The sequence below is a fragment of the Cottoperca gobio genome, chromosome 13 (assembly GCF_900634415.1).
Source record: "Cottoperca gobio chromosome 13, fCotGob3.1, whole genome shotgun sequence".
Lineage (NCBI taxonomy): Eukaryota > Metazoa > Chordata > Actinopteri > Perciformes > Bovichtidae > Cottoperca > Cottoperca gobio.
The window spans coordinates 25989630-26133808 of record NC_041367.1 but is presented as its reverse complement, the minus strand read 5'-3'; the positions used below and the strand labels follow the sequence as shown (position 1 = coordinate 26133808).

Sequence of the window (144179 nt, the reverse complement as noted above, 5' to 3'; positions counted from 1 at the left end):
CACCACTAGTGATTTATTCACACTTGCATTACACTCAGGAATGGTTCCAACTTGCACCTTTTCACACATGCCATGGCAATGCCGGAATATATGGGGCAAGGGACAGTCCAGCAGATGGCGGTAATGCAACACTTATGAATGCCAACCGCCATTTTAGTCAACAGAAGAAGAAGATTGGGCAAGGCTGAATGTACATGTAAACGGCTAAAAATGCCTCCTATTATATTCAGGAACATGGAGGGCAAGGGACTATTTTTGTCCGGTGCCAACGTTTGTGTAATTTCACTTATATTCAAGACATTTGAGAGACAAGTAATGTTTTTTGTGATCTGCTTGAATCCGAAACACACATTTGATAAATTAGAGAGCATTGGATGCTGAAAAAAGTAGAGACAAATTTGAAAAAGATAAGTGCATAAGACTGAGATGCTAAAGGAGGCGGAGAGCTGCAGCTTTGAGAAAGTTTGTTCAGGAACAGAGGAGCTTTAAAGAAGAATTTGGAAGCAAGAGAGGGCACACTTTAGGTCAAGTGGCTAACACAATCGAATACCGAACCACCAGCATGTCTCTTTGGTGTTGGAAACTCTACAGTGTGTATGCTAGTGCACCATGTGAAATCAGCATTGAAGAGCAGCCTTCCTTAAACGTTTTATCTGCCTGCCAAAAGGAGAGCATTTTCAATATACTCCACCAGACCGTAGTTATCCAATGTGCTGGTGCCATTCTGATAAGACATTATAAGATGAGTTGTAAATAATCACAAATGCACTTAATTTCAATGAAACGCAAAAAATTGCATTTAATTCACGCCGGTCCTTACCACCCGGGCTGTGTTTAGGTGGAAGGAATACTCTCTAACAGCTGAAGCAAATTTAAAAGTAGAACTAAGATGTTATTAGTTGGTGTATTACATGTACGCCGAATTGTAGACTGTGTTCAGGATTTGTTGCTTTTTAATATTCAATGTGGGGTCATGCATTTAATTTTTCTTAGCTAAGAAATATTCATGGGCTGGCTTACATGGGCTGGTTTACATGGGCTGGCGTGAGCAATTAGCTTAATTCCTTAATTATGTGATTGGATGAGAAATGACTATTGCTATTAGGCTTACCTTTAAAAAATACAACAAAGTCACCATGATTCCACAGAAATCTATGACTGTGAAAGGAAATTCCTGTTTGTCTCTAACGAAGTGGTTCAGCAATCATCACCGCAAGAACAGCGCAATAAGTGTTTGAGCTCAGCTTGTATCGTCGTGGAAAATCCTTTTGGTCATCTTAAGAGTTGTTACAGGTGCCTACTTAAGCGCAATGATGTTGATATTGCGCATGTGGCTGACATTGTCACTGCTTTTTGCAGCCTAAACAATGTGTGTGTACGTAAAAAGGAGAGCTTTTTTCCCGATTGTAACACTGGCCTTCTGCATATTGCAGGACCCAGGCAACTATGCTTACCAAGGGGAAGCAATGCATGACACACAAGCAATACATGTGGCAAGGTTGATCTATTATGTAATGGTGCCCCTAAAGTATGTGATTGCTATGACTTATAAATCCAACTTCGATTTATTGACATGTTTGTTTGTTAGACTGTCCAGTAACATTTTTCTACGAACATTTAATGTTCTAAATGGCTGCAAGGGTTTGGAATGATTCCTTAACCATTATGCTTGTATCAAATCATAGGTGATTATGGTGGTAAACGTTCCAGTGTTTCCCCTACCATTGTCTTGAGGGGGCGCTACTTTCGCACATTCACATTCTCTACTCCGCTCAGTTTCGCGAAGGGCGGTGCTTCGCTCCCGACACACATACACACACACACACACACACACACACACACACACACACACACACACACCAACACACACACACACACACACACACACACACTTGCACACACACCTGCAGTCAGAGACAGAGCGGAGGAAAGGAGAGGACAGAACTAAATCCTCGCCATTTTTTAAATTCCTAAAAAGAAATTGAAGAACTACTGCCACAGATTTGGTCAAGAATGTGTTCAACAAATTGTGCCAAAAAAAACTTAATAAGTATATAAAGAGAAAAGAATGTCCAACATCAACGTCTTGAATAGAACTGCAGTCCAAAGTCAGCACTGATAAAAGAGGATGAGGACTAAGTAAGGTTAGGGTCTCTGCTGGTGTGTGCTGCCTGAACTCTGTGAGCTCTGAAGTGAAGCTTGTGTTGTGATACGATGGAGATCCTTGTGCTGGTGAAGTAGTACACTGGTTATAGTGGTGTAGGCAGTGACATGCTGCTCGCACTAAATGAGTATCTGCACTACTACTACTACTACTGGATTTGCTTGTGTCCAAGACGGGCATCCCCTCCAGATAAGTGCCGCTCCGTGGCTAGAGTCTCTCTCATGTGGTAATTACTCTCACATAAAAATTAAGCACTCTAGCTTTAAGCTTCAGACAAACGGTGGTTGTAATGAACATTTATACAGAATGTAGACACACACATAGTATCTGCACCTCTCTGTCCAGCAACTTAAAGGAAGATATTTTATACTAAATAGGCTTGTATACTCACAGGGCCAAAAGGCAAATTGAATTCTGGGCTTTTCTGACAATTTACACTTCAATCTTGAGTCACATGATGACAAATGTAGGATAAGTTGTTGTTGTAATGAAGAATAGCAAAAGGAGGGGGCGGCTGAGAACAAATTGAGTTCCCATGTAAGTTAAGGTTTGACTCTCCACCAGGCTTTCACTAGACCAAGTTCTTTCTCATGGGTAGTTCAAAGGGTTTCACCCACAAGGGTCTATCATTGAAGTATAAATAAAATCAGAGCTATTTGTCAAGACATACATAAAGGCAGGCATTTCATCAAGGTACACATGAATCACCAATATCAGATATAATAATATCAGAGCCATAGAAGACATTATACAACAGACATGACCAGTAAACTGACCTTCATTTGTAAAATAAAAGGAGTTCCCATTCAATATTTACCTGAGATTTCTCTTTTTCAAGTTGGTAAATCATTTAAATCAGAGGACAGTTGATGCAATCTCTTTAATAAGATAAAGATACATCCTGTTACAACCTTCTTTATTTGGACTTACAGTGCAGTAGAGGTAACACATTGTTTAACTGTTATATATTGCAAATCTGAGAGATGTTTAGACTTGACCTGTACATACGACATCTATTGCACGTCTGTCCGTCCTGGGAGAGGGATCCCTCCTCAGTTGCTCTCCCTGAGGTTTCTTCCATTTTTCCCCCTTTAATTATGGGGTTTCTTTTAGGAAGTTTTTCCTTGTGCGATGCGAGGGTCTAAGGACAGAGGGTGTCGTAACCTGTACAGTCTGTAAAGCACACTGAGACAAATGTATAATTTGTGATATTGGGCTATACAAATAAATTTGATTTGATTTGATTTGATTTGATTTGAACTACTCCAGGAAAGTTGTCCACTGAGGGAAAAGGAGCAGGCTGTAGGATCGATCAACTGACACATTTAAACAATTTATTTACCTTTAAATGACACAGTGGCAAAGGTTAAAGAGACCAAATGTTTAACTTCTCACCTTGCTACAGGCATGTACAGGTGCACTCCAGTGTGTCAGGTCCCCGTGATGTCACTGTTGGTGGGTGTGGCTCTTAGTGTCCAACCTCACCACACCTATCAGCGATGCTTTAAACAAAAGTAGTAATATCACAGTACAAAAATATTACATTACAAGTTAATGTTCTGCATTTGAATTTCAGTGAAAGTACACCAATTGTTAGCAGCTAAATGTACTTAGAGTAAAATTAATCAGAATGTTGTGGCTACAGTGAGTGCTATACTAATATATTATTGGATCCTTATTATTGATGTATTAATATGTAAGCAGTACTTTAATGTTGTAGTTAGTCAAGGTGGAGCTAAATATAAATATAACCAGTCCATATACTTCTGGTAGTTTAAATGTATATCATCCAACATAGCTGATTTACGGGTTGGGACGTAAGCGTGACGTCACATGCACACGATCTATTTGTAAATCTGACTCTGAAAGTGTCCATGAACCTCACCGCACGTCACTGCATCAAGGGAGCAGCTTTCTTTCCATTTGCACTACACTGACAGAAATCTCGCCGAGAAGAGCCAATTTTGTTTTTTTTTCAAATGTTGTTTTCCTGCACAAAATATGTCTGTTAACATTTGAACCTAGCTTGAGAGAAGCTGCATAGTTGCTTTTTAGATGATGCAACTTGTCTTGGCACTATTCTGGGTTCAAGCAAGACTCAAATAAATTTGTCCTAGCTCATTGTTTGCTCTCATCCTCTCAACCTGGCGCTACAAGAGGTTACGATAGAAATACCGCTACAAGCAGACATCCACCAATTTGAATCTCATGAATGGATTTTTGGGGAAGATGACATCAAGTGCATAAACCTTGCAATTTGACCATTTCGGCAGACACTGAAAACCTGGTTGCACAACACTCATACCTGACTTGCTGCATAAGCATCAGGACCTTTTAGACACACTGGACATTCGTGTTCTCTGGAGTTTATTCGCACAACCCTTGAGTGCAAGACACGTTCAGTTTTCTATCTTCTGCTTAAGGTATAGGTGGTGGCTAGGTCCTTCTGATGATGATGCCTCCTGGGCGCCTTCTCTTGGAGGTCTCCCAGGCACTGGAAGGAGATCTTGGCGTAGACTGAGAATATGCTGGAGATATTATACATGTTATCTGACTTCGGAACTTCACAGGGTTTTCAAGGAGGAGCTGGAAGACGTTACTAGGGAGAGGGATGTCTGGACTACCTTGCTTAGCCTGATGCCACTACAATCCGGCCCCCAATAAGTGGCAGAAAATGGATGGATGGATAATTCCATCAACACAAGTCATTCCATACTCACCATGCTGCTGAAACACTTACTTTTTAACTGAAATGCTGTTGTCATTCACATATAAGTTCCGATGTGAAACTTTGACATAGGAAGTGTTGAGGTTTTTAGACGGTTGCTCAACAGCAAACAAAAGAACAGCAAACTAAAAAATGAGCAGTCCAAAAAACATTTCTTATTAAAACAAGATCAAATCTAGTTATAAAATAGGAAATCAGAGGCAAAAACCTTTCTCCAAAATAAGTCTATGACAAATAAAGAACTGACTCTTTCAGTAGTTGAGGTGAATAAAGGCCACTATTGACATTTTAAAGCAGAGGTCTTCAACAGGGGGTCCGCCAACATGATGAAAATTGTGTCAATGTCCAAATATTTATGGACCTAACTGTACATGGCACTAGGCCCAGTTTAATATAAAACACAATTTTATACAATATATATAGTAGGGGGTCCCTGCTCCATCTCTCCATCAGTTTGGGGGTCCTTGGCCTGAAAAATTACCCCTGCTTTAAAGTATATAAACTGGGTTTTGTTAGATTTACCCTCCACTTCCATGGTAATGTGTACTACGATGTCATAATGATTTCTTAGAATGAAGCCCTCATAAGTAATACAGTCATCTGCAATCTTTCTCTAGTGTGTTTTGTAATGGTGCTGCAGTGCACTCCATATGTTTGTCTCCAGCAGTGGAAACAGCTCAGGGGGCCGAAAGGAATGTGAAAGTGAGAGCTCAAATTAAAGCTGGCTTCTACTCTGCTTCACGTCATGCTACAGTGATTGCTGTTTATTTTCTCCCTGAGCCCTTTCAGAGAGAGAGAGAGAGAGAGAGAGAGAGAGAGACCTTTACCCACCCTATACATGCCTCATCACTCTCTCCTCATGCTCTCTCTCTGCCTTAAATGAACAATTCATCCCGTCATATATCACCAATCGGTGTCGGTTTGTGTTTGTAGGTCACCATCCCCAGTGCATTGTATCACTACAACAGAATCATATAACACACACATCCTAGAAATTGTAGGGTGCCTGACTCCCAAGTCGGGTCCAGATTTACTTGTCATAAGAATCACACTGATAAACACAAATGTAGCTTATGATATGACATAACAGGAAAACAACGCATGTTGTATTTTGAACCATATAGCAGCCATAACTTTTTTGACAGAGACTGTCCTTGCCAGAAAATTATAGCATCACTTGATTATGCGAATGGTTAAAATAACCTTTGTTTACCCTTTCCTAGTGACTCGTGACCAGTAGCCGTTGTGCAAATAACAACTGGCATCTCTCGAAAGGAAAGGCTGAACTAGTGTTGTGTTGTTGTAGCACTGCAGAACGTTTGAGAAAAGAAGTCAGGGAAGAGGGTTGGGTATACAAAGTTGATACTTTTTTTATTGCATATATTTTCTTCCACTTTTTTCTTTACTTTAGTTTATTGTTTCCTTTTCTAAATGCTCTCACTTGGCTCAAATCAGCCAACAACACAACTTTCTTTTCATGGTTTCGCAGATGACACACATATGACACATATAACTTCCCCTGGGACCTGATCACCCAAGAAACCTAGCTGCTGAATTAGAATGACTCAACTGTTGGATGGCAAAACGTTTTCTCCAACTCATAACATATTGAGTTAGCAGCTACTCTTTTAACAGACAACATCACATTACCTCAATCCTGGCTTCTATCCAATGGCTCCCTTTTCGTTTTGGAATTGATTGACGGCTTGGTAACTGTGGCAACACTCAACCTCCTCTCTCTCTCTGCCTCTCTCTCTCTGCCTCTCTCTCTCTGCCTCTCTCTCTCTCTCTCCCCCCCCCCACAATATATCTCTCTTATGTATAAGTGTGAATGCATGAATGTGTGTATGGATATATATGTATGTGTATATGGTGGTGTTTGTATATGTATATGTATAGATGTAAACAACTAACATAACTCACAGAACTACAAACTACAAACTACAATATAAGTATACAAAAATATCCCCTACGTCAGAGTTATTCCACCTTAACTTCACCCCACTACTAAAAAAAATGCAAGACGACTTAAATGGATGAATGAAATAAAGATGATGATATTACCCAGAATCAATTACACTTGACAAAACATAAACAATCAAATCAAAAAATCAAGGAGGCCTAGAAACACCGAATGTCCACCACCCATAGCTTGATATAGAAGAAACCAAACGGCAAGACATAGCAATTACCTGCACATCTACCATACTATAGTGCAATCCAGACTGCACTACAAATAAATAACCTCTAACAGGCAACAAATGGAAACAAATAGGGATTACATACCTCCACCCAGATTTTTGACCATAACACTACTGATGATTTATTGACATATATGGCATAAATAAATCAAACAAACCACTATATATTCCAATAGACACATGGTCTCTCCACTAATACATTTCTGGAAATAAGTAACCACAACAATATCTCTATTCCTTGGATGTAGCATTCCATTATCCCCTTCCATAAGCATGATCTTGGTGATCTGGATACACTCAACACATGTTCAACACAATAGCTAACTATCGCCAAGATAACAATACTATTGAAATGGAAAAGAAGGGGGAAAAATCAATATTGAACAGATAAATAAAATATATTCAACAATTCACAGATCTATGCTGCTGCCAGAAAGCTAATGCCAAATGTAAGAGAAAACAGAAAACTGACTGCAAGTTTATGTGAGCACATTTCAACAACAAGGCAATTCAAAGTGCTTAAAAGCATTAAGACATAGTCATTAAATATCCCAAAAAAATAGAAATAAAAACAAGGTTAAATAGAATAAGACTAGTCAAAAACACATGAATAAAAGTTATAGTGCTCTGCAAGATATGTCTAATTATATGATTTAATAAAAGGCAGAAACAGAAAAATCTTCAGCCTTGATTTTAAAGAAGTGAGAGTTGCAGTGGACATGCAGTTTTCTGGGAGTTTGTTCCAGATACAGTATATGGAGCATACAAACTAAATGCTGCTTCTCCATATTTAGTTTTGACTTAGGGGACAGAAAGCAGACCCGTCCCTGACGACCTGAGAGTTTTGGATGGTTTGCAATAAAGCAGAAGATCAGAAATGTGTTTTGGCCCGAAACCATTAAGTGTTTTATAAACCAGCAGTAATATTTTGAAGATAATTCTTTGACAGTGTAAAGACCTCAAAACTGAAGTGATGTGATCCACTTCCTTAGTCTTAGTGAGGACTCGAGCAGCAGCGTTCTAAATCAGCTGCAGCTGTCGAATCGATTGCAAAGGCCCTGCCACACATATCCGTATGACAGAAACGTATGCCAGCGCATACGAAATATCGGCAATAAATTAAGGGTAAATTGTGATCGTTTGAAGGACGCAGACGTTACACCGAACATGCCGGACATACACATTTCCGTATGGCAGAAACATATAGCGGCGTATATGAAAGTCCAAATACGTCCAACTTTTCCACAGCGGGGTTGTAGCTGACGCATACATAACGAATACATAACAAATTATTGTACGTATGTCAAACACTGATAGCTTATCACTTACGTCTGGCCAACGGAGCTGGAAAAGTACCATTTGGTTCACGTCATGCTGATGCTGGAGAACAGCTAAAATGCTGAACGCTAGCTGTACTGTAGAAACACGTTTAATAAGTTACTCCGTCGTCAGGCATAATGTTAACATAGGGTAAGAATAGGTTATCCACTCGTTATCAATAAATTGGCTGTAGGATTCACCGTCAGCCGACGTAGCCTATATCTAACGTACCTCTAATGTAGTCATGTAGGTATTCACGTAGGTATTTACGTACTATATTTACGTAGGTAAGTATTCACGTACCGTTTTTACGTAGGTAAATATTCAACTGCGTATTCCGTATTCACGTATGTCTAACGTAACGTAACGTCTGCATATCTTATGAAGCACACGTCGGGTACGTCCGGTAATTTTGAACATGCACAAAACATCAGCGTTCAACAACGCACCCCAGCGTAACACCGCGTGCTCTTAACGAATACTACTTATACCCTACCTTATATCTACGTACACCAGCGTGTTGCCGATATTTTGTATACGCCATATTTTTGTATATCTTATGCATTCGTTGGGCATTCGTCTGATACATTTTGTATTAGTAAGTGATGCGCTATCAATAGGTTAGACATGCGTATCTGTATATGTTCACTTTTCCGATCCGATCCGATGAAAAGTTGGACGTATTTGGACTCTGACAAATATTCGTATGCGCCGGCATACGTTTCTGTCATACGGATAAGTGTAACAGGGCCTTTACAGTAATCGAGAACTAAAGACAAGTTTTTCCAAATCCGACTGAGACATAAGTCCTTGAATCCTTGATATATTCTTAAGGAGATAGTAGGCTGACTTTGTAATTGTCTTAATGTGACAAGTTCAGGTGTGAGTCCATGACTATAATTAGATTTCTGACCTTGTCAGTGGTTTTTAACATTGCCGATTGAAGCTGAGAGCTGACTTTTAATCACTCCTCCTTGGCTACAAAAACAATTACCTCTTACCTTTGTTTAATAGAACACAATCCTGACACATCCAAATCATTGATTTATTCAATGCACTTACTCAGTGCCTGTATTGGGCCATAATTCTCTGGTGAAATGTACAATTTTGTGTCGTCTGCATAGTTAAGGTAACTTATTTTGTTGTTTACCTTTGTCTCCGCCAGCGGAAGCATGTAGATGTAAAAGAGAAGAGGCCTCAGAATGGAGCCTTGAGTCATATTTGTCCACTCACATGTGTAATGCGTTAATTTTGATTAATTAATCACAGAAAAAATAACGCGACAAAAGAATTAACGCAGATTAATCGCGCTCTTAAATGCCCCTTGACTCTTTACGTCACCAACGCGGCGCCCGGATGGAACTGTTGCTAGGAGCACCGTTCTGTGCAATTCCTGCAGAAAATAATTTTCGTATCATCGCAGTACTTCTAGCCTGACATATCATCTCAGAGCAAAGCACTTAGCAGCTAGCTCGGAGCTAGCTAGTACCAAGGTGAGCGACCAGCCTCATCAAAGCACTCTTGTTCAGGCATTCAGAAGCAGAATTAGTAAATCTACCTCTGACAGATTAACCAACTCAATCGCGAGATGGATTGCAATGGACTGCAGGCCAATTTCGGTGGTAGAGGACAAGGGGTTAACGGAGGTTTTACGGATAGCGTAACAAAAAGCAAAAGAAGAGAATGTAAACAAGCTAGTTTGTCTCAGAGACTGGCTGAGGGAGAAGTGAGAGGTGTTATGAGGCCGATGGGTCCGTTAAGTTACACTACATGTTGATAAATTAAACTGTTATGTTGCCATAGGAGACTTTTGCTTGGTTTTGTTAATTTTGTTGTACAAGAGAGTTTATTGTACAATGAAAGATGTTAGGCTATCTTGTGGCAAACAAGATATTGGATATTGGTATTGAAATAAAAGACATGTTGACCAGTTTATATTGCCTACGCACGGAGCTCCGACAGCAAATATTGATATATGCGAATAATCGCGATGAATTAATCACAAAGCTTGTAATTAATTAGATTAATTTTTTTAATTGCTTGACAGCCCTAGTAATTACCTTTAGAAACAAGGTATTCCCTGTCCTTTAAGTATGATATGTTTAGTACTGTGCCAGAAAGTCCTGCCCAGTTTTCAAGTCGGTCTAGTGATAGGTTGTGGTCATTCACATTCACATTCAGAAGTTTGCTGGATTGATTTGAAAGGCAGTCATAGCGTCCTCAGAACTTCTAAACCCCACAGTTTCAGTAGATATTGTTGAAGACCTCAACTAGAGCAGTCTCAGTACTGTGGTGTAGTTGAAAGCCTGACTGGAAGACATCATATAGTTGTTTAGTGCCAAGAAGTTGTTCAGCTGTACAGCTTGATATGGTCCTATAATTGTTCATTTGTGACGTGTCTAGAGTGGCTTGATGACTGCAGTTTTCAGGGAGATGAGAGACAGGTTTACGATTTGTAGAAGATCTGAAGCCATGCCATTTGAATTTCTTTTGAAAAAGCCTGTTGGTAGAATATCAAGGCAGTAGGAGGAGGATTTCAAATGTTGTATAATGTTGTAAAAGTTTTTATAGTTGATTGGATACAATTGTGTCATGGTATTTGAATTTATTTAAAGTGGACACATAGACAACACATATCCTGAACCTGATATGGAGGCATTGACTGTTTGCAAATTCATCGCAAGCCTTGGTGGATAGTTCAGACGCTACTGACTTGCTTTCCGCCAGCTGCGTTTAGCCTATTGACACTCCTTTTTCTATTCTTACTGTCAGGGCATTTCTCCATGGAAATCTTATCTTACCAATGACAGCCTTCACCTTGGTGGGTGCAATGGAATCAATAACATTTCTAATTTTAGAATTTAAATTATTTACAAACTCATTGACTGAGAATCCAGAGAGGGCACGTGTGGAAGAGAAATTCAGAATAAATATTTCATTGGTGTTTTCAGTGATTTTGTGATTATCTCTGTTTGACCATTGTCGTGCACAGAGATAGAGCTCTCAAAGAAAACACAAGAATGATCAGATAGCTCAACATCGGTCACCACAACCTTGGAAATGTTCAGACCCTTGGAGATAATTAAGTCCAGAGAGGGCTCCTTATTGTGTTTGGGCTCTGTCACATGCTGAGTCAACACAGTTCTTTAGCTCCTCTGTCCTGGGGGTTGTCAACATGGACATTAAAATCACAGACAATAACTACACAGTCAATGTCAATACAGTCTATAGACAGCAGTTCAGAAAAGTCATCAAAAAAGGTTGCACAGTATTTACAGAATTATTGGCATGTCTTTTCCTCATTATATTTCATTCAAAATATTAACAAAAATCAAACCTTTAATTGAGACAACATTATTGAAAGAAACATTAAATTCTTGTCATGAATAAATTACAAAATGTGTGGGATTTAGGTGCGGGGACTGTGATGGCCATGGCAAAACCTTTGTTCTGTAGTCAGTAAACCATTGTTGTGTAGATTTTGAGGTGTGCTTTGGATCATTGTCCTGCTGGAAGGTCCAAACACGGCCCATTTTAAGCTTCCGGGCCAAGACTGTTAGGTTTTCATTTAATATCTGCTGGTATTTGATAGAGTCCATGATACCATGTACCCTAACAAGGTGTCAAGGGCCTTTGGAAGAAAAACAGCCCGACCACATCAAAGATCCACCACCATACTTCACAATGGGTATGAGGTGCTTTTCTGTATGGCTATCTTTCTGTCTTCACCAAACCCATCTTTGACGTTTGTTGCCAAAAAGCTTTATTTTGTTCTCATCTGACTATATAACCCTGTCCCATTCAAAGTCTCAGTAACGTTTGGCAAACTGTAGGTGCTTTAGTTTGTTGTTAATTGACAGCAATGTCTTTTTTCTGGCAACCCTCCAAACAACTTGTTGTGATGTCGGCGGCGTCTGATGATCGTTTTGGAGACTTTCTGACCCAAAGACTCAACTAACCTCTTCAATTCTCCAGCTGTGATCCGTAGAGATTATTTTGCCAGTCGAACCATCTTCCTCACGGTGTGTGGCGTCAATGTACACACACATGCTCTTCTAGTCAAAAAGTGTAAACAATCATCACTAACAAAGAGAGACACAAACTGAAACACTAAAGGATGCCGACCCATTGGCTTGTCATTGGTCCCTCCGTGAAACTCTTAAATGGCTGAGGTATAAACCCTAATTTTACAGGCTGCCTTGCCTTGATAAAACTGAGACTGTAGGAAGCACGGGACAAGCAGCACAGCACAGGCTACTGGGTCAACATTCATAACCAAACACCAGTCTGAAAAATTTTTTGTCGGGATGGCAGTTACCTTCCTGGCCAGCAAGTAAAGGACAGGTTGACTGGGGAAATTTAAATTAATTGAATCCAGCGGAATACATAATCAGCTGTTATTTGCGCCATCCTCCCTAAAAATGCATATGCAATTATGGGAGAGCTTTGCCCTGTGAACACTTGCACACTTAACTGTGATCCTAGTCTGCTGCGTCTGTTTGATAAATACAACCCCCAATTTATAGAATGCAGAATTCATCACATCTGCATCTGAAAAGAAGATGCAAAAGTCTTCATCCTATTAATCATTATCATCATCCGTATTAAGGACTTGAGCTCTGTCAGTCTTGACATGTTATTAATAAAAAGAACTATTGTTTTAGAAATGGAAGCATTTATGGCTATAAATAAAATATACATCATTGCATGTGTGTTAAACAGTGTTGTGGGCTGCCAGTTACTTAACTGCGATGACAGACAGACACAAGGACATTTAGTTCATTCCTTCTTGGAGCAGGCACATCAAGGAGCCCCCTAAACAAAAGCTGTTAGTTCTCATTGTAATGAACTTCCATCAAAGAGTTGTGGCTCTGCGCATCAAAGGAGAGCTTCATCTGGCAGAGACAGCCCTGCACATGGGCTCATCTGCTGGAGAACTTAAACAGTGAAGTAGCAGGGCTGGGAAACAGGCTCAGAGTGGAAGCTCTTGCTGAAACACAAAACAGTAACTGAAACACACTGTTTTACATATTAATGATAATTAATATGAATAAAACTATTTATATGAATAAAAACTAACTAAGGGGTTATAATAATGTGCCATTACAATGAAGTAATGAAGGTGTAGCTTCATAAGGAATTAGTAATTATTCAAAATAATGAATAATAAATAATAACATTATTATATTAAATATAATTAAAGACATCAAAGGACATGTATGAGGGCGGGAGCATGAAAGGCCAATTCATGATTGATGTGATATAGTAACTTGTACATGTTAATGACTTCGGGTTAAGAAGATGGTAACACATCAACTTCGTGATGTGGCAAAGCCACCTAATGTTATCCATTAGATCATACAGTACAGCTCAGTCAATGACAACCAATATGTATAAACATTTACAATTTACAGTATAGCAGTTCTATCTTATTTAGTCGTGTACACTTACTGTAGGCCAGGGGTGGCCAACCCGCGGCTCTCGAGCCGCATGCGGCTCTTTGCCAAGTTTCATGCGGCTCTTCAGTTCATATCGAATTTTATTTGTGGGTGTGTGTATGTGTGGTGTCAGTATGAGAGCATGACAGTGCGTCTAATTTTGATGTGGCCCAAGAGCCAATCACAAAAATGCCTGCAATGCAGTGAACCAATCACCTTCGAGGGGGGAAAAACCTATCGTAGAGTAAATACTATCTGACCATCTGAGTTCGATCCTAAAATGGCAGGGAAAAAATGCACAGCTAAGCGAAAATATGAAGACCAACATAGGACTTTTTATTAGAGTGGGAGAGTTCATATTCATATAAAAATGCTGCCTGACCTAGTGCAAAGTGTATTAGCGTTTGTTAACAAACTGAAACAGTTTAAGACACTTCTTCAAAAGGGAGAATTAGCGCATTTCCCCTCTGCTAAAAGCAAGCGGACAAGCCCAAATGCAACATTGGTTGAAACCCTGCACGAAAACTTTGCGACCCGGTTCCATGATCTACAGCTGAAAAGATCACAGATTACGTTCCCGTCCGGCTCTCAGCCACCAATGTAAACGTAAACATATAAGGGACGGGTATATACATTCAGGAAATACATGTTTATTTAAAGTATGTATTACTTGTACAGACATGTTTATAAGATTTATGTATTTTATTTATTTATTATCAATTTATTTGATGATTGATGAGTTGTGTGGCTTTTGCTTTCCCCGACGAGGACTTCCTTGCGATGGCAGAGTCGGGAAAAATCTCTGCTACACTGCGACTGAAATCATCGCAGAAGCTGAAGGCTACATTATTTTTAACGCAAAGCATCGACATCTTTCCCTCAGCTTTGGTCACTTGGTCTGCCTCCAACACAGTTCTTGTCACACATGAAGTCATTGACAGTGTATGTGTTTGTGCCTCTTGGCGTGCTTGTACGATTTTTCTTGCTGGCGAACATCGCTGCCGTGTGCGATGCTAACATCTGAATGCCACACTTTACAAAAAGCACGAGTTTGCCCGACTCTGCTTTTAACAAATAAGGGAAGGGCTCCTCCCATTTGTTAGGTACTTGCATAAAGTTTTAACTTGTTTGGCAGGTACAGCTGCTTCTCCATCTATCTCCCGTTCACTGTGACTCTCACTGCGACTGAAACCTGTTCTGAGGGAAGGGACCCTTGAGTTCTGGAAAACTGTGCCAATGGAAAAAATATCCCAATGTCAAACGGGCTGCGCTCAAGCTACTATCAATGTTTGGGTCAACATACGTCTGTGAGTCGGTGTTATCTACCCTGAAACACGTGCAATCAAAGTATCGATCTGTTCTGACTGACACACATGTGAAAGAATTGCTTCGAGTGACCACAACGGAATACAAGCCAGATTTGAGGAGGATTGTTCGAGGCAAGGAATGTCAGAAGTCCCACTAATTTAAAGAAGCAACATGCATAGGAAAATAAAACACTTTTTCACTTTTTTTTTACTGAGAGTTTGTGTGTGAGAGTGCACACAATGTTCATTGTTGATAATAATAATAACTGGCCTCTGAATACTGGTAGGAGAGGTTTAATTCAATTTATGTCAATATTATGGTGTGTGACATTTACAATAAATCTGTCTGAGCAGAGCTATCAGACTGTCTGTGTGAGGGTGTGTGTGTCTTTGGGAGGGAGGGTCTTTGTGTGTGTGTGTGTGTGTGTGTGTGTGTGTGTGTGTGTGTGTGTGTGTGTGTGTGTGTGTGTAAAGTTTTAGATTTAAATGTTGTCTATGTGAGAGAGAGAGGGGAGAAAGAGAGTGAGGGAGCACAGAGAAAGGCTGAGAACAAAAGAGAGAAGGGGGGGGTGCGCATCTGTGACTTTGTGTATGATGTGGCTCTTTGCAGTAACATAGTAACATTTTTGGCTCTTAACCTCTGACTGGTTGGCCACCCCTGCTGTAGGCTATGCTAAATGCTATGCCAAGTGAAAGTTCAGTCCATGAATGTAAAGAATTAACTTAGCTTGTTAGCTTAGCTTTCTTCCTAAAAGAAACCCCATAATTAAAGGGGGAAAAATTGAAGAAACCTCAGGGAGAGCAACTGAGGAGGGATCCCTCTCCCAGGACGGACAGACGTACAATAGATGTACAGGATAAACAACATAGTACAAATACAACATATGACAGAAATTATGTGTTGAAAAAAGAGAAAGTATGGATGAATTCAGGAAAATGTCAAAAAGGCTTCCCGATGTCCGGCAGGACCAGAGAGAAGAGAAGGAGAAGGAAGAGAGCAGGGAGGTGTCCCCCGGCAGTCTAAGCCTATAGCAGCATAATTAGGGGCTGATCCAAGGCAAACCTGAACCAGCCCTAACTATAAGCTTTATCAAAAAGGAAAGTCTTTAGCTTGCTCTTAAATGTGGAGAGGGTGTCTGCCTCCCGAACACAAACTGGAAGCTGGTTCCACTGGAGAGGAGCTTGATAGTGTGATATAATTAACTAATAAATGTATCCTCTTGTGTAATAACTGACAAAGCCACGTATTTACATAGATAATGTGAAGAAATGTTAGGTACTATATATATTAAATAAAGCTCAACTCACTCATAACTGTCTTATCATATCAGAGATAATTGGGATATTGTGAATGCATAATATGAGCGCGCCCCCCTGGCAGAGTCGTTCGAATACCCCGTATGATGTGACGTGATGACGTCAGACGTCAAAGACCGGAAATTATATAAAAACTGATGTAACCGAGAGGCGGGACATTTTTCTGGGGAGCAGGGGAGAGAGAGGCTGCAAAACAGGAACGTCTCTCAGCTGAGAATATGTTCCATGCTTGACTTATCATATTAATAAATATATCAATTTAACTACAAGTTTTTCCATTGTACTCTTAGAGACTCTAGGAACTACAAGTAACCCTGCAGTCTGGGAGCGCAGTGCTCTAGTTGGTTTATAAGGTACTATGAGATCTTTAAGATATGCTGGAGCCTGACCATTAATTGCTTTGTAAGTCAGGAGAAGGATTTTGAATTCTATTCTGTATTTTACCGGGAGCCAGTGCAGAGCAGCTAATACAGGAGTAATATGATCCCGTTTCCTAGTTCTTGTCAATACACGTGCCGCTGAATTTTGGAACAACTGAAGAATCTTAAGTGACTTTTTGGGACAACCTGATAACAATGAGTTGCAGTAATCCAGCCTTGAAGTAAAAAATGAATGGACTAGTTTTTCTGCATCATTTTGAGACAGGATGTGTCAGGATTTTTGAAATGTTACGTAGATGAAAGAACGCAGTCCTTGAGATTTGTTTTATGTGGGAGTTAAAAGACAGATGCTGATCAAAGATAACGCCAAGATTCCTTAGGGTGGTGCTGGAGGCCAAATTAATGCCATCCAGAGCTTCTATGTCATTAGAAAATGTGTTTCGGAGGAGTTTAGGGTCAAGTATAATAACTTCAGTTTTGTCTGTGTTTAACATCAAAAAGTTGCTAGACATCCAAGTTGTTATGTCCTTAAGGCATGCTTGAAGTTTAGCCAATTGAAAGTTTACAGAGTGGTTCCTTATAATATTGCGCAAAGGAAGCATATATAAGGTGAATAGAATAAGTCCAAGTACAGAACCCTGCGGAACTCCAAGACTAACTTTGGCTGTCATGGAGATTTTATCGTTAACACATACAAATTGAGATCAAATAAAGGGGTGATAGATATGACTATGCAGTCAATACAGATATTTCATAAAAACACTAAAACAAGCAGGGCTATTACATATAACCCATTAAAACAGTGTCTGCTCTATTAGCCTACAAATAATAATAAAATAATTGATAATAATAATTGATAAAAGATGCAAATATAGACCAGAAACAAGATATTTAAACTTGCTCAGCGGAACACTGACTGAGTTTTGGCGGTCTATCAGCACTACATTGGTGAATGTGCTCTTGGACGGGTAGATACGTGGTGGTCTAGTATATAAATAAATAAACTTAAGGTCATTAAAAATATGTTATCATATGCATGCTTACGAATATGGACATTTGCTAAAAAATAATTTATATCGCTAAATTGGAGCATTTAAATTGGAGGATACTACGACCAACCTGGCACTTCATACTTGCGATAGCTTGGCTCCGGCGGTCGACTCGTTTCACCATTTCATGCAAGTTAGCACGTTTTTCTACAGACCTAAAATTGATCGATTTCTTATAAAAAAAGTTGCACACCAGGTGGACAGAAACAAAGCGTGACAAACGAGGAAAATTATGATTTGGCTTTGGCGCATCAAACCACCGCAAATCGAGTGGAAGATGTTGCAGATGGGGTTTGTGGACAGACAACAGCTGCTCCCGTTAAAAAAGAAAAAGAAAGGCATGAGCCATACAAGACGAGCAAAGGAAATTTCAAGAAAAGTGGACAGGAATTTTTATTTGTCCTCCACGAGTCGAACCCTTTGTGCTTAATATACAAACAAATGGTTTCAAGCAAAGTCATTTGGAGCGGCATTTCTAAACGACGCATCCAAAATTCAACTAAACTTACGCACCTGGAAGTGAAATTAATAAATAAAATAGAGCACCTTTCTTCTTCTCTTTCTGGAAAACAAAGGCTCATACACAGGTCAACTAATACAGCTGAACGATTAACTGAAGCATCTTTTGAGATGGATTTTGGCTCAGGCAAAAAAAACCTTCTCAGTCTCAAAAGTTTTGAAAGACTGTTTTTTTGGCTTCAGCAGAAATATTGTTTGCAGAGATTGACAACATCATCCCAGTATTGAGCTAATCCTGTTTTTATTGAATGTATTGGTTGGCTGCATTGCATATTGTATGTTCTGGGTGGGATGATTAATAAGCAGACATGCTTTTTATGACTGGATGTTGCTTTTCATACTTTGCGGTAAAAGTGGCTCTCCTATTGACTTTGTCCTATCAATGCGACTCTCATGTAAAAAATAGTGAAGACCACTGGCTTAGACGATGAGATTGTTGAAGTTAGTTGGTTAAGGTTGTGTCAGGGTTTTTGGACTGCAGTTCCTCTTTGGACGATGTGGGGTCGCCACCATTCATTTCTGTGTGTCATGTGCTTGTCTTTATTGTTTCATTGGTTGCACCTGTTCCTTGTTTGCTAGCCTTTATAAGCTGCCTGTTTTCTTCTGTTCATTGCTAAGTCTTGAATTGTTGCCGGAGCCCAAGTTTGTGAGTTTTTGATCCGTCCCGTGAAGTGTCCATTTTTGTGCCCTTGTCTCGAGTTCCTAAGTTGACTGACTTTTTGCTCTTTAGCTTTTAAAATCCTTTTACTGCCTGCTTTTCGTATATCCTCTGTTGATCCTGTTTTTGCCCAGACTTTACCTGTTAGTTGTCTGGAGGTATTTTGCGTTTTGTCCTGCCACCTGTTTGCTCTAAAAGTAAAGACTCCTTTTCTAACCCACTCCGAGCCTGTGTCTGTCTCTGCATCTGAGCCTATCAGCAAGACTCAGCCATGGAACCTGGCTCAGCAGAGACAACTAACCCAGCAGAGACCAACCCCCAGTCTCCGCCGGCACCGACGTCGGAGGAGCAACTCTACTCTGCAGTTCTAAGCCATGATGCTACAGTGCTTCGTCACGAGGCTCTCTTGTCCCACCAGCAAGGGGTTCTGCAGAACCTCCAACAGTCCCTTGTGGATCTACTTGCTCGTCTACCATCACCTCCATCTGCTCCACTGACGCCAGCAGTTCAGCTGTCCAGCTCCACGGGTGCCCGCGGTCCGCTTCCGTCTGAACCACGGCTCCCTGCTCCCGAGAGGTATGAGGGTAACCACAAGGACTGCCGGGCTTTCCTAGCCCAATGCTCTCTCACCTTTGAGCTTCAACCTTCCTACTTCCCTTCAGAGCCTCTCGTATCGCCTACATCATCACTCTCCTGACTGGAAAGGCCCGGTCATGGGCTACAGCCGTCTGGGAACAGCAGGGCCCTTCCTGTAATGACTACAGGGCCTTTACCGATGAGATGCGCCAGGTTTTCGACCATCCAGTAGGAGGTAAAGACGCTGGTAACAGACTGTTCCAGCTGCGTCAAGGCGGCTCTAGTGTGGCAGAGTATGCTGTGCTCTTCCGAACCCTGGCTCCTGTCAGTGGGTGGAATGAGAGGGCCCTGATGACAGCGTTCCGGCATGGCCTCTGTGGCGGAATCAAGGATGAGCTGGCAGCTAAAGATCCAGTGTCAGACCTGGAGTCCCTAATTGACCAGACTATCCGTCTCGATAACCGTCTGTGGGAGAGGCGTCGTGAACGACAAATGGACAATCGCCCCGGTTCCGGAGTCACAGCTTCAACCTCCGTTCCGCTTCAGTGGCCTCGGGAACCTCAGAATAACCCACCTTGTCCTGAGGAGCCGATGCAGCTTGGCGGTACTCGCCTGTCCCAGGCAGAACGGAACCGGAGGATGAGGGAGAGACGCTGCCTTTATTGTGGAGGTCCTAACCACTTTCGTTCCTCATGTCCCGAGCTTGCGCGAAGCCCAGCCCCGTCCAGGAGAGGGAGAACTGACTGGTGCGACCCTTACTCCCTCAGCCTCGACTTCGTGCCTGCAGCTCCCGGTCACCATCTCCTGGGGGAACCAACATCATCCTCTTCGGGCCCTCATTGACTCTGGCGCTGCAGGGAATTTCTTGGATCTCACCCTTGCCAGGGCCCTTCATCTGCCCATCTCCAGGCTGGACCATCCACTCTCAGTGACCGCCTTGGATGGTAGGCCCTTGGGACAGGGTACTGTGACTCATATTTCCTCTCCTGTTGTCTTGTCTATGTTTGGCAATCACGAAAAGATTCAGTTTAATCTTATTCATTCTCCCGAGTTCCCTGTTGTGCTAGGGTTCCCCTGGTTATCTCACCACAGCCCTCACATCAATTGGTCTTCAAGAACTGTGGTTGAGTGGGGTCCCAATTGCAAGTCCTCCTGTCTCCTCACTAGGGCTGTGCCTCCAGCCCCTAAGCTTCCTAGCTCTCTCGAGTTGTCCCGAGTCCCCTCAGAGTACCACGACCTAGCTGAGGTATTTAGCAAGAGGAGGGCCACTTCCCTGCCCCCTCATAGGCCCTTTGACTGTGCCATTGATCTCCTTCCAGGCTCTTTCCCTACACGAGGTAGGATCTTCTCCCTGTCACCCGCCGAGACCCAAGCTATGGAGGATTATATCAAGGACTCCCTGACTGCTGGGATCATTCGCCCCTCGTCCTCCCCGGCTGGTGCCGGATTCTTTTTTGTTGGGAAGAAAGACGGCGGCCTCAGGCCATGCATAGATTACAGAGGGTTAAACAAGATCACGGTGAGGAACCGTTACCCCTTGCCTTTAATGACCACCGCTTTTGAACTCCTCCAAGGGGCAACCGTCTTCACCAAATTGGACCTCCGTAACGCCTACCACTTGGTCCGGGTCAGGGACGGTGACGAGTGGAAGACGGCGTTAAACACACCAATGGGCCACTACGAGTACTTAGTGATGCCGTTTGGCTTAACCAACGCCCCGGCAGTGTTCCAGGCACTCATCAACGAGGTATTGAGAGAGACGTTGAACCGTTTTGTCTTTGTTTATTTGGATGACATTTTGATTTTCTCCAAGTCCCTCCATGAACATGTCCATCATGTCAGAGTCGTCCTCCAGCGCCTGTTGGAAAGCCACCTCTTTGTCAAACCTGAGAAGTGTGAATTCCATGTCTCCGAGGTGTCCTTTTTGGGCTTCATCCTGTCCAAAGGGAGTCTCAGCACGGACCCCAAGAAGACTCAAGTTGTCCGGGATTGGCCCCAACCCTCTTCGGTCAAGGAGGTACAACGGTTCATTGGCTTTGCCAATTTTTATAGGAAGTTTATCAGGAACTTCAGTGCTGTTGCCGCCCCCATGATCGATCTCACCAAGAAGAAATCTGCCCCCTTTAAGTGCTCTCCCAGCGTCCGGCTGATGGCAAACTCTATCCCTGTGCCTTCTTCTCTGCTCGCCCTTCACCTGCTGAGAGGAACTATGATGTTGGAGATCGTGAGCTCCTGGCTATCAAGATGGCTTTGGAGGAGTGGCGCCACTGGCTGGAGGGTGCCCAACACCCTTTTGTTGTTTGGACCGACCACAAAAACCTCGAGTACATTCAGAGGGCCAAACGTCTCAACCCCAGGCAGGCAAGATGGGCTCTTTTTTTTAATAGATTTGATTTTGTTTTGTCCTTCCGCCCCGGTTCGAAGAACCAGAAGCCTGATGCACTCTCTAGACTGTTTCACAGGTCAGATGGTGAGAGTTCCAGTACCCATCCTCCCGAGCTCGAGGATTGTGGCTCCTGTCCGATGGGAGTCGAGTCACTGGTTCGCCAGGCCCAGAAGAGGGAGCCAGACCCCGGGAATGGACCCTCCAACCGGGTATTTGTCACAACTGTGGTGCGATCCCAAGTTCTGCAGTGGGGGCACTCTTCACGCCTTACCAGCCATCCGGGAGCACGCAGGACTCTGGAGTTTGTCAAGAGACGGTTCTGGTGGCCTGGCATGAATGCGGATGTGAGGTCCTTTGTTGCTGCTTGCTCTGTCTGTGCCCAGAGTAAGAGCGCCCGTACCCCACCTCATGGTTTCCTTCACCCTCTACCCATCCCCAAGCGGCCCTGGTCCCACATCTCCTTGGACTTGATTACAGGCCTTCCCCCCTCTCAGGGAAACACAGTCATGTTGGTTATTGTCGACCGCTTTTCCAAGGCGTGTCGGGTCGTTCCCCTGCCCAAACTCCCTTCGGCACTAGAGACCGCCGAGGCTGTGTGCCAGAATGTCTTCAGGTTCTTTGGTCTCCCCCTGGATGTGGTCTCGGATCGTGGGCCCCAGTTTACCGCGCAGTTTTGGAGGGCCTTCTGCAAGCTGATTGGGGCTACGGTCAGTCTCTCCTCAGGGTTCCATCCTGAGTCCAATGGTCAGACTGAGAGGCTAAATCAGGAACTGGAAACCACCCTCCGATGCCTGGCCTCCTCCAATCCATCATCATGGAGCAGGTTTGTGATCTGGGCTGAATATGCACATAATACCTTGTGTTCTTCTGCTACAGGTCTCAGTCCCTTCGAGTGCCAGTTTGGTTTTCAGCCTCCACTCTTCCCTGACCAAGAGACTGATGTGGGTGTTCCCTCGGCCCAGAGCTTTGTCCGACGGTGCAGGCGGGTCTGGCGCAAGGCCCGGTCTACCCTGCAGTGGTCCGTACGCCAGTACCAGCGCCATGCCAACCGCCGCCGCAGACCTACACCACCGCTACGTCCGGGAGGGTCTATATGTCGACACGAGATCTTCCTCTACGGGTGGAGTCCCGCAAGCTGGCGGCACGATTCGTGGGACCCTTCAAGATCTTGAGGAGGATCAACCCAGTGGCTTACCGTCCAACTTCCCCGGTCCATGCGGGTCAATCCCACCTTCCACGTCTCTCGCCTACGCCCTGTCGCCACAAGTCCTTTGGTTCCTCCAGCTAAACCCCCTCCGCCCCCCAGAATCATTGATGGTGGTCCTGCTTATTCAATCCACCGCCTAATGGATTCTCGCCGGGTGGGGAGGGGCCTTCAATACCTGGTGGACTGGGGGGGCTATGGTCCTGAGGAGCGGTCCTGGGTCCTGTCTCGGCATGTTCTCGATCCGGGCCTTCCACCAGAGCCACCCTGATAGCCCGTGTGGGAACGTCAAGAGACGTTCATAGGGAGGGGGGTCCTGTCAGGGTTTTTGGACTGCAGTTCCTCTTTGGACCATGTGGGGTCGCCACCATTCTTTTCTGTGTGTCATGTGCTTGTCTTTATTGTTTCATTGGTTGCACCTGTTCCTTGTTTGCTAGCCTTTATAAGCTGCCTGTTTTCTTCTGTTCATTGCTGAGTCTTGAATTGTTGCCGGAGCCCAAGTTTGTGAGTTTTTGATCCGTCCCTTGAAGTGTCCGTTTTTGTGCCCTTGTCTCGAGTTCCTAAGTTGACTGCCTTTTTGCTCTTTAGCTTTTAAGATCCTTTTACTGCCTGCTTTTCGTATATCCTCTGTTGATCCTGTTTTTGCCCAGACTTTACCTGTTAGTTGTCTGGAGGTATTTTGCGTTTTGTCCTGCCACCTGTTTGCTCTAAAAGTAAAGACTCCTTTTCTAACCCACTCCGAGCCTGTGTCTGTCTCTGCATCTGAGCCTATCAGCAAGACTCAGCCATGGAACCTGGCTCAGCAGAGACCAACCCCCAGTCTCCGCCGGCACCGACGTCGGAGGAGCAACTCTACTCTGCAGTTCTAAGCATCTGAACCTATCACCCCTGGGTAGCACAGTGGTCGAGAGTCTGCCTACCTCGCAGGAGACCTGAGTTCGATTCCCAACAGACCCTGTCAGGTTGATTGAAATAAAACAGTCTAGATATATTTCAGGAGTTACTAATGTTTTTGAAATTCCGGAGGTTGAAGTTAAGTTATTACCAATTGAGGTCAGGAGGAGATTAATTTGGTTTCTAATAATTATAATGTTATCGTTAAAAAGCTCATGAAGTCGTCACTACTGGGAGATATAGGAATAGAAGGCTCTATAGAGCTGTGGCTCTCTGTCAGCCTGGCTACAGTGCTGAAAAGAAACCTGGGGTTGTTCTTTTCTTCTAAGGAAGAGTGATAAGCTGCTCTGGCATTACGGAGAGCCTTCTTATACGTTTTAAGATGATCTAACCAGACTAAACGAGATTCTTCCAATTTAGTGGAACACCATTTACTTACAAGATTTCTCGACTTTTGTTTTAGTTTGCAGATTTTTAAATTAAGCCATGGAGCTTTCTTTTTCTGTTTTATGATCTTCTTTAGAGGAGTGACAGTCGAGTGTTATTCGCAGTGAGGCTACAGCGCTATCAACAAGTAATTAATTTGGGAGGGACTAAAGTTAGCATTGGAGTCCTCCATTATATTGATATTGAGCCCTGGTATTGAATTAAGTGCTGATGGAATCACTTCCATAAATTTAGTCACAGCACTTTCAGTAACAGAACTTCAAAAGTTATTAAATGGTCTGATAAAAGAGGATTATGTGGACACACTGATAAACTTTCAATTTCAACACCATATCCCAGAACAAGGTCCAGAGTGTGGTTTAAACAGTGAGTTGGTTCATGTACATTCTGACTGAACCCAATGGAATCTAATATTGAGATAAATGCATTTTTAAGGCTGTCACTATCAACATCCACATGAATATTAAAGTCACCTACAATAATTACTTTATCTGTTTTAAGGACTAAACTTGATAAAAGTTCTGAGAATTCAGATAGAAATTCAGAATACGGACCAGGAGGGCGGTACACAGTAACAAATAAAACTGGCTTTATTGTTTTCCATGTTGGGTTTGAGAGCGTAAGAACAAGGCTTTCAAAAGAGTTATAGTTTAGTTTAGGCTTAGGATTGATCAAGAGGTTTGAGTCAAATATGGCCGCAACTCCACCTCCTTGGCCAGTACCTCGAGGAATGTGAGTATTAATATGACCAGGTGGAGTGGATTCATTTAGACTGACATATTCTTCATGTCTCAGCCAGGTTTCAGTGAGACAAAATAAATACATCTTATTAGATATTAAATAATTTACCAATCCATCTTTAGTTGATAAAGATCTGATGTTTAAGAGCCCACATTACATTTTTTGGTTTAGTTGCACTTTTGCAGCGGTGGTGTTTATTCTTATTAGGTTTTCATGTATAACTCCTCTTCTGTTAACCATAGATTTGATGGCAGACACAGTCACTTTGGGGATGGCTGCCCGGAAAGAAGCACAGAGATGTGTGTAAGACTGCAACTCTGTCTCCTGGTCTCAACTCCGGGTTGTCATGGATTAGGTTCACTAATAAACTTTGTAATATTATTGGATATGAGATCTGCTCCAGCCAAAGTAGGATGGATGCTGTCACTCCTAATCAGACCAGGTCTTCCCCAGAAAGTCCGCCAATTGTCTACGAAGCCCACATCATTATCTGGACACCACCATGAGAGCCAGCGACGGAATGATGATATGCGGCTAAACATGTCATCATTCAAAAGATTTAGCAGAGGACCAGAGAAAACTACGGAGTCCGACATTGTTTTTGCAAATGTACACACCGGCTCAACAGTAACTTTAGTACACTCCGATTGATGCAAACGCGTGTCATTACCGCAATCGCGTGTCAAAAAACAAACACATAGTAACACTGTTATCACTCTGTGAACATTTATTTAGCCTGGTCCTTGTAAGAAGCTATTCTCCTTCACACAAGCAGAGAGCCTTTGATGTGTCACACTCTAATATTTCCCACCATGCGCAAATGGCTAAAATGGGTTCGCTTTGACAGATTTCCTTTTTTTATGATTGTTTTATTTATATTTAGGCCAAAGCATATAAGAACTATTGTTTCTATATTGTGAAAACATTTTTTATATATATATATATATTCACAACTCACTTTTCACATTGAACAGGTGCTCTTTTATTAAATAAACTAAACGCTTATGTTATTCATCTCATTTATGTGTACGTTTCAGTTGCTTTGCGTATTTACATTCTCTCCTCTGCTTCGCGAAGGGCGAAGCTCCGCTTCCGAACCCACACACACAGAGACAGAGTAAGGAGAGAACTTAAAAAATCTGCGCCACGCATGGACCTCATCCAGCACAGACAGCACCTCGCAGACCAGTAAACCTAGGGGAAACACTGAAGTAAATAAAAAATCATTCATAACCTTGTGTACAGTTAAATGCTGAGGCACACCATTTGGGAACCACTGGCATAGATACTCAACTAAACCAATCAAGAATGCTGATATTTGACTTGCTTAGGGCACATTTTCAAGCCCCTTCCTCATACTGTGGAGGGGAGCCGAGTGATCCTAGTGAAGGCTGCTCAATCATTGTCTAATTCTGACTAACAGCTAATAACTTAAAGATATCTGATCACTTTGCAGAAACACTGCAGTTTTTACTGACAACCTAACTAATGTTGATAACTGGTAGCTACAACCCCAGAATGACATGTGAAGCATAATTCATTGTATTTATCTGAGACATTCAATTAACAACTGCAGCCTACTGTACTTCACAAGCTTCTTACTTCAAATACTGGATGTCCTGATTCACAACTTTAAATTAATCAGATTAAAATGATGATATGATATGAATCAGTTCAACTGGACGATTCTTAAACTGACATCAGGTTGGTACCAATTGAATTACACCAACACACAGTTACAGAGTGTAGTGTCTTTGTTGGGATTTCAATTGTTTAGCTTCACTTGTTCGAATCCGGTGATGTCTGTCATTTTAAGAAGCGACAATAACAGTCAGATAAAAATTAAAAGCTGCTACCTATGTGTTTTCCACTGCTCTTTGCTATTAAATATATTAAAACCGTGAGTAGCGATAACATAGTTAAGGCAGTGGTTCCCAAAGTGGGGGCGCGCCCCCTAGGGGGGTGCAGAGCTGTTGCAAGGCTTGAGCCCTGCTAGCATAACATGGACAAGTTTGTGACAGGGCTCCTAGGGATCTCTCGAAAATATTCTGATCTACAAAAGGGGGGCCCTGCAGAAAAAGTTTGGGAACCACTGAGTTAAGGTATTGTCCCAACTGGGAATTGGGTCCAAAATCTCTGTGTTGAGTGCATTGGTGATGCTTTAATCTGCTGTAAATTCTATAAGAATTGTCAGGTTATTTAATTCATATAGTCTATCAAGGCTTGTTGCACCTGCTGTGGTGTCCATAACTTTTTATATATTTTGTCATTTTTGTTCAATTGTCTAAGTTTTCTCTCTATTCTGGTGTATTATAGTATGGCTACACCGAGGAGGGTGGTTGTATATTTATAACTGATGATCAGTTGTATGCAAAGGCGGCAAATATCAATGTAAAGAAAATGCATTTATTTTCGGTATGGGCATAAGAGTTTGGTGGTACGGTTCAAATGGAATAATGTTCCACTTAAATTGTGATGTCCCGCCCACTGTCTTGGAGGCTGTTCTGGCCAAACTCATAGGGGCGGTTTCACAGATAGAGCTTAGTTTAAGCCAGGAATAGGCCTTAATGTGGACTAGTTAATCTAAAACATTTAAGTCTCTAGCATAAAGGTGGCTTAAGTTTGGCTTAGTTAGTCGCAGTCTTGGAGTAAGGTAAGCAAGACTAAAGGAGAACACCTGCGTTAAGCCTCATTAGGTTAAGTATGAGCACATGCTGTTGGTGTAATGGTGCTCATGAAAACCTGGAATGGATTCAAAAACACCAATTCTGAAGTGGATCTAGAGATAGAAGTATGGCAGATGCAAAAAGAATACGTTCCAAAAAACGCTACTAAAGCAAATTGTGTCCAACCATCCAACTATAGAAAGTAAAAACCATACTACTGCTGCAGAGAAAAAGAAAAAGATTTTCCAAAATCACATGTAGAATTATATCTGCCTTTATAGACTCTGTGGAAGAACCTTAAACTGACTTTAGAAGAAGAGATTTAAGACTGGTGGAGGACCACCAAACACCGATGAATTCAATGACTTGCTGTCTGGAATTATAGAGCACCAGCGACCTCTGGGTGGTATACCAGACGATGACCATGTTGAAAGTTCAGATGAATCAAATCAAATCAAATCAAATCAAATTTATTTGTATAGCCCAATATCACAAATTATACATTTGTCTCAGTGTGCTTTACAGACTGTACAGGTTACGACACCCTCTGTCCTTAGACCCTCGCATCGCACAAGGAAAAACTTCCTAAAAGAAACCCCATAATTAAAGGGGGAAAAATGAAAGAAACCTCAGGGAGAGCAACTGAGGAGGGATCCCTCTCCCAGGACGGACAGACGTGCAATAGATGTCGTATGTACAGGATAAACAACATAGTACAAATACAACATTTGACAGAAATTATGTTGTGTTGAAAAAAAGAGAAAGTATGGATGAATCCAGGAAAATGTCAAAAAGGCTTCCCGGTATCCAGCAGGACCAGGGCAGCAGGCGCAGCCACGATTCCTGATCCTGACGTAAACTTTATCAGTGGCAACCTGCCACATGAGAGACAGACACTCCGGGGATGATGCCCCGGATGATGAGTTAGTAACATACATTTACATAAATGCATACAGATAGAGAGGGAGAAGAAGGGAGAGGGAGGGGAGGAGAGAGGAAGCGAAAGAAGAGAGCAGGGAGGTGTCCCCCGGCAGTCTAAGCCTATAGCAGCATAACTAGGGGCTGATCCAGGGCAAACCTGAGCCAGCCCTAACTATAAGCTTTATCAAAAATGAAAGTCTTTAGCCTACTCTTAAATGTGGAGAGTGTGTCTGCCTCCCGAACACAAAGATGAAGACCTGAGCACTAATGGTAAATACACCACAGAAAGTTAATTAGTTACGCTGTCAGGTAATTATAGTCCCCTATCTTTCTATCTTTTTCAAAAGCTTTCATGTTGCTGATCTGTGAAGCACAGTGGCACGCACACACACTGTACATTTACATAGGTATTTGGTATTATACGAGTATGACTGTGGATCAGATGGTTATATTTGTGTTTCTAATGGTGTTATTTTCCCAGAGGAAACAAATCTGAACAGGCTTGAAGAGCTAGGGTACAGTGAGTGTGAATGTGCAAAAAAATAAATGTTTTTTATAAAAGAATATTTGCTCTATCTACAAACAGTTTCGCGACCCCCCCTGCAGTACCCATAAATAAGTCTTCAACAGGGGATCGCGGACCTGCATTTTCTTTGTACATTCTAAAGCGGTCTCTAAAAGTTATTTCATCATAGTAATTTAATGGATTACTCCTATCAACAAGTATTCGTCCGGCTGGCCTCTGCTGTGCATGTTCATCTTCATTTAGGTAATCCAAGTATTCCATGCTGCCTCACAAACAAACAGTTGGACTTAAGCAGAGGTTAAACCTGCCTCCTTGAAGGATTAATTTAGGATTCAATTTAGTCCTAGAGTAGCTCTAATCCTCCCTCTTGCAACCAGTTTAGTTTAATCCAGAACAAGCTAAATCTAGGACTATTTTAAAATGAGTCTGTGCAGGTCGCTTAGAGTTAGAACAGCTTAAACAGGCATTTTAGTCTGGGACTAGGTTTAAGATCTGTCTGTGAAACCGCCCCAAAAAGATGTTGGCTGAAACGGGAGAATCAGCTGATCTAGTTCACCTGGGCCTTCAGAATTCAGAATTCAGAAATCACCTCCAAAACATTTGAATCCACACTTCGACCACAAATAGGAGCAAGGCCACAACAAATTTTGCCCCATCATTCACCTCAGCAGATGACCACCTGACTCAACCAATCACACCTCCAAAGAAATCAAAGCTCACCTGTAAAAGAAAAAGAAAGATAAAGGACCTAAAGAAGACAGGACTATTGTCCTGGAAAATAGCCATAGACACAAACAGGCAAAGATACAAAACATCCCACCAGTTACTAGGGGTTTCACAGAAAAGTCGACTACTGTACACTGTGCATCGTAATAAAGCAGTGTCAATGCCTCCCGCTATCTCTACAAGGAAAAAGTTGCATTGTTACTGTAGTCAAACAATATCTGCACCTCAGAATGCCTCTCAGAGCCTAGGTGGGCCACACACACAGTAGTTAACATTGCATTACAGGTAATTTAGCAGACATTTATCCAGAGAGACTTACATTGAACTAACTACAGGGACAGTCTCCCTGGAGCAGCTCAGGGTTAAGTACCTTGCTCAGGGGCACAATGGTGGCAGTCCTGGTATTGAACTCACAACCTGTGTTGTATTTGGAAACTCTACCACTAGACCACGAGACCATCACCACCCATGCATTTAGCAATTGTATCTGAGACCTTTTTTACGAGAATTTATCCTTATTATTGGGTGAACAAAATACGATATATCTCCTGTGATTAATCGACTAGTTCACTACTTTTTGAAGGTAGTCTATGACTACTTAAATGCAGCAGTCGTGAATGCCCTGCTACAGACACATCAGTCTTCTTAGACACATTGGTAAACTGTTTAAACTGAAGTGTCATCACTTCATGCCTCACACAACACAAAGAGAACATGAGACTACTGGGTATCAGCAAGCTGGCTACCGCAAGAACAGATTGCGATAACGACAACAATAACATCGTCAGAATCTATGACCCATAGTTTCACCAAAACATGATTCACCATGTGGCACAACAGATTATTTTAAAGACTACGAGAAAAACAGTCCAAATACCTCTTCCCATCTACATCTTAATTTCAAGCTTCCAGACCGCTCCATGGTGCACATATCTCGGCCTCATTGTCTCCTCCATTCCAGCAGCCCAAAATTAGATCTCTCCAACTGTGGATTGATCTCATGCTTCCTCTCCTCCATCCACAAGCGTCAAGAATGGTCATAGCTGCAGGAGTAAGGAGAGAACTTAAAAAATCTGCGCCACGCATGGACCTAGGCAGTAAACCTAGGGGAAACACTGAAGTAAATAAAAAATTATTCATAACCTTGTGTACAGTTAAATGCAATAGGCCTAATTGTTTCAAAATCCCTAGCAGACCATTCCCTGCAGTTCAGCACAGCAGATGCATTGTGCACCCTCCTCCTTGCATTGGCTGTCACCATATCCACAATCCAAACCGGACATCAGAGACATGCTTTTCAACGCGCTCTAAAAGGGAAAGGCATACCCTTTCACCGCAGCGACAATAAAGCCATGTTGTTCCAACTCTACTCAGCTTCCGTTCAACACTGCAGCCACAACAAGGGATCATCACACTGATGGTCGCACCTGACCTCACCGTGGCTCAACACCATCTAGTTCACCGGTATCATCAGCTCCCATTAGTGGGCAAAAGTCAAATTTCCACCTGTGCCTGCTCCTTATGTGTCCTTTTACAAGTCCGTTTGTCGTTTTTCATCCCTGTGTTTGTAGACTTCACAATATCCCCATGCATAAACATCCTTTCATCCCTCCGTCCCTTCCTCTACCCTTCCTTCAGCTGTACACAGCAATATGGCCTCTGCTGATCCAAACGCGTCTCTGACAGCCAACCAGCAATCCAAGGGCCCACCCAGGAACTCAAGGGGCCCCTCCACTGGCTAACCAAGTTATTCTCAGCATCTTTTCGCCCCTTATACATTTAATTTTATTCCAAAGAATCTGCTCCTCTTCCATCCATACTAACTTATAAGGAATCAGCTTTTTCAAAACTAGTTACAGTGTGTCCTGCTACCTCCTATTCCCATGTCTCCATGCTAATCAATGCTCTCGAAAACAGGTACCCGCTTTCACAGCAAAACGCTTGCCACGCACTTCCAACCTTTTCAGCCTTTGCATTCATGAATGCAACATCCTGTACTTAATCGTTTTATTAAACCTTTATAAAATTAAATGGATATTCAATATATATATATACATATATATACAGTATGTAACTGTAATTGTCCTTCTATTTTATTGTTTATATTCTATTCCAATTTAAATATTTTGAATATCTGTTCTATATTGTTCAATCCTGTAGACACTAATGAATGCTTGAATGTGCTGTGCAGCTGGTGAGAGTGCAAACAAAAAGAAGATTCTGCAGGGTAGATGTCAGCTGTTGGAAGGCAAAATCATTAATTAATTCATAAGCCTTGCATTCCATATTTTCAAGATTTTATTCAATATGAAATACATAACAAAACAAAGAAAAAAGCTGTGGAACCCACCTTATTCAACCATGTATTAACCCCATTTGACAGGAGATACTTAAACATTGTTTATACTTTTGTCTGCATTATAATTTAAAAACTACCAGCTGTGGTAGTAGTTGCAGACACTGTAGTGTTAGTGGTATTATTTTCATTTTCTTCACCAAAGATTTGAAAGAAAGGTTTTAGATCTGTAGGGAATCTACAATCAGATCATGTTCTTTCAAAGCTTTTGCTTAAGAAACAGTCAATAGAAAATCATCCAAAAACATCTGTTCCTTTCAGTCTGTATTGTATTTGTACAAGCTGCATGTTCATAAAAAAACAGATCATGTTGAAGCTGCAGCTTGTCTCCTGCTGACTTCTACTGCCATCTGCTGGACGTGTCCTCAGCACATAAGGATTCAATAACATACTTATCGATGCTTTTCACACAACAGACCCCCCAAAAGACCCTCAATAGCCCACACTCCATTGTTATCAGTAATATTTAGGAGTACACCCAGGGAAGAGAAGAGACTGGACACCACTGTGTCTTCATCAGAGTCACAGTGGACAGAGACAAAAGGCAAACACATACTGTACATACTACACCTAGAACAGCTGTGCAATTCTCATTGGATACTTGGTTGAACAGGATTTCAAAGTGTTTGTATAAATAATAATAAAACTAAATAATAATAATAATCCAAAGGGTGGAGTTATCATATTCAATGTCTAAGTACGTGTGTGTAAAGTACTTGGTGCACGATGATTTAGGACTGTGCAGTGGCCTCAGCCGGTAGGTTGATTTGACAGGAGAGGTTAGTTTTCTCCGAATGAACCAATATGTCTCTCAGATTGTAAGATTGTTTAAATGTAATGAAGGAAGGCACTGAGCTGATACCATTTAGAGATTAATTACTTTTGTTTTTGATCCTATTGGTCACAGAATAATGTTATTTTCCACCACCCACAATGTGTTCCTAAATGCCACTGTCAGAACAGAACACAGAGACTCTCTTAGTGCAAGAAATGTCAAAATGTTTTGTTCTGCCAGATAAATAAAACACTTTATGTAGAACATAAACATGCTATCAATATAATATAAAATAAGCAAGCTATTATTATCATATTAAATGCTCTATTTAATCTACACTTTAGGAGTGCCCTGTTAGCTCGGGTGAACCAAGTACAAGGGTGTCCTTACCGCAGAGGCCCGGGTTGGAATATAACCTTTGCTGCATGTCGTCCCCTCTCTCTCTCCTCCTTTCCTGTCTGTGTGCGGCCTCCTGCTATACTATTGATAACGTTAAAAATATACACTTTAATCTAGATAGATTTTTGGCAAAGGTAATATACTTGTTTGTTTGTTTCAACAGTAACTACCAACAGACTGTGTTGACGTTTACATCATTCTGCTCAGTCAACCCTGTGAAACGGAATTACAGCAACAACATATGTTAACCTTTGAAAACTCCTAATGAAAAACATCCAAATGAAGCTCTAGTTCTGAAAACCAGTGTCCTCCTTCTTCAGTCAGACATTTGGGGGAAGCAATCTGGGCGGAGGTAGGTGGGAACAGGAGTATATGTGGTGTCTTAACTAGTTTCAATAACTGGAAGTTGAGAAAGGTTAAGAGCAAACGTGCTGCTGCTCTCAAACCACAACTAAAACGGTTAAGTAACTGCAAGCTTAGAGCTCCACCCACAGGACTAGCTATGTCATACCATTGAAAATAAAATGTGAGGACAGGACTGTATGCCTCTCCTGAGACAAAGCTTGGAAAAGGTTTGACATAACTGCAGACTCCACTAAATAAAAATGTTTTTTAAAGGTCAGGCCTTAGGCATTTATTAGTTTATGAAAAGTTTATCTCTGAACTTTCCTTTTAACCAAATCCCACGCATGTATGCTAATCTATGTAATCTTCTTTTGATAACTAATGTAATAGCTAATGTCATATTTATACTTACATTCACTGAGTCTCCCCACTTTGAAAACCTCTGAATCAGAACACCAATTCAGTGTTAGAAGGGAAATACATTTTATTTTTCATTTTTTACCTTATATGTACTTAATGTATTTAATTTTGACAGAAATGACAATGATAACCTGCTCAGAGGGTGATTTAACATACAGTAAGTGGACATGTAAACATATGGCGTTCCGTTTGATCATCTTACTCTAATGACAAGGAAATAATTATTAGAATATTTTCAGTGTAGTTGACAGTACTGTATGAACTGTTGTAGTGGCTTTGTATCTGATTAAATCCTGACAATAATTTTAATTTTATTATTTATTTTAATTTATTTGTATGCACTCAATTTGTCGCTTTTTATATGGTCTAAAGGTTTGGTCACGTTCAGCCCATTGAAATTGTTCCATACTCAGCATGGAAGAGGATGTGATGCACGGGTCCGACGAGCAAATCAAAAATATTGAACATCGGAATCATACAAGGCTAGAATAATGCTTTGTTCTCGGGCTAAATGTCGCCCTCAATGTAACTCCGTCACACAACAGAATAAATGGCAGCTTTATTATTTGCTCAGACACTCTGTCTATAACCTGTTTTCTGTGTGTCAGTGATGAACTAAGATGTTAGGGTCCTAAAAGTAGGAAACAATGCGGGGCCAGCCTTAGCCGATTTGGTGCAAATTCGCAACAAATTTGGGTTGGGGGTGGACTTGAGATGAACATTCAAAAGAGCTTGTGTAACTAAACTTTGGCTGCAAGACACTTGGACTAGCGTTTTGATTTAGAATGACCTTATATCTTCCCAAAGCCCAAAAATTACGTTATTAAAAAATCAACTCTTTATTTTCCTGATAACAGAATCAAACCAGGATGTGCTGGATGGAAATGTGTAAAAAATAATGTCACAAAGATTAGTACTTGGAACTGGACCTCCATAAAACTGGGGGATTCACAAAAGTATTTTTAAAGAAGTCAATGCATCAGAGGCCTGGACAACACTGCATCCTCCAATTCCCATAATGCAACGTAATAGATTCATTGGTGAGACCCTTCCTGCCTTGTAATGCCTGCATCTGTCAAAACTCCTGGTTTGTAACACAAGTTTTCTGTTTCTGCAAGACTTTGTAGCCTCCAAGCCAAAGCTCATATAACCCTGATGACATCACTATAACATTATCATGTTTTTTGTTTTCAAATGTTCTTCTAGAACCACAGAACGTAGGATTGACCACTATGAGTCCACTGATCTGTCTGTATGATATGTATAAAAATGGCGAAGTGCCCCTTTAAGCCCTTCAATAAGCAGTCAGCTGCCAAAGCACAAGACTACAGTATATCTCTCTCAAGTTTCACATAATTACAAAAATACATTTATCTAAAAAACAAATGACAATTGCACATTTTATTGTGCTATTATGTTTGATAGCACAATCCAGCAGAAGCAGCAGAGACATCTGGCACATACAGTACAGTGTAAGGGTCCGGGTACAAAGTGATGTTTAGAGTTTTAGATGTGTACATACTTGCAGTTAATGAAATAACCAAATATCTCCGCAGGAAATGCTCTCAGGAAAGAACTGCAAAAAGTAAATCTTAGTATTTCTTTGTTCTAAGTGTTTAACTGAATTCAGCTTTTTCAAGTTTTTAGTTACTAGAAATATATAGAAGTCTTCTATGACAAAATTGCCGTATAACATATTGTGCCTAGAGGGGGCCAAGAAAATAATTTCAGTGTTTAAAAAAAATGTCACTGTAAAAATCATAATTTTTCTCACGCTAAAACCTTCTAAACAAAACAAATGAATTAGTTTAAAAGTCCAATACGCACCATCAATGGAATACCATAATATCTAGAAACATGTTTGTTAATAAAAGTGTATGTATCTTTCAACGCTTGTAAAGAAATTAGATTAAAAGTGAATACATGATTCAGGTGCCACATATGAGAAAATATGTCTATCTCGAAACACATCCTAAGTATGCAAAAAAAAACAATGCCTGGCACCACTGTACAAACTCAATATGCATTTTTACATTTCTGTGCATGGAAAATATCTGAATCCTCATACAGCAAAATATTGACTACAAGACTGCAAAAGCTGTGTCCCATTTCCATGCTTCATATTTTCTACACAGGGTTTGAGTGTTTAGTGTTGTTCCTCTGGAAAAGAGAAATATACTCCAAAAATGCTTGATTTTTGAGTTTACTGTTGCTGGACACTATTATCCTATAATGCAATGCATATACGAAATGCAGAAGCTGCTCACAAGTGCAAACCATTAAAACTGTTTAAACTGTTTCTTGTCAAACAAAACAATGATTTCCTTGTTTTAGGACAGAGGGGGTCGTTTGCTGTACGGTCTGTAAAGCCCCCTGAGACTAATTTGTGATTTGTGATATTGGGCTGAATAAATAGTTCTTAACTCAAAGTTCACTTACTTTCCCTTTTTCAGATCTCAATGAAAACATATAGTTTTCTACAATATCTGCCTATGGAAACTACAGTGTGTTTGAAGAGTGGGGGGTGGGTTATGCTTAAAATGAAACACATCGGAAGACAATAATGCTTAGAGCTGTTGATAATTTCCATATCACGGCACACATTTTCAGACACTCACAGCTGGAAGAACTTCATTGTGTTGCACTCGGTTGAACACATGAAAAGACAGAAATAGAAAAGCCAGCCAGCCTTCCTACCTGCGTGAAGTAGATATGAACATTGGATTGTAATTTTTTGGAAAGTAAATTTAATGACAATATGAAAATGAATAAATGTTTCATTACAACAGAGCAAACTCCATCCACTACTGAAGACCATGAGCTCTGGAGTTTCCTCTCCCTGAAGATCTTTTTTACTTTCTCTTGGTGAAGTTTAACTGGCATTACAAGCAGTTATTGCATTGTTTCCTGTTAGTACAAAACTAACTGTATATTATGAAAATAAGTATGTAGTACATAATAAATACTACTGTATGTATCATGGACCTGGGACACTAAGCTTAATTCTGTATCCTGCTACCCCTCACTGCCATGCTTCAAATGCTTGCATCGCATTAAGAATTTCAATCCACACATATTTTACCATAACAATGAATGTAATTGACTTTCTATAGCTCAAAGTGTCTAAATTAACATGTTGATGTAGGGTAGGTTTCAGGCCTTAGAGGTCCCTTTCTCAGCCTGTTTTCGCAATTTAATAGCACTACAGAAAAATATCACTCTTATAGCCAAGACTTCTTAGTCCGTCCCAGCCTGGCCATGTTGGATAGCTTGACCTTCACTTTGTCTCTGCTCTCTGGACTTCTCTTGGAGGTGCATTCCACAGTTGAGTCTGTCTCAAAGGAGATGGCCGGGGCATGTGTGAGCAGACCCCCAGTCTTCTCTGGGGCCATGGCTGCCGGGGTCTGCAGAACCAGCTGGCCTCTAAGAGAATGCCTGAGCTGCAGCAGGAGGGGGTTATGGTTTGAGTACAGTCTGACGGTGTCCCTCTCCTGACTGCAGCAGGTGGAGCAGGCTGAGCAGAGGATGCGGAAAATGTAGACCCAGCCCAGGTAGTGGAGCTCTGCGATGTTGAGCACAAAGCAGCCCAGGCTGATGCTGAACATGAAGTTCAAGAAGATAGTTTTCTCAGTGGCACGTGACACAAAGCAGTCTGTACGGGTAGGACAAGGGTAGGTCTCACAGCGGTACAGCTGAGGCACCTCGAATCCAAACAAGAAGTACTGGCCGACCAGGAAGGTGATCTCCATGACAGATCGTAGTAATACATGAAGAATGTAGATGAGCAGAACCTGGTTGGACTGCTGGGTGGGGTCCTCTCCTAACTCACCATAATGCTCCTGCAGAGAGCTTTGTTCTACACCTTCCTTGTCCCTAGCATCCCATTCCTCCCTGTAATGAGGACAGTAGGATGGCATGTCGGCCCTCAGGGCCTCCATTCCATCCTTTCCCATGTGTCCACATCTCTGTCGGGGAGGCCTCTGGGCGACCACCTGTGCCCTTTGGCCATCCAGCTTTTCATCCTTGGCAATCTTATGCAGAACAAAAACTATGTAGAAGATGGATGGGGTCGAGACCAGAACAATTTGGAAGACCCAGAACCGTAGATGCGAAACAGGAGCAAAGGTGTCGTAACAGACGTTGTTGCAGCCAGGCTGCTGTGTGTTACAAGTGAACTTGGACTGCTCGTCGCTGTAGACGGCGTCACCTACCAAGGCCACCAGCAGGATACGGAAAATGAGCAGCATGGTGAGCCAGATCTTGCCTATCACTGTAGAGTGGTTTTGGACCTCAGACAGGAAGCGGCCAAGTATGGACCAGTCACCCATGGCTTAACCTTTGAGAGAAAGTATAAGATCATGTCAAACATATTACTCATAATATGTCAGTATCATGTCACTGTACGTCAGAGGTTCTCAAACCTTTTCTGTCTTTCCCTTCTTTGGAACCAGTAAGAATGTCATTCCACCCATCCCACTGTAAACCACTTTAATTGCTGTCAACAATATTGGGGACATTTTTGCTTGTTTAAAGCAAAATAAGCTGAATGTGATTTTAAATAGCACTATCTGGAACATGAAGCTCATGTTTCCCTTCACCTTAATGCAGTTACAACTGTGCCTGCAACCCAGTGACATCATTCTAACAACCATCACCATTATGCTACCAATCACTTCTATCCTACTCTAATCTCATCACATAGCCAATCAGTGGGTTGAATTATTACCATTTGAACTTTAGGTAACTATTTACATTCATTACATGTTTATTTGCTCAGATATTGTTTTGGCACAATCGTACAAAATAAGTCGTGATTTTTCATCACATGGTGCAATTCTAAAATAGTTCATCTTCTCACGACATACAGTATATGGATCTCTTTTTGCTTGACTCAGTTATGCATTGATGCATTGGTGACTAAAATTGGATGACTCTGCTTTTTATTATTTGTATAATATCAAGCACGTTTATCAACATACCAACATACAAACAAACCATCACACCTTTCAAACATTAATGTTTGGTAATCTAGCATTGGCATAATATCACAACAACTGATAACAGGGGGATCTTCAGAATCACTTTGTAACATGTTCATACTTCATTTTTTGTGCAACTTTTCACCTCTTGTCAAAATGTAGTTTACAGTTTCTAAAGAATATTTTACACTACATAAGGTACAGCACCACAGTGACTGGATAGGTAGCATGCAGACATCAGAAAGGGACGATGTGTCAGTATGTGTTGGTTTGATCAGAAGGAGATTAAGAGAAAACACACTCACAGCAGAGACATGTAGGAGCAATTAAACAAAATGCTGTAACCAGATACACACCAGTATTTGTTTGACCTGTGGGCTGTTGATGAGGATTCTTTCTCAAAAAAAACATTATTTTTTATTCTCCACTAATGAAAACATAGTTATGAATATTATATTCCATTTCTGCAAAAAGCGATATAATAATAGCAGCAATAATTTAAAGGTCCATTGTGTAAACACTGGACCTTTAAATATTGTTGGGGAATTGGGTTCATTTATTTATGTACTTCTTTATTTTCCAAAACCTAAAAAGTTTTAAATTCAAAGGTTATTGATCTAAAATTAATTGGTATCTGCCTTTGAAAAACTTGTAAAACTTTAAGTCATAAAAACTCAACTTCCTTAAATCGCAGAAAGATACATACAAATGAAGGGTAACTGAATGCAATTTGAACTCACCTTGATGTAAACTTGAGCTTTCCAGAATAAATCCTTACAAAGTAGCCTTTGCCATGCAGTTTGCATGGCTATTTTTAATCTTAAAGCGTTGATGAAATGAATCCTGGTGAGCGTAGTAAGGGAGAATAGGCTGACAACACATATTGAGCCAGTCTATCTGAAACTGGCATTGTGCTATGTGGCTACAAAGGCTGGCAATGTACAGTGCAACAAAGATTTCAAAACAAAATGGGGGGGGGGCTCTTTCCTTTTCTGAACAGCCGGGAACAGTCAAACAAAAAGCGTATGGAACAAGCTAGAAAGGGGACTCAATGCAGGCTTACGCAAAGGTTCTGTATTTAGGCAGCTCGTAAAGTACAAGTTAAAGAGGAATTAATCATTCTACTTGTCCTTTGTTTCCAGATGATGCCTCAAACTTTTTCAAATCAGAGCACAGAGCAACACCATCAGGTTTCAGCGCCATCCAATCAACATACATTGACTCAGTTGACGAAAGAAGCTCTGAAGTCTTTAAGTACTGTAACATAACATAGTCAGACAAAATATATATAAAAGAATGTCCTCTGAACACATTCCTTGTTGGTTGTAAGTAGGTTAGTAAGTATGTTTTACTAAGGAATCCAATCCACTTTCAGAAACAATAATCACACTTAATATTCCACAGCCAGGACTTGGTCAGTGATTATTTTAATGAACTGGAAATGTTTAGGATCTTCACCAGCACCTGCTCCACTGAATCATCTGCAGCCCATAACTTCACAAACTAATGCAGAGGTCACAGGTCTAGAAGCAGTGCACCAGTGACAAATCGTGCTGTTTGCTCTGGGCTGGAATTCAACTGTCACTGTATGCAGATTTAGTGAAAGGATGGATTAGGTTCAGCAGCATGTTAGGACAAAACTAAACAACACAGGTCAGCCAGATGTGAACAACACCTGGATCATAGTCATACAGATCAGAACCAGACTTCTGAGTAGTCTAACACAACTGTAACTGTTGATTTACTATGTTCACCTTCTAACTCTAAGATTTATTTATGCTTACTGAAACTTAGTTAAGTCCAGCTGACTGCGTGACATTAAATGATTCATGCCCTCAAGGTTTTCATTATTTTCTCCAGCCTAGGCTTTCCGGTTGTGGAGGTGGACTGGCTGTGATTCACAGCGATCGCTTTTGGAAACTTTTCCTCACTTAAATCACTTGGTTTGATAAATGCCAAGTCCCCTTCACTTTGTGTTTAACTCTGATTTTTAGCTTTTATTACGCTTTGCACTCTTCTCTCAGGTGGTTTTAACATACATGATGTTGCCCCTCTGGTTCCTCTTTTACTATGGATTTACTATGAAATATTTTATTATTGCATATTATAGTCAGCTGAGTGCCGCACTTGAAGCGACATTGTTCTCTCCTCTGGTTTTTCTCTTGAAAGTGCTGATCTCTGTAAAGCTAGCTTGTGTTTCTGACCACAAAGGTAGTATTACAAGTCCTCTTTCCACCTCCTGCTCACACAGTGTCTGCTTATATTATGTATGGAGGGTTCATAATCTCTGAAAGAACTAATGTCCACTTATCAAAAAGCAGTTAAAGAAGGCAGGTCCTCCTATATCTTTGTTTTTAAATGTATATTCTGCTTCATCATTTTTACTCTGTAGCACTTTGAGTTTTGTTTATTCAAATAAAAAGTACGCCTATAAATGCAATTTATTATTATTATCATTCTCCAACCTCAAAAACCAAAGTAAAAAGCCTTTTTCATGTTCTTTAGATGTATGCTAACTTCTGAAGTGTTGGTCCTACAATTTTATCAATTGGAAATAGCTATCTGTCTGTGCAGTGGTGCACCAACTTCCATTGTTTTAAGTGCATCAGCATATTACCTAAAAGTTCGTTTTGAGATTGAAAATTGTAGAGCTAATTTTGCTAATCCATTAATTGTTTCATTCATTAATTAAGCAACAAATGCTTACCATTTCTGTTAAGAAATACTTTATTAATCTCCTCTGGGAAATTTATTTTCATTCTGTTGTTATTTTTTTCACTTTTTAAGCCCAAAATACACACAGGCACACAGAGGACCTATAGACATGCATTATTTGTTGTGGAGAAATAAATGATAAATGTGATGCTTTTCTTTGTCATGCATTATGGTTCAGATATCTTTGGGTTTTGGGCACTTGCTTGTTCAAACAAGACATTGTATCATTACATTACAGTTCATTTAGCTGACTCCGAACTCCGTATCCAGGCACTACTGGGAGAGACATGTTTTCTTCAGAAATATTTCAACTTAAATTCATATTTTTTCATAAACAGAAACTATATTTATACTTACAGTAGTGACTGCTGCTGATTTGCACCAAGATGAGCCCATATTTCTTGAGTTTTTACTCATTATCCACTAAATTGACAGTATGTAGTATCTATTTAAGTATTTTTAAAGATATAATTTAGTATATATACACTACTACTAAGTGCATAACAAGATTATTTTGAACTAGTATTTTCTGTTTATATAACAATTTTTTATATAGCCTATAATATAAAAACATGCATATGTCATTCTTTACATTTATATGTATCAAAAGGGCACTCCGTTTTTTATTGTGAAACCTATTTTTGTCTGACAGTAGTGCCTCTTCGAAAATGTTAGTAATGGAACTGGAAATATTTGAAATGAGAGTTTTTGTCAAATCCAGACGTCCTAAAAAAAAGTCCACTGGACTTGGTTCAGCCCTGGGGGTTACAGGAAGTTGTAGCTGCCATGTTTAGCTGCTTTGTTGTAGATTCCTTGTAGGTTTCCTGCAGATTTTAGCCTAAGTGTTGCAATGGAACCGAGCTGGAGTACGTTTTTATTCCAAGTAAGTAGCACAGTACAACTGTTGTCTGAGAAACTGCATACGCGTTTTTAAAATAGCGTAAATGCTGTTTGCCAAATATTTTACATCACTTTCTGAAATCAATTAGAGTTAGCCAAGCAAAACAAAGGTGCTAGCGTTAGCCTGCTAGCTAGCTTCGCTGTGTGGGTTACTGTAGCAAATGGCTAACCAAGCTTTATCGAACCCGAGACCTCCGGCTGTATGTGATCTACGGAGAGTCTCCAATGCCGCTTCTTTGGTGTTGGTTTATGGGTTATTATATCATAATGTGAACTTTGTCTCAATTCGTACAATATCAGCGTCAAGCTAATTTCTGATGCCATTGCTGTTGATGCGCGCGCGTTAGCGAATTAGCTAGTAGGTCAAGCTATTGCTATTGCACTTCATGTGCTAAGCTAATTGGCTAATGTGGTAGCTAACCCGGGTACTTTTCTCGTCTGCAGCACAGTAATCCTAGTCACAATACAGATACCGATAATTGGTAGGCAGTGATTTATTGAGAGTTCCAATCCTTAATGTTGTTGATAAAGGAAGGCAGCTGAAGGGTTTTAATAGCATTAACATTACACCAGACACCCGTCTGTTAACTAGAAGTTGGCTAACGCTAGCTCTGTAAATTGGAGGGTACTTAGCACGCGGACAGCGGCGACAAACCACTCTAAGGACTGCTAACTTTTTTCTATTATTACAAATCTGGAGCCACGGATACCAAACACAAATAATAATTACGTTAACCTCTAGTCACAATTGACCGATACTTCTTTACGCCAGCCGCTATGTAAACTTGAAAGTTATATGTGGCCTTTTTGTTTAAAAAACAAACTAACATATTATAACCTGTGCAACATCTTTTAATGTTTCTAAATCGTGGGAAGGCCCTCATTAGTTCGACAGTGACCTGCATCCTTTAACAGTTACACAAAGTAACGTTACGTTTAGTTAAATATTACATTTGTGGCCTTGCATCACGATGGGTGTGCAAGTAACGCTATGTAAAGTATTCCAGGTGCGGTGACTTTATGAACATATAGGGGTGCTAAGTAGTTAATCTAGTTTAGTTCTAATAATTCCTAATTTGGTCAGTGAATCGGTTTTAATTGTCATTTGGGTTGATGGAGTTTTGGTTGAAGTCCTGCTCCTGATGTACAGTAATCTGACTGCAGTCAGTATAAACGGTTCCTGCATATATACAATAGTGTATAACTATATCTATTGCACATCAGGGGCTTTTGGGCAATACAAGAGTATCTATCACTACCTGACATGGAAATAAATGTGAAGTTTAACATTTTTGGGCATGTCCTGTCAAATTTCAACACAATTTCACTACTATAGTATTGTGATTACATCATGTAGCAATTACGTTGTAAATCTCTGGAAGTCATAAACATCCTAATGGTAAGAATAGTTCCCCCCTGCTCCTTGAACGTTGTATTTGACCCACACAGAAAGATGAGGGCCCTCTTGGGTAAATACAACAGTCCACATGAGCCTCATCAACATTGGCTATAACGATGGTTGCTGCCAAATCTGTGAGATCAGAGTTTGCAATGTTTCATTCCTGCAGTGAGAAAGAAAACATAGCACCAGGTCACTTAACTGATCCTAAATTGTTACAGGATCCACTGTATTGTTCAAATGTTTTCAGTTAACTTTTTAAAACTTAGGCAGAACTATGTAAAGCTGTGAGATTGGATGATTCATACTGCAGTGCTCTCTGGAACTCGTCAGTTGCCTCTTTCCTAAAGTTGTTTTGTACACAGTCCTGCAGCTTTAACATTTTAACAGGACCTGACATATCTGGCTATTACTATTGACATAATTACTATTAACAGGCTGATATTTATAAAATACATTCACTCTCTTTTTGATGGTGATGTATTTAGTTGGGTAAATTACAATTGGTGAAATAACTAGGTTTTGTAAGCCTGATCACATCTGTAGTTTGTTAGAAATGTAGTAAGTAAGGTGAGGCCAAGATTTTGCCAAGTACAAATAACAACATTTGATGCCCTTTGTGCTGTGTCCCAATTTTAAGAAGGTATTTTTTCTTAATTTGTTAGGGTTTGGCTGTATCACTATTATTACAACTTTTTTGTTGGTTATTGTTAAATGCTGATGGTTTGTTTGACCTATTGTTTCCATGCATTAGGCCTATATCAATTGTGTTGCCATTTCTGACGTAATACACAGATGTGAAAGCAAGACTCAACTGGTAGTTTCTTGTCCTTCCTAGTGTTGAAATGCTAAACCAGTCTATCAAAAACATATATATTTTTCCTAATACTTGTTATTATGAACTATCTGAAATTGAAATGTTATGATGATTATAATTTCACACTTCAGACTGTTAATCTGACCGCAAGACACATGATTTCAGCCCATAGACACTCACAGTGGTTGATTTCATGAAGTTTCAGTTGCCATGGTATTTGTCATACTTGCATAGCAACACTCACCATGTGTAGGCTGCTACTTTGCTTCACTGCTAAAGAGGTGCAGCTATTAGTGGTTAGTATTTGTGACGGTTTGATTTAATGGCAGACATGGCCAGAATACCTGGAGTTGATGTGTAAGAGACAAGGAGACTATTAGGAGGCTTATTATTTAGGGTCTACTTGGTTCAGCTCATGTGATGATTAGCATCTAATGAGGCAGCATCGTAATGAACTTCACTTGTTGTTGTTCTCTCGACGTTGTTTTGATGGGGTTTGAACAGGTTGGCGTTGCTGTCAGGCTATGGTACTCTTGCCACTGCTCCACAAATTTTGCTGTTTATATCAAAAATATTTTTGAACTCTGCTATAATGTATCTTTACCGCTGCCATATTTTAAGATGTTTTTGTATAGTTGTTATTATTTCTTTTGTTATTGTCTTCCTAACAAACATCTTTGGCAGCACAATTAATAGCAAATTCCTCAAAACAAGACATCTTGAATTGAATATAGTTTCTCGTCTGTTATCTGAGGTTTGTAAAGAGACAGTTGAAAGGCAGTATAATACGGCATAACACAGACAGATTTGTAGACAGCATAGATAATAGCATTCTATCAAATTGGACTCTGTCATGGTGAATCCATACCCCGCCTTCCAGTGAAAAAAAAACAATGACTTTGTTAGTTTTATTTGTACTATTTCTTGTTAATTTCCATGCTCCTAACTCTTTTTCAGTAATATTTATCTGGGAAGGGACCTCACCCTTCACAACAGATTTGTATCAAAATCATCAGAGCAGCGTTATAGAACAGCAGGCTGCTCTCCCTGTTCTTGCTGAGAAAGAAAGAGAGAGAGCATTTGGCCGTCTTTGACTTGCATACACATGCTAGGAGAAATGCTAATTGCAGTAATGATTCTACTCTCAGTACAGCTACAGTGTGGCGGATATAAAAGAGAGTCGACAACCTGTGACGGCCCCCAGCTCTCTCCGCCACGCTAAAACACATAGCATGGCCGCCTGCACTAAGTAGGGACAAGGCCGGCAGCTGAAGGGAACCCCCACCCCCCGAGGGCCATAAGTGCATCAGTGCTTGAATTTGTGTCGTTCATAAAAGAACACAGTGGGAAAAAAGCAGCACTTGGGATCCTGGCCCCCTCAGACCACAACCCCCCTCCCGGCTGACCGGGTTGGGATGCTTGGCTGAACCTGAAAAGCCATGGGTCAGGTCTTTAACCCTGCCCAATGGTGATTACAGAACATAACAAGGCTGTCTCAATCGCCACATCTCTGGGTTGACCTGTTGTTAAATTGGTAGTTACAATGTGAATCTCTGCTTTCTCCCCTGCCAAAATATCCATACAAGCCCCCACCTTCTGTTCATCCTATCCCATTGGGGATCTGCCATGACCAATTGGACAATGCCTGCCAGCAGCTGCAGACTTAAGATGTCCTCCACATTTTGTTTTTGTTTTTACTGCTGTTGGGTTACATTTTCTGTGCGCTGCTCAATAAATAAAGCAATGACCGCTTTATTTTTTCAATTCTTTGTCTTTTTAATTTTTTAATTTCATTTGGGCTTTTCAAACTTTTACATTCACAGTTTTTCTAATTGTATGTATCCCTAAGCAGAACACTTGCTCCAAAATCCTTCCCCAAACCAATTTAGTTGTTTTGGAGTTAATGTAGAAGGGTGAACAAACGCTGAATCTGATGCTGAACTACCTCCTATGGGTTGAGACTTGTGTTACTGTTGCATAAAGATTAATTTCCTTTGTATTCAAATGATGAAGGGGACAGATGGTTTTTGTTGTGTTTAAAGTTTAGAAACTGCTAATATGTTTTAATAAATGTTAGTTGATTTACTGGCTTTCTCACACTATTGATCCTTTGCCTCATGTGGTTTAAGGATGTATAACATCATTTTACATTGCTCTGTCTTTATCATTACAGCAGGCTAATGAGGCTCTGCATCACCAGCACCAAGTAGCCGGGAACAGCCTCTTGCCCTTGCTTAGTTCTGGAACAGAGCCACCTGATCAGAAACCGGTGCTGCCCATTCCCTTGGACCAGAAACCCCCTGTCAGTGCTGCAGAACTTCTTAAAGACAATGTGGCTAGTGGGACTGGGGGAGGAGGGCCTCCACTTGCCGTGGTCAAAAAAGAGCCCAAATCAAAGACGCCCTTCATTTGTGGCTACTGCAACAAGGCTTTCCGGGACAGCTACCACCTTCGGCGGCACGAGTCTTGCCACACTGGCATTAAGATGGTTTCACGGCCTAAGAAGACTCAAACTGCCCCCACTATGGTGCCGCTTATATCCACTGTACCACGTGAGAATAGTGGGAACCCTTCATACATTACTACTGTAGCTGGTATCCTGACTACAGCCACTACGTCCACATCCACAGGCACCAGCATCATGACCCCAATGCAACACCAACACCAACACCAACAGCAGCAGAGCATCCCTAAGAAGCCCCCCAAACCAGTGAAAAAAAATCATGGTTGTGACATGTGTGGTAAGGCCTTCAGAGATGTGTACCACCTAAATCGCCACAAGCTGTCGCACTCTGATGAGAAGCCGTTTGAGTGTCCCATCTGCCAGCAGAGGTTCAAGAGGAAGGATCGCATGACATACCATGTCCGCTCCCATGATGGTGGAGTTCACAAGCCTTACATCTGCTCTGTCTGTGGGAAGGGCTTCTCAAGGTGTGCAGACATAATTTCTTTACTTTTTGAATGGTACATGGAAACACTACTTTACACAGGTGTATTTGTTGATTTTTAAAATGCCTACCACATCCAATGAAAGACCCAAAAAAGTAGTGGTTAGAAATGATCAGTTTTTATTTTAGCCAATACCCCGAAACTGATGTTTAGGATCGGCTCGCGACATCTCTAACAAAAATCTAGGCTATGTAAAGAGAGCAACAATTGCAAGCTCTGTTTGTATTGAGTGACAGAATATGTTCCTTTTAATTTTAAAGACTCTTATATGCTTTGTGAAGCATCTTGCTTGACTTAGTTGAGTTTTCATTGAGAAAACATAACTACAGGGAAAGTTAGGTTTAGGAGCTGCTGGAGCCTTAAGAGAAGTCCCTGTAAATGTTACAGGTATTTTTCTTAAGGTTTATAAAACTTATGGGGTTCATGGTGTGTATTCAGCATTTGGTTTACTGTAAAACGGTATCTTTTTTTATAATTACACAATTCATAAATTGTGTAAACAAACACACAAAAAAGCAGGGATTGTTGAAAGAAGTCTCTGATTGTTTGGGTAGAAATCAGGAGGCTTGTCAACAAGCATTGTTTTAAATAAAGGATTCAAGAATTTAGTCAATTAATTGATCTAATACACTGCTCCTACCATGTATGAATGGCATACTGCTTAATATGTCCACTAAATCTGATGTGGTCAACATCATGACTTAGATGTGTATCATGATGTGTTTTTCTGCCATATTACACAGCCCTAATCTGTTATGTCAATTCAATAATGCTACTAATAAAGCCAAAGCTGAAGGATTTTCTTGTCTTCATGTCACCCTGCAGACCGGATCACCTAAGCTGTCATGTCAAGCATGTCCATTCCTCAGAGAGGCCATTTAAGTGCCAAGTAACGGTAAGAGTTATGCTAGTTCTCCTGTGCAAATTGTTTTCATGTTCGCTTTGAGTTCAGGCTTGTGTCATTATTGTTGCATGATGATCAACACAATTGAGATCTCTAAAGGCCAGATCAGATAAGACAACATCAGCTGCCACTTAGAAGCTACTACTTGGTAGAGGTGTAATGATTTTGATTCAAAAGCAGGATCAGAAATTCCCTCCAGTATTTTTCTCCTCTTCTGAACTGCCGTTCAAAGACTTCAAACACAGTGTAGCTCAAATGTGTTGTTGACAGAAAAACTACAGTTTGTAGGCTATGCTATGTGTGGGTACTATTCTGCATCTTGGGCAACACAATAAATACGGCAGGACATATTTGCAGGCATCAAAAACTAATACATTTGACCAGGATCTAGTGGCTTTTTGTAGGTGAGGAAACCCTTCTTCTCCTTTTTGTTTTTGTGTTCAACAGTTTGTTCCCAATTGACTGGTGAAATAAGTTATTGTTATTACATTTTAAATATATTATTTTGATTTGACCATATTACCTGTGGTACATTCCCAAAAAATATATATCACAACATGCAGCTTCTTTTTTTAACCAGGGTTTTCATCCATTTTCAGAGAGGTTGTATCTTGCCCTGTGTTCCCTACAGTCCGCCATGATGGAGTTGTTACGCAACGCCACATGTCGTTCGAAAGCTTAGAGTCGCGTCTATAGGTAGTGTGCAAACACGTGACAAAACTGTGTGGCGTATGCGTGCAACGCCATGTTGGATGATATACAAATCAACAATGGCGTCTAAAGCGAACAACAACAGCAATACAACTCCGACTTCTTCAAAGTATTATAGTATAGTAAGAGGACTCCAGAGAGTCACCTGCAAAGGCAAGATTCAGAGGAAAAGTCCACATTTGCGGCCGTGACCCGTACACACTAAAGCCGTCTGATTATATTGAGGATTTAGATTCATTCCCGCGATTGAATATCCGGATATTGTGAACTACCTTGTGCTACAAACGTCGTGGGCAACCAACGCATGAAGGCATACAAGAGCTTAGATGCTTATAATTTCTTTGTTTCTGGCTGGGTTGGTAGTCTTCTTACCAAAGATTGAAAGATGACAGGGTGCTCGTCCATGCCCGTGTAAATCACTCTCAAAGAGCTCGAGATACACCGCTCAAGCCGTGGTTTGTGAGTGAGAAGAGCGGCGATGTTATCCTCGCACACTGTGATTGTATGGCTGGAGTAAGCGAAGCATGTTCTCACATTGGTGCTTTGCTTTTCGCAAGTGAAGTAGTCTCAAGAATAAGCCAAACAAAAACATGCACAGAAGAAAAGAGCAAATGGCATCACATGTAAGGACAGTGCCTTATTTACCAGTCAGCGATATGGAGAAGTAAGGTCTTACAGTGTTCGGGTATATCATTAGCACAAATGTTTAACGTAAACATTGAAAACATAGCTTTAGCATGAGCTCTTACCAGATATAAAGTGGACGCCACACACACGGGTGAATTGTGCTTTTTCTTCTGTTAAATCCTCACGAGTTAGGTTGCTAAACCACAGTTTGCGGCGTTCGGTAGACAGCAATTCATCCCTCTTTTGTGGATCGTTGTTTTTGATGATTGTAGGAAATCTAAAGAACCGTTTCTCTGGGTCACGAGTAGCGTTATTACCACAATTATAGGGTTACTAGGCGCACACGATTGGCATTTCTTTCAATCTTAGACGTTTAAATACAAAGAAAATTACGAAGCGTTGCAGCAACTCACACGTGAATGGCCGCAGTCTTGGTTGTGTATATCATCCAACATGGTTTTATTAATTACAAAATACAAAATAAATACTAAAATATAAAAAAACTAATTGTTTATACTTATAGATAATAGTTGGTTTGTTATTTATGGCCTTTTTATCATATTATCATATTATATCAATATCTCCAAATGCACAGCTTGTGAACGTCTAATAAGTTAAGTTTTTATCTGAAATTTGAAGCTGAACTTGGTAACACTTGGTGCTATGTTTATATTGTGTTTACTAGTTGATACCTACCAGCTATACCCGTCTTCAGGTATCTTTTACAACAACAAACTTCAGGCGGAGTTTACTTTCTTCAAATTCAGTATATTCAGACCACTATTACTCAGTGCCAAAAGCACTTGGAGTGATTATTCAAAATCATGCATCTGGTGCAAATGGTTGAAGAGCACCTTTCAATTTACTTTGAGTATGTCGTTTGTAGGTATTTTCGGGTAAATTCCCCCACGCTGTTAGAGGTTAAAGAAGAATTTGAAAATGTAATCTCTTGATCGTTACAAATCAAGACTCTATATTTTAACAATAGGATAGCCGTCACTGCTGGGAAGAAAATGCTTAAATTGTATTGTGACCTTTTTTTAATTGGAAAGTAAAGTCAAATCATGGATTTTGAATTGTCACACCCTGACTACTTGGACAGTCGAGTCACCATCAGTACAGGTCTTACAGTTGTAGTGTAGTTTACATTTAACTATTTACCAGTTTCACAGTACATATCTCTATGTTAATGTTAAAGTCTTGTGGGGGCCAAGTCAGTCCGGAATTTATTGCTGATTACTCATGATCCCAATGAACCTGTCAGCGTTTGACAGCACTGCAGCATGAGTTTCACAAGCATTGCCCACCTTTTTGCACATGTTAGTACAACCCATCTAGTCTTTTTCTGTCTGCACCAGAAAGCATCAATAAATATCTTTCCTCTTTTTGCTAACCAGGAGCTTTCATTTGTCTTTTTGTTGATGTAAGCATTCCAGTCACACGGTTAGGTTCCAACAAAATGGACTGTTTTTTTTGTTTTGTCCCAGGCCTGTACCTCCGCATTTGCTACCAAAGACCGTCTGCGCTCCCACATGATCAGGCATGAAGGCAAAGTGACCTGCAACATCTGTGGCAAAATGTTAAGTGCTGCCTACATCACAAGTCACCTCAAGACGCATGGCCAGGCCAGCTTCAGCAACCCGTGTAACAATAAAGGTAGGCAATAGTCTCCTTTTACACTTTTTTCAGTTCAAAACTGTGACAGACACTCCGGACACACATATGTAAGCTTCCCAAATTCCGTTGTCATATTGGAAACATTATTTGTCATGAAAAGGATGTGGGTTTTCATACAGCAGTGATTTGGCTGTGTCTCAATTCATGGGCTGCAGCCTGCGCAGGACGTAGCTTTCGCGGTCTTTGCAGGCCAGGACCTCCGTATACCGCAAAGGCTGAACCGAGCGGTCTATGAAATGAAACGGTCCGGTCTACGGGGGACTTCCTGGTACGTCACGCCCCTACATTGTGCCGCTCCCGTCGCCTAGCAACTCTCTGAAGTTATCAAGCGCAGTTGACCGCTTATTTTAACATTTTCCCAGAGATAACACTTTTATTTTTTTATTTTCAATCATTATTGAAGATGTGCTTTATCTCCGGCGATAATGTATTTTAGATGATGCATCAGGAGGCAGCAGGGGCTTTATTGTGGCAGCACATCCAAGTCCAGCAGCAAACTTTATCTGTATACTTAAATGTTATATTGTTTTATCATACTTTTGTTTATAATAATAATTTTCTTTGTTGGATCATTAATTTCCATTAGATAGGTAGTTTTCTAAATTAAATAATCCCTTTTCTAAATTAATAAATCATGTGTACAAAATAAATCCTTCTTGAACCTTGAAATCAATTAAGTTTTCATTACTTTTCATTTATAGTTCATGTAAATTAAATGCACAATATATTCATCATTATATATATTATTTATTTCAATTAATTTAAATGTCATTTGTCAACAAGTGTCTCCAGCAGAGAGAAGAGTCTGTCCATCCTCTCCCTGCTCTCCATCCTCTCCTCTCCTCTCCTCTGCCTCTGTCTCCTTCTCCCTAAAACAAAACAAAACGTTAGAGCAAGTTTAGCTATACACCACTAAACAAAAGCAGATTAAGTTGCAAAATAAGTACACATATTATAAATAATAAAATATGTATAATCAATCCGAACGATTGCATTGGATTTCTTAAGTGATATTCAACTGTCAGAAAACCAAGCAGGTAATATGTATAAATAAGTATAACTTATCTATACAATCGCCACAATCTATGTAAAATATAAATCAACATTTACAACTCTTAGGTTTGAAAGTTAAGGTCTTAAAAATGTTACTTTAAAAGGCTAATTTAGGCCGGATGTCGGCAGCCAAGCAGCCGCTCCTAACAGCTGCTGAGCAGCTAGCTTATCTCGCTATACCTGAGGCCGTGAAGGACACATCAGATGTATCCTGCAAATCTGGCAAAAGAAGACCGCATTTGTCGGCTGCATTTTAAAGAGTCGCCGAAATGGGACACCCCTGTCACGGCCACTGTGACGTAATCGGTCTACAAATACAGCCTGCGCAGGCTGCAGCCCATGAATTGAGACACAGCCTTAATGTACTGTGGAACTGAGCTACAGACTATCACTGCCTCAGTGGCTGCTCCAGAACGCAGTTGTTCTTCCAGTCATTGCCCGAACTGATCTTCCATCATCACATTTCAAATTGTAATGTGTTTTTTGCGCTGTGTGTTAGTTTGTAGAGTGGAACTGCCACCATTTTTTTCAAAGAGCAAAAGCTTAAGGGCATGTTCACCTTTACCATTACAAATTAGTTATGACTTTATAAGGTTTTTGAAGGTTTTCAATACAAAATGTTTTTTCTTTTGCATAATAACTCTAATTATTACTCTTTCACGCAGGGCTGAAGTCTGTCCGAATGCTGCCTTATTTAACTCTCAATTAACTGTTACACATGCTCCATGCTGCAAACTACAATCTAGTTAGCATTTTCTATTAAATTGTAATCCAATTATTGCTATCTTAACTCATGACGCACTTTCATTGTAGGATGTTGGTCATGTAAATGTGATGTGTTGTTTTGCTAAATATTTGAATTTCTACATTAGTTATTTGTTTAAATTCCTCCTGTGTTTGGTCCTCTGGTGGGATTGGCTGTCCATGATTGCTCTCGTCGAAAATAATGATCTTAAAGAAGCTGAAGCCTGTGTAGAACACTATGATAGAGTATTCATACTCTCAATGCTATTTGCAGCGTTGGAAACGCCGGAAATATTTCGAAGATATTGCTTAATGTGTCTTTAATCATCCACAACCGGGCTACCTAATATTTGCTAGACTTCTGATGCACAATCCTCTTCCCAGACCCCTCTATCGTAAAACTTAACAAAGCGGCCCCAATTTACAAAGAGGTCTAAGAGTAAAATCAAACATTTGTAAAACATAATTCTCTAATTGACTACCCTAATACACAAGGGCTTAGTTACTCAGGTGGAGTCTGTGAGAACAGTTGTATAATGTGTTCTGTGGCTCTGGAGGAGCTTTATCAAGCAACCATGGGCTCCGAGAGTACAAATTCATGACTTTAACCCAGCGTTACAAAGTGGGGGGATGGACTTTGAAAGATGTTAAGTTGCATTATAGGAATTGTATGATACTCACGACAACAAGTCAGGGTAACTCAGGCTCTGCTGCTTCAATTGTGACAATTTCTTTTTCGATCTGTCTCTATGCAAGTGCAATTCTAAATCACTGCCGTACCTTTTAAAAGGAGGAGTATTAGATGTCATGTATAACACTAAGGTAAACTAGTTATTATGGTGCCTGCATTCATGTTTTGTGTGTGGTGTAACATCCACTAGATGTGACTATAGATCCCTCTTCACTTGAAATGATGCACAGCTTCATACAGAAACAATGTCGGTTAGAATTTCGTCATGGCTGCGGTTGCATTATGAAGCTACGTAAGACATGATTTACTAAATTGAAACATTGTTTCAAATGCCTTTTTTGAAAGTGATTTCTTTTTTTTCAGTGATGGCTATCAAAAAAGAAACATAGTTTTGGTTTCCTGTCCCCACTAGAGACTGTGAAGCCTATGTGGGTGGGTGGGTGGGTGGGTGGATGGATGGATGGATGCTTTATTCATCCCGAGGGAAATGTAGGCATCCTGTAGCTTAAAAGACATCATACATTTTTTTAACATTACACACCCCTCCTCCCTCCATTAAAAAGTAAGTACAAATACAATTTAAAATAAGCCATAAAGGCTGTACATTATAAATTGTAAAAATACAGACTTATGAATAATTACAAAAGTTGGAATCCCCCGGCCATCACTGAGAGGAGTTGTATACCCAACACAACATACACCCAACTTAACCATGACAACTGTTGAAGCTGACTCCCAGATGATGGCACTGTTGCCCTGTACTCTTGTAACCCTCTGTAATATGTGTCTGTATTTCTGAATAGGAATAAGTGACTGGCAGTGGAACCACTCAGGGCCACGAAAAGGTAATCCAGTAGCTAGTAGCTAGTAGCAGAAACCCCTAAACACTGAACTATAACCTCTGCAAATCTGCAAAACATAAGTGGCCAGTTTTTCTTCACGTACCATGTCACTCATGTACAGAAGCATTTCTTTTCTCTGAGGACTGATGTAATTAAGGTTCTTCAGTTTTGAAGATCTAGTGTTTTGTTAATATAAGGTTAAATTTCATGAAGCAGGATCAGTAGATAATTTAAATGAACCACAAACTGGACCATAACACTTAAGCTAGATGCACACTACCTGACCTTTCTTTTGAGGTCCTCTTGCATTACCCAACTGACATTTTTTCCTGACTTTGACCAGATTGATAAATTGGCTTGTTCATCCACTTACTCTCAAAAATTGACCAATTATAATAACAAACATGTTAGACAAAAATTGGGACATTCCAGTTGAGATGGGGCCAGAAATGACCCAGCAGCGAGCCAGCCGCCTCCCAGCATGGGTGAGCACGTTAATAATGACCCTGTGATGTGTTGGCCCTGGACTCACCTGGAATGGTCAAATTGGTCTTGCAGTGTAGTGTGTCTCCAGCCTTAGGCAGACACAAAGCTTAAGATGTCCTTAATAATGTGTAACTGTTTAAAATGAAAAGTATTGAATTAAAACAAATGGACAGTTAGCTGGTTAGTTTATTGATCCTGCTTTTTGAATTTACCCCTCAGGTGAGTTGACGGTAGGAGAGATTTTAAATAACTCCTTCCAAGTCCTAATTGACAACTCTCACAAAGGTAGGTTTCTTCAACAATATTACCACAGTTGACATAATGTATTAATGATGTATTGGCATTTTCAGTGACCCAGCTAAACAGCCACGGAGCTGAGAGGGCTGTTGACTTTCCCTGTTTTGGAGGGGTAGTATATTTCTACCAGGTTGACCAGCTCTTAATTTACTCTTATCTGTCCTTTTTTATTTTTTAAACAGATGCCAACAATGTGCACAACAACTCGGCCAGTACAACGGCGGTCACCAACTCGGCAGCCATCACCTCGGTTTTGAACCGCGGAGGCATTTCCAGCAATCCCATCACCATCGCTGCTCAGATGAATATCGCCACCAGCACGGTCAACATCACATCCCCGCTCAACCTGCAGCACCCTGTCACCATCACTGGCCCTGTGAACCTGGCCTCCATCAACATCCCTACAACAGCACACATGAATATCGCCCACCCAGTGGCTATCACCACTCCCATGTCCATGAATATCACCGGGCCACTCAACATTGCCATGAGGCCCATGGAGAGCATGCCTTTTCTATCCCAAGTTCTGCCTTCCTCCCCTCCATGGTAGAGCTGTTTTTTACCCTTTGTAAGCGCCGATAATGTTTTAACTGCCTAATAATGGACGAACCTGTCAAATCTTAGTAAAATGGCCCTTTTGATGAGTTGACAGTGTGTCAAACTTGAAAAGTTGATAGCTTATGTAATTCAACCTCATAGGAACTAGTAGTAACTAATGATTGTTTCTTGCAGGGGTGATTATTATCGTATAATTTGTCATTCTGAATTTCATTTGTATAAATACAAGACAAAATATTTCTAATACCCTTAATCATCATAGAGTAATAACGGTTTTGCTTACAGTCACTCACTGCAGAGTATTAGCCTACATGTGAGATAAAGTTTGCTGCCCTCCACAGGAGAATGAATTCATCAGATAATATTAGGGATGGGCAAACTGGAACCAGTTGTTTTATCATAGTATGTTTTTTTAATTATTATTTTTTTAGATATTGTAATATAGGACAATTCTAGATATTTAATAGAGAACAGTTTTATTGATGCCAGTTGGGAGTTTATGTTTTTGGCTAACCCAGTGAATTAATTACCTGACATATCAAGGTACTTCATCACATTGATGCAAAAATTCTGTAAATCAGATAAACCATAAAGCAGTCCAGCTCATGGATTTGCAACATTGCCCTCACTGGCCTAATACACCAAAATGGAGAAATACCTCAGTTTAAACAGTAAAGCAATTCTGACAGATATCACGTTACCGTCTCAAAGTATACAACATTATATTACATACTGCTCAACCCTAATCTCTGGTGCTACTCACCGCGGTATAGTTAATCTGTTGTGTTGGGTTTCTGAGGGCCGTGTCAGATTTGAACAGATAAACTAGTTTGGCAAAAAGAAAACATAATTTATGTAATTTACTAATTTTTCTCATAGCTATCAACCTCATTTCACAGTCTTCATCAGGTGTTCTAGAGCTGTCATTGCATAATCCAAGTATGGAACTCCAGTAATATGATCACAGGTGATTTTATGGGAGGTTTGAGGATTATACCCGCTATCTGTTCAAAGATGTTCTTTAGGGCCACGTAGGATTGGCATCTCCATCTTCTGATCAAGACCATGATGTAAAGTTGAAAGCTCTGAAAAGGCTAGCAAATGATCCTGAGGTTCAGATTATTTGTCTAACTACTATTTCCAAGGTGAAGACGCTCAGATAATCGATACTTGTTACCTCTACTGCCCGAATGACCCAAATGATGTCACAGGCCACAGAACACTTCAGATAACTTCTTTCACATTCTATCGTAATGTGAGCCCGTGATGCGGGTGGATGTTTGAAGGATTACATTTTGTGTGGATATTCTGTGTAAATAATGACCATTTTATGCCAAAGATTTTCTAACTATAGTGTTTCCCCCCTAAATGCTATATTTTAAAAGATAAGGGGAACACCTTGAAACGGCATTTAAAGCATAAGACACTAAATTCTCCTTTTTGAAACCCAGAGATGAAATTGGCTCCTCAGGTGGGGCCTTCTGACCCCTGTCTGTCTGACAAATCTTTCATTAGAAGCCAACAATACCCATTATATTACTGCAATAATAATTCAGCTTTTTGACATCATTTTTGCACATTTTAATGTTAATTTGTTTGCATCACTGGTAGTTCATCACATGAACAGGTTTCATTACACTACTTTCACACCAAAAGATTTTCTTCCACTTTGGTTTAAAATTATTGGGCAGTTATTACAATATCAGCTGCTATGTTGTCAACCATATTTTGTTTTTATTTATCCCTTGCCTACCCCTTTTCAAACTTGGGTAGTATGTTTTACTATTCCCAGTAGTCGAGGGTGAGCCAGCTCATTGCAGCAGTGTTGGCATTAAACACATTATATGCTGGGGAGAGGCAAACCACCCTTTTAGAGCCCTTTTCCAGAGTTCTTTCATTTCTATTTGAAGGACGGTGTCGGTCTTGTAAAAGTGACCAATTAAACAATTAACTTCTTCAACTGGGCATCTGACTTCAAACATGGGTGATGCGTGATACCTGACTATACCTTAGACTTTGTTTTACAGCTTCTTAAATTGAAGTGTGTTGCCGGAGTTGTTCTTAAATGCTTCCACTTCAGGCAAATTTAGTTTCATGTTTTTTTCTGTTATTTTAGTGGACTTATCAGTATTGGATAGTTTATGTATGTTAATGTTTATTGACAAAAAACAAAGCTTCCATTTTGGGGGAGGGTGAGTGATGATGTGGATTTTCTGATGGTTCAGAGGCTGTTTAGATCCATCAACTCCCCCCCTCCCCTCCCCCATGTCTGTGTTTTAAAATGGCTGGAAACCAGTCAGTCGTCACTGCTGGATACTCTGTTTGGGAATTTTTGTATGTATTTATATCTACATGACAGTTGAAGGTACAGCAAAGAGGAAATGTCGTGTACTGAAAGCATGTCCCCTAGGATTTGCCCTTCAAATGGCAGTATTATCACAGGTCAAATAATTTAACATTTTGATTACTGAAGAATTTTTAACTGTAGAGGTCAAGAGAGCTACCCAGTGTACAACAGAAGTGGTCCCAAAGTTAACTTGTATGTTCAGTTAGATTGTTTACTTTAGCAGGTATAGGATCCCATCACTGTCAGTCAAACTCAGGAAGGTTTCTGAGAATAGTCTTTTAAAACCATGTTCAGCAATTTACACACTGGCCATTTCTTTGTAAATATGAAACACTATTTTATTGCCTTTTACCTGTGGGAGAGGGAACATCTCTACTTGCCATAGGCTAGCAATGGAAGAACTCATCACCACTGATGTGGCCGTCCATCTGAGGAGAGAAATGAGCAGAGACTAAAGAATAAGGCTGGTGTCGGTATCTTTTCATTATAGACAAATCCCATGAAAAGGCCAGAAACCAACAGTTTGTCCTAACAAGAATGATCGGTGCAGCTGTGGCTTGATATGCTTATCCCTCCAATACCATAGAACTCCATTGTTGTCAAAAAACTGTTGAAGACTCATTAAGCAGCCACACCAGTGAATTGGTTAGCATGCTTCTTCATTGACATGAACACTGAGCGTAGTTTATGGCCTTCAGATTGTCGAATTAGCTCCTTGCCGGTTCATGTCATATTTGGTGCGACTCTTCAGAGACTAAAACTGAAGTCACAGAAATATTTGAGACAAAACAAACACTTCATTATTATTCTCATTGAAGGAACACGTCACCCAGTGCAGCGGCATGGTTGGCGTTTAGTTTAGTTATTTTAACTGTATAGTTCTGTGGCACAGTGTTGGCAGTATGAGGCTGTAGCTACACAGATCAACCTGTCAGCTGGCTGAACTCAATTTTGGTTGTAGTTTCTTCAGGAACATGATCTGTTATAAAGAGACAACTCCAGCCATATCCTTTGAAGCTGAATTTTCTCTGTAGATCTCACTTGCATAGCTCAGAGTGTTATTTTATTGTTTGTTTCTGGGTTTCTTTTAATCCTGGCAGTTCATCTTCACTGGAGAATTGAGGCTGTGATCACAAAGGAGGCTTTATTTCCCAAACAAAGCTCAGGTGTACCTGGAAGTGTAAGATGTCAGAGAAGCAGAGTAGCATTAGATCATTTCAATTTCATACATGCTTTTCATAGGAAGTCATTACTGAGAATATGTGTTTATGGTTTAAGCATCAAGATTGAAACAACTTTTTGAAGTGGCAACCAACGACAACTGGGCCAGAACACAAGCCTCATTCAAACATGGGAGGGCAGCACTTGCTATATGAATTTGAGAGATATTGGACAGGTCAGTTCCAAAAATCACCAGTACTATCGTAGTATCACAGCAAATACCAAGATAGTTGTGGTGCATAAAGACGACCATCAGTACACTGTGTTGCATTCTTGCCAGTCCTGTTGACTAGAACACAGCCGTCTGGTCCAATGAATCCTGGCTCTGGATCAGGACCAAAAAGTAATGAATCCTGATTCCAGTTTTACCCCGCAATAGATAATACCATGATGTCAGAGCAGACTAACATTGTACCAGACGAAGGTCTTCCTTTCATGCCTGAACCCAGAGAGGGCAAGATACTTTGACCATTGCATTGTTTTATTGTTCAGAGTCGATGCTATCCAGCATTCTTAGATTGTCTTGAATGCAGTATTGGTGGAAAAGCACCATCTAACTTCAACCTTGGGTGTTGATGTTTGCATCGTCAGTTCATCATTAAAACACTAAAAGTCTGTCACAATGTTTGTGGCAGTTATCGGGCCTGAGCTGAACAGTTTTTTGTTATTTGCGTCACTGAGTCCGTTTACTTCGAACAAAGAAGGTTGTTCTATGTCATGTGACCATCGCTAAAGACGAGAACGTTTCTACCTGTTCTGGAAGCCACACTCGACTTCAACACAGTCTAATCCCAGAGAACTGTGGGGCGAAGGCATTAGCTCCAGAATTCCACCTGACTAGGTTGGAGATGTGCGCTTGTCACGACCACAGTGACTGAACCAAGGAGCCAACATGTTAAGTTATTTCTCTTTTGTGATCTCAGCCTCAACAGTTTCTGCACCAGGCACCTGTATGTCCCACTCTCCCCTGGTGGAGTGAAACTAGTTGTAGATGTGAAGCCTGTTTGTAGGTTAGGTCCTTTTTTCAGCACATGAACTCTGGAGCACTTGCAGCAGACTGTAGGATGTGCACACTACAGAAGAGTGGTACTAAGAGGGGCATTTCAATTTGGTGGAATGAGACAATGATTGGTGTTTGTTTTACAGCTCACCTGGCCACATCTGCATTTTGGCAGACCAGATGTTAGCCCCTTAATTTCATTGTATGCATGCCAACACTGTCCAAGGGAAACGCTCGAATGTGTACTGGCATTATGATCTTTGAAATTGATTAATTTCCCATCTTTATTTTTATTTTTTTTTCAATGTTGCATGTGGATGACTGAGCTTGTCCAGTGTAGGGTTGATTTCAAAAACCATAATTAGAAGGCTAGTGACTTTTTATGAAAACAAAACACTAAAAAAAATTAGGATGAAAGGAAGTGTGTGGTGTCATTTGTCCTTCTCCAGTGGCCGTAAACAAGTGTGCCTGAAATACTTTGCAAGACTTTTCCACACGTTGATGCTTCCTCCTCTAGATGTGCTGTGTGATGGAATAGTTTTGTGAGGGAAGCCTTCATCAGTTCAGACGGCCCAGCGCTCCACAGGTCTGGCAATCAAACTATGTTGTGATTTAGCTTTTTTATTTTTTCAACCTAATGATTGTGAAGTTCTTGAACTTCAGGAACAACCTTGCAACATGAATTGAGATCTTTATGTGGCTCAACGTCATGCAAATGTATCAATGACATTTAACCATGTGGTTTAATTTTTTAATTTGACTCCAACCTAATGTGAAAAACATTATTTGGCCAAATAATGTTTTGGAAGATTATTTTTATTTTCTGTGAAGTTTGTATGATGAATTTGGCAGATGTGAAGGCAGATGAATGTATATCTTTGTACAAACCATTTAGTTCAGAGGACATGTTAGTTATGACAGACACATGCAAGAAAAAAAATAACCTTTTATAAATCTTTTTGTATTAGAACATTAACAATGGTAATTTTTGTATATACGAAGGCTAGGCTTTCTGATTAGCAGAAAGGTAAAACATTCCTACATTTTTTTTTAAATGTATGTCCATTGAGAATAATTATGTTAACATATGAGCAATGTTTTATGTGCCTTTTATTTGGGTTTGTCTAAATAAAAGAAAACAATAAAACATGATTGTGGACTGTCCATGCTGAGTACCGCAGGAAAGTTAATACTGTTCATCTCAGCTGAATCTCCAGACTGACCCCCCTGCACTCGAGACGCTCCTCTAGATCAGGAGAGATGTACTCCTTTCTGGTTTTGGTTGCTTTTCCTAGCTTTAGTCGAGGTTTCTGGGAGGCTGAGATGTTTGCTGAAGTCCCCGGTCTGTATGGATGTTTCTGATCTCCAGACTACTCAGTGTCTTCACCGGCTCACAGGCTCAGTTGGCCTGCTCATGATGAAAGTGCCTCTGTGACTTTGCTTATTGGAGTGGATTGTGGGGGATTTTGTGCCAAACCATAGTCTGTATGTGACAACAAAAACATTTTGGTGTTTTTTCATTCTTTAACTATTAAACTTGCAAAATGTTAAGGGGCTGTGTGACGTGTGTCTTTGTTTGACATTCAGAGGTTAACTGACGTCTGAATGAGCAAAGATTAGCTGCTGAACAATGTTAAGGAGTCCTGTTTACTGACATACCACAAGTGTATTTTACACATCGTATGGCCAAAAGTATGTGGACCTCATTTTCCACATAGTCTGGTGTGTGGCTGTTTTTCCTGGTTTGGGTTAGGTCCCTTAGTTCCAGGCAAGAGAGATCGTAATGCTCCAGCATGAAACGATGTTAGACTCGCGTGAGTTTCCAACTTGGAGAAGAAATGTTCCTGTGTATACAACCAGGTCCATAAAGAAATGATTTTTCCTAGTTTGGTGTACGAAACCACGACTGTCCTGCACGGAGCCCAGACCTCAACTCTCGCTCACCTCCGGGATGAACTGGAGCCAGACCTGATCACCAGCATCGGAAGAGTGGAAGCTCTTGGAGCAGCACGTTAGTATGCATGGTGTCAGAATGCCGTGTTACACTATCACACATGGAGGGAATGTTCAGGTGTCCACATAATTATGGCCATGTAGTGTAACAAAATCCAAAGAATCAAGGCAAGCACAGTGTTGAGCAGTGTTATTATCTGCAGATAAGAGTTTGACACTTTGGAAACAGGTCAGTGTCTTTAGCGGATTGTTGCGTTCTCACAATGTGTGGCTTGATGCACAGCTGCCTTCTTGTCTTGGAGCCACTAGAGGTCCCTGTAGTCAAACGTCTGCTCTCGTGGTGTACATGAAATGTATCTGCTGCTCAGTCCTTATTAAGATGTTGCCATGTTCACTAATAAAGGTTACTCTAACTCAAGTGTTAACCAGATCAGAGACTCATTACATGTATTTAACAGTAGAGACTTCTGTCTTTTGCACTGAGGATGTTATGGATTATCAGAAAAACTCAATCAGGTTTGTGCACATTGCTTACCTATGCAGCTCGCACCAGCATGACACCATTTACTGCACATGTTTGTCAGTCAGCAAGGTGCAAATTCAGTTAATCACCTTCTCACATTAGAAATGTGAACAAATTAAAACATTACAGAAACCAATTCCCTATCATTCACCAGGCCACCTTGCCACCATCAGTGTCCGTGTGAGATGCCAGGAGCTCAGAGTAACAGTGCAGAGAACACATGTACAGTAAGTTACATATAGATGATGACAAGGGTTGTGGAGCCTGTAATTCCATGTGTGTCCAACCGGTGTCCTTAGAGCACTTTCCTCTAAATCTGTCTGGCTTTTTTAAGAATCTGGTAAAACAGCCACTGTACCGTTGTGGGTGAAATAGTCAGCTTCTGTTTTGAATATTTGCATAAGACTCTGACAATAAATGCATGTGTTCTCTGCTTCTGCCTGCTTCTGTTTTTTAAATCCTTTTTTGTGCAATATTATGGTGGTGCAATGCTAAAGCAGTGGAGCCTTTATTAAACAGCATAAACAGGTTTAGGAAAGTAGCAGTACAAAGCTCCCCCTTACATGTACACTGTATTTCTGATCTATATTCCATTCTTCTTGCAGGTGTACATTTGTATGTTTGTGAATCTGTTTTTCTGAAATCTTCACAAGCACTCCTCATGGCGCACTCCCAGCTGTAACAGTTTCCAGTGGCCTGAACTTTATACGTAATGTAATATCCAAGAAGGTAGAAACACTGAGGGAGGATAGCGAACATGACAATGAAGCACATCCATAAGGCACTGTTGTGTTTTTATCAGTGTGGCAAGTGCTTCTGTGGTTCTTTGAAATTGTGTTAAAAATATTTTATACACAAAACAAAATAGTTTGTGTATTGCCACTGTCTCTGCTGCTGTGAAGTCAGCAAACACAAACTGCCACAATACACAACTGACTGTATTGATTTGTTTTCATTGAGGGGGAAATGTTGACAGTGATTTGTTTCACTTTTTCATACAAGGTTGAACAAGGTCTGGTCATTTTATGGAGCTATGTCTGGACAGTTCACCTTCTCACTTCTTCTTTAAAGGTCATCTATGGAATGACAAATGAAAGAAGATTTTCACCTGCTGGAAAAACTTAACTGGTAACATTATGCTGCACAGATACAATTAATGATCTCTTCTAGTGTATGTGTGTCGGTTTCATTAGAGCGGGCAAAGCCAGCCCTGAGTTGTTGTGGCAGGATGGTTTAAGCCCCAGCAGCTCTGAAGGTGCAGGGTTGATTTACTGATGATGAGCTGGATGTATTAATGTATTGGGATTGTTCATACAGCTTGATGTATGATTGACTTGGGACTTTGAATCAAGTACATGTTCTGTGGTAATCTCAGGCTTGACATTGGAGGTGTGTACTATAGGAAGTACACTGTGAGGTGTGAGGTCAAGGTTGAAGTGCTGAGGCGCTGCTGTCATGGCAGGATGCACAGGTTTCAGGGGAAATCAGCATTCAGCCGTCTCTTCATGCTCCTGTGAGCAGTTATTTGACTCTCCATGTAATTTAAATAATGTCTGGGCCATAGAGGCTATTTGTATGCATTAATCTCCCATCATGCCTCAGGCAGTGCTCACAGAGGGAGACAGCTAGGTAGAGGAGCATTACATCCACATTTATAACATATGTCAAATCAATTTATTTATAGAGCACGTTTAGAAACACGTGTTGACCAAAGTGCTTTACAGAGAGATGAGAACTACAGTTAAAAAAAATACATAGAAATAATTCTAACATTATTATAACAAAAATGGGATACTATCATATATTATGCAAAGGTTTGCAATACGGACTTCAGAGATGATCCATGATTACGGCTCTCAACATGGTGCCGGCTGAGCTAACGGCAACAGGTCCTAACAGTGTTAACCGGAGGGGGAACCGGAGGGGGAACCGGAGGGTGGCCGTAACGTACGACAACGCCGTGGGTCGGGAGACTCGGGACGACGTTATTAGCGATAACTGCTGTATGTGTACCTCACGCGCAGCCGGCCCAGCTATCAGAATCAGAATCAGAAATCCTTTATTAGTCCCACAACGAGGACATTTACATTGTTACAGCATTGACAAGAGACGTAAACAATACGTAAAGTTAACTCACACAGACGGACAGAGACTTCATTCTCTGCTCAGGTCGACATTACTATTACTATATACTTTACATAGCAAATAGTTGTTACTGCTTAATTAATGATCTGAATGCCGTTTATATAACCTTTAATATATCTTTCGGCCCAGTTTTTAATTTGAATCTGAAGTGATAAATGAAATAGCAGAGGGGTAACTCAGTAGCTGTCTCATCTTAAGAAAGCTGCTCTGCTGACAGAAAGACTTCTTTGAGACTCACTCTGATGCTTTTCTTTTTAACAGGATATAACCTACAGTAGATATATGTTGGATGTTATATATTGTATATACTTTGGTCATAGTCTGTATTTGTCCTCTGCACCATGTCAAACGGTGCAGTGGAAACTATGTATGCAACTGCAGGCAATAAGGACCCATATATTACAATATGAATACAAATGTAGAACATAAAACACGTATGTGAAATGTATTGGGATATATTACAAAGTAATCACAGATGACATCAGTTGTCAGACAGTTGTTTTGACATTGATCACATGTGGACGTTAGCATTGTGCTACATGCTGAGTAGTTAGCATTATTCCTGAAGCACTTCTAAGTGTATTTAGTATTTGATGCCACAGCAATGAAAACGTTTTCAACATCAATCAATTAGCAGTAGGCTACTCACATTAACGTTCTGATTACATGAAGGGGTTTTAAGATGAACACATCATAGGTATAAGCATGCATAACACACGTGGTGAGGATATACCCAGCGTCTCGCTAAATATTACAGAAGAATCTCAAAAGCAGACAAACGTCACCTCCACCCTGAAATCTTTCAGCACATGTAATAATAATAATAACACATTTCCTTTATATAGCACTATTCTAAGTGCACAAAGACACTTATCAGTTGTATTCCGTATCATAGTGCTCAGCAGATCTGATTGGATGTGAATGTATCACCAGCCGCCTTTCTGCTGCCAACAGTAAGAATAACCCGTTATGAAAATGAAAAATATTTTTATTGATATTTTTAACTCATTACAGTGTCATTGGCAAACTTAAAAATCACTTTTCCATCATATACTCAAGTCACAATAGTAAATACAACATATCTTCTGTTTTCTTTTTCATACTCAAAGGACCACTAAGCGACTGGTAAGGCAAAAAGAAGAAGTGATTAATAATGTTTTCATATTGTACACTGACAGTAGATGAAGTGTTTTGCAGGTTGCTTGTTTTATTTAAGAGGTGGTAGAAGGTGCTTCATCTTATATCTGGCTGCTCCACTCTTACTGACTACGGTATCACCATCTCGTAAATTATCAAATAAAATCCGATTTTAAAATAATGTCTCAAGTAATTTAAACACAAACAAATATAAAATAGTTGCTAATAAAGGTCAAATGAAATGTAAAGAGACATTGAGGGGATTTCAATTGTTTGTCCTGTAACAGCTCAATTCAGCACAATGTAAGTTTCCATGGCAACCGGCAGTCATTTCATACTCACTACTCTGCGCTCACTTTCTCTTTATGACAGAAATACTGGCTCAGAATCATGGATAGAAGTCACTTATGAATTCCGATCGCTTCTATGTTCAGTTTCCATAAACTCAATCGAACACTTCCAGCAGATGTTTCCATAATATTTGCAGGAAGTACTGAGTTAGATTGAGTTTACAGTGAAACATGTTAAAATGGAAGAAACTACATTAACAGTATTTCTGTTCTCAGTACGACACACCTCTGTTCTTGTACCTGTAGACATGCACATTCTACTGAATTCATCAAGAGAACTGGGAAACATGGCTGAAGTGCTGAGTTTGCATCAGTAATAAGTTAAAACAGAGGAGATCAGAAAGAAGAGAGTCTTACTAAAATATCAAATATACTCATAAAACAATGGAAATGAAGAATAAAGGCTTGTCCCTAATATAAGCTTGTTTCTGCAGTGAGGTAAACTGCTCACATTACACTCTTCTCTTTGCAGCCTCGTGGGCTTATTGCTGAAATGTTTGAGATGAATCTGTTGGTTGAAGCCAGTAAAGCCAGCAGGTGAAGAAGAATCTTTGAAATCCATGACAAAGTTGCTTAGTGCTCCTTTAAAAACAACACAATATATTAGATGTTTCCCTTAATTATTGCATGTACAGCAGACATAGTATTTAGTAAGTCAGTTCCTACTCATTTTTCATCATCATCATCATCATCATCATCATCATCATCATCATCATATTTTCAGCAGCAATGTTTCACAGTTATCATAACACCCCAAGTCAGAATCGCCCAACCCAAAGCAAAAGCAGAAGTAAGAAAAGACAATTCAAACATGCACATTCTTTACCAACATGGGATAGAGCAGGACAGGCTGCACCACCCCTTTCCTCAGTTTACTAAGATACACTGGAGAAAACAGTAGTAGCATTATTATAGGTATTGAGTAAGCTTCTTTTGCTGTCATGTTCTCTGCTACACATATGAAGTATAAAAAGCATAGAGAAATTGGTGATTCTCATCATTACTAAGATTGAAACTTTACTAAGATTTAAACCTGTAAACTGTTTAAGTACACTGTCACCCGGGCTTCCTAGATAATTGTGCTTTTTATATACTTTCAGGGTTTTTGTTTTTATGACTTTTTTCTAGGCCTACATACATAAATGTTCTAACAATTTAACAGACAGATTCAGAATTGTATATAATAATAGTATGTAATAATGGTCTGATGACTAAAGGTGTGTTCACACCGATTTCAGAGGCTCATCTTTATCTTGCATTATCTACACAAATGTGAGAGCTGGAGAGGTTTTGCACTTTGTTTTTACCTCAACAGTGACTGTACTGACTGTCCAGATGCTAACTGTGGTCAGGTGGCCTTGTCCTTTCCTTTGCGTGCTGTATGTCTCTACGTGCAAAGTTATTGCTTCATAACATGTTTAAACTTGGCATACTTATACATTAAAAACATGTTTCTACTTTCTAATTTTCCCATTCCTTTGTCGGGCCCTGCTCTCCAACCTCTAAAATATAAAAAGTGAATTACTCACGTGTTATATCTGGTCATGTGACCTCTTGCAGGGCTCATGCACCTGGAGCCTGTCTGTCACATGACTACTGCTTAGCTGGGATGTTTTGTCATTTACAGGAGTTTAATATTATGGATAGATACATAAATTGTGTTTAATGTATGGATACTATAATTACCTACTCATTTACAAAACCATTTTGTAGAATCTATTCTGTCCCTGAATTTCATGGTTTTGCTTGTTCTTATACATTCTTTTGTCCAATTTGTGGTAGTCGGAATAGAGAAGAAATCACTACAGGGTGTGAATACAAGCGTGTGTGTGTGTGTGTGTGTGTGTGTGTGTGTGTGTGTGTGTGTGTGTGTGTGTGTGTGTGTGTGTGTGTGTGAGTGTGTGTGTGTGTGTGTGTCTTCATTACTTTACATGCACGCTGTTCTGTGTGAACACACCTTGACTCTACATCAGCTGATGAGGGACAAACAGCTCTTAATGATAGAACACCTGTAACCACCAGAGCCTTCTGTCAGCATGTTTTGCTTGTTTGTTTTTTGGTAAAATCTTCATTTTGATGAACAATAAATCAGGCACCTTTGACAAACCATAGTAATGCCCATCAGACATTTGAGGCATCCTCCAGTAACAAAGTGAAATACACCTGTCAGGGATTCATCATGCTGAGGTGCATTGTTATTTATCATTAAAAAACAGAGAGAGAAATTGAATAATTGTTTTGGTAGAAATGAAAGATACAATAATTTATGTTATACAATATACCCTTAAACACATTTGGTGCGCCAAAACACATAATTAGTACAATACGAATACAGTACAGAAATCCAGAAGGAAGAAGAAGCCGCTGTGTGGACTTTCAGACAACCATTGTGGACGTCATGATGCCAAACACCTAAATTACTAATCTCTTGGTGCCTCCACGTTCACATACATATTGCCCACACAGAAGAGGAGGCAGGCACCCTGAGGTGTACAAAAAAGATACATAAGAAGTTGCAATACATGTTTAGGGCTCATCAATTTTGGTTTTTCTTACTTTGAAAAAATATTGACATGTGAAACTCCGAAGACAAAAATCAACGATGCAGAAATCAGGATGAAAATCAAATTATAGCAGAAATAACAGAGAACCCTGAAGGCTGCAAGGTTCATTTCATCCCAATTTATAAAAGTTTCGGAGAAAAGAACATGTAGCCTATTTCCACTGCAGGAACTTTTCCAGGAACTCTTTATAGGAACACAGGAAGTGAAGAACGCCAGTAAGGCTGCTCTGGAAGAACTGTCAGGGCAGTTTGCAGCACTGAGCAACTTGTATACAGCATCAGCAAGTACTGAGGGCCTCTGGTATCATTATTAGGATGAGGATTCGATAATTATTGTACTTTGTTAACATAAAAGTTATTTGTAGTTCAGTAAGACTAAACACAACTTAATTTGTTATTTAATTAAATGTAGTTGTACTTTAAAATAATTAAATAACCACCAAGACACTCGGCAGATCGTTTGCATCCATTTGTTACTTGCAGTCATTCAGCAGTAAACTGTGTTTTGTCGTGTGGGAAAACAGTTTCAAACACCACTGTTGTTTCTTTTTTGTAATCAAATGATGTATTTGTAACAATACTGGCATTAAAGTCTGACCTGCAATCAGACATGCTCCATGCCTGTCCACCACCTCAACATTCACACCCTTAATCTTGCGAAACACTGTTCCTTGCATCAGTACTGCACTTTGGCATTGAATGTAAATGGTGTGCTGCAGAATCATAAGGACACTATGAATTCATTGAATTCATAGGGGGAATTCAGCTTGTGTCCTCTGGGTTACGTGAATGTGCTCGTTTAATTTTCACAGTTCTTGTGTAAGAGTGGATTTTAAAGCAGTAGTGGTACTAAAGGACAACTGTAACCTGTACAGTCTGTAAAGCACACTGAGACAAATGTATAATTTGTGATATTGGGCTATATAAATAAATTTGATTTGATGATTTGATTTGTCAAGATTCATTAGGGTTCATCATTTGGGATCCATACAATCCACGTCAGACTTTACGTGCCTGTAATTGTCAAAATCTTATACTCTGAACTAAAATGTCAAACAATTGAAATGGCTTTTAGGCCTTGTGGAACAAAGCTTTGACAATTCAATGGTTTCATATTTATTGTTTTTTATTCTGCAGCATACTAAACTGTACTGTAGCATACGCTAATTATTTTTTGTCTCCATGTTTCTCTTCTCACAAATCTTATCCTGAGGTGTGTTTGCAATCATCTGTGGTGATTTACTGTAAACTAAAATGAGCGATGAGTTTTCAAAGGATTTTAAGCCCATCTACTATTTAAAAAAGAATCTGTGTCTTCTCAAGATACAATCAGTACCAACTGAAATTGATGAGCCTTGATTTTAGGAATGGCACTCTTAAAATAATAGATAACACAGCTATTGTAGTCAATAAACCTCTTTTTTGTCTCTTTTTTTCACTTTGATCTCAGTCACGCTGACTATTGGCCACTCTGTCTGCTTTTCCAGAGTTCATTGCTTTGGTACAAAAGAGATTAAAGTCTGACGAATGGCACTGCACAAGTAAACACAGAAAGGAGGGACGAGGACATGAAAGAGGAGGAAAACAATGTCACAGAGTTTCTCCTTTTACTTGCTCGTTGTTATTGAGTGCTGGCGAGGGTTTACTCTTCATGCCCTCAGTGCCCCCCCGGGACGTCTCCTGGAAGAAGAGGTGTGGCATCCACACAGACATGATGATCCGCTTGTACTCCCTGCGGAAGTTCTGGTTCAGCAGGCCATAGATGATGGCATTAAGGCAACTGTTGAAGTAAGCCATGAAGTAGCTGACCACAAAGAGCCACTCCGGGATGTAAGGCACCACTGTTTCAGGGTTGATAGCAACAGCAAGCCCAATGAAGTTGAGTGGTGCCCAACAAATAGCAAACAGCACGAACACCACAAACATTGTGATAAAGTTCCTGAGGTCACTGGGCTTCATGCGAGGGCGGACCTCTGACTTTACCTTCCGCCTCACCTGGATGACCAGGATCCAGATACGCAGGTAGCAGAAGGTGACCACAACAATGGGCACAAAGAAGTGGACCACCACCACTGTAATAGTGTAGGACGTGCTGACTGTCTGTGCAAATGTGCATGAGTAGATGCGGGGGTCGTACTGCAGCGAGCCAACAAAAAAGTTGGGCACGATGGCTATGATTGTCAGCAGCCAGATGAGTGCAACCAGCAGCAGCGTGTTGCGGTAGCTGTACAGCTTATCGTAGCTGAAGCTGTGGCAGATGTAACAGTAGCGGTTGATGGCGATGCCTGTTATGTTGAAGATGGAGCCAATGACGCTCAAGCCCATCAGGAAGCCACTCACCTGACAGAGAGGAAATGTCAATGTAGTTATAAAATCACCACAACATAAAGAGTGCATTTGTTTATTGTACTAAATTATATGAGATGTTCCTCCATGAGAATTAGCCTCAGAGTATGAAGCTACTTTTCAGAGTAGCTAGTAGTGTAGCTACAACTTATAGCAAAAGTCTAGTGTTGCCATATTAACTTCCAACAGAACACACTTCCAAAACTTAGTCAACATTAGACATAGAGTCAAGGCTCACCTTGCACTGGGTGTCACCCAGTGACCAGCCGTCATGGAAGATGGCGTACAACACCAGAGGGTAGGGGTAGAATGCAACCACCAAGTCTGCAAAGGCCAGGCTCACCACAAAGACATTTCCTGTAAAGGACAGAAGGAGAGGAAACAGAGAGTCATGTGAGAAATGGTTCCATAATGTCATAATTAAGCGACGTCAGTTACTGATGACATGCTGCACAGCTGTGTTTCACATGTGCATGTGTGGCATTTATACGTCACGCCACTTGATAAAAGACTTCCTTGGGATACTCCTTTGTTTCCTCCTTTGTTTCCACCGCAGCCTTGCACTTCGCCGGTTTTACATTTATTGTCCACTTGATGGCGCAGTAGAACAAATGAAGCACTATGAAGCTTCGGCCCATGAGTGAACCAATTGGATGGAAAGCTTCAATGCTTCATGATGCTTCCTATTACCTCGCTCCTCGAGCATCAAAGGGACTGGAAGATCCTCCATGATGGCGGAGGGTGAACAGTTACGACTTCCAAGGGAGGACAGAGCATGCAAGGAAGCCGAAATGTGCAAAATGAAAAGCCCCCCTTGAGTGTAGCAGCAGCAGCAACTTCATGTGTATGCATGGCCACACCTCACCCATGGAAGGCTTCCTAACAGTGTTAACCAATCAATCACACTAACACAGGCAGAGAGGAAACACTGAGCTCATGACTGTTGAGGAATCCTGGTTTCCTATTAGGCGAGACCTAAGGGGGGCCGCAGGGGGTCCCGCTGAGCGTCTATGACGTCACCAAGGATATAATAGTATAATAGCCCACCTTTCCCATCCATCTCTTTCCACTGCAATTCATTTTGCTCCAGGAGGATTAAACAACTTTAACTAGTTAGAAACATTCCCCAATCTCAGAGATACTCAGAATGTTCTTTTCTTTTCTTCTTTTCACTGAACCCTTTTTGTTTTTGGACCCTGAATAAGATTGCAAACAACGATCTTCATATTGCCTGCAGAAGGAAGACACTGATACGAGACAACAACCCCGTTATTGTCCGAGTGCAAAGAAACTCCGCTGGACACCTAAAACGGACTAAACCCAACTACTCACTACCGAGAGCGATCCCAGGGTAAGGGGCTTAGTGTCTGCGCAGAGACATTCACGTGCTCACACACACTCCTTAAAGACATAGATAGCGTGGCTGGGTAATGATGGAAGCGTAAACCACAAAAGGGAAAATGTTAGAAACCTCAGGGAGAGACTGAGGAGGGATCCCTCTCCCAGGACGGACAGACTGTAATAGATGACGTGTGTACAGGATAAACAACAAATTTAAATACAACATTTGACAGAAATGATGGTGTGATCGTACATGAACAAGATGGATTCAAGAGCATGTCAAAATAAGATTCTCAAATGTATGTTATTTTATCATTAGTTATGTAATATGAAAGAATCCATTCATAGATTATTTATTGTATCATAGTTGATAACAATTGCATTCTAATTACATTAGTAAACTATTTATTATCAGTATATTGTTGCTCACATTATAACATTTTATAAGCTGTATTTATTTGCCAATGATGGAGGGAGTTCAAAGAGAATCAGTTGAAGAATAGACATGTGTTGGGAGAGAAGTGACAGCAAAAGACACTGTTGGGACTTCCTACCATGTTGTCCTTTTTAAATTTGAAAGAATGCATGTCGTACTGCATGTTTATGCAGATTCAAAGTTTCAACAGTGATGCAGCTCCTTGTTCACAAACAGCATTCACTTATGACAATCTCAGTTGAAATTGGTTTTCATTGAAGTTCTTTGTTGATTTATTGTCATAATCATAGAAGCAGTCGTTGGCAAGGAAATTCTTTGTTAGGCTCCCTTTAACAATGCTCATACAAATATGCATAATAATAATAATAATAATAATAATAATCAGCTTTAATTGTATAGCACCTTTCATACAAGAATTGCAGCCCAAAGTGCTTCACAGCTAAAACATAACAATTAGTACAAGATTAGACTAAGAATAAGAGCATTTACAGTACAATAATCACAGTGTTGATGTAAATGAGTCTGAAGTACCATTATAAAAATAGCAGAATTAAAATAGTATAAATTAACATTGGAAATCATGCCTAATTTCCGTATCTGTGCCGTACTTAACGACCCTCCTGATGGAAAATCACATTCATCACACCATTCTTGTAAATGTTTTAAACTATCAGGGCCATATTTTGAAAGCATGAGATCAACAATGGGCCACTGTGGCCCTTCAACTGGTTTACTCCCTTTGCTACCCATTCCTGGTAGTCTTTGATTTACGTTTACAGCGTGGACCTCTTTATTTACCTTTTAACATATAAAACACAGACGTCTTCGTGGGTCCAGATTCTTTTGGCAAAATCTTGGTTAAAGCCCGCTTCATAAACAAACCCCTGTTTGTTAAGTTTTATGAAAGCCAGTTTTTCTCCAATATATTCTTTAATCTTTCACTTTTCCACTAACTGTGTAAACAGATTTATCAGAGAAACTTCCTCTTTATCCCGTGGTAAAACAGTCTATTTGATCTCAAGTTTTTCAAAAATACACACTCTGAAAATGTATCCTAGTTACCTTTACACTTTGAATGTTAAACCAGTAGTAATTCACCATTAAAAGGCTAAGATAAAAATATATAAAATATCACTATTAAAAGGCTAAAGTAAAAAGATATGTTTTTAGCTTACTTTTGAAGATATTGAGCGAGCTTGCCTCCCTAATTGCAGGTAAAGTGTTCCATAGCTTTGGTGCATAATTGCAAAAGGCTGCATCCCCGATTTTCTTTTGGATGTTTCTGGGAACATTTAATAAACCAGTAGTGGATGATCGTAATGTTCTTGGGGGCACATAGTTTATTAGAGGGTTGGCAGTGTAACTTGGTGCGGTTCCGTTTAGGGCTTTGTATACAAGAAGGAGGACCTTAAAGTAAATTCTAAAAGTTACTGAAAGCCAGTGTAGAGTGGCTAACACTGAACTGAAGTGGTCTCTCCTCTTGGTTCTAGTCAGCAGCCTTGCTGAAGCGCGTAATCGAAAAGCATGCAGTAGAACATCTAAATATCTAAATATATAAAATATAATATACATTGAGGGCATGAAATCCATCCATCTATTGTCTACCGCTTATCCGGGGTCGGGTCGTGGGGGCAACAGTTCCAATAAGGAACCCCAATCTTCACTTCTCCGGGCCACATCCTCCAGCTCCGACTGGGGGATCCTGAGGCATTCCCAGGCCAGTGAGGAGATATAATCTCACCACCAAGTCCTGGGTCTTCCCCGGGGTCTCCTCCCAGCTGGACGTGCCTGGAACACCTCCCTAGGGAGGCGCCCAGGTGGCATCCTTACTAGATGCCCGAACCACCTCAACTGGCTCCTTTCAACGTAAAGGAGCAGTGGCTCTACTCCGAGTCTCTCACGGATGGCTGAACTTCTCACCCTATCTCTAAGGGAGACGCCAGCCACCGATCTGAGAAAACCCATTTCGCCGCTTGTAGCCGTGATCTCGATCTTTTGGTCATGACCCAGCCTTCATGACCATAGGAGAGGGTAGGAACGAAGATCGACCGGTTGATTGAGAGCTTTGCCTTCTGGCTCAGCTCTCTTTTCGTCACAACGGTGCGGTAAAGCGACTGCAGTACGGTAAGGGCTCATTCCCTACCCGGAGTAGGCAATCCACTGGTTTCCTGCTGAGAACCATGGTCTCAGATTTTGAGGTGCTGATCCTCATCCCAACCACGTCACACTCGGCTGCGAACCGATCTAGTGACTGTTGAAGGTCACAGACCGATGATGCCATAAGGACCACATCATCTGCAAAGAGCAGCGATGAGATCCTCAGGCCACCGAACTGCAACCCCTCTCCTCCACGACTACGCGTCGATATCCTGTCCATGAATATCACAAACAGAATTGTGATAAAGTGCAGCCCTGGTGGAGGCCAACATTCACTGGGAACGAGTCCGACTTACTGTCGAGTATCCGGACACAACTCTCGCTTTGGGCGTACAGGGATTGGATGGCCCTCAGAAGTGACCCCCTCACCCCATATTCCCGCAGCACCTCCCACAGTATCACCCGGGGGACCCGGTCATACGCCTTCTCCAGATCCACAAAACACATGTAGACCGGATGGGTGTACTCCCAGGCCCCCTCCAGGATCCTTGCGAGAGTGAAGAGTTGGTCCGTTGTTCTACGACCAGGACGGAATCCGCATTGTTCCTCTTCAATCAGAGGTTCGACTACCGGCCAAACCCTCCTTTCCAGTACCTTGGAGTAGACTTTACCAGGGAGGCTGAGAAGTGTGATACCCCTGTAGTCACACACTCTCTGGTCCCCCTTTTTAAATAGGGGAACCACCACCCCGGTCTGCCACCCCCTAGGCACTGTCTCAGACTTCCACGCAATGTTGACGAGGCGTGTCAACCAAGACAGCCCCTCAACACCCAAAGCCTCCAGAATTTCTGGACGGATCTCATCAACCCCTGCGGCTTTGCCACTGTGGAGTTGTTTGACTACCTCAGTGACTTCCATCAGGGAAATTGACGATGATCCCCCATCAGCTTCCAGCTCTGCCTCTACCATAGAGGGCGTGTTATTCGGATTCAGGAGTTCCTTAAAGTGCTCCTTCCACCGCCCGATAACCTTCTCAGTCAAAGTCAGCAGGGTCCCACCCTTGCTATACACAGCTTGGATGGTTCCTCGCTTCCCCCTCCTGAGGTGCCGGATGGTTTTCCAGAAGCACCTTGCTGCCGACCAAAAGTCCTTCTCCATAGCTTCTCCGAACTTCTCCCACACCTGCTGCTTTGCCTCTGACACGGCAGAGGCTGCTGCCCTTCTAGTCCTTCGGTACCCTGCAACTGTTTCCGGAGTCCTCCCGGATAACATAACCTGGAAGGACTCCCTGGCTTCCCTGACCACCGGGGTCTAGGGTCTACGGTGTTGAGGGTTACCGCCCCTTGAGGCACCTAAGACCTTGAGACCACAGCTCATCACCGCAGCTTCAGCAATAGAGGTTTTTAACATTGCCCACTCAGGTTCAATGCCCCCAATCTCCACAGGGATGTCTGAAAAGCTCTGCCGGAGGTGTGAGTTGAAGATCCCCAGGACAGGGGCTTCCTCCAGACATTCCCAGTTCACCCGCACTACCCGTTTGGGTTTACCAGGTCTTTCCAGAGTCTTCCCCCACCCCTTGATCCAACTCACCACCAGATGGTGATCAGTTGACAGCTCCGCCCCTCTTTTCACCTGAGTGTCCAAAACATGCGGCCTCAGAACAGATGATACGATTACAAAATCGATCATTGACCTTTGGCCAAGGGTGCTCTGGTACCACGTACACTTATGAGCATCCTTATGTTCGAACATGGTGTTTGTTATGACCATTCCATGAGTAGCACAGAAGTCCAAAAACAAATGACCGTTCGGGTTTAGATCAGGGAGGCCGTTCCTCCCGATCACGCCTCTCCAGGTGTCTCCATCATTTCCCACTTGTGCGTTGAAGTCTCCCAGCAAGACTATGGAGTCCCCTACTGGAGCCCCCTGCAGGGCTCCATTCAGGGTCTCCAAGAAGGCCGAATACTCGGAACTGCGGTTTGGGGCATAGGCACAAACATCTGTCAGAGTTTTCCCCCCCATAACCCGAAGGCGTAGGGAGGCGACCCTCTCGTCCACCGGGGTAAACTCCAACGTAGCGGCGCTCATCCGGGGACTTGTGAGTATCCCCACACCCGCCCGACGCCTCATACCTTGGGCAACTCCAGAGTAGAATAGAGTCCAACCCCTATCCAGGAGTACAGTTCCAGAGCCAAGACTGTGCGTAGATGTAAGCCCCACCAGATCCAACTGGTAGCGCTCCACCTCCCGCACTAGTTCCGGCTCCTTCCCCCACAGAGAGGTGACGTTCCACGTCCCCAGAGCCAGCCTCTGCTGGTCCGTCGAGGTCCCTGACCATCACTGCCACCTGTGTGACAGCGCACCCGACCCAGCGGTTTTTCCCATGAGTGGTGGGCCCACAGGATGGATGGATGGATGGGAGGCACCTTGTAGCTTCTTCGGGCTGTGCCCGACCGGATTCCGTGAAAAACCCGGCCACCAGGCGCTTGCTGTCGGGCCCTCCCTCTGGGCCTGACTCCAGATGGGGTCCCCGGGCTTCCTCCGGGCAGGGTCTCTCCTTTCCTTTCCCTTTTTTTCATGAAGTCGTTTTGAACCATTCTTAGTCTGGCCCCTCGCCTGAGACCAATTTGCCTTGGGAGACCCTACCAGGAGCATTAGGCTTCAGACAACACAGCTCTCAGGTTCATAGGGACACACAAACCTCTCCACCAAGATAAGGTGATGGTTCCCAGAGAGGGAAGGCAATAAATGTAATATTTTTATTTTTATTAAAAGATAATTATAACAAGGCCAGTGTTTCCCACAGGACTAATTCTAACTATTTCCTTTCAGGGACAAAGGAGGAGTGTGCTGTTCTTATAGAGCCATAACAGCCAACAGTGAGGAGGTCAACAAATAAAAAATATGTTTTTATGAATATTTCTTGTGGTATTCAGTGTAAATCAGATATGGCATATGTTGGCATATTCATCTATGGCTGCAGCTTTTATCTAAGAGAAGCCGATCATTTGAGACATGTGCAATCAACTACTCTAACCAGCCAACCCTCCCAGGGCGTTCATTAATAATGCAGCAGTGATGATTCTCCCTCTCGACAATAACATTCCTCTTCATCAGCCTTCACTGTGTATCGGCCAACTATGTCTCCACAGCTGATTGAACACCAACATCATCAATGTGTGTGAATGGGAAACTGTTCAGGGGACTCATGGGACTGCCATTCCTACAATCACAGTAAAGGCTCATTCTTAAAAAACAATGCCTTTATGTTATATTGTGAAACATTTTATATAATAATCATGCATTGACATCAGCAGCGGCATCACTGGTGTTCATTGGACAGGGCTGTTGAGTTGAATGGGTTGATCTTTGCGAAAGCATTCACAAAAACTCTCCACAGCACAAGGAGGTCCTTCACAGTGTATCATCATCTGAAGGGCCATTCTCTAAAATGCCAGCAGTGTGAAGACCTGAGCACAACAGCCAGCAGTGTGAAGACCTGAACACAGCAGCCAGCAGTGTGAAAACAACAGTTTGGCTCAGTCACAGCATTGTGACATCTGCAGACAGTAGATGGAGACTCAAAGGCTTAACTTCAGAGACAAACAGATATATACTACACAGCCTCCCTCACCCCTGTCACAAACAGAGGACATCAGCACTTAATCTATGTGTAATATCAATGAAATAAATCAACTTTATAAAAGTCACAACTAAATAAAGCCCATTTTAAAGGTTTAGTTCACCACAATTACAAAAAACAACCTTTTTTGTTACTTTCCCCTAGCCACACCATGATTATTATGGATTTTTTTTTGGATTGTTCAGACTTCACTGTGCACAATTTGCAATCCAACTATAGAATCTACATAATACATATTTCAAATAAGAGCAAGCTGCAGCACCTCCAGGGACTTCAATCAGTCTTTATTTGTAATATGCCCGACAAAGGCAAAAGACCTGAACTCAGCAGAGTGTAGAACTGAGAAAAATGACTTTAAATGGGTTTAGGTGTCCAGCTAAATGAATTTTAGGCACAATATTGGAAATGTGGAAATTCTTGCAGTTATGTATCTACGTAACAATCTTGAGCTCAAACCTAAACCCGTATTCGGAAATAATAAGGGGCTATGCTAAGGCAAAAGGCATTAACTTCCATTTAATCTCTCACTTTGTTGTTGATTATAGTAAGCAATATAATGTATGATAATAACTAGTAATAATTAGACTGACATGCAAACATTTAGCCTATGTTGAGAAAAAGGCTTTCATTTTGTATGATTTATGATCAATGGACCTCATACAGCAACATTCTCTTGATTTTCTGTTGAGTGAAAAAGTAAGAGTCAACTCCAGATGCACCAAACATTCTTAACCATCCAACTCTGCTCCTCCCCAGATGTTCGGAATGAGGAATCGGAGGCGTGTGGCCGATTGTTCATCATTAGCATAGTTAGCACCTCCTAACACAGAAAGGTCATTTAGGGTCGTTTCACTTTGACGATACCCTGCAGTCTGTTTCTGTTTTTGAGGGTAAGCAACCCAGAGCATCTTACAAAGAAGAATATGAGGATGGATTTAATGAAACAGGAACAAAAAACCTTGAATCTTACGATAAAAAATACATGGCTTTTCTACACACATGATCCAGATGACATCAGTTACAGTGCCAATATATTTATACTACTGCACAAACTCAACACCCTGATAATTAATCACCACAGGAACAATAACAATCTCTTGTCATCTCTTTAATTTTGGACATATTAATATCCAAGATGGATGACTATGTGAGTGACTTTGGAGCTTTATTTTTTGTCACAGGTACAATTATGGAATTCTTCCAAAGACAAGGGACCCTATGGAATTGGAGTGACAATGTAAAAGTAAAACCTAATATATCTTGGCAGAATTCTTACGTAAACAACCTCGAATGCCATCAGGGCCAGGACTTTTTTCTTCCTTTACATCCTGGAAAAGTTTCAGGACATGGCCCCTATCAACAATTGGAGACATCTTGGACTGCATCCCAAACAGGGCGTAAATGATCAGTAGTGAGCATGTTCTCTACTTTATTCTTAAAGCTACACATAACAAGTTCCCTATTAACTCATTTCTGTAACTCCCTCTACAGAGTCACATCCCAATGGGCACCCATGTTTTTTATTTTTTATAAATGGAAATAGATTTTTGTCGGATGACCAAGTCCTTACAAAAGGTGATATACGCAGACAGTCGCTGTGAGTTCATCCAGATCATCACAGATATTTCCCAGTCTGTACAACTATAACAGTCCTGGAGGCATTGGGTCGACTCCACCGAACTAAACTTCATTCTAACTTGTGTCCATTTACAACCAGTTTGTAGGAGGGAACCAATTACACAACGTTGTGATCCAATATCCTGAGTGGAACTCTACGACATAACAAAGGTCCAGACATTTCGTAACTCACATACTGGTTAAAATGACACAAAACCTTCCCTGGTTTACAATGATTAAAAGCACGCATAGCAATATTCCAAAGGGAGTTTCATAGTTTGTTTTACCTTCTCCACTTAAATGGGCATCAGTGGTTGGCAGGTAGCACGGTCACAGCCCAGAACAGGCTACTTAATTTAAACAATTCATCAGTAAAGGTAGCAGAAGGGCCAGAGTCATTAAAAGTGAATTATGAATCACCGGAAGCAACATCATTTTAGCATGTTCTCGTATTCTCAGACGCAGCGAAGCTCTTTATTTAAAATAACGCACAGGAGAGATTGCACCCAAGGCATATAAGGGTCTAATGTTGACATTATGTCCTCTAAAGCCCATAAATGTCTGTGTGACCTACCATGTTCTTCTCCCACCCACACACACTGTTAGAAATCCCCCCCCCCCCCCCCCCCAAATTACCTGACATTCTATTTCCCCTTCTATCATCTCATCTGTTCGCTCCCATCCTTCATTCTTTATTAGAACTTTTCCCATCCATTTCTTCCATTTGGACCAGCTACCAAGGGACCAGTGGTGCTCTTTGGTTTATCTGATGTTTTCAATACATATGTATGGCCACATGGGTGGTCCGAGTCAGGACATGTTGAAAAGCTTGAAGAGAATTGTTTGTTGTGCATATTTCTTCAAGAAATATTTTTCTTTAAGTTGACGGCTCGAAGCATTCACTACCTTCAGATTCTCTGTGTGTTTCTATTCTGCTACTTATGTCTCCTTGTTCCTCTGTCCTCTGTCCTCCGGCCCATGACCCGGAAATGAATTAAGGTCTATGTTAGAAAAATATTCCTAATAACACCACGATGTCAGGATCCAAATCAAATAAAAGGGTTTAATCTATATTCTTGCAAGGAGCGAGTTTATACATACAAAGGATGATCAAATTCACACACATACAGGTTTGTAAGATCTGCTGTGTTGCTCAGAGAAGCAACTGTCCCAGCCCTAGTATTTATATGCATATATCAAAGGATCAGGTATCAGCCGCACTAATTCACTAGACTCCGCTATCAGACATGCTAATTCACTAGACTCCGCTATCAGACATGCTAATTCACTAGACTCCGCTATCAGATGTGCTAATTCACTAGACTGAGGACTGTTCTTAGAAAGAGCAGTTCACCTCCTGTCCCCTGCTGTGCTTCATAATTAGTATTTCCTATATTTTCCTATCAGTCTACCATCATGCAGGAGGTTCCAATCCTATACATGTGTGTCAGAGGAGCGAGGAGAGAGGAGACTCCTCGAAGTGCTTACTCTTAGAGTGAGGAACCACAGGTGTATAAATGAAAGAATAATAAAATAGCAGATTAAAATTAGTGTAAAATAGCAGAATTAAAATAGCAGATTAAAAATAGTGTAAAATAGCAGAATTAAAATAGTATAAAAATAGCAGAAAAATAAATAATAATAATAATAATAATAATAATAATAATTCACCATTAAAAGGCTAATATATAAAATATCCATTAAAAAGCTAAAGTAAAGAGATATAAAATATCACTATTAAAAGGCTAAAGTAAAGAGATATGTTTTTAGCTTACTTTTGAAGATATTGAGCGAGCTTGCCTCCCTAATTGCAGGTAAAGTGTTCCATAGCTTTGGTGCATAATTGCAAAAGGCTGCATCCCCGATTTTCTTTTGGATGTTTCTGGGAACATTTAATAAACCAGTAGTGGATGATCGTAATGTTCTTGGGGGCACATAGCTTATTAGAGAGTTGGCAGTGTAACTTGGTCCGGTTCTGTTTAGGGCTTTGTATACAAGAAGGAGGACCTTAAAGTAAATTCTAAATGTTACTGAAAGCCAGTGTAGAGCGACTAACACTGGTCTCTCCTCTTGGTTCTAGTCAGTAGCCTCGCTGCAGCGTTTTGGATGAGCTGAAGTCTCTCCGTTGTTTTTTTTGGGAGGCCGGTAAACAGTGCATTTCAGTAATCAAGTCGGCTTGGGATAAAAGCATGGATTAGTTTTTCAGCATCCTTTTGATTTATAAATTGTCGGATTTTAGCTATATTTCTAAGGTGGAAGAATTATGTTTTTGTCACCTTGTTTATGTGGGATTTAAAGCTTAGATCTGAGTCTATGATAACACCAAGAGTTGTAACTTCAGGTTTAATCAAAGGAGTAAGTTTCCCCATGGTATTCAGCATCATCTCTCTTTTTGTTATAAGACTTACTAGTAGGATTTCAGTTTTGTTCTCATTTAATTTTAAGAAATTATTGCTCATCCATTTATTTATTGCTGACAGACAGGTGGTGATGGAGTTAACAGCTGTAGTATCATTTGGTTCAGCAGAGATGTACAGTTGTGTGTCATCCACTTAGCTATGGAAGCACACATTGTGTTCTCTAATGATGTCCCCCAGTGGTAGCATGTATTGGGAGAATAGAAATGTACCAAGGCAGCTCCCTTGTGGAACTCCAAAGTGGGCATCATGCTTCTCTGACACATGATCTCCAAGCCTGACAAAATAATTTCTCCCTTTGATATATGTTCTGAACCAGTTTATTTGGACCGAGACAATTTTTTCTAGTATTTTGCTGATGAATGGAAGGTTAGATATTGGCCTATAGTTGGACAGCGTATTACTGTCTAGGTTAGGTTTCTTTAGCAATGGCTTTACAACGGCTGTTTTGAAGGCGTCTGGAAAGATGCCCATTAGAAGAGACGTGTTTATAATATTTAGGACGTGATTTGAAATGCTGTCGAATATTCTCTTAAAGAATGCTGGTATCGGGTCAACACAAGAGGTGGAGGAGTTACATTCCATCACAGTTTTATGAAACTCAGTTAATGTGATGAAGGTGAATCATATGGTTACATCACAATGTTTGTAGATGTTCTCTGTGTCTGGCTCTGATTTAAGTTATTTTATTATTGAGGAACAATGCGAGTTCTTCTCACATGCAGTGTACTACGGAGGGGTGAGGGCAGTGTTCAGTAGTTGGTTAATAGTCGAGAATAGTATTCTAGAATTTCCAACATTCTCTGTGATAATCTTAGAAAGGTAATCCTTGGACAAGGTGTTGTTTAGATTTTCAACCATGAGATTTAAGGAGCAGTCTGAGCATGTCATACAAGTAACATAGAGGCAATCCCTCCACCTTTCTTATTTTGCCTGACTGCCTGATAGTATTTATAGTTTGGAGGACACATCTCAGTCAGTGTTGCCACATCAGTAATGTTGTTTAACCAGGTCTCAACTAGAAACATACAGTGCAAGTTCTTTTGAACTATCAGATCAAAAAAGAATCAAAAAAGATTTGTTAGACAATGATCTGACATTCAGAAGAGCCACTTTCAGCTGCAGGGAGTCTGTGATAGGAGGTAAAGCCGGCCCTGGTTGTGTACTGATATATCTAAGATAACGAGACGTAGGACGCCGAGGGAGAGGTGCGGGGGATGTCTGGGAGGGGGGAGAAGAACGGGGGATGATGGTGGTGGATGATGGTTTAGAGCGGGGGGTTAATTACTAACCCCTGCACATGCTTAAAACCTCTTGGACTAATAGAGTCTCTGGCGAGCAGGGTGATGATGGTGGCCAATGGTGTGGCTGGATCCTCCAATGTTATAGATGGAGTGGGGCTACATGGGGGGCACATGAGAGGAAAACAGCAGAAAGAGAGCCGGAGACCAGAGACACAAGGAAACAAGACGATGGTGGGAAAGTGTTTTGACCTGATATAGAGGCAGAGTGAGGAATTGTGCCTGCCTATGAGCACCCTGTGGGAACTGTGCAACTCTCTGGCACGAGAGTTGGGAGCTCTTAGCTGGAGTGTAAGTCTGTGACTGCCGTAAGTTCGTTGTGTGCCCAGAGTTCCCCTGGTGTCAGAGGACGTGGTGTTCAAACGGTCATTCCCCCTCCTTTATTGGTTCCCTTCCTTTCTTTCTTTTTTCTCCCTAATATGCTGGACTTTGGTTTTAGTTTCTGTTTTCAAACTGCTTGCATAGATCCGTTGTATGGTATTTTAGATATGAAGTATAAATAAATGTATACCTTATCTAACTTTTATGTAATGACTATACCAATGCTGCTCCCCACCGATTTGAAAAGAACCTAAAAAGAAAAACCTGGAGTCCTAGACTCCTTAAGCTAGGCAGTATTGTCTGTGTTTTTCATACTCTATCTGTTTTTTAAAGATTCTTATTAAGTACATTATTTATCTTAAATCGCCCCTCCCGGCCTAGACAGTCACACCTGTGCTCTTCTTTCTGTGACAAGTCAAATGTCTGCTGTGTAGAAGTTCTAGCACTCCACCACTGCTTAAAGTGTAACATTTCATTGAAACCCATTTTAAAGAACCTTAACATCAGTAGTGTGAATGACTTTTCTCAACTTAACGTAAGACATGTTGTCTTTGTGTTTTCACAAACATGGATTTAAATAGCAGTGGTGGCCTGAAGGTTTAAGATTAAGTGTGTGACTGCATTGGTCTCTGGTTTGTGCAACAGTATAACTCTGGATGGAGAAGACCACCACTAACGTGTGCTATTCAAGGGACTGAATCCCCACCGGCTCAAACGGAGCTGCTCAGTGGCCATCAGGTCACTGTGGTAGTACTGGGCAACTTCAGCTTTGAATGTGTGGAACAGTTAATATCAGGGAAGTACACACACTGCTGCTTTGCCCTCGAGCATTAACAAGCATCTCTACTCTAGCGTTGAACACCAGAGCCCCCTGAGGCTCCCTCCTGTTTACAACATACACCCACGACTTCAACATGAAGAGAACTCTGTTGTGAAGTTTGCGCTGACACTACCATTATCAAATCAAATCAAATCAAATTTATTTGTATAGCCCAATATCACAAATTATACATTTGTCTCAGTGTGCTTTACAGACTGTACAGGTTACAACATCCTCTGTCCTTAGACCCTCGCATCGCACAAGGAAAAACTTCCTAAAAGAAACCCCAAAATTAAAGGGGAAAAAATGGAAGAAACCTCAGGGAGAGCAACTGAGGAGGGATCCCTCTCCCAGGACGGACAGACGTGCAATAGATGTCGTGTGTACAGGATAAACAACATAGTACAAATACAACATTTGACAGAAATTATGTTGTGTTGGAAAAAAAAAAAAGAAATAGAAAGTTTGGATGAATCCAGGAAAATGTCAATAAGGCTTCCCGGTGTCCAGCAGGACCAGGTCAGCAGGCGCTGTCACGATTCATGATCCTGACGTAAACTTTATCAGTGGCAACCTGCCACATGAGAGACAGACACTCCGGGGATGATACCCCGGATGGTGAGTTAGTAACATACATTTACATAAATGCATACAGATAGAGAGGGAGAAGAAGAGAGGGAGAAGAAGAGAGAGGGAGAGAAGGAAGAGAGCAGGGAGGTGTCCCCCGGCAGTCTAAGCCTATAGCAGCATAACTAGGGGCTGATCCAGGGCAAACCTGAGCCAGCCCTAACTATAAGCTTTATCAAAAAGGAAAGTCTTTAGCCTACTCTTAAATGTGGAAAGTGTGTCTGCCTCCCGAACACAAACTGGAAGCTGGTTCCACTGGAGAGGAGCTTGATAGCTGAAGGCTCTGGCTCCCATTGTACTCTTAGAGACTCTAGGAACCACAAGTAACCCTGCAGTCTGGGAGCGTAATGCTCTAGTTGGTTTATAAGGTACTATGAGATCTTTAAGATATGCTGGAGCCTGACCTTTAATTGATTTGTAAGTCAGGAGAAGGATTTTGAATTCTATTCTGTATTTTACCGGGAGCCAGTGCAGAGCAGCTAATACAGGAGTAATATGATCCCATTTCCTTGTTCTAGTCAATACACGTGCCGCTGCATTTTGGATCAACTGAAGAGTCTTAACCGACTTTTTTGGACAACCTGATAACAATGAGTTGCAGTAATCCAGCCTTGAAGTAACAAATGCATGGACTAGTTTTTCTGCATCATTTTGAGACAGGATGTGTCTTATTTTTGCAATGTTACGTAGATGAAAGAAGGCAGTCCTTGAGATTTGTTTTATGTGGGAGTTAAACGACAGATCTTGATCAAAGATGACGCCAAGATTCCTTACAGTGGTGCTGGAGGCCAAGTTAATGCCATCCAGAGCTTCTATGTCATTAGAAAATGCGTTTCGGAGGCGTTTAGGGCCAAGTATAATAACTTCAGTTTTGTCTGTGTTTAACATCAAAAAGTTGCTAGACATCCAAGTTTTTATATCCTTAAGGCATGCTTGAAGTTTAGCCAATTGATTGGTTTCATCTGGTTTAATTGATAGATATAATTGGGTATCATCCGCATAACAATGAAAGTTTATAGAGTGGTTCCTTATAATATTGCCCAAAGGAAGCATATATAAGGTGAATAGAATCGGTCCAAGTACAGAACCCTGCGGAACTCCGAGACTGACTTTGGCTGTCATGGAGGATTTATCGTTAACAAGTACAAATTGAGATCGCTCAGATAAATAGGACTTGAACCAGCTTAGTGCGGTTCCTCTTATGCCAACACAATGTTCCAGTCTCTGTAGTAGAATGTCATGATCAACAGTGTCGAAAGCAGCACTGAGGTCTAACAAGACAAGAACAGAGACGAGTCCTTTGTCTGAAGCCAATAGAAGGTCATTGGTAACTTTCACCAGTGCCGTCTCTGTGCTATGATGAACTCTAAATCCAGATTGAAAAACCTCAAATAAACTATTATTATGTAAAAAGTCACACAACTGTTTTGCGACTGCTTTCTCAAGGATTTTAGCGAGAAAGGGAAGGTTAGATATCGGCCTATAGTTGGCTAAAATCTCTGGATCAAGACCAGGCTTTTTAAGAAGTGGTTTTATTACAGCTACTTTAAAGGATTTTGGTACGTAGCCAGATAATAAAGACAGGTTGATCATATTTAATAACGAAGTGTTAATTAAGGGTAAAACTTCTTTAAACAGTTTAGTTGGAATCGGGTCTAAAAGACAGGTTGATGGTTTAGACGATGAGATTGTTGAAGTTAGTTGGTTAAGGTTGATTGGAGTAAAACAGTCTAGATATATTTCAGGAGTTACAGATGTTTTTAAAATTCCAACAGTTGAAGTTAAGTCATTACCAATTGAGGTCAGGAGGAGATTAATTTTGTCTCTAATAATTATAATTTTATCGTTAAAGAAACTCATAAAGTCGTCACTACTGAGAGATATAGGAACAGAAGGCTCTGTAGAGCTGTGGCTCTCTGTCAGCCTGGCTACAGTGCTGAAAAGAAACCTGGGGTTGTTCTTATTTTCTTCTATTAAGGAAGAGTAATAAGCTGCTCTGGCATTACGGAGAGCCTTCTTATACGTTTTAAGATGATCTAACCAGACTAAACGAGATTCTTCCAATTTAGTGGAACGCCATTTACTTTCAAGATTTCTCGACTTTTGTTTTAGTTTGCGGATTTGTAAATTAAGCCATGGAGCTTTCTTTTTCTGTTTTATGATCTTCTTCTTAAGAGGAGCGACAGAGTCGAGTGTTATTCGCAGTGAGGCTGCAGCGCTATCAACAAGATGATTAATTTGGGAGGGACTAAAGTTAGCATTGGAGTCCTCTGTTATATTGATATTGAGTCCTGGTATTGAATCAAGTGCTGATGGAATCACTTCCTTAAATTTAGTCACAGCACTTTCAGATAAACATCGAGCGTAGGATATTTTGCCTACTGGCTTGTAGTCCAGTAACAGGACTTCAAAAGTTATTAAAAAATGGTCTGATAAAAGAGGATTATGTGGACACACTGATAAACTTTCAATTTCAACACCATATCCCAGAACAAGGTCCAGAGTGTGGTTTAAACAGTGAGTTGGTTCATGTACATTTTGACTGAACCCAATTGAATCTAATATTGAGATAAATGCATTATTAAGGCTGTCACTATCAACATCCACATGAATATTAAAGTCACCTACAATAATTACTTTATCTGTTTTAAGGACTAAATTTGATAAAAATTCTGAGAATTCAGATAGAAATTCAGAGTACGAACCAGGAGGGCGGTACACAGTAACAAATAAAATTGGCTTTATTGTTTTCCATGTTGGGTTTGAGAGCGTAAGAACAAGGCTTTCAAAAGAGTTATATTTTAGTTTAGGCTTAGGATTGATCAAGAGGTTTGAGTCAAATATGGCCCCAACTCCACCTCCTCGGCCAGTACCTCGAGGAATGTGAGTATTAATATGACCAGGTGGAGTAGATTCATTTAGACTGACATATTCTTCATGTCTCAGCCAGGTTTCAGTGAGACAAAATAAATCAATCTTATTATCTGATATTAAATCATTTACCAATCCAGCTTTCGTTGATAAAGATCTGATGTTTAAGAGCCCACATTTAATTTTTTGATTTAGTTGCACTTTTGCAGTGGTGGTGTTTATTTTAATTAGGTTTTCATGTATAACTCCTCTTCTGTTAACCATAGACTTGATTAGTTTCAGTGGTCGTGGGGCAGACACAGTCACTATGGGGATTTGAGTGGGTGACTGCCCGGAAAGAAGCACAGAGAAGTGTGTAAGACTACAACTCTTTGTCCTGGTCTCAACTCTGGGTTGTCATGGATTAGGTCCACTAATAGACTGTGTAATATTATTGGATATGAGATCTGCTCCAGCCAAAGTAGGATGGATGCCGTCACTCCTAATCAGACCAGGCCTTCCCCAGAAAGTCCGCCAATTGTCTACGAAGCCCACATCATTATCTGGACACCACCGTGAGAGCCAGCGACGGAATGATGACATGCGGCTAAACATGTCATCATTCAAAAGATTTGGCAGAGGACCAGAGAAAACTACGGAGTCCGACATTGTTTTGGCAAATGTACACACCGACTCCACATTAACTTTAGTACACTCCGATTGACGCAATCGCGTGTCATTACCGCCGACGTGAATAACAATCTTACTGTATTTACGTTTAGCCTTAGCCAGCAGTTTCAAATGTGCTTCTATGTCGCCCGCTCTGGCCCCCGGAATGCACGTGACTGTCGTCGCTGGTGTCTCAAAATGAACGTATCTCAAAATTGAGCTACCGATAACCAGAGTTGGCTTCTCAGCTGGTGTGTCACTGAGTGGGGAGAATCTGTTAGAAACAGCAAGCGGTTGGTGGTGAACCGTGGGCTTCTGATAACACTTCTTTCGGACAGTCACCCAGTCTCCCGGCTGCTCGGGTCCCGCCGGGGGACGGCTAACAGGAGATACCACTGGTCGACCCGCACCGACTATAGGGGGCTTGCTAACAGCTACACTTGCTAACCGCTGACTAGCCATGGTGCGGAGCCGCTCATCTATCCCTCTAAAACTCGCCTCCAACCCTGCGTATAAACTACATTTAATACACGTACCATTATCACTAAAGGAGGCCGAGCAATAGCTAAACATGAAACACACCGAGCAGGAGAGAGCAGAAGAGGGAGATGCCATCGCTAGCTGCCGAGCTGCAGCAGCTAACGTTAGCAGAGCCGAAAGGAGCGTAAAGAATTGAGGATTTAGCGAGAGTCGCTAAGAGAAGGAGGATAAGGAGAGAGTTGTAAGTGCTTAGGAAGTACAAGTATAGGTTTAGATAGATGACAGGTAATTAGCCGATGTGATCAAGAATATAATAACATTAACTGGGTCAAACTGGAGCTGCCGAAGTATGCTACCAACAACACACCATTATCGTCCGAATTTCATTTCCAGAGAAAATTAACAATCTTGCAGGGTGGGGCTCAGAACAACCTACTGCTCAAGGCACACACCGCGGTCTACTGCAATGGAGTTCAGGAGCAAGTGAACAGTTTTAAGTTCCTGATAATCAGCATCACAGAGAACCTTACATGGTCATCACACATCTCCATCCCGGTAAAGAAAGAAAACTTAAGAAGGCAAAACTCCCTTGCCAAGTTCTTGTTAATTTGCAGAGTAGCAATAGAGAGCATCTGACCATCTACCGAGCATCAGAGATATCAGAGAGGTGAGATGCCTGTGGAGAGCCCAAAGGATATTAAAAGACCATTCACACCAGACGTGTGACTCAAGTCCTTTAGTCCAAGTCTCAACACAGTCCCAAGACCTGAGCTAAAGCAAGTCACTTTCCCTTCCCCCAAGATACTGTAGTCTTACCGGCAGAAAAGACGAGGATTAGTACGTGTCTTATAATGATATATTTGACCAATTTACCAAACCCATTCAAAAAGCATGACAATTAATTGAATTTGTATAATAAATATTGATATTCAGTTATCTACCTAACCTAACCTAAGAAAAAAACAAAAAACTTTATAAAAGCGTATTGATTTCTTAATTTCTTGTTAATCCAAAACGTACACCCTCCCCATCATTCTTAACAAGGGCATACCGTCAACCAAAATACAAGGTAATAAACAAAAAAGTAATAATTTTAGATTATTTATTTCTTAATTACTTTTTAATAAAAAAATATTTCTGACAGGGTAGTCATCCAATCATGATGCCGTTCTTAACTTTACTCAGACACTTGTGGGACCGTTTCTTGTCTGCTTTATGTATAGTTTCTTTATGGCACACGAGCAGGAGAAATCAGCTTTCTCTATAAATATAGACACTACACAGTGGACTACATTTACAATCAGCACTGATTGGATATCCACATAAATTGTGCAGCATTTTTATTTTAAAGCTTTTCTGACTGACCTACAATACTTTCACTACGTTGACTGTAGTGAAAGACCATACTGAGTCACCAGCGTTGCAGTGTGTTTGGATATGTGATTTATGTACACTATACCAACATCAATAGAAGGCACAGGGACAGCACACTGGGTTTTATATATAATGTATGACAATAAGTTTCCTATGGTTCTTCTTAAGCTGTAACTGTGAGGTTTCTGTTGTTCATCGATGTTAGAGTGTCACATCACAGAGGTCTGTCAGTTCTGGATCTGCAGGATGTGGTGATTGACAAACAACTGACCCAGAACTTTGGATCCACACACTTCCTTCTGCAGATGTTATGCTGACTGACAGGGTGTACTGATCCACTGTGAACACTGCAGCTGCTACCAAAGCTTTGTTGTTTCTAACATATAAAGCCCTTAATATTTGAGTCTTTGTTTTATTTTTTGCTCGTTATAATGCTCCTTACATGATTCCTGCTCCATGTGAAACAGATTCTCTGAAGTGAAGCTACTACCTATTCTTTGTTGGTATCCACTGAGGTAAAACAAATAGATTCATTATTTTGTGGTTACATCGACTACATGATGCTTCAGTTTCATTCTCTCCTTGTACCTGAACGCATCGTCTCATTCACTCACTTTCACCCTCTCTCTCTTTGGTCAGTTGAATCACTTAAAACATCAATAACAGTCAATAATTCAAAGGGTGTGAGTGATGTGACTCTGAAAAGCACTGGAGCTCTGCAAAAACAAGATTTTCCAACCGCTGTTAAGTTGCTCTTAGTGTCACTACATGTAGTGTTGTTACTCACAACACTGTAAATGAGTTTGTTGCATTGCCTCCTTTTGCTGTCTTCTTTCACTGCTTACTTATTACTGTTGTTCATTGTAGATCTGGCTTCTTATAACTGAAGCACTGCTGAAGTCGTTCCCTCCTCTGGAACCATCTCCTCCACAGAGGAACCAGCAGCCACGCTACTTCTCTCTCAGCCGAGTCTGCTCTCCAGTCATGACTGAAACATGTCAATGCGTTCTTGAAATAAATCTATTAATAAACTATATATGTTGTGTCCATGCAACAAAGTCACAGTATTTACTTTATGTGCAGAAAGTGATAATTACACTAATAAAAGTCTCAGCAAACTGATGCATTTTTCTGAGATAAAGATAGCAGAACAGTCTTTTGAACTGGGCAGGTGTGCTGAAGGAGCATGAGGATTACCTGCTCTGGATCGGGAACACCTGTCCTCTAAACTGAATCATTGCAAAAACAAAGTTTTGCTTTTATATATATATATATATATATATATATATATATATATATATATATATATATATATATATATAAAATATATAATACTTGTTATAAGTATATTAAAAATGAAGCCACAAGTAGCACATACAGTAGAATATAATAAACACATTAGAAGGAATGAAAACATAACAAAAAAGCCCCACGTCCATCCCACACACACACAGTAAATATTCACAAACCTGAGAAAGCAGAAACATTTCAGTGTAATGCAGATAGTTTGCTTCAGAGTACAGGATCAAAGTAACTCAAAGCACCGTTACCAGATCTGGATCTTATTTTGGGTCATGTTAGAAAACCACCATGTGATGACCTGAGAGGTCTTACTGGGCTCAGGTGAGATGTAATAATCTGATTCTGTGTTGCACTAGAAGCCAGTGAAGTCACCAAACGTGAGGACAGGGCTGCTGTGTTTACAATGAGCATTTCAGGAGCATTTCTGCTGTTCATGTAATTAATAAAGTAAAATTGAAGTAATTTTAGTGTCCACAAGAATACTGCCTCAATCAACAGAGAGCACCAGAAACATCACAGGTCATCAAACAGGAGTCAGTGGACAGCTGGAGAAAGATGAAGGAGGACATTAACCTGCGACACAAGAGACCATCTTTGAACATGAGTTGCCTTCTACATATAGAACCACCTGTTATCACCATGGCAACTGAGCAGCCTTGAGTCAAACTACTGACATTAGTAGTATCAATCCTGAATCCATGGTTTTATCATGGCAGCAGGTGCATCTGCTCCATCAGATTCGGTCTATTGTACATCTTTCATTCCTCTTCTGTCCTCCAGTGTTCCAACCTCTGCAGTCACCTGCTACACCATCTGCTCCTCATTCCCCAGGTTCTTCTGCCAGACGATCTAATGTGCCTCATAGTCTTAGAATTCTGCATTTGTTTCCCGTTCTGCCTGTCCTTCTTGACTTGCTGCTTAATGTAAGCCTGCCTTACCACCTTGATAGCAGAAGTCACACTCACGCCTCTCCAAAATCATCCACACCTTACCTACCTTGTTATTTAAATTGTTCGACAAGACACCAGGATTTAATGGTAACTGACCCTCTGCGTTACTTTAAATATATAATTCAAAGCTCACCAGTGCACAAGTGTTCTCAACCCTTGACACCTCATAGGGATTCTGGCAGAAAACAGATCATGTTCAACACACATGGTTCCATGTCTCCGATGGGGAGATTGTGTTTCTGATGTCCCCTGCTTGGGATTACGTCAGGTCCAGAGATGAAAACCATCAACCAAATGCCAAGTCTGACTAAAGTTGAAGAACTTTGACAGGTTCTTCTTCATCAACTTTCCACAATGCTGCACCCGATCACAGAACTGCTCAAGGTCGGTGAGGATCAAGTGTTCTGCAAAGATGAAACCTTGTGTCAGCTCTAGCACTCACATGTGATCAAGGTTCAAGATGAATGTATTCTCATTCTACAATACAGGGTCGCAAAACCAAATGCAAGTTGTTGCCCCTTTAGTTGAAGAGTCTCACAGGTGGTCTGATGGTCACATGTGGTCTGTTAGTCACAGGTGGTCTGTTAGTCACAGGTGGTCTGACAGTCACAGGTGGTCTGATGGTCACAGGTAGTCTGAATGAGCACATTTGTAGCATTTGGTTCAAAATCACACCAGTTATATTTTAGTACAAAGTATCACTTCTGTAAAAACATTAAGAAATCATTAACTGTCACATCTCCAAATCATATCCTGTTTGTACAAACCACTAACTTTGTAACATCGGAGAGAGAGGAGATCACATCAGAACCTTTCTTCTTGTCTTAGAACAGTGTTTTCAATAACATCATTGCACCTTTCAAGACCTCTCCGTCCGATAAGGCTTTCTTGTTCTTTATTTAAAATGTGCAGCTCTAAATGAAGCTTCTGTTGCTTTGTGTGACTTGTTCCCCGGCCTCGTGAAAAGAGATGCTGCTGCCCAAAGCTGCCTTTAACTCACGGCTTGCTCTGCCCGCAGTGCTGCAGGTGGGGAGTTAGTTAGTTAGTTAGCATGGTAGCTTCTGTGACACGTACCGAAGTGTCTCCACAATGTGCCGCTTTGCCGTCGCTCCGCAAATGACACACTTTTCTTTCACTGTTGTAAAAAAGTATTCTTCCTCCCAATCTTTGTGAAAATAGTTAATTTTCTTTCGCTTTTCTGCCATGTTTAGCGTAAAAAACGCACCTAGCGCCCCATCGTAGCTGCTCCTGTAGCTTGTCTCAGCGAAAAGGGAAATGGAGATTTAGCTTGCGGAGATTTGATCCCAGACAGGGTCAGAGTTCATATATACATAAAACCTTTTGGTTTTTTTATTCTATATTCAACATTGTCATTTTAAAATAAAGAATAATTCAAGTGTTATTGATATAAAAAAAAACAGCAAAACAATTAAATACACATTTTAGACGGAGCTCCATGGTGCTATTTTTAGAACATGCCCTGCGGCACCGCGTTGGCTACCCCTGATGTACACTGTATGTTGTGCTTGTATCAGTCAGTTAGACTGCATAATGGACTGGGATCAGTTTCAGCATCATTTCTTTTCTCTGTGTATGTGTCGTCTACCTCTGCAGTCCTGTGGTTGATGAGGGCAGAGAGGCTGACACATCCTATCAACCTCTGCTGTTGACACAGGTCAGGCAGGTTAGCTCTGTTTGTTCTTTCAAATCTATTAATAAAGCACTTTTCAGAATTGCCTTCTCTTTATCGGTTATTCTTCTGTTTTTACTGTGTTTTAGTCATTCATACCTCACGAGTCAATATTACTGTCAACTATTTTATAATTTTTATTTAATCAAAACAAGTTACAAAGTGTTTCCTTTTTCTAAGCACTTTGTAACTTGTTTTTGAAAAGTGCTATATAATCTATATGATCTTGTCAGTGAGGAGGAGGATAGAGAGAGAGGTGCAGCAGGTCTCAGGGCCAACACTTACAAGGAGTGCATGATGACAATCTCAACCAGACTTGGATCGACACGGCTGACTCAATAGGGACCACCAGGAGCATCCCAGTGGGAATCTTACATGGCTGGACTGTCACAACATCAGAATCAGAATCAACGTTATTGCCGAGTAGGTTTTCACATACAAGGAATTTGCTTCAGAAGTGGTAGTTTGTGCAAAAATGTGCATCTAACATCTTCAAGTCACAAGGACTCAGCAATTACCACAAACCCTGCAACACCTTAAGATCTCTACACCCTAAGGACAGAGGAAGACTGAAGTGGTGTATGACATCACATGTGACAGCTGTGGGAAACACTATCAATGAAACAGAAAGGACCCTGGATACACATTTAAGAGTAGGCTAAAGACTTTCCTTTTTGATAAAGCTTATAGTTAGGGCTGGCTCAGGTTTGCCCTGGATCAGCCCCTAGTTATGCTGCTATAGGCTTAGACTGCCGTGGGACACCTCCCTGCTCTCTTCCTTCTCTTCCTCTTTCCTCCCCTCCCTCTCTTCTTCTCCCTCTCTATCTGTATGCATTTATGTAAATCTATGTTACTAACTCATCATCCGGGGTATCATCCCCAGAGTTTCTGTGTCTCATGTGGCAGGTTGCCACTGATAAAGTTTATGTCAGGATCAGGAATCGTGGCTGCGCCTGCTGCCCTGGTCCTTCTGGACACCGGGAAGCCTTTTTGACATTTTCCTGGATTCATCCAAACTTTCTCTTTTTCAACACAACATCATTTTCTGTCAAATGTTGTATTTGTACTATGTTGTTTATCCTATACATATGACATCTATTGCACGTCTGTCCGTCCTGGGAGAGGGATCCCTCCTCAGTCTCTCCCTGTGGTTTCTTCCATTTTTCCCCTTTAACTTTGGGGTTTCTTTTAGGAAGTTTTTCCTTGTGATGAAAACCCTTGCGATGCGAGGGTCTAAGGACAGAGGGTGTCGTAACCTGTACAGTCTGTAAAGCACACTGAGACAAATGTATAATTTGTGATATTGGGCTATACAAATAAATTTGATTTGATTTGATTTGACAAGAATGAAGAGTAGAAACAGAAGCATCCGCTGTCGAGCAGGAGTCAGTGGACAACAAGGGAAAGATTAAGGAGGACATCGTTGAACAGATGTGAAAACAATCACAAGCCAATTATATTCATTAATTAAGGCCGAGGGGTTTGCAATTGAAAGCTATATTATTTATTTATGGGTGCAAAAGCTGCCATGAAAAGTTTACAGCCTGAATAAAGTCAAAGTTAAATGTGTAGGCCCAAGGTTTGGAAGAAAGTCGAAGTTGAGACTAACCAACACCATAGACCAAGGTCATTCAACTATATTGTTCAGGGGGCCACAGTTTCACAAAGCTTAGGGCCCGGGGGGCCGGACATTTCCATGAGCTTAATTCTAGGAGGGTAAATTGACCCACTCGACCTCTCTGACCTTATGATTTGGGCTGGCTAATTTGTGTTTCTTGGGTAGCCTTTTTGCTATACACTGCAAATATAACATGTACTTTAATCAAAACACCCTTCACCATGGGGCGCCTGGTTAGGTTTCAAAATAGGAGAGCAAACTTGGAAGATACATGATGGCGGGGGTGTCTGTAATGTCATTGTTATTAACCTTTTCGTTGTTGCTTTATCAAGATTAATACATACTTTATTATGCATTTTAGCAGTTCACTATGCTTGTATTTTCGCAGTTACCGGATAAGTGAGAACAATGCCTTATGAAGGTTAATATTTAAGGTATGACATGCAACAAAGCTCACAAGTCTGTAATCGATCCATGCAGTAATGAGACATGCACTGTAGCCCAGCTACGAAGGTGCTCCACAGTCAGCTGAGCTTTTCACACCTGGTCCATCTAGAATGAGCACTATATGTTGTCAAGGTCAATATAATGTAAATTGCATACAAATACAATATTTTAGCGGTGAAGCATGTGTTGCCATTGTTGTGTGTTATCACTGTCATATGAAGGGCGGTGTGATTGTCAGTTTATCAGCCCTCTCCAGCCCGTTACCCACCTCAGTGTTACGCTTAGTAGGTTGACTAAGTTGAACCTGCATCACGACACAGTGTGAATATAGGTTTGTTGTGAGTTGTTGTTGATGTTGTTATTGGCCAGATTTTATTGTCAAGCGCAGAGTCTATGTGCATTGTCATGTTTGTGTTTGTTGTCAGCTGGTGGAAGAGCCTTTGTTGTCTAGAGCTCTGTTTGCAGGTAATGATGTGGATGCTACACTGCTGTGAAACGATGGCCACATGCGCTCTCAGATGAGTAAATGTCAGGGGAATCCACCAAATCACGTTACATTAGTGAAGAGCAGAGCAGAAAACAGAACGAGTCACAGAGGGAAGCAGGAGACACCAGGGCTGATGGCTCCGCTCCAGCACACACTCACAAATTTGTGCTGCATAAAGAAGAGCTGTGGCAAATCTTAATGTAGTAACTGCTCATAATGTCACAAAAAGTGTACAAAAACAATTAGTTCAGAGTGGTGGTGTTAAATGTTATCGGGAGTACACAGCTTGTTGTAGGTAGTAAAATACAGAAAAGATGGGGCTTATTGTACATAATGAACTGCTTTAGTTGACTGTTTACTAGACATATCAGTTACTGATGTGCTAAAAATAATGCCTGAGTTTACCACCGAGATTCATCTGCCTCCAGACAGACAAATCATAGTTACCTGAGTGGACTGCTTTTGCACTGTAACACCAGTATTTATCAATGCCATCGGACAGACAGTTAGCAAGTAGCTAATGAGCATGGTGGACTAATTAGTAAACCAGAGCTAAAAGGTGAGTTAATACTGGACTTACATTCATCATGTGGACACAAACTCAACAAAGTATTAAAAAGTACAAGTAGTCGGGATCTCTTGCATTCACTTGTGTGTTACATCTTCATCTTTGTCCTGACTAATCTCACACACACTACTGAACCAACCAGCCTAATATATTGTGTGCTCATTTATGACGGTATGCTTAAGGACCTCTCATGGTTGCCGTGATTTACAAATCTGGAAAAACCCTTTTTATGTTTTAAACGGTCACTGACTGCTGACTCTTCACTACTCTTAGTTGCTCAGTTTGGACTGTTTGGACAGTGTGTGGCTAACAGCTGACAGCTGACAGAACTACACACACAGCTGAGTACATAGCTGGTTGTGTTTTTGGCCGGCTTTTGTCTTTTCATTTAACTTATTCGGTCTGTCTGTGAAGAACGTGAGGCTCTCAGGCGGTGACCTCAGCGCGCAGACAGAGAGACAGCGGGGATAAGAAGCCTGGAGAGCCAGCAGCATATCTCACATCTAACTCGGTGCACTATGGGTTTATTCCGACCACCAGAGTTGGTGATTGTTGGAACAGGGGAAAGACCTAACCAACATGGTTTTGGTGAGTTTCTAGTTTGAAAGCAGCGTGTTTGTATTTGGCTGTTTAATAAAGACAATAGATGTAAGAAAAGAGGGGGTGGTGATGGCACAGTGGTGTAGTGGTACGTCTTCCAAATACAATACCAATTGTGAGTTCAATACCAGGGCTGGCACCATTATGCCCCTGACTTGTGTTTTAATTAAACAACTATAATTAACATATTTTGATGTTGGACGGTTTATATTCACTTCGGGACGGTTAAAATGTGTTTTAGTTACTGTTGGTGATGAAAAAGGTTTGTCAGACACACCTGTAATGAGAGCATTTTTCTTTTTTTACGTTTTTATGTTATGAATGTACAATCTTAATCAGCAAAGTAACTATAGCTGTAGCACCAATTATAGCTGTAATGTATTTGAGTAAAAAGTACAATATTTGCATTTGAAATGTAGTGGATTATAAAAAAACAACATTAAAAAATCTAAAGATATAATATGTAACATTTCCACACTAATATCTCTAAAAAATACTAGACCTATGTTATATATTTTGTTGAGTTGTGTACTTACATTATCCCAAATGTTTCCAACAATTTTCAAACCCAGACGCTGGTAACGCTGCGTATCACATGGTCTCCTGTCATGGCGTTGAGCATGCATCAGCATTTTGGATGTCTTCCGGAATACACTTTTCAGATCTTGGTGGTTTTTAATTCTATATTTTAATCGTCGGACGTCTGGATCTTAAGTTATCAGAGAAACAAGCTGAGCAAATTTAGCCTTTAGGTTGTAGATGCTCTGCCCTGTGCCCACTGGGGAACACTGATTTTAAATGTGAATCTGCTTAGTTTGTGTGTTTTCCAGCTTTACTCACCGATCAGTTTGTTTTGGAGAGGAAGAGACCTCTGTGGATAATTCGGCTCAGGGGAAAAAAATACCGGACGATTAACAATGAAGTAATCCCAATCGGGAGAAGCTGACTGACATGACAAATTCCAATGGGTCGTCTTCTGTTATTGTTTTGATTGAGAGTCCCCTAGCAGCAGAAATTACATATTGTACTTTTAAGTAAAATATAACTACCTCAAAATAGTTCCCAGCAGCGGGGAACACATGATGCAATCACTTCACCAGCTGATCAGGGACACTGAATGGATGGAAAGAAATGTAACAGAGGAGCAGAGAGAGAGAGCAGCAAATGCATTGAGAAAAGCGAAGAGGACACAAGTGGAAAAGAAGAAGAATCTGCATAGAGGGGACTGTTTCAGGAAGAAATCAGGGCAAAGAGGGAGTGAGGGGAGATTCAGAAGATGAACAGGAGAGAAGTAGGAACACCATAGCGAGGAGGAGTAAAGGAACAGGAGAGGAGGGCATATGTGGAACAAGAGAGAGTATGAGGAAGAAAGATTCACAGGTCATCTGAGGGAGATCTCTCTCTGGGGGGCAACACTGAATGAAAGCTCTCTCTCTCTCTCGCACATGCACACACATCCACAGGGGCCAATGCAAAGGAAGATTGATGTTATATAATTTGAAGGAGAGAAGATTGAATGCTCCCAAAACAACATGTTTCCTCCTTGTTTTAGTATGACAAGAAGAAAACACTGATCTGAACTAAGTAGACTCTCAAAAGCAACACAAGCAGCAGTCATATCAATTATAGATGCTTGCTGACAGACTCTCAGGTATTAATAGAAAGATACTCTGTCAATTCTCTGTGACAGACTGTAGACTGTGCTGGTTCTCTCATAGTGAGGGAAGCAGAGCAGGCCTGACGGGGATTAGGGATACTTTGCTGCTGGTGCAGAATCCTTGATATGATCTTTAAATTGCAAGTATTGTTAACGAGTGTAAACTTACCAAAGGGGTCATCACAAGCAGTTTGGTAACCTGAGATGACAATTAGGATGCTACTCCTAGAGGAGGTGTCATCAAGGGCTGGGTTGAGGAAAGAGTTTGGGTTAGGGTATAGGAAACATTAAAGAGTTTGTGAGAAATGGGGGACTTCCTGGTACGTCACCAGTTGTTCACGCCCCTACATTTTGCCGCTCCCGTCGCCTAGCAACTCTCTGAAGTTATCAAGCGCAGTTGACCGCTTACTTTAACATTTTCCCAGAGATAACACTTTTATTTTTTTTATTTTCAATCATTATTGAAGATGTGCTTTATCACCGGCGATAATGTATTTTAGATGATGCATCAGGAGGCAGCAGGGGCTTTATTATCCAGCAGCAAACTTTATCTGTATACTTAAATGTTATATTGTTTTATCATACTTTTGTTTATAATAATAATTTTCTTTGTTGGATCATTAATTTCCATTAGATAGGTAGTTTTCTAAATTAAATAATCCCTTTTCTAAATTAATAAATCATGTGTACAAAATAAATCCTTCTTGAACCTTGAAATCAATTAAGTTGTCATTACTTTTCATTTATAGTTCATGTAAATTAAATGCACAATATATTCATCATTATATATATTATTTATTTCAATTAATTTAAATGTGATTTGTCAACAAGTGTCTCCAGCAGAGAGAAGAGTCTGTCCATCCTCTCCCTGCTCTCCATCCTCTCCTCTCCTCTCCTCTGCCTCTGTCTCCTTCTCCCTAAAACAAAACAAAATGTTAGAGCAAGTTTAGCTATACACCACTAAACAAAAGCAGATTAAGTTGCAAAATAAGTACACATATTATAAATAATAAAATATGTATAATCAATCCGAACGATTGCATTGGATTTCTTAAGTGATATTCAACTGTCAGAAAACCAAGCAGGTAATATGTATAAATAAGTATAACTTATCTATACAATCGCCACAATCTATGTAAAATATAAATCAACATTTACAACTCTTAGGTTTGAAAGTTAAGGTCTTAAAAATGTTACTTTAAAAGGCTAATTTAGGCCGGATGTCGGCAGCCAAGCAGCCGCTCCTAACAGCTGCTGAGCAGTTTGTATAACCTAACCTTAGAGTGAGCATGAGCGAAGTGAGTGAGAGGAGCAGTGTTTGCACATGCACAACCTCGATGATTTAACGGGAGTTGTGTACTGAACATAGAGAAGAGAAGCTGAAACTTAAGTATCGATCTCATCATGCTTCATTCATTGATCAATACCAACGTTGGTATCGATACATCGATATTTTAGATCGATCCGCCCACCACTAGAACAAGCCGACAGTTAAAGTCAGATTTGGACAGCAGCATCTCTTTTCACGAGGCCGGGGAACAAGTCACAAAAAGCATCGGAAACTTCATTTAGAGCTGCACATTTTAAATAAAGAAGAAGAAAGCCTTGTCGGACGGAGAGGTCTTGAAAGGTGCAATGATGTTATTGAAAACACTTTTCTAAGACGAGAAGAAAGGTTCTGATGTGATCTCCACTCTCTGATGTTACAAAGTTAGTGGTTTGTACAAACAGGATATGATTTGAAGATGTGACAGTTAATGATTTCCTTATTTTTTTTACAGAAGTGATACTTTGTACTAAAATATAACCGGTGTGATTTTGAACCAAATGCTACAAATGTGCTCATTCATACAAATGTCAATAAAGATATTTACAAAAATATCAGAGATGTGATAACTCTGACTTTCAAATGTTGAAATAGATTGAGAACATAAATAATGTTGCATGTTTAAATATATCTGTGTTTCCTACCATGGTAAATCATTGTTAATAATCATTGTGAGGAATAATTAACATTAACATGTGATCAGACAGTCCCTTCACATATATGAATATTTATTATGAATATTATTATTAATGACAATATTATCATTAAAGGTGAACCATGCAACTGTGTTATTCCCGAAGTTTGTATCAAACAAGTAGCCCTTCGTATTATTCAGTACCCTTGAAGTAGCTCTCAGTATCAAAAAGGTTGGTGAGCCCTGAGTTAGGGGCAGGGTGTGTGTCAGGGTGCCATCAGAGGGCTGTAGTTAATATAAAGTGGCGGGGTTGAGGGAGAACTCAGGTCATGCTAGATTGTTGGGATAAAACGCTCCAAAGTTAGGCAAAATGTTGCAGAGAAAAATGAACATGGCTATATTCATAGGGGTCCCTTCTCCTCTCACCTCAAGATATCTGATTCAAAAGACTCCTTTTTACAGACATGCCCACTTTATGCTGATCTCATGCAGTTTGATGCTTATAACAACGGTCGCGAGTAATCCTGAGTACCTACCTCATAAAGGTGGAGCAGAGGGACCATGCCTAATGGTTGAGGGGTGGTGACATTCAGCCTGTAAAACCAGGAGAATGTGCTTGGTGATGCCCATGTGGCCGCAGCACATATGTCCTCCAAGAGCACACCTCTCAGGGTTGCCCATGATGTGGAGACACTCCTTGCGGATTGGCACTTTACTCTGGGCGGCAGAGAACGGTCATTCAACCTGTCTGCATGGAAATTACATCCACAATCCAGTGGGACAGGTATTGCTTTGAGAGAGCGTAGCCTTTCCTAGGACCACTGTAGCAGATAAAGAGTTGTTCTGCGGTAGCTCCGATATAAGCTCTGCCGTCCTGTTCTGCCACACCGCACCCCATCCAGAGAGGCTGGCATCTCTGGTAACAATTTCTCTGCAGCGGGCGCAGAGTCTGCAGGGGCAAGAGGGCTACCGCTCTGGGCTTAGTGGGCTTTACAGACACCCTCTGTTCTTAGCCCCTCGCAACCACACAAAGAAAAACTCCCAAAAAAAGAAACATCACAATCAAAGGGGGAAAATGGAAGAAACCTCAGGGAGAGACTGAAGAGGGATCCTTCTCCCAGGATGGGCAGACGTGCAATAGATGTCGTGTGTACAAGATAAACAACATAGTACAAATACAACATCCATGTGACAGAAATGATGATGTGGTCAAATGTTTTAAAAAAAGATGAATCCAGGATGAAAATAAAAAATGTTTCCCTGTGCCTCCAAAAAATATTAACGTGGACATCAGGCAGGACCAGGGCAGCAGGCGCAGCCAGGATTCACGATCCAGACGTACATTTTAACCTCTTACAGTGTGGGGGAATTTACCCAAAGATACCTACAAACGACATACCCAAAGTAAATTATAAACTGCTCTTCAACCATTTGCACCAGCTGCACGATTTTGGTCTCATTCAAAAGATAACTCTCTTATTGTTCTTGCAAAATAGTGAATAATCACTCTAATGCCTGAAGATGGGTATAGCTGGTAGTGGTGAGCTGGAAAACACAATAGGAACATAACATCAAGTATTAACAAGTTCAGGTTCAAATTTCAGAACAAAGGCACAAAAACTTAAATATTAGACAGGTTTTTCTAAGAGTAACACCAGGCGTTTACAAGCTGTGCATTTGGAGATATTATAATATTTATTAAAAAGGCCATAAATAACTATCTTAAATAACTATTATATACCCAATATTCCCTGTCAGTAGTAATGACACAAAGTAAGTGAAGTACAAATACATTTTTTGTAATATTTTTGTGTTTCTTTTTGTATTTTGAATATAATAAATACATTTCTGAAAAATAAAATAATATTTGTAAAAAAAAAAACCATTGATGACGTATGTCTAAATGTTCAGCATTTCATTGGCTACACAGTATGCCAGTCAACGGGAGACTCGGCTGCTGCTGGCTAAGTCTGTAAAGAGGTGTCTAAGAGGTGTAAGTCTCCCCTCAGTCTAAGCCTAAAGCATCATAACTAGGGGCTGGTCCAAGGCAATCATGAGCAAGCCTTAGCTATAAGCTTTATCAAAAAGGAAAGTCTTTAGCCTGCTCTTAAATGTGGAGAGTGTGTCTGCCTCCCGAACACAAACTGGGAGCTGGTTCCACTGGAGAGGACCTTGATAGCTGAAGGCTCTGGCACTTATAGTTTTAGAGACTCTAGGAACCACAAGTAACCCTGCAGTCTGGGAGCGCAATGCTCTTGCTGGGTTATAAAGTACTATGACATATTTAAGATATGCTGGAGCCTGACCATTAATTGCTTTGTAGGTCAGCAGAAGGATTTTGAATTATATTCTGTATTTTACCAGGAGCCGGTGCAGAGCAGCTAATACAGGAGTAATATGATCCCGTTTCCTTGTTCTTGTCAATTCACATGCCGCAGCATTTTGGTTCAACTGAAGGGTCCACTTGGTCCACTTCCCGAGTGGACAGCCTGCCGGCGGGCTGTCCACTGTTTTGAGATCAAAATCACAACAGCAAGTACAGTAGGCATCTCACACAAGCAAGCAAACTCACAATCAAACCCATAACTTTGAACCAACTCACCTATGAAGTGTCATCATAATCCTGTAATCAGTAATAATCTAAGAAAAACACTTCCTGTGTCATTGCAGAGGTCCAATAGATCGTTTCCAGTAAAAATATATCCATCTTGAACATCGTCACATTGATAAAAGCCCATGAACAGCTGTTGCAATCTTTGAAATCAGCTGATTGATGTGTTTATTTTCGCGATGATACTCTGTAAAGACGGCATGTATCAAGCTATTAGCGCTATTTTGATATTTGCTAACGAGATGCCGAACTCTGACGTTTCGATTTACACTTCATTTGAGCCAATAGGAGCTCAATGCCTTATCTACAACCATCAAGAGACAATGAGTGTCAACTTGATAAGGAAGCCCTCTTCTTTTGTTTACAAACAGAGCCAGCAGCAGCCCAGTCTACCGGTGACTCTCGTATCGTGTAGTCAATAAACTGCTGGAGCTTTAAACATGTGACAACCATGGTTTTATTTTTACAAATGTTATTATTTTTTCATAAATGTATTTATTAATTACAAAATACAAAAAAAACACAAAAATATTTTTTAAATATTTGTTTATACTTCACTTACTTTGTGTCATTACTACTGACAGGGAATATTGGGTATATAATAGTTATTTATAGTAAAGGCCAATAGTTATTTATGGCCTTTTTATCAATAAATATTATAATATCTCCAAATGCACAGCTTGTGAACGCCTGGTGTTACTCTTAGAAAAACCTGTCTAATAAGTTAAGTTTTTGTCCCTTTTATCTGAAATTTTAACCTGAACTTGGTATCACTTGATGCTATGTTTTCCAGCTCATGACTACCAGCTATACCAAGGGTCTGCAACCTGCAGCTCAGGAGCCACATGTGGCTCTTCAACCCCTCTGTACTGGCAAAACAAAACATGGCACTAAATATTTATTTTTATGTATTTTTTGTTGCACAGTGGACAATCTTTCAAAGGGAACACCTCTTATCTTGGAGTTCGAGGTGAAATAATAATTTTTTATATTTCGTCCACTAATAAATGTGTCACATTCTACTGCGTCTACGGGCATCTTTCCCTGCAGGTGGCTTATCTTGAGTGTCAGACCCCCGCCTAACTCGGTATGCTAACTATGGATAAAATCTACGTGGACAGATACATTTGTAACAATGCTGGCTTACCTGTATGCTTGATATGTGGTGAGAAATGAGTAAATAACAGAAAATGTAATGTTGAAAGACATTTTGTGGGACATTTATGAGGCTGTTGTGTGTTTTAAAAGCCACAAAACTGATCACCACCTCCATGTGGATGAAAACACACTGAAATGGACATAAACGGACATATTTAAACACAAACTGCCCTATTTTTTATTTTTACTCTTTTTAAGCGATTAGGCTGCAGCTATAGATTGTTTTTATCTCAAACTTTTTTTATTAATTTAATTTTTATTGATTTATTATATTTATATATTCATTTTATTTTATTTGATTGAGTACAAATATGGGGATGACTTAAATAGGTCTCCATAGTTCTGTGTTCCATTTATTTCAAACTAGGCCTAAACATACCAGTATATTTTATAATACCATCTCAACAGTTTCCTTTATTGTAAAATGTATAAGCTGAGTTATCAAATATGTTTTGCGGCTCCAGACGAATCTTATTTTTGTGAAAGAGGGGACAAAATGGCTCTTTTGATAGTAAAGGTTGCCAACCCCTGAGCTATCCCCATCTTCAGGCATCTTTATCAACAACAAACTTCAGGCAGAGTATATTTTCTTCAAATTCAGTATATTCAGACCACTATTACTCAGTGCTAGAAGCATTATTCAATGTTTTGCAAGAACAAAAAGAGAGTTATCTTTTGAATGAGACCAAAATCATGCAGCTGGTGGAAATGGTTGAAGAGCAGCTTTCAATTTACTTTGGGTATGTCATTTGTAGGTATTTTCGGGTAAATTCCCCCACCTCTTAAGAGGTTAAGAGGCTTTTTGGGACAACCTGATAATAATGAGTTGCAGTAATCCAGCCTTGAAGTAACAAATGCATGGATTAGTTTTTCTGCATCATTTTGAGACAGGATGTGTCTTATTATAAAGACACATCCTGATCAAAGATAACGCAGAGATGATAACTTCAGTTATGTCTGTGTTTAACATCAAAAAGTTGCTAGACATGCTTGTATTTATTATTTATATTACATTACATTAATTTTGTATTTCAATTCTTATATTATTTTTCTTATTATTAGGCTGCTATATTATGCTATTATAAAAACTTAAATTCTCTGAGATTGAAGATGCATAATAACATTTCTAAATAATAATAAATATTATATTATTAAAATAATGTTTTGTTGTTGCTTTTACTTTCAATTGCCCTAATACGCCATCTACCCAGGGAGCAAAAAAAGCCATGTAAATAGAAACTGTATTCAGGTGTGTTAAACAAATGCAACAGTAAGAAGTTTGAGATTCAAACTTTAATTAGTGTTAAACACAGCAGCCTATCAGAAATGCGAAACCACTTCAGAATCAGAATCAGAAATCCTTTAATTGTCCCACGACGGGGAAATTTACATTGTTACAGCAAAGAGAGTACACAATTAAATATAATAAAATACAGTAGCAGTAATATAAGTACAGTTGCACATGAAAGTGTAATTGCAAAAGTTATAAAAAGAGAATATTGCACTTGACAGTATTGCACTTGACAGCAAAAGTTATAAAAAGTGAATAAAAAGGGAATATTGCACAGGCATTGCTAATTGCACACAGTGTTGGAATAGACTTTTTTTGGTGTGGTGGTCTACCAGGGGCCATGGTGATTGTACAGTCTGACCGCTGCAGGAAGAAAGGACCTACGGTATCTCTTCGGGTGAAGCAGCCTGTCACTGAAGGAGCTGCACAGTGTGGACAAAGTGTCCTGGAGGGGGTGGGACATGTCCAATAGAGATGACAGCTTGGCCATCAATGTTACGGTTAAGGACAGGGAGGACCCAAACACAGTAAATCAGACGATTTTGATAACAAGAGAGCTTTATTTAAATAAAGATTGTAAAAATACAAAAAGGTAAAAAGTAAAACTGAACGGAAGACACAAGGTAGCATGAGGAAGCACAAAGGAAGCACAAAGGCAACAAGGGTGACATCAACGTAACAGACAAGGAACAATGGGACAGACTGGTATATATAGACAGACACAAATCACAAGAACAAGACACAGCTGGGGGGAAAAAGGCAAAGACACGAGGGCAGGGTGAATGGACACAGGAGGATCAAATCAACAATCACAAAAGAGAAAAACACAAGGACAGGAAGTAAAACAAGACATGAAACAAGGGGAAGAACATTTCAAAATAAAACAGGAAACAGAAAACCAAGATCATGACACTTAAGTGTTAAAACGGAAAACGAGCAGCCAACAAAGGAACAAGTCTGAGGCACTGCGCCCCCCCCCCCAATGGAAATCAGGGTGTTTTCTTTTTGTTTGTTTTTGTTTGTTTTATATACAGCGCTGGGTAACACGAGTGGTGCTAAGGATGTAAGACGTGTGTCCTCGCTGCTCCTGAGAATGTGACTTAATTTAATCAATCACAGCACAGTTCTGGTAATTTATTGTTGGAGTACATAGAACATATACATAAGATTCTTTGTATCCAATGCGCCCAAAATATCTTCTGCTCGTCAAAAATCCAAACCAGCGAGGGGAGGCCCCAACAAATCTACGCCTTTACCTGAACCGGCTAGCCCTACTCAACAGGCGGTTGAAGCTAATGTACTTGATGCAAATTATGATGAACTCCCTGAAAGCTGACATCTTTGGGAAAATTTACGCTTTGTCTTACAGTCTCCGTTCCAAGATTTCCTCTGTCCGGAAAGATTTAAAAGAGTCGATAGGGCCATTGCAAGAGAAGGTTGAGCAACACGGGTAAACTATGCTAGAGCTTGAGCTAACAGCTACAGATCATAGTGGCCGAATAACGGTGTTGGAGGCTGTAGCTAGCAAGCTGACGGCTCAAGCTAAACACCTGGATGACCGGTGCGAGGACCTGGAGGGGAGATCCAGGAGAAATAATATTCGGTTGGTGGATTTACCGGAGGGATTGGAAGGGCCTCGTCCTACTGAGTTTATTGCCAAACTACTAGAAGAAATACTTCGACTGGATGAGAAGCCCCTGCTAGATCGAGCACGCTGCGGGACAAACCCAAAGAGAGAGATGCACCCCGGCCATTTGTTGTAAGAGTACACTACTTCCACATTCGCAATGAGATTCTACGTCAGGCCGGAGAACTCTCTCCTCTCCTCTACCGGGGTAAGAAGATTTCCATCTTTGCTGACTACACCTCTACTGTTGCTAAAAAGCGGGCTGTTTTGGCAATGTTAAGCATCAGCTCCACTCATGTCCGGGCATCAAGTTTGGGCTGCTGTATCCGGCAGTACTCAGAATCACGCTGTCGAGCGGAGACACACACCGGTTCGAAAATCTTGTTACTGCAAATTACTTTATCAACAAAAACCTCAAGAAACCAGTCAATCCAAGTGGTGTGGGAAGTGACATGGGTGACCTAGCAGTGCTGGCTCCTGGCTTACACTCGATTGTTTACCTTTACTTGGACTGCATTTTCCAGTAAGTCATTGTTGCTTCCCATACTAATTATGGACGACTTCCCTAATGTGGAAACTTCTTGGTATTCTGTTATATTAGGTTATGTTAATTAGGTTATTAACTATCACTATTCTCTATTGGGTAGCTGTAGGTCGTAGTAGTACACTATGATGATGATGGCTGCAATGGAGCGCTTAGCACGTTCTATAACAGGGGTGTCAAACTCATTTTAGTTTAGGGGCCACATACAGCAAAATTTGATCTCAAGTGGGCCGGACCAGTAAAATCACAGTATAATAACCTATAAATAACGATAACTCAAATTTTTTCCCTTCGTTTTAGAGCAAGAAAGTACAAGTACATTCTGAAAATGTTCAAATTTAATGAACTATCTTTTTTACTAAACATTATGAACAATCTGAAATTTCTTAGAAAAAAAGGTGTAATTTCAACAATATTGTGCCTCAGTTTATAATTTACACATGTTCATTACAACTTACAGATCACATTGTATCTACAAAAGCACCGGTTTTGATACCCCTGTTCTATAAGGTTTGATCGGCGTGTCTCGTTTGGGGAGACACTTCTGCCAAGGTGGGAGGGGGTAACGTGGTCTGTTTACCACGAAGGGTTCTTCTATTTTGTGTTTTTTTCTAGATCCAGCCCGCGGGATGACTTTGCAAAGTGTAAAAATTACAGAGAAGACATTAACTATAATTAGTTCAATAAAAGCAACTGCTTTTTCAAATGTTTCCATTAAATGTTTCGTGCCTTTGTAGATACACTGTGATCTGTAAGTTGTAATGCACATGTGTAAATGATAAACTGAGGCATAATATTGTTGAAATTGCACTTGTTTTTCTTAAGAAATGTTAGGTTGTTCATACATAATGTTTTGTAACAAATACCACAAAAATAATTTAGTTTTTTAGATACATGTACCCGAGGCACAAAGCACAAGTGTTTTCATAACTGTATAAACATATTTTACTGCAAAATTAGTTTGCTTTAGTTAATATGTAAATGCAATAATTATCAAACAATAGAAATGTAACGGAGACAAACAACAAAATGTTTAAACCTGTTTACTGAATATTCCAGCCATTCTGTATTTTTTAACCTAGTGCTATCCCTAGAGCTTATTAAAACATTAACATTTTGTTGACACATGTGACTGTACTGTAGTTCTGCCGTCTGTTACAGTAAGATGCAGATAAATAAGAGCTAAAGGGCTGCTGTCGGCTAGTATAAAATAACTACACTGTAATGTCTATTTTGTTTATCAAAACTCACATATTGCTACTGTGTATATATAAATCTATATTTTGATGAAGAAAATAAACTTGAGACACAATTTTTTGCAAAATGTACTTTCACGACCTGTGGCTCTCACAAAATCCATATTTTGGATATAAATATTTGGGTTTCTTTTTTATAAAATCTCTAAGAAAAATAATGAATTAAATTCTAACTCCAGGACGTGTCACCCAGCCTGACTATTTTTTCCATGCTGCCTCTTTGTCCTTCCCTTTAGCCACATTCCCACTTTCCCAGGCCCCATCCATCCACCAGATACCCTCTCATTCACCTGCTCACCTGCTCCACTTTCCCTCATCAGGCTTGCAGTATATTACTGCCTTTTTTTTTTTACACCAACCTGACCCCTTTATCCTGAAATCTGGAACCTGTACATTTCTGCCTGTAAGCTTATGGACCTTCATCTTATCAATAAATCCCTCAACTGTTGCTGTCTGCCCGATGGTCCCAATTTGGGTCCTTTCACTTGGTGCTTTGCACTCACCTGCCAGGGCCATCCCCTGCTCTCAAACAAATGCATAACCTTCCTCATCATTTATGTACAGTTCCAAAGTAGATTTTGAAAATAACACTTGCTTTTCCTCTTACCTTTACTTTTACCCAAATGGGCCAAGTACGCAGTGCAGACTAGTATCTGGAGAGGTGCCGGTTCACCTCGCGGGCACTGCCGAGGTGCGCTTGAGCAAGACACAAGACCCCCACACTGCTTCCCGGACGCTGTATTGTAGCTGCACAGCTGCAAGGCAAATGAATGAGGCATGCTTGAGCCCTGCTAGCATAACATGGACAAGTTTGTGAAGTTTGTGAAAGCAGAGGATGGATCTTCACCAAATGTGCCAGCTTCCCAAGCTATATCATCTTCACCTTCACCAGTACAACGGTGGTAAAGGGGAGAGACCACAGTGTGTTGTGTCTAAAAATACTATCTTGTGATTGTTTGAAACCGAACAAGTTAAGACGCCACTTGGAGACAACACATCCGGAGCACAAAAAAAACTTCAGGAAAAAACTCATAAACTTGCTTGCGTGGCGCGGTTTCTATTTAGTTCTCTCTTCTCCTTTCTTCTGCTCTGTAGGTGTGTGTGCACGTGTGTGTGCGTCAGGTGCGAAGCCCCGCCCTTCGCAAAACGGAGCAAAGGAGCGAATGTGAATGCGCAAAGTAGACAGTACAAACTGAAACGTGCACATAAATTAGATAAATAGCATAAGCGTTTAGTTTATTTAATAAAAGAGCACCTGTCAATGTGAAAAGTGAGTTGTGAATAAAAAAAACAAATAAAAAAATAGAAAAAAAAAAAACAAAACACCTTGAATTTCAGGGGGGGGGCTCCGTTGGCTGGCAGCACCCCTCCAAGACAATGATAGGGGAAACACTGAGGTGGATGGAGTGACAGTAACAAAGACATCATACGTCACATTCATTGATGCCGATGATTTGATGTGGTCATTAAAGGTGTCATTTTTGCTGTCATTTTGCAGGTTTTAGTTTTTTCTCTCAGAGAGCTGGTTAATTTTAAAAGCCAGAAAGGTAATTTTGAGAAAATATGTTGAAAGCAGAAATGCTGTTACACAGTATTACAGTTAGACTTTTAATAATTCCACTGAAAAGGTGATTTGTCACTTTATTACTTATTTAGTTTTGTAATAAGTTGCAGTTTTATGAATTACATTGTTTAAAATAAATGTTGGTGGAGTTTGGGAACCACTGGGTTAAATGCAGAGTCTAAATTTCACTGTGTGTCCTCTTCTGTGTATATGTGTGACAATTAATACGATTCCAATTCTCCATTTCCACATCTGTTTGTGTAGCAAGCTAATAGATCTGTTGAGTACGCTATAATGTTTTATACGTTAAAAGGTCAATAAAGAGGTTGACGCTGTAAACTTAAATACAAGCGTCAATAAAGAGTTTGACAAAGACTACCAGGAATGGGTTGCAAAGGGAGTAAACCAGTTGAAGGGCCACAGGGGCCCATTGTTGATCTCATACTTTCAAAATATGGCCCTGATGGTTTAAAACATTTACAAGAATGGTGTGACAATGTTATTTTATACTATTTTAATTCTGCTATTTTAGACTATTTTAATTCTGCTATTTTAGACTATTTTAATGCTATTTTCAGACTCATTTACATCATCACTGTGATTATTGTACTGTAAATGCTCTTATTCTGTTGAATCTTGTACTAATTGTTATGTTTTTGCTGTGAAGCACTTGTATGAAAGGTGCTAAACAAATAAAGCTTATTATTATTATTATTATTATTATTATTATTATTATTATTATTATTATTATTATTATTATTATTATTATTATAAACCTGGCTCTTCACGTCACTGCAACACCTAGAATCAACCAACACCTACACTCACATCCTGTTTATAGACTTTAGCTGAGCTTTAACACCATCAATCCTCCCACACTCTTCACTTGGCCCAGCTCTATGCTACTGGACACTGGACTTTCTTAGAAACAGAATTAAATCTGTCATGGTTAACAACGTTACATCACGCCCTCTGAGCCTCAGTCCTGGTGCACCACTAGGCTGTGTGTTATCTCCTCTGCTTTTCTCCATTTATATTTATGCGGATGACACAACTATTATTGGTCTCAACAACAACAACAACAACAACAACAACAACAACAACAACGATGAGACTCAATACCGACAAGAGATGACTAGGGCTGGAGACAACAACCTATTACTTAATACCTCAAAACAATAGAAATTGCTTTCGACCTCAGGAGGAGGACAGACATCAAAGGCCCGGTCCATATCTCTGACCAACCCATAACCCTGACAGACTCTTCAAATTCCTCGGCATCTACATCAGTAAAACTCTGAAATGGACCATTAACACCAATCAATTCATGAAAGAGGCCAGCAAAGACTGTGCTTCCTCAGGCAACTGAAGAAGCATCATGTCAAAAAACACCTGCTGGTACACTTCTATAAAGCATCATAGAGAGCATCCTGACATCATCTCTCTGTCTGGTATGGGAGCTCAGACGGTCACACCAAGAAGGAACCTCGGTGGATTGTCACTAAAGCCTCCAACATCATTGGCTGGGATCTTACTTCAGTTGACTCACTTTACACAAAGCGCACCTCAACCAGGCAACTAAAATAATCAGTGACCCCTCCCACCCAGCCCACCACTTCTCCACCTCTAGAAGGCGCTTCAGGTCCAGCTCAACCAAGACCATCCGCTTCAAAAACAGCTTATTTCCCACAGCAGTCAGAGCACTTCACTCTCCTCGCTAACCCCCTTTACAAGAAGTTCCTATATAGTGACCTATGTTTCTCTAAAGGCACTGCACTGAAGTTGTGATCTCAACATATCATATCATGTGTTTCCTTTTCTGTTTTCTGGTTATGGTGTCTGTTGTTCTTTCCTTGCACTGAAACTGAGCTACCATGCTGTACCGAACAATTACCACCATCACTGTTGTGTGGCAATAATAAAGTATCTATCTATCTATCTATCTATCTATCTATCTATCTATCTATCTATCTATCTATCTATCTATCTATCTTTTGCGCATATGTGTGACCACTGACCATCTCAAAGTTTTGAAGTTGGGAAAAAACACATCCTACAAATACTTTGCACAACTCCATGGATAAATACTTTTATCTATTTGGTATGAAGACCGTCTGTCCAGCACGGAGGCCTTTGGGATGGACTAGAACTGACTGCAGGTCAGGCTTATCGAACAACATCAGTGTTGGGCCTCACTAATGCTCTTGTGGTTAAATGGGAGAAAATCCCTGCAGCAGGTTCAACATCTGGTGGAAAGGCTGAAATCAGAAGGATGGATGATGTTAAAGCAGCACATCCAACCATAGTGTCAGACTGACATGTGATGTTTGGGTTTCCACTTACTTTTGGCTACGTAGTGAAGTTTTTCGATGTACTGCTTTACACACAAAACGGGAAAGATTATGGAGATAGAGAGAGTGACAGATGCAGAGAGAGAGATAATCCGTAAAGTGAGGATGAGGTTGAGACAAAGGGAGCAGTGCTGAAGGCATTCTCTCTCCTTTTATCTGTGGATGACTTGTATCAAAGGTCTCTCCCCCAGGAGTCCCGTCTCTGCTTGGTACTGTCCTCTAACTGGCTCCTTTTCATTAGCTGTGGGATTTCTGAGACTCTTTGGAACTGTACTGGCATATCAATGTGCAGTCCTCTCTCTGCTGATTGGCCAACTGGACCACTGGGGGTCTTTGATGGGTCATTGTGTGCTTTACTGTGTATAACCTTTGTTATTCCTTGTCCAAACACTGAGATCAGCTGTACTTGGATTAACTGAATATGTAAACAAATTTACGTGACGGTTTATGGAACATTCTATGAAAAAGGTGAGAGTTCTGAGAATATAACCGAACGCTTGGTGACGCACCTCTTTCAGTGTGTTGCTGCTACCTCTGGTCCAAATTAGGTGGAAGTAGTTAAGCTCACATAAACAGCAACATTTTAAGTGACAGCATGAAAACTGTTTCATCAAAAACATGCGGTGAAACCCTGCCTTAAAGAGGAACTCCACACTGTGTCCCCCTTTACACATAATAGAGTCTTGTTGGCACAAGGTGTATACAGTACAGGTGATTTTATTTTTACAAAAATACACATTCAGTGTGTGAAAACTGCTTTTTCTGCCCAAAATGTGCTTGTATATGTCTACTTGGATTTGACATTTCACCTGTCACACATGTTACGATATTTGCAAGAGTCCAAGGTCCATATGTTCATATTTCAGCTGCAAGTATGAATAGCAGTTTGTGCCCCTCACACATAGCTGCTAGTTGCGTTAGCATTAGTCACTCTGATCATTGCAACTGGAAAAACTACATCGTACATGAACGGGATGTATTCCTCTTCAGTGGCAGTTAACACAACACACGGTAACTGTGCTGTGCTCAGACCTTTACAACAGAGCCTCTCTTGGTAGAAACCCTAGCTACACAGATACCCACACAGTGAGTCTCTTAAAGGGCCTTAAATGTTCTTCCACCAAGCCCTTGGTCTCTCCAGTCTGTGTGTCTGTGGACAGACTTTGTCACAGAGATAGTGTCACAACCAAGATCAAAATGAAGGCTGAGTACGAAGATAGGTGTCGTTGGGACTTGCTAAAACAGATTTTAACTTTTTTTGACTGAAGTGGAACATTGGTCACCAAAATCATCAAACTGGAGCCATAAAACGATAAATGTACAAAATAATCGCCTTCTATCTTGTGCTTTTATGACTGTTGTGTAATGTGTATAATGCAAATCAAATGCAATAAACTACAATCAGCAACTCCCAGTCTCATCAATGGTCAGGATACATACAGTCCCTTTTACTGTAGCATTATGCATTGTAGTTTGGCAGTGTAGCTCTGACCAAGTGATGCTCTGGAACATAACTTGACCCTGTGATACTCAGATACTGTCACGGACCTCACAACCCGTTTTTCATTCATTATCCTCTTCCTGAATCAAAACTTCTGTGTAACGTTTAAAAAAACAATGAACAAAAGCTGAGAAGGGATGTATCTGTATCTCTTTTCTCGTCTGCCTATTGTCAGTCCCTCTGCACAGAGCTGCCAGGTACAAACAAGAAATATCCTCTATTGTTCTACAAACCATGGAAATGTTCTAAGTTACACATTCTCCTGTAGGTAGCAACAGTGTCATTGATTTCTTGTTTCCACAACTGTACTGCTCCCCGTACAAGCAATCTTAGTGAAAATCAGAGTTGTAGTATTTGCAGTGGCAGTAACAAGAGGAGTTTAAGTTGCTGAAAGGAAAACGTTTAGAGAACTAGCAGTTGTAGCAGCAGTAAAAGCAGTAGTGGCAATGATTCATCATTTTCGTTCATTATCCTATTAGGATTGTTAGAGCTTTATTGTGTATCAGTGGTTTCAGCCTGTATTCGTTTTTTCCTCAATTTTCTGTTAATTTGGGAATCACAGAGACATAGCAAACAAATGGATGTAAAAACTTAAAAAATATTTAATGATTAATTTTGTAAGCTATATGAATGGTCTAAGTCAATGCTTAAGTACCAAGCATAGGTCAATCTCAAACAAGTCTACAACCATAATAGCAAAACTTTGAGGCTGGACTTGAGCTGCATGCATTGACCCAAATAGTTCAAATCTTCGTAGCAACATGCTTTTTACCTTAGCAGGTATGCAAACATGTGGTAGCTGAGTCTGGTAGGAATGGTATTTGATTTGCAGGTATTCGGCAATCAACCCAAATTTTGGATACATTAAAATATTATTCTGACAATTGTACTTTAGTAAAAGCCAGGTATCAAAGTTATGATGATGTCTGGGGACCATGACCGTTTGTACCAAACGTTATGGCAATCCATCCGATAGTTGTCGGTATATTTTATTCTTGACCAATGTGGTGGACTAACCGAGCAACTAGCTGACATCCCTAGCCTGCCATTTTTGGACGAGGACACAGATCTAGGACTAGTACAAATGGGTGTTGAATTACAGGCACCCAGGGATGTCACTGCCCTGCTCCTGGACCTGATGGTCTGTTGGAACTGCACTGCAAACACTTAATAAATGTGCTTGGTACTGAGTTACTGACAGGTTTGGAGATCACAGATACAGTGAATCACACAGGAGCGCTCTTTAGGTTGTACATTGAAACTGTAGGCGAATACCATGATGTTGTGATTACCACAGTCCAACTGTGTCTTACAACCGAGTTACAACAAAGTTATGGATACATTTAAAAAAAAGACCAGTTACTTTAAAGATATGTTCTTACAACGATGTCATTGTGTTAAAGTTCATTGTGTAGTTCTGAGCCACCTGCTCCAATGAAATAGGGGGCAGTATATCACCTGTAAACTGGTCCATACAATCTAAAGTCATCAACCATCCAAACCAACAGTTATTAAAAAACAGCTAAAGTATGCATAAGTATGTACATATAGTATGTTTATATTTTAGTTGTAGTAGTTTTTCATATTATTTGAAGAGTATTATAGTGTATTCTTTGTATCGTATTCTACAGCTATATATCTCTCTGATCTCTTGATATATTTACTGTGTATTTCTTTACTTTTTCAGTCTGTCAGTCAGTTCATTAGAGCAGACTGCTGACACTCTGAGAGTCTAAATATCTTATCATTGCTCTCTTATAATCTTCACATGGATCTCATATATCTGTGTTTCCTGTGCCACTGGGGGCTGTACGCTCCGTGTAACGTTATGTTTTATATCGTCTCGGGTCCGGGCGGCAGAGACGAGGGAACGACTTGTGTTCTTGCGGACATAGCACTGCTTTTTTATTATTTATTATTTATTATATATTATTTTTTAATTATTTATATCCTGGGAGAAGAGCGTGCAGCGGTTCAGATACTGACTTCAGTAGATATCTCTGCAACACATCACAGACGTCTCTGACATCAACACTGTTACCTCTTCACACTCTGGTGATAATGTTAGTTCATTGTTTTAATGTTTTAAGTTTAAATTCTGGCAGATCTTACATATTGCACCTTTATACAGTATTCTTTGTTTTATTTATTAAAAAGTAGTTTATTTTTTTTTTTAAACATGACTCGTAAAAAAATAATGAACGTTGTGTTTAAAGACAGGGTGTCTTTAAGGTTCTGTATATGTACATTTCAGTTGGTCATAAAGCACTGACAGAAATTGCACAAGAGTAAGACAACATGATAGTGTTGGGGGCTCAAATACACTGTGTTTACAGTATATAGGAGATAAACTAAAATATATAGGCCAACCTAACAAGATATAACCTAATACATCACCTACAATTATATAGTTAGGTAAGGAACAGTCATCAGTAAGTTAAAAGAAAGTACTCATGGCCAGTGCAGCTGATCTGGGAAATGAGGCTGTGTCTGTACTCATAGAGTCTGAGCTGTCATACCAGCATCAGCAGGTTGCTTTGGCTCCCTATGTAGACAGCCTGATGCAATCTAGAAGTAAACAATCATTGTATCAAAATGCATTCACATATCACATGTGTCTTTATGCTCACTAAATCCTGCAACACACAGACTGCATGGTATAAGGACCATGCACTGTGACAGTGTATGTCCTGGTGCACACGCAAGTTTCAACAGAATTGCCACCCGCGAGCTTGTGTACGTTTTGACTAAGACAAATAATAAGCTGGTTGGTTCACATCGACACAGTGACAAATCAACTACCGACCCAGTTTTGAAAGGACAAGTGAAACTCTGATCACCTTCCAGCCTGTTACAATGAAGAACATCGGACAAGATGCACTGGTTAAATTTCACACGTGTATCAGTGATGCAGCACATGAGAATGATCAACTTGTGCTCTGCTCCTGAGCCGTACCAGAGATGTTAGATGTGTGAATGAATCGTTCTTTTTGAATGAGTCAACTCAATTCTCAAACAGGAGTGACTACAAATGATGTGGCCTGTCCCTAAACCCGCCCGTACCTGTATGGTGCATGTGGAGTTATCCACAGGAGCCAGGTTCACATCCGAGAGCCGCTGGTCTAAACTCTTGTTCAGCGCAACTCTCGTTCAAGACTCAGCGTATACCTCCCTGAGCCGAAAAATGAGTCGATCATGAGCACACACAAACTAGGCCGCTGTTCAGCGACAGACTCTTGTTCAGCAAGCTAACCAAATAGCACAAAGCACACACACACACTGAGCCAAGAAAAACAAGTGAGTCACAGCCACTGTTCAGCGGCACAATGCACACTGAGTCGAAGTTTAGGCTTCTATTTAGCTTGTGTGTATATGATCGTGGCATGTTGTTTATTTATTACTAAAAGCTGTGGAAGGTAGCAAACCTGTGTGTGTGTGTGTGTGTGTGTGTGTGTGTGTGTGTGTGTGTGTGTGTGTGTGTGTGCGTGCGTGCGTGCATGCGTGTGTGTGTGTTTGTGTGTGTGTGTAGTTTATTAGTCGGTTCGGTATGACACAAACTGGGTAATATAAAAGAACCGGTCCTCTCATCACTGAGCTGTTGTGTTCACTGTTGTTGGTCGACATGAACATCAACATGAAGCAGAATGAGTTCAGGAAGCGCTACACATACAGTATGTTGGGTGTCAATGCCTTAAATTGTTCATAAATATAAGCAATGAATATAAGCTATTCAGAATCAAATTATAACCCATTTTTAAACAATGTAGAATATTGTCTGATGGGCTTCCATACTGATCAGTTGACAGTTTTTAAACCCTGAAAGGCCAGCATGCTCACAGGGTGACATGTCTGAAGGGGAATATACCTGACAGCCTGCTTGAAGTGGAAGCAGGCTAGTGGAAGCAGACAGGGGGAAACAGAGTGGTAAGAAGACGGGAGGTCTGGCTGTCTCTGTTAACTTTCAGTGGTATAACTCATGTTATGAAGACTTTGCACGCCATTGTTGTTTACATTCCACTATCTGCTGTGTTATTGTGGGACAAATGCAATCCCAGCGCCCCCATACCAATCTGTCCTGTCCTGATACACTTCTAACAATGTGAAAACTGTGCACCAAGAGAAAATAAAATCCTGGACCTCTTGTATATCAATATGAAGGGCCACACAGCTCTTCTTCCCTCCCCCTTCCTCAGAGAATCAGACCAGCAGGCCAGCAGACTCAACAAACTGGTAAAGAAGCAGTGATGTTGGTACTTACACGCTGTGCGTCTCTGACTCCAAAAACCGAAAGGATGCAGTAAACTGACTATCAACCTACCAGCTACCTTTTTCTATCTTGCACAGATGGAATCCTGCAGTCATACTCTTTGGGGAGACTGAATGCCCTTACTGCAATAAGACCAGTCCTCGCCACACAGATGTTCTTTTAGCAATCAAGGCTACACACCTGTTGAATAAACTCACATGGCCACTATTCAATGCTGTTGATGACGACCCGAAGATGCTTTACTGTCAAGGGGATGCAATGTGTTGAAGAAATATTTCTTACCGTCTGGGCATATATCTTATATATAGATATATATGTAGAGAGAGAGAGAGATAGAGAGAGAGAGAGAGATAGAGAGAGGAGAGAGAGAGAGAGGAGAGAGAGAGATAGATGGAGAGAGAGAGAGAGAGAGACAGAGAGAGAGAGAGAGAGAGAGAGAGAGGAGAAGATAGATATAGAGAGGGATAGAGAGAGATAGAGAGAGAAGAGACACAGAGACAGAAGAAGAGAACAAGAGATAGAAAGAGAAGGGGAGAGATAAGATACACATGATACAGAATATAGAGAGATATACACATATACAGAAGATATATATATATATATATATAGAGATGATAATAATATAAATTATATACACATATACATAATACAATAGATATGTGTATAATATATATAATATATATACATATATATATATATATGTATATATATATATACACTATATTATATCATATACACATAAGTACATATATATTATATTTATATGCTATATATATATATATATATATATATATATGTATATATATATATATATATGTACAGTATATATAATAATAATAATAATATAGCCATCAAAAAAATCAAACACATGTTATTATGGACCCACTCATATGACCACCTCCGGACTCATTACATTAAAAACTTATCAGCATCAATGAGGAAGAGCTCTGTGGTGGGGCTGGAACTGGCCTGGTCTCAGTGGTGGAGAGGAAGATGAAGGATAACCCCTCTCATCCTCTGCGATGACTTGTGGCAGATGTGCAGCTCATTCAGCCACCAGCTCATCCCACCCAGCTGCAAAGCAGAGCGCTTCAGGCTCATTCATACTTACTGCCATCACAGCAGTGGAGACCACAGGCAGTGACTCGGACCAGCCAGCGCTGCACATATTGCACACCAAATACATATATTTATTATATTGTATTACAAATGATACTATATTTCTAGGTATTATTGTTCATTATATATTATATTACACAATGCTTATTCATGCTATATTGCTGTACTATACTGTACATTATGTTAAACTATATCACTAACCCTCCCCAAACCACAAACACACACATCATTTGTCTGACACACTCAGGATACTCACACTATTCTCACACTATTATCCATTGTCTCTCTGTTGGACTGATTTATATATTTAGTTGTATATTCTGCTATACTTATTATTCATTATATATTATAATACAGTATACTACACTGTATTCATACCATATTATGCTATACTATACTTGTTGAGTCAAACTGGAGCGCTCTAGAAACGAATAGGACCTAGTACAAGAAAAACTAAATCAAAAAGAATCCAAAAATAAAATGGGATATTCATGAAGCAAAGCGGATGGAAGCAATCTACCTGAGTGCTGCCCAGAGCAATAAAGAGCAGCACTGTGCGTCACAGAGCAGCGCAGAAGTGGACAAACAAACGCAACGCTGGGAGAGGATGCTGCTTCTTGACAGTGGCGTGAACTGAAGACTGAATTATCTACCAAGACCGGAGAGTAGCCGGTAAGAGGCTGAACTTTAGAACAGTGTGAGAGACTGAACCTGGCGCAGATCACTGCTGGAGATTAGATTATATGTGGCTCGGTACATTGATTTATGCTGTGAAGCACTTTGGGCTGCAATTTTTGTATGAAAGGTGCTATACAAATAAAGCTTATTATTATTATTATTATTATTATTATTATTATTATTATTATTATTATTATTATTAAACCCTTTGTTATACATGTGCGCAATATGGCTTGTTTGTTTCCTTTATATATATTGTTTGTGGTGGTAAAATTTCTATTTAAGGATATGATGGTACTTTTAAAGTGGAAGCGCATACAATGGTGGTGATAAGATGTTGATTGTTTTTTATTTGCATTTGAAGTATATCCTGTTCAAATTTGGTCACAAACATGGTGCAATAATGAATGATAAAAATAGGAAAAGTAGTTAGTGGTAAAGGCTTTCAACTACAGCCTGTTATGAGCTTGTGCTATATATAAAAAACATATATATTTATATATATAATTGTCTCTTTTCTGTTTTTTCTATTCAAAAGTTTTTCACCTTTTGCCTAAACACCTAACGACTAATGCTAAATCTAAGTGATTGATGGAACCAATGGAACTGTCTATCTAAACTAGGGGTGTCCAAACTACGGCCCGCGAGCCAACTGCGGCCCTCGGTCCATTTTTAATTGGTATAATGTATAAAAGTATAATGGAATATGGCCCAGCTAGAAACTTGCACTAGAATTTATTGTACTTCTTAGTTCTAACACAGAAACACAGTTTTGACTTGTCAGCTAATTTAAAACATCACGTGTCAGATAAAGCTTGTGCTTTAGATTTTTACTCGATTGCATGTGATGAGAGCACAGATGCGACAGACACCGCACAGCTGTTCATTTTTTTTGCGGAGAGTTGACGATAACTTTTGCGTTACGGAAGAGCTGCTTGGTCTTAGGAGTCTAAAGGGCACAACATAATTCGAGCACGAGGACTTTACCACAGAGAATTTCAAGCTTTCCTGTCTGATGTCGATGCTGAATATGGGGACGTACTCCACCATTCTGATGTGCGCTGGCTGAGTCGCGGCTCCGTGCTGGAGCGGTTTTATTCCCTGAGATCAGAAACCGACCTGTTTTTAAAAGAGAAGGACCGACCTCTTCGTGCGCTGAGAGACCCTCCATGTTTGGTAGACCTGACATTTTTAGTTGATCTTATTGGTCATCTCAACACTGAACAAGAGCCTACTGCGCACATGAAAGCATTCTGTGTGAAGCTCCGTCTCTTTGAGACACAACTACTCAACTTCAATGCTGCGCACTTCCCCACGCTGTCCGAAATAAAATGTGCTTTTCCAAAGGCCAAGCTTTCTGATAACAAGGGGAAATATGTGTCTGTGATCACGTCTCTCATCTCATGTCACGTCTCATCACAGCATTCAGTCAGCACTTCCAAGATTCTTCTATCATTGAGAAATAAATCGAGCTGATTAATGCAGAAGAAGTTTAAGAGAGTCTGCAACTATATAAACTTATATAATAATAATTATATACGATAATTCCCTGAAGAATCAACATCAGCTTCTCTCCCTCCCGACTTCTACCGGAGCTTGGGAAAGTTTCCTCTGATGAGACGCCGCACACAAAGAATGCCTGTTCGGCTCATAAATGTGAGCAAACATTTTCTCTGAATAAAAGCAGATTGAGAACCAAAATGAGCGACAGCATCTCTGTGATGTCCTTCGTATCTCAAACATCAAACTTACTCCTGACCTGCAGCATCCTTCAGTCCAAAGCGCAGCATCACTGCTCCCACTGAGTGCAACGCTGTTCCCATTACAGGAGAGTTAAAACATATATTACACAGTATTTATGTAAGGTACATTTTTCAATAAATTCAGTCAACATTTGTTGAAAACATTTTCTAACTAACATTAGTTGATGTGTTAACAAGCCCAATAACTTATTTGTTTAACAAGCTTGAGATATCCCCCCCCAAGCAATCTGAAGCTCCTGTTTTGAGAATGAGCTGCAAACACTTATTGTAACAGATTAAATGAAACTGCCAAGTTTTTGTCTTGTAACGCGGTTATCTCCTTTGTGGCCAAATAACCTTCTATCAGGACTTTTTACATGTTTACACATAAATGCAGAGTTACTTGTCCACTATGAAGGTCACTGCTACATAATCTAACACTCCCACAACACCAACATTGGCCATCACAATTAGCATATTGAGTTATGGCCAAAAATGGATTTTGCAAGGTTACTGACCTTTGTCAACCAAATGCTAATAAGTTCATTCTTGAGTCCAAGTGGACGGTTGGGCAAGATTTGAAGAAATTCCCTCAAGGCGATTCTATGATATCATGATATGAGGTCACAATGACCTTGACCTTTGACCCCCAAATTCTAATAAGAATTTGAAAGGAAATTACCTCAGGCATCCAAATATTTCAAGGATGGAAGTCTTATTATGCATATTTGTTCTGAATGCATAGCGGACAAACAATGTTACTAACTTTGTATAGAGAGTTATATCCATCCATTACTTTTAGGAAACATTTTCTTTAACGAGGACGCAAAGCATCTGTTGTTTTCTGCCTCATGCTGCTTCCAACTGTCTCAGTTAATATTATAGTTTTATACATACTGTACTTAAATTGTTTGTCCACGTTTACATTCACATTCAGTTCACGAGAATGGCACAGACAGATGTACGTATGAAAACCCCAAAATCATAAGGGCTCTGACTTTGGCTATCGGCGGCGCAGAGGCATACAAACATTTGGAATGAAGCGTGCAACTATTCACGGTGTGAGTGGAAGGTACCAGAGCAACATTGGAGTGAGAGATAAAGCAACGCTCCAACTTTTTCTTTAATCTGCGCTCCATCCCCCACATGCTCTGGTTAACACACTGGTATCTAACACAAATACGGCTGAGGTTGAAGAGAATGTCATTAGTTTTGCAAAAAAGAATTCCGACTGGTGGCGCTAAATGAAAAGTGAAGCGATCACAAAAATCAGAAAAATGTATCGTCTGGGAACCATTAATTAAAAAGATATTATTATTGTAGCGTGTGTTTACGTAATCAAATATATTTACAAGATTCCTTATCTGCACAAAATATCTGTAAAGTTCTAATGGAAGCAGGCCTAAGCATTTTTCAGGGGGTTGGTCCTTTATGAAGACATCACAGCCATTTAAAGTGTCTTCTTGGAAGAGAATAATAATAATAATAATAATAATAATAATAATAATAATAATAATAATAAGAAGAAGAAGAAGAAGAAGAAGAAGAAGAAGAAGAAGAAGAAGAAGAAGAAGAAGAAGAAGAAGAAGAAGAAGAAGAAGAATACATTTTATTTGTAAAGCGCCTTTCCAAGCTAAAAGCAATCTCAAGGCGCTACAAAGAAGAAGCCAGCGATCGTGGCAGAAGATCTCTCAGGGTCTGGTTCCAATTAAAGAAGAATGGAGACCAGGACAGTTGGATTATGGAGGGACTGGCTACTGAAGGTGGAGGGTAAGAAACTGCCAAATGAACACACACTGCATTCCTTATGTGTCAGTAGGAAAAAAGAGATAAAGGACACCTATAGTTATAGTCTTATGTTGTACTGTACTATACTATATTATATATATATGACTGCTATCATTATTACTAACTTCATCGGGATATTTTGAAATTGTTGCTGTTTTTTACATTTTTACAATGGACACAACTATTACATAATAGAGATTTTCTCTCATCAAGAGTGCAGACATTGACACATTTCACTCGTTCGACACTCATGCTCTTAAAAAGAACATTATCTGTACGGATAGGCCAATCATTTCATCTGAGCTTTCAGCTCAACCCTACTTGATTCTTAAAGCTTAACAGATCATTATGTTTTAGGTTCTGGTGACTGTTCAAATCCTTCATTAAAAAGATATTCTACATGCTATCAAGTGTGATATAATGTAACACAGGAAGGCCATATGGTCAAATTCAAATAATTTATTTAATATGAAATAACAATAACTTTTTCGATTAATAATGGAAACCGTGACACTTCTAACATCTAGTGAGCAGATAATAATAAACAGAGATGTTCCTGACTTTTTAAACTTCTCTAAACAATGTCAGCACAACATCTGGAGCTTTCAATAATATCATGATCTTCATCATCTTATGGGTTTTTTTGTTATATCATTAGGATCATGACCATGACATGTGGTGAAATTGTTTTTTTCAATTGCTGTCTATAAAGTCAAGAATTAATTTGACAAATAAATGTGCTGCTGCGCAGTATCTATGTGTTATCGCTTATAACCTAACAACATGTAAAGGGCATGCCAATGTCATTGTACTGAGAAAGGCTTTCATACGGCATCCACCAATGTCCTGTCATCAGACATGTGAGCTCCGTTAAACTTAACATGAAATATGCAGCATGTTGAGGGCTGGATGCATCCGTATGGTGGATGCTTCACAGGAGGTGTCAGAGCAGGTGAGGCAGCAGATAAATCCGACAATTTATCTCCAGCTGTCAGACTTGGAGGGAGAGGCAGCCATAGAAGCTCATTTCTGTCAATATGCCACAAAGCTCTCGCAAGCTGATGATTTGGACACAACAGAAGGAAGTGAAGGGAAGGGAAATTACTCGTCATATTGCCATGAAATATTGTTTTGATATTCAGGGACACCAAGATATTATTATAATCATATTAGTGGCCCGCTAACGTTTCCTTTATTGCCAAATTCAAGCAAAAAATCTAATGACAAAAACACCTTTCTTTCAGAACCACCCTCAAAATAATCTTAAAATGTTATTCCCACTACTTGTAGAGCTGGAGAAGCACACACACAGTCAACACCTGTGTGGTTGACAGTGCTGCTGGTTGCTGGCCTGTAGCCAGGATTTCATAAATACGGTGGTCATAAATCCAAATATCCCAAAGCCTGAAGACATGTTTGACTAGCCACTCAAAATGTATTTATATTAGTAATATTATCTTTTGTTTTATTCATTAATTCGTGTAATATTAATCATAGTTTGTGAAAATGTTGTCCTTCCCAAATGCCGTTTAAAAGGCTTTTCCACACTAAAATTCTAAACTCCTTTATTTCAATTTAAATTCATGTGTATAAACAATCCAATATAATTAGCTTTAGTCTAAAATGTATTCAAATCACAACCCACCATGTGTAATTTGTGTGGAAACTTATTCATTGTTAAAATACCCAAATTCCAAATGAGGATACTGTGAAGTAAATAACTCCTGATTGTATTAATTCACACTTGATGATTATCACATGTATTTGTCCACCTCAATCAATATGTATTTTTGCACAAAATGTATAATGAGCACTATATTAGTTATGAATGTAAAACACATCAGGTACGCTTCTCCTTTAAAAAGTTACAGGTCTACAACCATCTCGTCATAACGCTGCTCTCCAAGGGGCATGACCGCGCCAACATGGACCAATGGGAAGAGACTACACCCTTGTTTGTTGAACTAGTCAAATTGTTTATGAGAATTTTGTACACTTCCTGCTACACCAACAGATGGTTAACTGATTTAGTTCGGGCTGTGGACTTGGTGACGCAGAAAGTGCCCTCGGCTGAGAGTATTATCAAAATGCTGTTATCATTAGTGATGACGAGATGAAGCTTCATGAAGCATTGAAGCTTTCCATCCAATTGGTTCACTCATGGGCCGAAGCTTCATGGTGCTTCATTTGCTCTACTGCGCCATCAAGTGGACAATAAATGTAAAACCGGCGAAGTGCAAGGCTGCGGTGGATGTAAAGTATCTTTGCCCTGAAGATTCTTTGACGCACACATAAGACTGAATATTATGTTCTATTCAAAAATAAAGATTGATGTTATTATGTGTTATTGAGAAGAAAGTGCCCTGAAAAAAATGTGGGCTTTTTATGCCTTAAATGACAGTGCAGTTTAAGATTGGACAGAGAGAAGGGGAATGACATGCAGCAAATAGCAGCAGGTCTGTTTCGAACCCCGGGACGCTGCGGCAAGCATTTGAATGTGGGTCATCTGCGCCACCAGGGATGTGTAATGTACACGTTGGATGTACATTATCTTTTCAAAATATTTAGATTTGGTATCTTTACTTGCTCATAAGGAACATGATGCTGGCGTGCATAACAATTGTTTCGCTAGTTGGCTGGCTCAATGATCCAATACAAACGCAATACCAACAACTCAACAGCTACAACGCATACAACAACAACAACAACCCACACATTCGCGGTTATATAAAGTGTTGATTATGAGGGGGCTCAATTGCAGTTCGCGCCCCCTTATATTTCGAATCGTACGCCAAACCCGAATCAGTCACGTGGTACGGCAGGTTCGCGAGGCTTTGAACGTCATCACATACGTCATCAACACAAGCCTCGATACGCGCTAGTTTGCTGGATTGATTTGAAAGTCATAGTGTCCTCAGAACTTTTAAACCCTACAATACTGACTAGGATGCAATTGTCAGAGGAACTTTCACGATCTATAAACTTTTTCATACATAGGCCTACAGTATAATTGTGGAAAAACTGGATAGGAAGTATGCTATAGCGCACCATCGAGTCTACATTAGTAAGGCTAATGTTCTAACTCTGCACTCAAAAGGGCATATGGCATGCAGATAATTAATAAAGCAGCAAACAACTATGTGCTTTGTAAAGATATAGTGGAGTAATGTCTACCTGAGCAGAGAACAAAGTCACACTCCTCTGTGTTTATGTAGCCCGTCCGGCAGCAAGAGCTGAGTGGCAGGTGTGGGGCTAGCTAATGGCCGCCACTGTGCGCTGTGCTCATACGGAGGTTACCGCTGATGACGTTGTCTCGATCAACGGTGTTGTCTCGGAAACATAATGAGCACCCTCTGGTTCCCCCTCAGGTTAACACTGTTAGCTCTGTCAGCACTGTTGCCCATGTTTGCACTGTTAGCACCATTAGCTGCTAGCTGCCCGCCAACCCATCGCCATGTTGAGAGTCGTGAGGAGGCAATACCGATGCTCAGAATTCTGTCTCGAGGACTTTTAACATCCAGTGCAGAGCAACAAGTATTCATAACATTTCCCTGATGAATGAAACAAAATATTACCCACATTGGTTAACAATAGCCTACTTTTCCTTTGGACTTTTAGAGATATTAACCTAAATTAATTCCCTGGGCCACAGCCAGCTGATCCTTACCTTAATCTTAAAATCGAGAAAATATAATTAAATAAAAAATATAAACAATACTTCAGGAAGATTTAAGGCAGGTTGATACAGCTTGTCGAACTGTGGGAAATACTGAACGATGACATAATATACCACTCATGCCTTTCTCAAACCTTTAACCCGCTGAAGGCTTTGCTCCACCTACAAACATTGGATGGAATGAAAGTGATTCCATCTGACTGAGTTTGGTAAGACAGTGATGAATGAGGCAGACTGCTGAAAACAACTCATTCAGAGAGGGAATGAATTAAAACTCATTCATTTCTGCAGGATCCAGACACATGTGTTATCTCATTCATTCTTTCTCTGCTTGTTCACATATGGAGACAATTCGGTTTTAATCATGTTAGGTTACAATGTTTTTATTGTCTCTTATTGCAGGACATACCTTCGCTGCAAACAGACTCGTGGCTTATTCGATTGTTGTGATTTGGGGTCGATAACAATAAAGCCCAGCTCACCTATAGATGTCATTTCTCAGCAGATCTGAGTTTCACGCTCCATGCTCTTCTGTCTATGTGTCTGTCTCTATGTTGTTTACATACACGCGCGCGCGAGCGAGTAAGCTAATACACCGTATTAAAATAGCTTTCAGATTCTTACCTGCATTTCGTAGTTTACGGTTCCTAAATACGGACACGATGACAAGCAGGTTACCCAGGACATCCACCACAGTGGTAAAGATCAGCACGCTCGCCAGTGCCGTGACTGCCCATGCAGGGCGCGCTCCCCCCTGGCTCGGCTCCGGCCCGTGTTCCGTCCGGTTCTTTAACAGCGACTCGTCCTCCGGCATGTCCATAGTCTCTCTCCCCGCCTCTCTCACACCCCACGGTTGTTGTGAGTGATTGCTGGCAGGCTGCTTCACTGTGACAGCAAAAAACAGTCATAGATGTCCTTCAGTTGTCGCGGGTTTTCTCTGCCAGGTCACTGCGTCCAGCCGCGTAACCTGTGCCAGAGTCCGGAGCCGCTCCGTCGCCAGTCCCCTCAGAGAGGACCGCGGCCCGCCGAGACCCATAGACAGCCCAGGGACTCTGTGTGCGTAGAGCAGAGATGCGCAGCATGCATCCCACACTACCTATTCTTTCCCCTGCTCTGTCTCACCAGACCTCATCGCTCCTCTTTTCTGCCTCTCCACACTCCACCCCTCTGATCTCTATTGCCTATGGGACTGGAGGAAACTCTGACATTCCGGTGCGGACTCTACAGTGCTGTACTGTAGTGTATACACCGGATGGCTTTTGCTCACTGTGGTGATATGACAGGACGTTTAAACATTTCATCCAGTTGTTTCACTCGTCACAAAAATAAAGAATGTAAGTGTTTTAGTGATTAAAGTCACTACATTGTTTCATTGCTACCTTCTAAAAACTGATGGGTTAAAAAGACAAGTATTACATAACATAATTTGAGCCAGCATGTTTATGGGTTATGTTTTTTACACAAAAATGGGTAAAAATGACCATGTAGGCCGGAATATTAACTTAGGTGGGCCTCTGGGGTAAAATGTGTACAACAAAGTGAGCTAGGGGAGCTATAGGGAAACATTTGGTGGCCTCTGGCACATCCAACTCTCACTATTCCATCATTTTTATATCTGTTGTGAGTCAAGCAGAGCTGGTTCTCCACTCATCGGAAGATGTGCAGTTTGATCCCTTGCTCCTCCAGTCCGCATGTTGAAGTGTCTTTGGGCAACATACTGAACTCCAAATTGCTCCCGAAGGCTGTGCAAATGGTGTGTTAGTGCGTGTGTAAATGAGCATTTAAATTAGATCCTGATCCAGCACCTTGCATCACTTTATGTGTGATGGCAGTGTGTGTGAATTGGTGAATGTTGACATTTAGTGTAAAGTGCTATGAGTTGTCAAAGTCCCTTTAACATCCAAGTCTATGTTGTTAATGAATTTTGGACCATGTCCTATAGCTGGACCAATTCCCATAACTATTCTATGTCGATATGCTCAAACCCTAGTGCACGCACACATTTGGAGCTGTGACTATCGTTCTTATGGCAGAGCACATCCAAATAGGCCAAATGCTAACATCTGCTAGGCCATTCTCAGGTGGGTATACAGTGTGACTGCATCTCTGTATTCACTTGTACTGTTATCTATACAAACCTTCAGTGTAAGAGATCACTTCGGTCTCCATCTGCTGCTTTGGTTTCCTTTACTCTGCTCATTAAGAATTTCCTTCACATATATACACTGATCTTAATTGTTACATAATTTAAAGAGTTGGCCTATCTCATTGTTAACATGTAGTGAATTATTGTAAAGGACAATTAGGCTTCTTGTGCATCTGAACCCACACACTCTGTAAACAGCTGTTAATATTTAAAACCATTCCTATTCATGACTGATCACAACTTTTAAAGTTAAGAATTGTTAGACCTTAGACCTTTATTATTTATGTATTGACACCTTCAATCCCTTTTTCTTCTCTATTGATATATTCCACTCCTATCAGGTGTGATCTAAGAATGAACATTCACTTTGTTACACACAAAGCAGGAGAAAATGACTCAATGACAGGATAACCAAAACTGTAAACATGCATAAAATGTATGATGTGTAGAGGAACACATTTGAACAGATATATTACTGCAGGATGTTCCATTACATTTTTTCATTTAGGATGTCTGACATCATTCTGCATTAATTGGTCAATTGCAAAAAAAAGGACATTTTAAAGTGTAAAATGACAGTTTGAGGCTGAGGCACATTTTCCTCATATGACACAGGTCTGTTACTTTGACAACATGGCCTGTCTTAGTGTGTTTGCAATGCGTCTTAGAGATGGCCCTGCTGTAGAAAGTGTGCATGCATCCACACACACACACACACACACACACACACACACACACACACACACACACACACACACACACACACACACACACACACACACACACACATACACACACACACACACACACATTCATATGCAGGACTGATACAGACAGATCATCATGTTGGTATTGTTTTGAAGCAGAGGCGATAGTGGTCGTAAAATGTCACACATAGCAAATCACAACTTTTTTAATAAAGCCGACTGGACTTAACTGAGTAGTCTGAAGATTGGTCGGCAGCTGTCGCTTATGGAAAGCTCCTCATACATTTTCTATGATTAGATGATTTAGATGGCACAGGCACATCCGGGCAAATCTGTGGCTACCTCGCTAGTTAGGGCTACCAAAAAGTGGTTTGAAAAAAATACAATATCAATTATGAAATCACATTATTATGAAATGATAAAAGTATATTTTTGTACTTTACACATCATGCAGACTTGAACCATTGAAACGTGGTACTCCATTTTTAAATCTTGGAGGCCCACTTAGCTCCTATCTATGCGCCTTGGATGGCCCGCTCTGAAGTTATAGTTGGTTCTGTGATGAACAGAGAAATGATAAATTCTTAACAAGCAGTGATAGATGAAGATATTATAACTTTAAATTGTAGAGTTCAAGTAAGAAGAGGTTAGTTTGCAAACATCATAGAGAATGAGTCACATCTACTCCTAAATACATTGACAAGAACTGAATTGTGAGGGAAGGGCAAGACCTATTGCTGTATGATGAATGATTAGGATTTCGTGTGGTACTTGGGGTGTTCAATTAACCCGCCTGCCATAGCAAAGCCTTTTCAGGACATTGCGGAGGTGCTCCTCCAGAGACTGTAGCAGGTTTATGTCAGCTCCCTAGGGTGAATCGTGCATCCTAAAGTTTAGAAAGTAAACAGAAAAGCATTCAAATAAAACACATTAGAAAATAACTGAATCAGAAGCAACCCTGCAATTCAGAGACTTAGCACTTCCCTCACGTGCCCTCCCTCCCTGTGATGTTGTCTTCCTTCCCTTCTCCATCTAAGAGAAGGAAGCACTCTGACCATGGTTCTTCCATATACTGACGGTACCTTTTAATGGAATCAGAAACAATGGTGTGAACAGTGCACAGAAGAATTTAAAAAAGGATTTCTTGATTTTTATATAAATGACTCTCCACAGAGTCGAGCTGAGTAACGATCCGCTTAGTGCAAAGCTGTGGAATCTTTCATCCTTACCATAACACTATTTTAGGGGCAACACATGTCAGGCAGCGGCTGGCGTTACTGCAGTTTTACAAGCATGACAGATAACTACTTCAGGTAACGTGGAAACACAAAAGGCCCTATCTAGAGCCAGCTACTACAGCTACAGCTACTGTAGAAACATGGCCTTTTCTTAAAGTTAGGCTACTATGAACAATTTTTAACTGGTTATAAAACTCAATGTAATACAGATGCCTCTATATGACCTATAAGAAAAAAGGTCCGACTCTAGCGGGGCCGGACAGACCAAGATCCTGCCTACTTCAACCTTCAGTCGTAGCTCTGGCTGGAGGTGGACAGCTCAGCAATAGCTACAGCCTGGGCCTCCAGCAGCGAGGTAAAGCTCGGCTCCTGGTTGCTGGATGTGGTGCTCTCCACCTCCTGCCGTGCTACTGCTGTAGGTAGCGAAGACACCGGGCAGCTATTTGATGTTTTTTTCTCTCCGGATGAGATATGGTCGAAACAAGTCAAAGTACATGTCAAATACTGATATATGTTCAAGTGGTAATTTTTCTAATGAGTTTGGTTTGAATGAGTTATTTGATTCTATAAAAAGGAGGTGTGTTGTGCAAATCTTCTTCATCTGACTTTGATCTCAGGATTTGAAGCCCTGGTTTCACTCCACAGGCTCACCTGAACAAAGGCTGAATTATACTTCTACGTCATATACCCGCTTCATGAAACCAGTTTATTATATATACTTAAAATTAAAACAAAACTGAAATGTTGTGTTTTGTGAAATTTCGTTTTATTTTGTGAAATGTTGTTTGGTTTCAGGAAAAGTTCACCATTTTAATTTGTTTTGGAGCAACAAACATAAAGTAATGTTATGCAATGTGAGGTTTGTAACATAAAACGGTATCTACAATCATGATGAACAAAAACGTTCAGGCAATTTCAACATTATAGATAAATTACTACATAGGCTAACTTCTCACCTTTCCTTCTCTTTTGGAAAAACCCCACAATATTGTTTTCATACTTCCTAATAGATCCAGAAATATAAAACTTGTTGTGTGTCACAATCACATCAGAGTTACACGGGTGGGAGTAATACACACAATGTTCTTGTTTTATCAGCGTAAGCCAGAGTGCCATGGACCCCTCGGGGTCCCCGGACAATACTTTGAGAATCACTGGACTATAAAAGATTTTTTTATATTTTGTATCAATACATAGACCTAACATGTTATTAGAGATTAAGCCATGCAGCAATATATAAAGTAATTAAAATGAGCTCCATCTTTACTAGCTGCAACATTAAAGTGATGAACACATGAATTAATCATATCCTAATTATAATTCAATAATAAATATATTATTCTGAAATAGGCCATTCTCCAAAATGAAAACGTTTACTCAGTGTACTTATATTTTAATATAATAATAAGCATTAAAAGCACAACAGTTTTCTTGAGAGTTTCGCACTGTCTGTTTTGAACTGATTTCATCATTACACTACATTTATGGAAAAGACACAATTTTATTCACGGTAAACATTTTTTATACATTTCTGCTGCTCAAATGAGAGCACGCAGTTATTTCGAAGAGTGTATCATTAATTTCCAACACGTATTTCTTTTATTTTCATGCATTTCTGTTGAATAATGCATTGTTGAATATAAGTGCTAAACACTTCAGCAAGAAAAACACCAAAAACACAAGCTTAAAACCATACACAGAAAAATGGTTATGAGGCTTATTGCTTGTTCATATTCGGGATATGATGTTACATGAAGCACAGAGAAATTGAGTTATTAATATCCCGTATGATAAATAGTAGAATCCTATCCTGAATGTTACTGCATGCTATTTCTGACCGTACATCATTCATTTCCCTCTCATATTGCTTTCATTTTCACCTAATTCTGTTGAAAAACATGCTCTTAGAGCATCTCATAGACAAAGTGTTTGGGGATGAGTGCAATAGATAGTTAGTTTTGTCTGTCTTTAACATGAAAATGTTACAAGTCATCCACGTTTGTAAGGCATGCTTGAAGTTTAGCCAACTGATTGGTTTCATCTGGTTTAATTGATAGATATAATTGGGTATCATCAGCATAGCAATGAAAGTTTATAGAGTAGTTCTTTATAATATTGCCTAAAGGAAGCATATATAAGGTGAATAGAATAGGTCCAAGTACAGAACCTTGCTGGACTCCATGACTGACTTTTGCTTGGATGGAAGCTTCATTGTTAACACGTACAAACTGAGATCGTTCAGATAAATAGGACTTGAACCAACTTAGTGCGGTTCCTTTCATGCCAACACAATGTTCCAGTCTCTGTAGTAGAATGTCATGATCAACAGTGTCGAAAGCAGCACTGAGGTCTAACAAGACAAGAACAGAGACAAGTCCTTTGTCTGATGCCAATAGAAGTGCCGTCTCTGTGCTATTACACATTCTAAATCTAGACGGAAAATCCTGAATTAAATTATTACTTTAGCTAGTAGCTAATAGCTACTTTAAAGGATTGTGGTACGTAGCCAGATAATAGAGACAGGTTGATCATATTTAATAACGAGGTGTTAATTAAGGGTAAAACTTCTTTAAACAGCTTAGTTGGAATCGGGTCTAAAAGACAGTTTGATGGCTTAGACCAGTGGTTCCCAAATAGTGTGCCTTGAGACAAATCCCGGTGTGCCGTGGGATTTTGAAACAATTAGGCCTATTGCATTTAACTGTACACAAGGTTATGAATGATTTTTAATTTACTTCAGTGTTTCCCCTAGGGCGAAGTGCAGGGAAACACTGTACTTTATCGGTACTTTGTCTTACACACTTATTTCACAATATAGAAACAATAGTTCTTATATGCTTTGGCCTAAATATAAATAAAACAATCATAAAAAAAGGAAATCTGTCAAAGCGAACCCGTTTTAGCCATTTGCGCAGGGTGGGAAATATTAGAGTGTGACGCATCAAAGGCTCTCTGTTAGTGTGAAGGAGAATAGCTTCTTACAAGGACTAGGCTAAATAAATGTCCACAGAGTGATAACAGTGATACTATGTGTTAGAGAGGGGATTCTGCCTGGATATGAGCACAAGTGTGCCTTGAGATTTTGGCATGGTTTTTGGTGTGCCTTGGCCACATAAACTTTGGGAACCACTGGTCTAGTAGCACCTTGTCTGGTAGCCAACTGTGCATAAATGGGGAAATACTGGCTTTTGTTGTAAAGCGCTTTGAGCAGTCACTAAGACTAGAGCGTTATATAAAATGCAGACCATTTTTATTTTTTTCACTTTATTGCATACAAAGGTTCAAACAGATAAATAGTTAATTACAATACAAAACTGCTACAAATATTGATACCTCTTAACTTGTAGCAGGCAGTCCAGGAGTTTTATTTTGTCATGTGTTGTGTACAGTCCACCATGCTGGATGTGGTACCCATGCCATACCTCATTAGAAAGCTTAGAATCTCATCTATTTAGATTTTGAGATCACAATCACAACAGCAGGTACAATCAGCTCATCGCACTGTAATCAGTAATAATCCAAAAAAAACACTCCTGTGTCATTGCCAAAGATCGTTTCCGGTAAAAAAAAATATTGATCGTCACATAAAACAAGCCCATAAACAGCTGTTGCAATCTTTGAAATAAGCTGATCGATGTGTGTGATTTCCATTTATACTTGGTAAAAACTACATTTTTACCTCAGGAGGGGGAAGCGGGGAACTATCCAAGCTGTGTACAGCAAGGGTGGGACCCTGCTGACTTCGACTGAGAAAGTTATCGGGCGGTGGAAGGAGCACTTTGAGGAACTCCTGAATCCGTCTAACACGCCCTCTATGGTAGAGGCAGAGCTGGAAGTCACTGAGGTAGTCAAACAACTCCACAGTGGCAAAGCCGTAGGGGTTGATGAGATCCGTTCAGAAATGCTGAAGGCTTTGGGTGTTGAGGGGCTGTCTTGGTTGACACGCCTCGTCAACATTGCGTTGAAGTCTGGAACAGTGCCCAGGGGGTGGCAGACCGGGGTGGTGGTTCCCTTATTCTAAAAGGGGGACCAGAGAGTGTGTGTCAACTACAGGGGTATCACACTTCTCAGTCTCCCTAGTGAAGTCCACTCCAAGGTGCTGGAAAGGAGTGTTCGGCCAATAGTTAAACCTCTGATTAAAGAGGAACAATGCGGTTTCCGTCCTGGTCGTAGAACAACAGACCAAATCTTCACTCTAGCAAGGATCCTGGAGGGGGCCAGGGAGTACGCCCATCCAGTCTACATGTGTTTTGTGGATCTGGAGAAAGTGTACGACCGGGTCCCCCGGGTGATACTGTGGGATGTGCTGCGGGAGTATGGGTGAGGGGGTCACTTCTGAGGGCCATCCAATCCCTGTACGCCCAAAGCGAGAGTTGTGTCCGGATAATCGACAGTAAGTCGGACTAATTCACAGTGAATGTTGGCCTCCACCAGAGCTGCGCTTTATCGCTAATCCTGTTTGTGATTTTCATGGACAGGATATCGAGGCGTAGTCGTGGAGGAGAGGGCTTGCAGTTCGGTGGCCTAATGATCTCATCGCTGCTCTTTGCAGATGATGCGGTCCTGATGCCGTCATCGGTCTGTGACCTTCAGCAGTCACTGGATCGGTTCGCAGCCGAGTGTGAAGCGGTTGGGATGAGGATCAGCACCTCCGGGTAGGGAATGAGCCCTTACCCCAAGTTTAAGTACCTCAGGGTCTTGTTCGTGAGTGAGGGGACGATGGAGCGAGAGATTGGCCGGAGAATCGGAGCAGCGGGGGCGGTATTGCATTTGCTTTACCGCACCGTTGTGACGAAAAGAGAGCTGAGCCAGAAGGCAAAGCTCTCGATCTACCGGTCGATCTTCGTTCCTACCCTCACCTATGGTCATGAAGGCTGGGTCATGACCGAAAGAACGAGTTTATGGCCTTTTTATCTATAAATATAAATATTATATTTGGGGTCTCCAAATGGCACAGCTTGGAAACGCCTGGTGTTACTTTTAGAAAAACCTGTCTAATAAGTTAAGTTTTTGGGCCTTTGTTCTGAAATTTGAACCTGAACTTGGTAATACCTGATGCTATGTTCTTATTGTGTTTTCCAGCACTTACCTATCAGCTCTACCCATCTTCAGGCATCTTTTTCTACAAAAATATTCGGGCGGAGTGTATTTTCTTAAAATACAGTATATTCAGACCACTAGTACTCAGTGCCAGAAGCACTTGGAGACATTCTGATCTTTTGAATGAGACCAAAATGCATCTGGTGCAAATGGTTGAAGAGTAGCTTTTAATTTACTTTGGGTATGTCGTTTGTAGGTATTTTCGGGTAAATTCACCTACACTGTAAGAGTCCCTTTTTCTCTTTTCTTAACAATTGTTGCCAACATTTGGCATACTCCCATCAGCACAGAAGTGCTTTTGCAAAGTAACTTTATTATTTTCTCTACGTTTATACGTTTTTAGTTATTCATGAATTAATGAATTATTTTACTTCTTAATTTGAGTTATTTGCTTTTATAATTTATTAATATTGCTTGTGCAAGCATGCATACCACATAGACATAAATGCCCTGAGCAGCAAGTCCCCGGTTCAATTCCCAGCATGCCGGACCGTGAGCTGCATGTCATTCCCCTGCTCTTCTCTCCACACTTCCTGTCTCTCTCTACTATCACTATCAAATAAAAGCATAAAATGGCCAAAAATAATCTTTAATATGATTACTTGTGCCTTGGCCACAGAAATTTTTGGAACCCCTGGCTTAGACGACGAGATTGTTGAAGTTAGTTGGTGAAGGTAGATTGGAGTTGAGCATTATAAATATATATTAGGTTTTACAGCTGTTTTTAAGGTTCCTGTGATCAAAGATAAATCAGTACTGGTTGAGAAAAGCAGGTGATTCATTTTGTCTCTAATAATCCAAATTGTATCATTAAATAAGTGCATTACTACTGAGGGAATAGAAGGCTCTGTAGAGATGTGGTTCTCTGTCAGCCTGGCTACAGTGCTGAAAAGAAACCTGGGGTTGTTCTTATTTTCTTCTATTAATGAAGAGTAATAAACTGCTCTGGCATTACGGAGAGCCTTCTTATATGTTTTAAGGTTATTTAGCCAGACTAAACAAGATTCTTTCATCTTAGTGGAACGCCCTTTCCTTTCAAGTTTTCTCGACGATTGCTTAGTTTGCGGGTTTGGGGGTTATACCATCATCTTTTATTTTGGGGGACTATGGTTAACATTGGAGTCCTCCGTTGTATTGATACACAGTATGGAATTAAGTGCCGATGGAATTACTTCTTTGAATTTAGCTACAGCACTATCAGATAGACATCAAGCGTATGAATCTTTGCCTATTAGTCAATAACAGGACTTCAACAATTCTTAAATAATGGACAGATAAAACATTATTATGTGGAAAGACTAATAAATGTTAAATTTCAATACCATGAGCCAGAACAAGATCCAGGGTGTGGTTAAAACAGTGTGTTAGTTTGTATACATATATATATATATATATATATATGTATATAAACAACACATATATATATATATAACACAATCAAATCTATGATTATTGACTTCCACGTAGATACTAACATCACCTACAATAATTACTTAATCTATTTTAACGACTAAAATTGATCACAACTTTTTCAGAGTACGGACTAGGAGTGTGGTACACTTAACATACAATTGGCTTTATTGTTTTCCATGTTGGGTTTGAGAGTGTAAGAACAAGGCTTTCAAAAGAGTTATAGTTTAGTTTAGGCTTAGGATTGATTAATAGGTTTGAGTTGAATATGGCTGCAGCTCCACCTCCTCGGCCAGTGCCTCGAGGAATGTGAGTATTAATATGACCTGGCGGAGTGGATTCATTTAGACTGACATTCATGTCTCAAGTTTCAGTGAGACAAAATAAATCAATCAGAGTATCAATCACTTGATATTTAAGAGTCCACAATAAATTGTTCTATTTAGTTGCACTGTTGCAGTGGCGGTGTTCATTTTATTAGGTTTTTATGTATTCCTCTTCTGTTTACTATTGACTTTATTATTTAAGTAGTTGTGGGGCGGACACAGTTACTATTGGGATTTGTGTGGGTGACTGCCTGCATAGAAGCGCAGAGAAGCGTGTAACACTGTAACTCAGCCAATTATCTACAAAGCCCATGTAATTAACTGGACACCACCTCAACAACCAGCATTGAAATGATGTCATGCCGCGATACATGTCATGTTAGATTTGGCAGGGGATCAGAGGACTCTAGGGAGTCCGACATTGTATAGCATTGCATGTAGCCTCACAATGACTTCACATTAACTTGAGTCACTTCCGATTGGCGTAATCGGGTGCCATTACCGCTGACATGAATAACAATACTTGCTGTATTTATGCTTACCCTGAGCCAGCAGTATTATATTTGATTGAATATTGCCCGCTCCATTCCCCTGGAATACTTTTAACTATGCTCCCTGGGGTCACTAACTTAGAATAGAGCGACCGATACATAGGAAAACCGTAAATGAACGCTTACTGCAGTACGTCAGGACGTTCACAAATGTCAGTTCAAGTACCTTTACTATACAAAAACATCTATTATTATTATTATTATTATTATTATTATTATTATTATTATTATTATTATTATTATTATTATTATTATTATTATTATTATTATTATTATTATTATTTAAAGTGCTTTGATTGTTTGAAGACCAAAAAGGCTCTGTATAAATACAAGTCCATCCATCTTTTAAATAAAAAAACAGGAATGTAAGAAACTGTAAGATACTGAGATGTTAGTAATTAAAGTGGATATGAGCAGTGGACAGAAATGGTAAATTAATGCTATTCTAACGTTGCTTTAAGGAAAGTAATTCTTACTTCACTGTTTACTGTTTCACTGAGGAAAAACAAGTATAGCCTTGATGAAAGAACATCTCTAATGAAGTGAGTGGGACTGCTGGCAGAGACACCAGGGACACCTCATTAGTGGCATCAGGAAAAAGCAGAAAACATGAGTGTCAGTGATTTACAGAGCTGCTTAGACCTGGATCCTGTCTACTTCTCTGCTGCACTCATACTGTATCTGTAATATAGGTTCCTACACTGTCAGATCATCTGATGACGATGACAGCGTAGGTACGTCAGATGGGCTACCGCGAAAACACTTGCATGCTATGGATTCACAAAACTAACATATATAACACGGTCATATAGACAGACAGACAGACAGACAGACAGACAGATACTTTATTGATCCCGAGGGAAATTTAGGCATCCAGTAGCTTAAAAGACTTAAAAAGTAAGTAATAAATAAATAAAAAATAAGAGATATAGGCTGTAAATTATAAATACAAAAGTAAAAATACAGGCTGTTGTAAAAAAAATTAAAAAGTACACATTGACCACTGTTTTTGGTTTTTGGTTTGAAATGTTTGCTTCCCCCTGCCATCACTGAAAGGAGTTGTACAGTCTTATGGCCAGGGGGACAAAAGAGTTCTTAAGCCTGTCTGTGGAGCAGGACAGGGACAGCAGTTTGCCGCTGAACAAGCTCCTCTGCCTGGTGAATGTGCAGTGCAGAGGGTAGTGGGCGTTGTTTATCCAGGGTCCTTCTCTCTGCTACTGTCACCAGGGAGTCCAGCTCTGTGCCCACTACAGAGCCAGCCCTCCTCACCAGTCTGTCCAGCTGCCCTGCGTCCCTCTTCTTGCTGCTTCCTCCCCAACACACCACAGCATAGAAGAGAGCACTGGCCACCACAGACTGGTAGAACATCAACAGCAGTTATTTGCAAATTTCAAAGGACCCCAGCCTTCTCAGGAAGTACAGACGACTCTGCCCTTTCTTGTGAAGAGTCTCCATATTTGAACGTGTGGTTGTGGGTTGTGTCTGGATCCGAGGTTTGTATTGTGGTTTCAGCAGCACTAGGTTGTGATCAGACTTCTCCATTGGGGGCAGGGGGGTGGCAGTGTGACCACCCTTCACATTAGCAAACAGGAGGACTAATGTCCTGTTCTTCCTGGTGGGGCAGCTTACAAACTGATGAAAGTCTGGTAGTGTGGAGTCTAGTGTTAAATGATTGAAGTCTCCTGAGATGGCAATGAAAGCTTCTGATTGTTGGGTTTGCAGTCTAGCGATGGTACAGTGAATGACGTCACACACGATCTCTGCGACAAATTCCGAGCTTTCAAATGCACCTTAACACCCCTTAATTACAGAGTCGCTGCTGCCGCCATTAACAGAGGAACAATCAGTCAAACTTCAC

The 144179-nt window shown here is 40.5% G+C and overlaps 3 protein-coding genes and 1 long non-coding RNA gene across 6 annotated transcripts; 2 read left to right on the top strand and 2 right to left on the bottom strand.

The window, feature by feature from the left end:
• Positions 1–37684: 37684 nt before the first annotated feature.
• Positions 37685–38791, bottom strand: LOC115018013 (gap junction delta-2 protein). Its single transcript, XM_075074140.1, has one exon. It carries the CDS (start codon positions 38789–38791, stop codon positions 37685–37687), a length of 1107 nt encoding a protein of 368 aa, XP_074930241.1.
• A 4107-nt stretch (positions 38792–42898) lies between these two features.
• On the top strand, positions 42899–63748 carry LOC115017524 (vascular endothelial zinc finger 1-like). Of its 3 annotated transcripts, XM_029446047.1 has the most exons (7): positions 42899–43040; positions 47447–48204; positions 49048–49117; positions 51952–52120; positions 55433–55474; positions 56177–56242; positions 56437–63748. In XM_029446047.1, exons 1-7 carry the CDS (start codon positions 43008–43010, stop codon positions 56802–56804), a joined length of 1506 nt encoding a protein of 501 aa, XP_029301907.1. In that variant the 5' UTR covers positions 42899–43007; the 3' UTR covers positions 56805–63748. The 3 variants fall into 3 exon arrangements, with proteins under 3 accessions (XP_029301907.1, XP_029301908.1, XP_029301909.1); XM_029446048.1 differs by lacking the exon at positions 56177–56242; XM_029446049.1 differs by lacking the exons at positions 55433–55474; positions 56177–56242.
• A 3195-nt stretch (positions 63749–66943) lies between these two features.
• Positions 66944–68953, top strand: LOC115018239 (uncharacterized). Its single transcript, XR_003833337.1, has 3 exons — positions 66944–66954; positions 67111–67126; positions 67961–68953. It is a non-coding gene; the product is annotated as an uncharacterized LOC115018239 (long non-coding RNA).
• Positions 68954–71641: 2688 nt separating this feature from the next.
• Positions 71642–131657, bottom strand: LOC115018238 (melatonin receptor type 1B-B-like). The gene is made up of 3 exons (XM_029447153.1): positions 131468–131657; positions 72636–72754; positions 71642–72391 (listed from the first exon to the last, which is right to left on the bottom strand). The coding sequence occupies exons 1-3, from the start codon at positions 131655–131657 to the stop codon at positions 71642–71644; spliced, it is 1059 nt and encodes a 352-aa protein (XP_029303013.1).
• Between the last annotated feature and the right edge of the window lie 12522 nt (positions 131658–144179).

Bases quoted from the DNA above. Each gene is read 5' to 3' on its own strand.
- LOC115017524 (XM_029446047.1), top strand. From the start codon at position 43,008: ATGGAACCGAGCTGGAGTACGTTTTTATTCCAA. The intron at 43,041-47,446 runs GTAAGTAGCACA...TTATCATTACAG, and splicing joins GGAGTACGTTTTTATTCCAA to CAGGCTAATGAGGCTCTGCA. The intron at 52,121-55,432 runs GTAGGCAATAGT...ATTTCTGAATAG, and splicing joins CAACCCGTGTAACAATAAAG to GAATAAGTGACTGGCAGTGG.
- LOC115018238 (XM_029447153.1), bottom strand. From the start codon at position 131,657: ATGCCGGAGGACGAGTCGCTGTTAAAGAACCGGACGGAACACGGGCCG. The intron at 72,755-131,467 runs GTAAGAATCTGA...TGTCCTTTACAG, and splicing joins CCGTAAACTACGAAATGCAG to GAAATGTCTTTGTGGTGAGC. The intron at 72,392-72,635 runs GTGAGCCTTGAC...CCTCTCTGTCAG, and splicing joins TGGGTGACACCCAGTGCAAG to GTGAGTGGCTTCCTGATGGG.
- LOC115018013 (XM_075074140.1), bottom strand. From the start codon at position 38,791: ATGGGTGACTGGTCCATACTTGGCCGCTTCCTGTCTGAGGTCCAAAAC.